At 32.4% G+C, this 144,179-nt stretch overlaps 1 protein-coding gene across 1 annotated transcript; it reads left to right on the plus strand.

Moving 5' to 3' along the window:
• The first annotated feature begins 18,203 nt into the window (after positions 1-18,203).
• Positions 18,204-113,364, plus strand: LOC129231235 (uncharacterized). Its single transcript, XM_054865506.1, has 3 exons — positions 18,204-18,733; positions 55,488-56,256; positions 113,015-113,364. The coding sequence occupies exons 1-3, from the start codon at positions 18,330-18,332 to the stop codon at positions 113,240-113,242; spliced, it is 1,401 nt and encodes a 466-aa protein (XP_054721481.1). The 5' UTR covers positions 18,204-18,329; the 3' UTR covers positions 113,243-113,364.
• Positions 113,365-144,179: the final 30,815 nt, after the last annotated feature.

Consider the following 144,179-nt stretch of genomic DNA (forward strand, 5'->3'; position numbering starts at 1 on the left):
CGCGTAATATCGAAACCGTGTTGTAGAAGTACCGTGTTATACGAGCGACGCCCGTAACTTCAATATCAGTATCAATGGATTGAAATTGAAAGGAGGAATCGTACAGATTTTAGCATAAAAACATAAAAGCAGAAAACCTCGTACGCGTTCGCGAGCGTGTCTGTGGATGGGTGGGTGTGGGTGTTCATTCATTTTTATTGCGTACACATTGTCTCAGTTTGAATATACTCATGATTAAAAAATAACTACGAAAAAAATATTTTCATATTTTGAAACAAAGTACTGCAGTATCATAGCATTCACTTTGCGCGAACATTCCGTGATACTGTAGATATTGTTGCAAAAAAATTATTATAAATATTGTTTTTATTTTTTCAAATGCCACATTAAATTCATTTGTCAAATTTTATGTTGGTAAATTCTGCATTGAAGTTCAATAAGCATTTTCGTTTGATACTTCAGTGCAATTCTAATTGATTCCGCAATATTTTACTTTAATTAAATGAGTTTGTCGATTTAAGTAAACTTATTTTTACTTTTAAAATATTCATTTGCTCCGGAATATTATTAAAATTAATTATACTGTCTCATTAAAAACATAAGTGTGTGTGTGGCACGTTAAATTAACGAAATTACTCATTTTTTTTTCATTGCCACAATTTATTTAAATTTCAAAGAACGTTTCCTCAAGACGTTCTTGGCCCCTCATGCAAACGTATTTAGTAAATAATTAAACAGAAAATTTTCAAAAGTTCTGAATATTAAATAATAAGCTACTTGATTACACTTAAGTATTACTTATGAGACAAATTCCCTCCACAAGACTATTCCCCCCCCCCTACTAGAAGAAATACTTGTATCCCTGCTGAGATCAAAGTTGCATTAAGAGGAACGAGAAGAAAATGGAAACCTTCCAAGAGCCATCTTTATTAACTTTCCATGATATTAAAATAACGGTGACGACTGTCTTAGTCCTTGTTCCCAAATTTATCGCCGCGATAAGGAGTGTGGCCTTTTAGGCCTAATATATCAAACGGAAGACACTCCTCTCTATGCGATTACATCAACTTAGGCATACGCCATAATAATGGTTGAACTCTGATCCCACTGCATTGTTTGCACTCTGCTTTATAGCCTTTGTACTCTGTTATTTACAGTTAAGAAATTCACCTTTCCACGTTAATCTTGCAGTCTTCTGAATATCTAAAATATGTACCGGTGCCCTAACCTGTGGCGAGAAAATTTTCAGTTTGTTTTGTGAGGTGATGCTTGTTCCGGAGGATGTTTTACGACTCGCATAACGGAAGACGTATGTTTTTTTAATGGGATATGTCTGTAGAAAGTGACAAAAAATAAATCTTCTTGAGGGACTTTCATGCGCCGTTTATGTTAAGTTATAGAAAGTTTTTATGAAAGAGGTTCTGTAAATGGTTTGTGCGGAAATGGGACGACAGATTTCTGTGTTTGTTATTCTTCCGTTAATTCACAGAATGACTTTTTCTTATAATTCCTAATGCTGTTGAGCACACTTAGCAGTGTGACCAATTTGCCACGAAACTTAATTCTAATAAGCAACATATTCCATTATTAGGAATCAAAATGATAAACTACAACGGTTAGGCAGATTATTATTATTATTATTTTACATTAAATGGGGGATGCTTTAACCGATATTCCAATAACCGGGCTTGACTGTAACAGGGAGATCGTTTACTTAGACCATATCCGTTTAAAAGTTTTTGAGTCCATGTTTTACTTTAACTCAAAAAATCAAACCTCAAGTGTTTCATTTTAAGTTAATCTTTGCAAAAAAAAGCATTAAATTTTATCCAGAGTTTAGTTTTTAACAAAAAAATAGTGCTACCCATATTCTACGGAACATATATTCATGCGCAAGTGGTGTGAAGTTCCATCTAATATGCAAGTATTGGAGCTCAGCTCTCATCGGAATTAAGCACTGATTGAGCTTCCTGATGATCAGTCATCATTAAGATCATCGTTTTATGCTTTGATGTAATAAATCACACAAATCCTCGACGAAAATTGCAGACTAGTTTCAGTGACAATTGAAAGAGCACTATTCTGTTATCGTGATGTTTTTTTTTTCTTTTTTTAACACAGCTATGGTTTTCGTATATAGTAGCACAACGAAAAAGGACGGGGATCAAAGAGCTATTTGAGCCCCCAGCCCTTGGCTTTTCAATACATTGCCATACGCTTAAACTTAAATTGCTATAAATCCAGTAGATTTTTTTTTTTTTTTTTTACATTAAAACTACTAACATATTTCAGAAAAGAGTTACCTACTTCGTCAAAAACATTGAAGGTTACCATTCAGGGTTTGAAATGCCTGAATATTGTTATCGTAAAGCTCAGATTAAATGTAAAAGACCGTGAAAATGATTTAAGAGTTCACATTCAAAATTGGTATAATCGTTGCTTTAGCGTCGAAAACTAACACACCCAATAACATTTGCTGACTATCGGCAACTTAATGCGTCATATCCATGCGTGTCACGAAGAAAAATTTACTCAAGATTGTGATATGTAACAATTACAAATAAGACTAGTGCAAACAGAAAAACCTTCTGTAGGGTTTTTTTTTAATATCAAAAATAACCTCTGGAGGGGGTTTTTGATCAAAACACCTACTAGAGTGGGTTTTTTGGTCGAAAATACCTTCTGAAGAGGATTTTTTTGATCAAAAATACCTCTTGAGGGGTGTTTTTAAAAATCAAAACAGCCCTTTCATATGATTAACTACTGTATTTGAATTTGCATTTATGTTAAATCCAATGGTTCTAGGGGGGGAGGGAGTTCACCCCTCTCTCTCTGCACCACTGAGTCTTCACATTTTGAGGTTGTAATGACAGACAAAAGTCATAACAATATTTTTTAAAAAAATCGAATTGATTTAGTGTGTATTAGATACGACAAAAACTTGGAATGAATTTTTACCGTTCCTAGTACTACTGATTTACTGTATTGATACGCCTAAAACCAGTGAATGTTTATGTATTTTAGTATTACGTAGCTTTTATCTCAATTCCAACTGTCTAGAACCTTTTTAAGTATGAAAAGTACATTTTGTAAAAGCCATTACCTGAGCTTAGCTCCTGGTCTTATTTTACATTTTGTGTGAAATTTTCGTTTTTTTTTTTTTTTTTTTTTTTTTTTTTTTTAAACACTTACGGAACTTAATGTATTAAAAAATATCCAAGTTTTGGTGCGCAGCACAAAAAAAAAAAAAAAAAAGAAGAGAACAGCAAATCACAAACAGCTGTATTTTCATTAAATTGAAAGAGAAAGCTTAAATGTATCTTGCAAGATTAATGAAGATTTTTTTTTTTTGCTATTTATTCTAAGTATGCGTTGTGTGATTTATTTTCTAAGTGACAAAAGTTCAACATATATTTAGCGAACAAAAACCAAGCTAAAGACTAACATTTTTTTTCTTTTTTAAGGAAACTGCATTGAAAGTAGTTCGTTTTCTCAGGTCACTATGATTGTTTTGAAAAATGTCAGGAAGAAATCGTCGTTTGGTTGAAAACAGATATCTTCAAAACTGTCGGCACGTATTGAAAAGGAACGTTTGCATTATTCTTGAAACATGAGTTTAATAGACACGGTCAAAAAAGAAGAAACTGGGTCAATCGTATTTCCTTTTTTGTTTTTACGCAAGCAACATTTTTTAACGTAAAACTATTAAAAGCGTTGGGAAACGATGCAGCATTATCCTTTGGAATATTTCGCACTTCAATACTTCCCGGAATACTACCCTCTTCAAACAATGCCATGATTTAAAAAAAAGATTGACGCTAGGCGGCCTAAATCTCCCCCCCCCCGCCATTTGCGCCTATCTTAGTATCATTATAAAGCCTTTATTGCACACACCTCCCCCCGCCCTCACCTCGTCAAATGTTTGGTTTCTAGATAAATAATTTCTGGAAAATGAAATTCTTTATATATGCCTCTTAAACAAGTAGATTTTCTTCGCATAGATCAATGGTGCCAACATACGGCCCGCAAAGTTGACTTATGTGGCCCGTTTCCCCCCCCCCCCTTTTTTTTTATCAATGATATGAATCGAAAACCTTGATTTATCAGAATGTGGCAGATTTGGTGCTAAATGTTTAGAAATTGGTGTCTGGAAAACAACTGAGAACTTCACGTTAAGAAAATAAGCATCGGCATTTCCTACGCTTGCCTTTCCATGTTTCCTAGAACAACTAACTATTTTAAAAGTTTATATATGCTCTGGTCCGAAAGAATAATTTTAACATGAGGCGCGGCCCTCGAGCTAAAAATGGTTGGCTAACACTGGTGTAGTTGTCATTAAAAAATATATATATTTATTGCGCACCTTTATGAGCAACAAGATTGTTTTTTTTTTATTTGATATTTTTTAAGAATGTTTTCAAAGAAACTGAAAAATATTTATCGTTACTGTCGAAGGATGGAATTCAAGCAATTAATATCTAACATAAAAAAGCTATAAAAAAGCTAACTGAAATTTGTGATAAATTTTGCATCAAAAAATCGAGATATTTGCTGAGATTCGCATTTTTTCCTTATTTTATTTACTTTTTTAAATAGAGGAAAGGGGGGGGGGGGGGACTTCTAAGCAGGAAATGAAAAGGTTTTTTTTCTTTTTTTCACACTACAGGAGGTTTAAAAATTCGAAGTGATTCATAATGTTGTACGATTCCGGGCTGTTGTGCCGTGGTCTAAGTGTTTTTACTCCAAACGTTTCGGCCGCATCTGCGGAGGCCATTCTCAGTGTTAGCGTGGTCGAAGCTTACACGAAAGCGACTTCCTATCAACTGATGCAGATACAGATATGAGATTTTCTAGGCCAGAGCGAAGCTTTTTTTACCTAGTGTGAAGTATTGACATGTAGGAATTGACATTAGGCAAGGTGGGAGGGGGGTTGTGGAGGGGGAAAAAAGGAGTCGTTTCAGGGATACTCTATTTATAATATATACAGCATGTGTGAGAAGCAAGTGTGAAATGGAATAAAATAAGAACGAGTAAGTCTGGAGAAGATAATCGAATAAACCTGGAATAAATATGAGATAAATGGAAAAAAACAAGTCAGGAATAAAATGAGTACAAAATTTACAAAATCATGAGTATAAACAAAGAGAAGCGGGCCAGAACCGAAATACACTACCTCTCGATGGAGGAGTGTATACAAGAGAGTCGTCCTAGTATACTAGGAGATAAATCCTAGTATACCGGCAAGCAAGTATTAGAAGAGTGTGTATGAGATATCAAAGTGTTGTCACTATTTAAGTGGAAAGAGCTAGCTCTCCCTTCGTTCTGGGCCAGGATTGGCTGATGAACGTTCGTCCTTGTTTCTTGTTGGCTGAAACTTGAGCTCTCTTCATTCAGGTTGGGGAATGGCTGCTGGGCGTCCGTCGCTGTTCCTGGTTGGCTAGAACTATCTCTCGGGATAATCCGTCTAAGTGTGGCATGTTACACAGACTTATAACTGATAGACAGATTAAAAACTGTTACAGAGCACTATGAAACACAGTTCAGTAGTCCGTGAGACTAGTGGTTGATAATCATCTTCAAATCAGAAATTTCATATTATTTATGTGTTAAAATTTTGTTTTTAAAATTATAGAGATTTTGTTTAAGTAAATGTAGGCAAATATTTCTCATAAGAATTTTTAATTAATTCCAATTAGCTACATTATGAAGATTTTATGAAAAATAAACAAATGTAAGTAAAATGGTTAGAAATTTATGTAGGAACATATTTCAAATTAAACTACACTCATCCTGTTTACGGACCAGTAAATTTTCATGCATACTGGTCCGCAGGATCCCGGCTTGGGCATGGATGTTCTTTCTCTCTCCTGTCCTTTTTTTGTGTGAATGTGTTGTTATGCTGTGAATGGTTGCCTACCCTGTAAACGGATCCTTATGGCATGTGTACCGTGGAAGTTGGACTTCATACCAAATTACGGTACAGTTGGAAAAGTGAAGCAGCACACCCCAAATAACCAGCCTAGCTGATGCAAAACAACAACAACAACCAGTTACTTTTTCTAAGAATTTCTGACGCTGTATATACATAATATATTTCAAAATTTTAAATTGATTCAACTTTATGGTTTGAATTATTTTATTGTTTTACTCAGCGTATGATTTAGTTTCAAGTTTGTTTCCTCTTCTGCGATTAGTGTACCTGTTTATATCCAAGGATGTATGTAAATCACAATTGAAATCAAGAACAATAAACAACTTCACTCCTGTCAACAAAAAAATAAAAAGAAAAAAGAAAGGATTGCGAGCAGAACAATAGCCAATTAACAAATTGACAAGATCGTCAGCTTAATAAACGAAATCACACAATTAAAAATAACACGCATATTAAAATAAAGAAAAAAATTTAATGTTGCTCTGCAAAAACTGCGGCTAAAGGTTAAGGTCGTTTGAAAATCCTTTCACAGACTACACCCAAACCGAAAAGCCGTAGCCCCGCCCCCTTCGAGTCCAGTTCGGACGAAAACGAAGCGTGATTCGGTAATTAAACTCACGCCTGCGGGGGGGGGGGGGGGTCTTCGGGCGTGTGACGTTATACGGAAATGTGCGTCCGTCGTGGGTCACCAGCGATTGGCGAGCAAATGCCTCGGACTTGGCAGTCTCTAAGTTTTGCCGGAGGGTTGAATTGAAGTAGGTTCCGCTCCATTTTGTCTCAAGTTAGATTTCTTAGGCGATTTAATTTTTGCTTTATAACTTCGGGGTGTTTGATCCAACAGAGCGTGAATGTCCTCTGGAAAAGGGCATCTGGAGCGAGATTTTGTCGCTTTTAAATCGTAGCCGAATTATGACAGATTCCAATTTCGTGTCAATGATTATTTATTTCCATGTCTCTAGCTAGACAGTTTTAATCGTGGAGATTTTTCGCGTGTTATCTTTCTCCAACAAAAAATGCTCAAAGCTACGTCAAGATTCTTAGCCTAATGACTTTTATGATATGGATGAAACCTATTTTATATCAAACGAGAAGCAGTATTTTGAAGCATTATTTTTTATATTTTGAAGCAGTGAGAGAGAAAGAATTCCATACTCTAATTTCAAAAATTACCAATGTGTTCGTGTACTTTGTTAAGGGTTAGTTGCATAACAGATCTATCTCATTTGTTTGCAGGCTGTTTGATTCAATTGTACAAAATCTTGAAAATCAGTCAAAATAATCATATATGGGCAGAGATGCCCATCCAATGGTGGATCCCCCCGCCCCCCCCCCCCCCTCCGCACCTTATAGGTGGGCACCCTTGCATCCTGAGGTATGCTCAGGGACGGACTGACCAGCTCCAGGCTAGTGCACCCTTAAAACCTCTGCACCTTCTGATTTTTTTTTTTTTTTTGCGTTTTTGCGTTTTTGAACATCTACGCCCTCTAGTGGGACCCCTGTCCGCCCCTGCGTATACTCTTATGTTACACCGTTAAAAAAAGTATCTTTAAAAAAGAGTCTTCAATTTTAACATTTTTGGCGAATTGCAGCATATTTATGTGCAACAATAAGGTCTGAGAACTATAAAACTGTGCTAAGCACATAAGTCGTATTTGCACTTTTTAACGAATTTGAGTCATTGTCACCAGGCGGTTCTTTGCACCGTATTTTACCTAATTACAATGTTTTATGCTTATTTGATAACAGAAATATATTTTTAAAAAATCTGAAAAGGTGGCATCTGAAGCAAATACACGGACAGGCAAAACTTTAAAAAGCAGTATCTCAGTGTAAGTTCAACTTCAGACACCACTTTTGTGCTTAGCACGGCAGTATAGCGCTCCTGCACTTCTTTTGCTAGAAATTAACCCCTTCCCTGAAGTGATATAGGTTAGTAGTGCGTAGCATGCAGGTATTAAAAAAAAAAAATAAATAAAAACATAATTATCAAAAGGGGGAAATTACCCTTTATAGCGTCCCAAATTTAAATCTCTGAAATCTATGGCTCTATTCGAGGAAAAAAAATCGGTAACCTTCCGCATCCTCTTGATGTTATAATTCCTTAACTTAAATCTCCATTTTTGGACTTTGTATGCGGAAACGATTTGAGGAAGCGGCTATGACGTCAATCAGAAGCAGAACGATTTCGTGTGGATGCTTGAATAAGCCCCTCAATCAATTTGTTCGAAATTCATAATTAAAAAATAAGATTACAATACAATTAAGAATTACATGTATCAATTCATTCTATTAACGTAATTTTCACCCCCCCCCCCCTTTTTTTGGTTTCAAACTTCAGTAGTTTCCAATAACTGTTTGCATTCTCCTTGAATTCAAATTCGAAATTTTTATGCAAAATAAAAATAAAAATAAAAAAAATTCAGAGCCACCTTGTTTAACGTCTAAATAGTACTACTCAAAATTTTTCTTCAGAAAACGAACGAACTTGCATTTTCGAGGAACAACGTCTAAGTTCAACCAGGATTTAGGTGAATTGGGAAACCGCCGAATTGATTAATCCTGTTTCAGGTAAGATAGGATTTAAATAAAATGGAAAAACACAGAGCTAGGTTAATTTTTAAACTTAGTAAATTTGGTATAAATTAAGTCAGTAAAACATTTAATTTGACGATGGCTCGATTTAAAAATAAAGAACGTGCCCATTAACAAAACTAAAAAAAATATAACAAATCTAATGATCGCCAACCTGTGTCTGAACTTTTATAATGGCTTCTCCCAGTTTTCAAAAACAAGTTATTCAGATATTAGCAAATAATGTTAGAAACTTGATGCTAATCTTCAAAACTTGGAAAAAAAAAGACGTATAAAAGGAGATATGAAGGGGAGGGTGGCCCAGAGCGGACAGGTCTTCGTATGCCCCCCCCCCCATGGTGTGTTAGCGGCAATGAATATGTATGTCATGTTTTCTCGAACACCCCCGAGTTATTATCAGTCCCAGCGAAGCACCAGTGGAGCGGCATGGCGCAACCAGGCTTAAAATTTTTAAAAAAGTGATAAGTTTTTTTTTAAAAATGAAGTTTTGTAACTTGTGATTAGTCGAAGACTAGCTTTTTTTTTTTTAATTGTCAATAATATTAACTTATTCTGACACTATTACCTATAAACTACGATGGTCATTCCATTTTTTTTTAAATTATTAATTTAAGGTTCTAATTATTGAAATAAAAAACGTGCCTTTGGGCAAAGTGGATATAGGATTTAATCATATGTTTATTTAAAATTTCTTGACCCTTGTGCTGACTTAAAGTTTCTCTTTCAATAGGATAAGTATAACTTAAAAATTTTTTTTTTTAGGATGGCACAATTAATTAGTCTATTAATCAACTCAGTTATTTCTTTATGTTTTACAAACAAATATACTGTCTTTAAATTGGATAAGTACAACTGTTTCATATTTTGTTATATAATAGCAGGTAGCTAGTCAACTATTTTAATCATTTATAACTTCATATTTGATTGGCAAATGTACCAAACCAAAATTAGGTAAGCTTACCCGCTTTGGGCTCAATGGTAGGGCAAAGCGGGTTTTAACATGTTTTGGGCTCAATGGTAGAGTAAAGCGGGTTTTTCACATGTTTGTTAAGTTTGATAATAAATAAATATTGGGTTTGAAATAATACAAAAAACACTTCTTATTTTGAAGTTCAAGAACCCTGCTAGAAAATAAAACAGAAATTGTTGCGATTAAAAGCCAAAAACTACAATTTTCGGGCGTTCTTCGAACACCTATCCGCTTTGGGCCACTCTCCCCTACATTTTCTGCAATGTTTACGCCGTTTCAACCGCACTTTTTCTTGTGAATTTTCGTTATGAAAATACAGCTGAAACTTGTCTACGAAGAATTTTTTAGAGTGTAAAAATCATACCACCTAAAATGTGTAGTTTACCTACGATTGCGAATCATAGGCTGTTTAATAAAAGAAAAAAAAAATCTTAGTAAAAGAAAAGAGAGGAGTGGATTAGAGAAAGTTACGCAAGAACTTTTTTCACTTCACAGTAAATTATTTTAGTACAATAATTTTCGTTATAATTTTTAAGTAACTACGAGGGCAAGTCAAACGGAAATGAGTTAATGCGAACAGATGAAAAAAAAAAACTTTATGAAAAGTAGTCTCCATGAACATTGAGATATTTGTCCCATTGAGAAACAAGTCGCGAGCATTCTCATCGATCTCCTTGGGATGTTAATTCAAATAGCCTGAAACCGACTCCTTCACGGCGTCGTCCGACACAAATCGAGTACCCTTGAGATTTTTTTTTCAGTTTCTCGAAAATGTGTAAGTCGCATGGTGACAAATTTAGGCCTTATAGAGGATGTTTCCCAGTTTATCGATGCTTGTCCTCCGTTCTTGTATAATCAGTTTATCAACCTGTGCAATTGTATCGGGAATGATTGCAAGGTGACTTTGGCTCGAGCTGGGATCGTCTTTGCTCTAACGCTTCGCAGTGGCCAATGAAATGCAATGTTTACCGTACACGGTAGTCATAAGGCGACTAATTTCTTATTGTGAAACACCTTCGACTGTCAAATGTTACTTATTCTGTTTTTTTTTTAATTATTGTTATTATTATTGTTTTTCTAAGTAACTGAAGCTAAAAAGGCTAACTTGCAACAAGTAATTCATCTTCGAAAAAAATAACGATCATTAGATTTGTTAACTGAATAATACTTTATTTGAAACGAATTAGTCCATATTTTTTATTGAACGTGTTTTAATTTTGTTTCTTTTTAGTTAAAATGATCTCGTATTTTTCCTTACTAGTTTATATTTTTCAAAATTAAACTATATTAACATCATCGATGTACCAAATGTTTCATAGAACCTCTTTCATTAATCTAAACAAATGATAATATTTTTTTAACAAAAATAAATAATTGAGTAGATTGATACAATTCACGAAGTTCTTAAAACTCTTAAAAAATAATGGTGAGCATAAAATAACACGAAAAGTCCAGAGCTCTACAGTGGGCGAAAAATAACAAAAAGCACATTTATTGTTATTTACAATTACTACTCAATGTGATCTCCATTCTGAAACTCTACGCATCATCGAATATCTGAGCTAAGAATCTCAACATGAAATCAACTCGGACATTTTAACCAGCAGGATCAGTTCTTGTACTGTAGAACTTTTAAAGGGATCAATTTTCAAATCTTGTGCAGCATTTTTTATCACCGCTGAATAAAGGTTTTTTTTTTGCTCGTGCTACGCAGGTAGCCTTCACATTTGTCATCTCCTGTTCCACAACTTCAACTTGTTGTTGCTTTATTTTTTTGCTTTCCGACCTGGATACATACTTATAAATACAAACCATTCAATCATGTTCCTTCGCTTAGTTATGCTCATCGGTGCGCTTTGTCAGGTTTTCAATAACCGAAATTCACAAAAGGCATCTCTGTCATTTTCTCGCCACTGATAAAATAGTTGGACTAATACCGCACGTCACATAAAGTGAACGCCATCGGACGCAAATTCGTCAATGAATAATGAAAATGATCTAAACCGCCCTTATCTTCACGATTACTGTTCGTACATTTATGCAAATTCCTAGCTCAGCTCTCCTTTTCATCACAACAATATTTTTGCCTATGGGGAGGGGCAGCCCCATCCTCACCCCCCGTTTGATTTAAGAATCGAAACCGCGTACTCTGATGTGTACGCTCACTAAATTCATTACATTTTGGCTAGTGCATTTGTGCGTAACCTAAGGCGTATCCGCTGAGAGGTGGGGTAAGGTGGAGAAACGTGCATTGTGCGCTATATGGCTCCAAACACTTTTCACTTTATTTTATGCGAACTCTGAACATGCATGAATAATTTGTCCGACTTGTTTTCATTACTTTGATCGCAATGATTTTTTATTGCATAATTTCCTATTTTCACCAGAATGTTCGTAATAAGGTACGCTTTAGGGAGGGGCGTACTTAGGACCAACCCCCATCCCCCCCCCCAACGCAAAATCTTCCATAATTTTTGACCCATACTGACAATCCTAGTTAGTACGGTAATATTTATAGAAGATTGAATGACCAAACTCGAAGGTACATATCCTGGCATATTATGACTCTCCCAGGGGAATATTTCCAGCTGCCCTATTGTTTGCCTTTTAACTAATATTTAAAAGACAATTTATGCTTATATTTTTGATAGACACTGACAATTGCTAAACCTCTTTGAATAACTGAAATTAGATTTCACGTTTTCTTATAATACTTCAGATTCTTTTAAATTTTAACAGTTTTAATATGGATTTTTAATGCTTTGTTTGGGTTTTGCCGTAAGTTTTAACACAAAAAACTTAGTTTAACGTTGGGTTTTCTTTTGCGATCATTTTATGAATCAAATAAAGTTGATTTGAATTTAAAAATGGATTAAAATTTTCAGTTTTCGGCATCTAACAATATGTATCCTCAACAAAAACTCGCTGCTGAATATTTTAATTATTCATTTAACAAATACCACTTTTATTCTGAGTATCACCAAATTGTTGTTAAATGCACATTCTTTGTATTATTTTTACTTCCAGGGACAAACATATTTAGAGAACATTACTGAACATTTACTTTCGATTTCGATTTTTATTGGGACAAGATATCAAAATCGAAAGTAAATGTTCAGGTTCATTCCTCTTGTTACTATTCATTGCTACTAGGATTTCAGTTGGAGTATATAGTTAAATAATCATCAGTTCACCAAAAAGAGAGAGAAAAAAAAAGAAAATTCATTCCTGGCAGCCCTCTTTATTTGTCACTAGCTGCTTTGCCCGGCTTTGCACAGTTTACCTCGAAAATAAAAGTTATGTCAAATGACGCGTGTTCAACAACTACGCGTAAATAAGAGAAAGAAACATATTGAAAAATTTCTCCTTCAGAATAATGACGATAGTTCCTTAAAAAATTGCACTTTAAATTTTAACATTGGTCCCTAAAAACTCCAATTGGAATGAGCAAACTTTGTAAAACATCTTAGCACTCCCCTAAAAATTCCAACACCCGAATGAATAAGGAGAAATACAGCTAAAAGGGTCCTCAGGTTAAATGGAAGAGTCCCAAAAACAGTGCCAACAGGTCTATAAATCTCGAAATTCCCCGTATAATCTCGATCCTAGTTCCTATGAAATCCTTACTTGAATGAGAACAACAGTCCTCAAAAATCCCCATCAGAGTAAGAAAAACAGACCCTAATAACTCCCATTAGAATGAGGACAATTATACTCCCCAAAAGATGGATAATTTTCATAAATGTCCATAAGAAAAACATTTACTAAAATTATCCATTAGAATAAGGATATCAGTTTCTAAATATCTGTAATAGAGTAAGGGTTACAGTTTTCAAATGGCGTTAAAAGTGTCTCTAAAAATATCTATCTGAATAAGGAAAATAGTTCCGAAACTCCTCTTCAGAATGAGAAAAAAATTCAAAATAACGACAACCTTCTCTCTTTAAACCCCATCAGAATTAGAACAATAGCTTCAAAAAATAACGTATGAATAAGTTCTTTAAAAGTCTCCATTAGAATAAAGCCGTCAGTCCCTCAAAACCCACATCAGCATCAACTATTCTAAAATAACGTTAACGGCAAATCTAAAAGTCCCGATTAGATTAATGTCAATTGTAAAAGTTTATATTAACGCTACTAAAATCCTTGATTATCTTCTGCCGGCAGTACAAAAACTCGCGAAAAATTACCAGAAAGGGATCATTTTAAATCCCTCCATCACAAGAAGTCTCAAAGCAAAAGAAAGATTTTTATTTGCTCATGCTCGAGCAAAAAATAGCAACAGATATAACTTCTCAATGATTTCTTCACGCTAAATTAAAACTGAGCTCACTCAGACGATAAATATCCAATTTAAAATTAATTTTTACTTACTTAAAAATGCTTATAATTATTTTCCTGGTTAATTTAGGCAATTCGATCTTAGCAATCCGTAGGCAGAAAATATTCTAAGAGGATATTTTTAAACAGCTTTTCAATAAAATTGAAATCGAGATAATGCGATAATTATTTCGAGTAAAAAGAGTCATTTCATGCTATTTTTGGGTCCTCAAATTAAAATTTGACCGATTCGGTACTTTTTTAGCTTTTGAGCCCCGCCCCCCCTCCTATACACACGCACACACACACTGTGTTTCCTCTTGAGTGATTTGTATAGGGAACAAACACACATGTGTTATCTGTTTTATTTATAAACATTATTTCCGGCTATGTTGTAATTATTCTTACTAGCATTTTCATTGTCTTATCAAAAATATTTTTTTCCCCTTTTTCAAGAAAGTTGCTCCCAATTAATGACACACATTGAGCAAGGTTCAATTTAAAGTTAATTTAAGACACAAATACAAAATAAAAATAGGGCTCTGAATATTTGTATATAGTAATAAAAGTTTATATATATATAATATTTTGTGTTCTGTTCGATCTATTAATTTAACTGAAACCTATTGGCAATAATAAATTTAACGCACCAAATTCAAATGAAATCGGTTCCAAATAACCGGAGAAAAATAACTGTTGTTTGGCGCAATAATATGTCCTGTCTTGCTGTTGTTCGCATATTTTTACCGTTTTGTGTAAAATGCAGATTTATCCTTTTCAAGAACGCGTTAGAATGATAGTAGTGGAATTCAAAAAAAAAAAAAAGAACTTTTCACTTAGAGCTAACCATAGGTTTGGGTTTCTATTTAGTACTTTTCATTAAGTGCACCAGTTAAGCAAAAAAAAAAGGGGGGGGGGATTGGAAATATATTAGCAATATCAAACGAAAATTGTTCACTAACGAAATTGTTATTGAGGTGAGAATGACAGTGGTGTAAGTTAGTTTCCATGCCACTGATTGAAACAGTGGTCAGAATTTTTAGAAGTTATTCGTAACAGTTCTAGCATGTAGTTGACTTTCGCCCATTTGCAGTAGTGGTGTAAGTCATTTCAAGTTACCTCAAAACAAGTTACAAGAAACTTTTCACAAAATTTAATGCAAAATAAGGAAAAAGTGCCTCTGTTTCAATGCAAATCCTCTCTTGTAATTTATATAAACACATTCATTTTTTTTCCTTTTTCAGATGTTTTTACAAAACCTTCAGTTACTCGAAACAAGGTTATGATGACTTATTCTAACCACGACAATTTTTCTCATTTGATGATCTATTTTAAACCATATCAATTGAGAGTTGAATTGAGATACAAATACAAAATAAATAAAAAATAAATGAAATAAAATAAAAGTTAAATGAAACATATAAATTCAAGGAAAAGATTCAATGCGCGGAGAAACCAATAACGCGTATTGTCATCGTTTTCTGGTAAAATGCAAGTTTATCCTTTTCAAGACGGTTGTTTTTAATTAATGATACATTTTAAACCATGTCAATTTAGAGCTAAATAAAGGAGTACTAACACAAAAAAAATCATCATAATAAAGCTAGATAAACACTCCCGTTTTTACCGCTAACGGGGGAGTCCTCGAAAACATGATTGTTCACCGTAAATGTGCTCTTTTTATTTTTTTTCCTCTCTTCCGAAGCTAATTAATTTCCGCGGAGGAGACTAAAATTGCGTCATGTTTTTGGACAACATCGGTTTCAGAGAGCCATTACAGAAGACAGGTTCACTTATCCGACATTTTGGGTACAAGATAGCTTTCCGAGATACAGTGGACGCCGGTTAATTGAATCAGTGGTTAATTGAATCAACCACTTTAATGAATCAAATCGTCAAAAACAAAATCCAGAGAGTTTCGAGTCCCAAAACGTAGAACTAAATAAGGGAGTACTAACACAAAAAATCATCATAATAAAACTAGATAAACACTCCCGTTTTTACCGCTGACGGGGGAGTCCTCGAAAACGTGATTGTTCACCGTAAATGTGCTCGTTTTTCTTTTTTTTTTTCTCTCCTTTCCGACTTCCGACGCTAATTAATTTCCACGGAGGAGAGACTAAAATTGCGTCATGTTTTCGGACAACATCGGTTTCAGAGAGCCATTACAGAACACATGTCGGCTTATCCGACATTTTGGCTTCAAGATACCTTTCCCAGATAGTGGACAAACAGGGGTGCCCGCGGGGGGGGGGGGGGGGGAATTATGGCACAAATTGGCACCATCCAAGTTTGGGGGGGGGATTTTTTAAATTTATTTGAAAAATTTATTTATTGATAAATTATTAGTTTAAATTATTTGTTTTATTTTATTCTGTTTATATTTTATTTCATTTATTTACTTAGGTTGTGTGTGTATGTCGTATGTCATTGACGTAGCGCAGAACTTTTCTAATTAAATAATAATAATAATTAAAAATAAATAAATAAATAAGTAATAAAAAATATTTAAAAAGTATAAATAAATAAAAACTAGGGTTAAAAAATAAAAAAGGGAAACAGGGTCGAGAAAAATTTGCGCCATTGAATTTGGGGCAGGGGGGATGGTCACCCCTGGTCGCCGATTAATTGAATCAGTGGTTAATTGAATCAACCGCTTTAATAAATCAAATCGCCAAAAACAAAACAAAATCCAGCTTTATGGCATTAGCTGCTTTATTGAATCAGCCGCTTTATGGAATCAAATCAGTTTAGAACAAACGTGATTCTTATAAGTGGCGTTCTCTGTAGCACTCTTTGTTTCAAAAACGTTTTAAAATGGTTCAAAACGTGTATGAAACATTTAAACGTTGTCGTCGCCTCAAAGCAGCAGTAAGACATCCAAGCCTGAAAATAACAGTAAGATATTCTACTGTTGCTCTTAGGCGAAGATGCGTGCTACTTGAGTTGGATCCCGTCTCGTAGAAAGCTCAAGACTCCATCATGTAAAATTATTTGGAAATATATCATTAAAGTTGCTTGTTTTCACGTCAAGAAAAAAAAAACAGTAAGAGGTTTAATAACAAGTCCTTTTGAGCATTTTTAGCAAATTTCTAACGCAATAATTGTTGGTCGGGAAACGTTTCCATTAAAAACAATGACATTCTGATTTCTTACTCGGAGTACACCGATCAGAGAACAAGAGAGATCAGCATGACCTGCCAAAAATGTTTTGGTTTAGCAAATTTCGTGCAACGATTTGGAAGTTTGAAGACAGTATTTCAATATTGCAACTTTAAAGCACCGGCTGTGAAATGAGCTGTGACCGAATGATAAAGTAGGCAAACTCGTATTTTATCATTCAGTAAAATTCCGTGTCACATTCGGTTAAATGAATAATCCCCGCCCCTCTCAAAAAAAAAAAAAAAAAGTGTGTCCCGGTTCTCAATGGTGTTACAAGGGAAAAAATTTTCGAATCGGGATATGGTTAATTTTAGCCTTTTTCCATTATCAAAAAGGGAAAACTTCCGAGTTTTGGATATATGGGGGGGGGGGGGGGGGACTTATAAAATAGCCAAACATCTATCAACCAATGCATATGAAACATTGATATAAAATGTGAAACACTGATATAAATACTGCTAGACGCCTTTTGAGTACACGTAAATTACATCGCACCGAAAAATTATATTTAATATATATATATATATATATATATATATATATATATATATATATATATATATATATATATATATATATATATATATATAGCTTTGCATTTGACATGACAGAAAAAAAAAAGAAAATTATGTTTTTCAGAAAAATGTTTACTTTTGTTATTATCATTGTTGTTTTTAATCAATGAACAAAACTGGTACGTTTTTCATACATTTAATTTGCTGCAGTTGAAGCTGTAACTTTCAATATGAATTCCAGCATCAAGCAATAGAAATATTTTAAATAATAATTTTTTTAAAGGAGAAAATGGTAGATTTTTTTCCTTCGTTGATTTTTATTGCGAAAATCTATCTAATATGTTAAGAAATTAATCTCTTTGTAGGTGCAATGTCATTGATTTGCGCGCTCATTGAAACCTTACTTTTTATGACATCGATTACACCGTGTTTTCCGATATATCGCGTTTTTGTTGTCTCCCGACAACCGCGATATTCCAAGGGGTTGTTAAACTCGGATCCAAAATGTCGGATGCGACAGCTCCCGTAATCAAGCGGCCGTCCATCGGTTGCGCGAGGAAAAATCAATTGTCAGCGCTTTTATCGCCTTGGCGGTTGCTTTTGGCGAGGCGAGGAGCACGTCGGTAACCTTGCACGGAGGCCAAACGGAGCGAGCGGGTAGGCGATTCAAAAGAGCGCTCATTCACGGCAAAACAGCTGCTCCGTCGAGAAGAGACCTTGACCCTGAAGCGCGACAGGTGCATGGGTTTGGTTCGACGTAGCTAGGCGCGGCCCTTTTTTTTTGTTGTGCTTGATACTTGGTCGGATGCGAGAGTCTCTCTAATTCCGTCTCTTTTCTATGGTTGATGTGGTTGCAGATAAGGAGAGCCTGAGCTTCCGAGGGGGTCAGCATCCATCCCGTCCGATGCCGACCGACGCAGTGGCTTCATCCTCCGGGCCCCCAGCCACTTCTCTGCCGAGAGGGGAACGGGCGACTCCCGAGCCCGATCTCTCGTCCTCTCCGTCGCTCTCGCCGCATTCGCCGAGTCCCGGACGCGCCTTCCCTTCGCTGCTCGTGCCCGGATTCGGGCTGGCCGGACTCCGGGTCAGCTCCGCCGCCCCCTTCTCCCCGCCCGGACTGGAGCGCTACTCGCCGGCCACGGGGAATCCGGCCATCAAGCAGATGGAAATGATGACCAGAAACTATTCCGACTTCATGCGGTCCCTCGCGGCCAAGTACAACCAGAATAACGCTCAAGAAAGGTAAGTCTTGGCCCTTTTTGTCTTTGCCTCTGTTTGAAATTTGATCAGTTTGCAGTGGTGCTCAACCAACGGCCCACGAAAATGATCCATGTGGTCCGTAGGGTGGTTCAAAAATACTTTTTTTCAGCTAGAGTCCAGGACACCCCCTATTTTTATAGACTTACTAATATTATTTTGCTGTAAAAGTTCGTACTCAAATTTCAAGAGGATGATGCTGAATGACCCCTTAGTTTAACGTTAGCCGTAGCGTAGAACATGCCACAAACTTTGAAACATTTATTTTCCCCAGATGTTTTTTTCTAAACTAATTATTTTAATGCAATTTATCTGCATATTGCAAGTGTATATTATAATATGTAGCATTTTTTCTGCTCAATGTATTTTTTAACCCCCTCCCCATACTTATTAAGTTTGGGGGAGGGGGTTAAGCACCCTCTTTCAGTTGAAATAGGAAGCTAAAATTCTTCCAGTATATTACTATTTATAAGTCTAAAAATACTGAGGGGTGTCCTGTTATCTAGGAGAATTTTTTTTTACATGTATTTTTGAACCACCCTAGTGATCCGGTGTCATGTTCCAATGTTACGAATCGAATGTTTATGTTCTGGATCCAGCCGATCATCTTTATTCTGTGTCGAGAATGGCACATTTGGAGCCATTATACTAGCCAGAAATTGATTTCCAAAATAAGAAATGGGAATTTCGTATTAATAAAATAAGCACGTGGCAATGATAAAATCAATTCTTGGTTTTAGTAATTTTCTCTCCTTTTCTGTGTTTTTCCATGTTACCAAAATATTAAAATATTATGTATTCTGGCACGTGAGCTGTGATCATCGTGTAAAGAAACGTTGGGCATTACTGCAATAATACAAAATAATTTTCAAAACTAATTGCAACCATCAAAAACATATTTAAGCAAGTGCACGATTCATCTATCAAATGTTTTTATTGATAATTTAGGAGCAGGCAATAAATTGAGTGAAAGTTGCTTCGGTACTTTTCAGTTTTATGAGAATTCTTACATGTATGGCAGAATTCACGCCAATGAATGTGTTAAAATATGAGCAATTCTATGAATGATGAATGACATTTTTGACGAAAAGCAAAATTTTAAGTCATTATAGTGAAATTATTTTTCTTAAAACAGTCATTTTTCAGCTCTGTATTTGTTCGTTAACATTTACAGTATGTAAAACAAAGCAAAAAATATTTAAAAAAAATTTTTTTTCATGCTTTTTTTCCTTCGTTATGGGATGGCATTTTTGTCAACCAAGCTTTCGTACAAAACGGAATTTTTGAGAATTATGTATCAGTTCATTTTGTTAACTGATGAATACTTTTAAGATACATTAGTAACAATAAGCGTTTCTTATTGTTACTTAATTTGAGTAATTTATCTTGCACTCGATTTAAATAACTAATGTTTATGTGTTGTGACAGGATGACTGACGCAATGACAAGAATTTTCTAAGTTCATTTATTGCAATTGAACTGCTCATTAAAATAAAATTAAAAAAAAAAAGTTACTCCACTTAGTAGTTCACAAAAGTTACTGAATGAAGTGTAATGAGTGAAATAATTGATAAAATCACCCCAATAAAATTAATAATAAAAATATTTTTTCGTATAGTTGTTATTTTCACGGAATTTCCGTGTGTTCTGAAGACTATAGGGCTCCCACACTTCTTATACAATTTAAGTTCTGATTTAGAATCATATTTATAACTGAAGTGGAAACAAGTAAATATAAAGTTGTATAGTAATTTGAACACCGTGCTATAAATTTAGTATTTTGGTGGAATAAACATGTTAAAAAGCTTCTTGTCGAATGAAAATTTATTATTTCAATTGTTTATGGAGAGTTAAAAAAAAGGTTTATTGCAAAAAATTGCCTCTAATTAAACCCCTCTAAATAATTATTTTTCTTATGCAATATGGTCTTTTGCAACGTTTTGGCGTATAACACTAAAAGAAAAGAAGAAAATCCCGGCACAACAAAAATTAGGGGAAAAAATATTAATAAAACCGGTGAAATTTTTCATAAAAAATTTTTTTTTTTCAATCGCGTCACGCAATTTGGCGATATTTTCCGTTTTTACTATTTGTTTTGTTAGTTCCATAGCCACCAATCCCAACATTTCCTCTCTATAGTGACTCGAAAAAAAAATCCCTTTCTTTCCGCGAATCTTATTAAACAGGCTAAAAAAATAAAATAATGTATTTCTTAAACAGGAAGTTAATCTCCATAACTATTGCTATACTAACATCATTGCAGATTCTTAACAAAATAACATTCATGTGTTTCAAATTATACGAACATTTTTTTAAATGCATTTTTCGTTAATATTAGAGGATTTTAAAAATTTGAAGGCAACCTGTAAATAGAAATTTATACTTTTCTTATTTAGTTGTTCCCATTTAAACTTTTGTATCCAATAGCATTTTTTTAAAAAAATAAAGCTTTTTTTTTTTAATCACAAAAAAAAAATATATATATAAATAATAATAATAATAATAAAATTCTATTTTTTTCTAATGTTTCGGTTCGTTGCTCGATTGAGATATTATCAGATTTCAATAACTTTTTGTTTCTTAAATCTTTAACAATCGGAACTTTCCCACGATATAGCGAAAGGAAAACAACAATTTTGGTTTTTTCGCAACACCTTATTGTTTGTTACACTATTATTAGGTATGCATGATATGTAGTAATATTTACAGTTTTTGTTTTAGTACATATGTTCAAATATAGTAAAATAAATATAACAATAACCGCAAAGAATCTGTTAGTGCGGTCTTCAGCCTATTTGCCAAAATAAATGGCATTTTAATTTAAAATATTCCTTGTGCTTGAATTGCAGCCGAACCATCAAGTTATTTTTTGAGGCAATTACTACTAAATTGTTTAATCAAAATACATTGTTTTGGAAAATGAGTTATCTTACGATTAAAAAACCGTTATTTGATTATGTTCGAGATAATAAGTAGCCAACTTTGCATAATGCGTAGATTTTTCGATGACATAATGTAAATATGTATGTCATCCAGTGGCGCATTCAAGATATTTCAAAGGGGGGGGGGATTGAAGTTACACCATTCTCATATTATACTCCAACACGACGCCAAACATATTCTTTTGATTTTATCAATTGTTAATTGAAACAAAAAACAGTAAAAAAATAAAGTTGTTGAATTATTGTTCAACATTAGTTAATAAAATATATTATTAAAAACAAATACTTAATTAAAATACCAAAAATGGCAAGAATGCAAGTATTTACTTTTCTCATAATTAAAAATAAAAACAGCGAAGGAAAATCATCATTAGAGAACAATTTATGTTCGCATACAATTCGATTTTGCAGGAGAAAAAAGTGAGAAGATATATTTTATTTTTCCATTTATTAAATTTGAAAATAAGTGTTTCCTTTGCTTGAAATTATTTTGCGCACATACAAAAAAAAAAAAAAAAAAAAAACTCAAGGGTGATGGGTGGGATCCAGACCCCCTGCACCGTCCCCTTGTGTGCGTCACTGATGTCATCTACTTTCTCCTGTGTTGTATTTAAAAACAGCAACAACAATTTTTGTGCTTGATGGCATGTTTAAAACAGTTATCAAACAGTTATTTGAATTTTAGCGTATGGTTAGCATCGGCGTAAATTTTGTAAATTTAAAATACGGTGCATTAGTTACGTTGAATGGATTTTAAAGTGCCTAAATGTGTAGATTAATTTAAATACTTGCAATTTAAACAATCTACCAAAACAACATAATTTATTTGGCTAAGAAAAATAACAGATAACGAATGGGGTAGTGCTCTTCAGAATCTCAGAAACAGGAAATAAAGTTAAAACTTGTTAAGTGTACATTGACACTAAGCAGAGCTTACTTTCTGAAAAAAAAAAAAAGAACTTCGGGAGCTCTAGTCTTCATATAGTACTTTTTTTTTTTTTTTTTTTTTTGGTACGTAAATAGTCTGAATTTCGTGGTAAGATTTCACACTGAAAAGAATTTCAGGAGCATAGCTCCTATATAAATCAAGCCATGAGACTAGACAACTTTGTCTGTTTAGTTAAACTTGAGTGAATGAAGTGAAATTTAGTCGAACTTGAACAAATGAAGTGAAATTTAGTTAAATTTGAGTAAATACAGTGAAGTTTAGTTAAACGTGAGCAAATGAAGTGAAGTTTAGTTAAACGTGAGCAAATGAAGTGAAGTTTGTTAAGCTTGAGTGAATTTACAGAATCTCACAGTTTTGACTTTAATATTTTCCTGTAAAAAATCATTTACCGACTGTAACGAAGTGTTATAAAACTTCTTTGGTCAATAACAGTTCGATTGTCTAACATTGAGATCGATACCTAAAAACACAAATGCGACTATGAGGAACAGAGTCAGTTTATTAATTCTTCTATACTCGTGTTCAGGGATGAATTTTTTCTTTGATTTTCCATCAAGTTTTCGACACTGCAGTGCTTGAAACATTTCCACTAACTTTCCAAGCACCAAACTTTCTCAGCCACACGACGTAGATCTTTCTAAATAAACGAGTAAATCGATATGTTTTTTAAAGTTACGTCAGTTTTCTCACTTCGTTTTCTCTTTCGTTTGTATAATTATGAAGCAATCTATCAAAATAGATAATTTATCGATTATTACTTCTTGTGATACAATATTAGTATTTTTTACCATAATTTCCTTCATTCATTATCTAAATTAAAACATATTTATTTTTTTATCTTGATTTTGCACACTTGTTGAAGACTTTTAAATAAATATTTGTTTATGATAACGTCTTTCCTGTGAAATTAATTTTTTTCCTCAAAATAATCAAGTACCTGTTGCATTTGCGAAACTGTCTCGTCGAACCTCAAGAACAGAATTACAAAACTATTACAAAAACTATAAACAGTGCATTTTTTAAAAAGTTTACCCTATTTATAGTTACAAGTTTTTTTCTACGTTTGAGTTGATTAAAAGAAAAACTTGAGAAAACGTGTTTATAAAAAAAAAGAAAAAGAAATACCCATTGAAAATAACTTACTCTTTAACTGTTTCACATAATTGTTTCATTAAGCACAGTTACGAATATCTGTATTGTCTTCTTATGTCAAAAAAGCTATAAAAGATAATAAAAGTGTAATACAAAAATGTGCACTGAAAATAAAAAGGCCGGAAATTGTTATCTATTTTTAAAATTATTTCCCGTAGCGGAATACATGCCTTCAAAGATTAACAGTTCGCTTGTAATATTTTTATTTCTCCCCCTCCCCTCTCTTATTAGTACAAAACTCCAGATTTTTGCGAAAATAAAAGTGTCAAATATACGCAAATTGATCAACTACAAAGTGGTGTCAACATTTTCAAGTTATCTGCAAAAATGGTTCATCCCTTTCTGTTATCTACCTGGCGAGATGCCAGAAAGAAGAGTAACATGCTAGGGCCCTTTTCTTCAGAATTTCCTCAAGTACCCCTGTACAGTACATTTACTGTCAAAATAGAGTGATCAACAGAAAAGAAATTAAAGGCTAGTACATAATTTATGGCTTATATTTGATTATGAGACATGCAACGTTTTTTCAGAAAAAAAATAATTAGTGCAATGGATTTGTTTTTGTTTTTTTAATTGTCATGACATTGCATATCGGCCACTTCACTGCATTTTTGTTTCATGGAGAAAAATAAATATAATAAGTGTGTAAAATAAGGATCTCAAAGCCAGTGTGTTAAAATCGTGTTTTTTTTTTTTTTTTGAATTAAAAAAGTAAATAAATTTGAATCAATGTTTTTGACTTAAATATTTTTTAATGCTTCAAAAACATCAGTTATTAACTAACTTACGTTTATTAATATAGAAAAAACAACTTTGAAATTTATATTTTTTAAAATTACCGTTATGTGTGTTTCAAGCATTACTTCACCAAAAAAACTGTCACAATATCATGTAAAACCAATTTAAATAGAAATGGATATGATTCAAATCAAATTTACTGCAGATGGTATAGTAGTATACCCTATAAATACAGAAAAATAGATAAAAATAAACTAATTGGGTAGCACTATAAGATAAAAATAAAGTGAGAGTCAAATGAAGGAAAAACAAAATTTAATTTACGTTTGTTTCCGATTAAAAGTGTATTTTAAAGGAGCACTATAGCAGCTTTCTAAAAACAACAGGGTTCCCACAGGTCCTTGAAAATTCTTTAAAGTGCTTTGTTTTAGTGTTGTGTTACAAAGCGCCCTTTAAAGTGCTTAATTTTGAACAAAATTTCTTCATTATTTGGCAAGTTGGTTTAATTTTTGATTTTTTAAGCATGTCTTTAAAATGAAAAATTCTGTCAATTTTTTTTCAATCATCTCTTTCTCTATTATTTTGAATCTCATTGTTGATTTCTTTTACAAAAATTTGACATTTGAATGAGTTACTAAGGTTACTTTGTTAATAATTTCAATTGATTTTTTATTTTCTCAAAATTAATATCAAATATTTTCAAAAAGCTTTCCCTGCTCCTATTATCTATTTCCTTTTGTTTTCTTTTGCAAAAAATTGAAACGCAGCAAAGAAGTTGATTCACTTTGCATATCTCAGTAAAATTCATTTAGTGGGATTTTCAAGCAATTGCATAAATACCCATTTTTTCTGTCAAAAATTTTGCTGACTCGTGGTTTTTTTTTTCGCTTTCTTTGTATTGTAGTTTTTAATTATAATTTGAAGTTTTGAACCTAACTAACTTTAAAACGTTTAATATTATTCTGTCTTTTCATTTTTTTATTATACTTTGTAACTGTAACATTATAATCACATATGTGTCTACATGGGAAATCAAAGTGCTTTGTGCACAGAGTTTCATTTAGTTTATAAATGATTTATTAATTAAATTTCTAATAATTATTTTTATGCTAGTGTTTTAAATTATCGGAATACAATACAAACCTTAGGTCAGTTTTTTTAAAAATAATTCTTAACGCAATATTAAACCATTCTGCAAAATCACAAGATGCGCCACAAAACCACTGTAGATGAAGATGTTTCACAAATCCTTTGATTAACAGTTTCAATCCTGCATTAAGCTTAAATTTTGCATTTTTGCTCTCAATATTCGTTTACGCTGGTTTGTCTTAGTTTTAAATTTTATTCAATTGAAATTTATAGTTTATGTATTTTCCCATTTGTTACTGTGGTCATAAAGAACTAGGTATTAAAAGACGATAATACATAAACTATGAAAATATTAAATGATTTACCAAGAACATAAAGAAATCACCCAAGTTGGAGAAAAAGTAGGGTGATTTAAAGTGCTTTATTTTGATTTCCATTTTGGAGTGGGAACCCTGAACAAGGCTTACTGCTTTTTATGAGTAGAGATGATATGTTAAAATCAGAGAGCAACACAATTTCATTTGCCCATTTTCCTTCAAAAGTATATAAAAAGTATTTATATTCACTGCTTATCTGTATAATTACAGTAAAAAAATTACAAACTGCAACCTTTTTCATTTGAGTTGAAGAATATTGAATGAATATTTAAGGTTTTTTTTTTTTTTTTTTTTTTTGAAATTCATGTGTACGTACTTTTTACAATAATTCATGATTCGAGCAATTTTACTTTTAAATTTCTTTTTTTTCTTCATATTTGTACAAATGTGTACACACCACAACAACAGGCCTTAGTATAGTGCCTTGAAATTCCGTCATTGTTTTTATTTAGAAAAACTCCTGAATACAATGGCTACTAATTAAAACGTAGCGACTAATTAAAAAGTGTCCACTGGCCTCTGGTTAAAACTTTGAATTTTTAGGTTGAGTAAAGAAAGATAATTTTTATGGATAAAATCTTCAAGAGGAGATAAAATTTTGGAACAAAACTAATATAAGGAAATCAAGTGTCATTCACTAAAAATAAGCGAAACTAGTGAAATTAGAATTTTTCAAGAGGATTTCGAAGGGGTTAAGAAATAATTTAAATAAATATTTTTAAAAAATCATTTTGTTTGAATCATGATTAAAATCACCGCCTTAAAAATTGTTGACACCTTATCATGGCAAAAAAGTTGAAGCCAAAAGAAAGGAATGCTCCTTAAATGATTCAAATTTCTAAGTTTGCAAATTAAGGTTTCAATATGAGTGCAAATTAAAATTACCGAGAGTACAAAATGAGTACAAATTAAGAGTCAATATGAGTACTTTCGGCGTTGTTCACATAAAACGAGTACCCGACCAAAGATCAATCAGTGACCTATGTGGAATGTTAATTCGTTCTAGGAGTCAACCCGACAAATCAGTGTCACCATCGCCAGACCAGAGTTCATGGACGAAGCCTACTGAGAGTCTGTCAAATCGTAGTGTCCCGACAGGGGTCACGGACAAAATACAAAAGGCCAAAAAACAAAGGTCAGATGGCCGTGTACAAGTCATTAACCATTTACTCTCGTGATCCAATAGGTCGCGGTTCTTTGTGAACCAATTCTTTCTTTTGCATCGAGCCCTTAGCTCAAGTCGCGCGCACTTCTCTCGCTAATTAAGGTTTTCGTTTCCATTGTTTTGTCGTCACGGAGGGCTTTTGACCTTTCGCGACGACGCTTCACGCCTCGAGAAGGGGACACTCACTAATTAACTTGAAAGCTTTCACGATCGTGATTTTCAATTTTTAGGTAGCAGAATAGCAGCAGATTTGGGTCTCTGGATAATCCCGAGTAGTGGTTGCAATGCAGGACCAGAAATACAATTCCAGTATTCGGTATTTTGCTAAACATGATACCGGAGTACCAGTGTTAAAAAAATTCGTAAAAGAAGAAGAAAACAAAAAGATTTTTTTGCCTTATTTCTTCATTTATACCGAAAAAAAAAAGCAAAAACTCAAAATGATGCAAACTTTTAATAAAGGACAAATGTATAATGTAGGAACGAATGTTGTAATTTAATAAAACACCATTAATTTTTAACATACAACAAAAATAAAGAGAAAAATACACCGTCATAGTGTTACCATGCAGTTTTTTCCTTTTTTCTTTTTTTTCATTTTTCACGCGGACACAAATGTGATTCATTACACCATCCAGAGATGAAAATTTCCAGTGCGTGTTAGTTCTTGTTCTAAATGTCAAATTTTTGCGTCAAACGATTGATTTTGGTGCCGTCCTAATGACGAAAAACGAAAAAAAAAAATGGTATCTTAGATTTTAAATTAGAAACTCTTTAATCAAAAAACATTTATTCTTAGCAACTAATACCAAAAATACCAGTATTTTGTCTTATCAAAGCGCGGATTTCGAAATTACAGAACAGCCGAAAACCCGGTATACGGATAATCCGGTATTGTAATCATGAACCCCGATTGTTTCTAAGACCATTCCTGAACGTTTCATGATCCGTGATTTTTAAAGTTTTAGCTGACATGTGTTTTTTATCAAGAAATCCCAGTCAGGCCGAACACTTGCATAAATATTGAAGCATTTGTTTTAACGGTTTCAAAAAAAAAAAAAAAAAAATTACAGTTTTTGATGTGTGATAGTTAAGTAAAATATGATACGATTTTGAAGTTACTTACAATATAGTATTTTAGTTTCATATTGCATTTTATACTGTCACCAATGGCTTGAACAGAACGTTCAGTGTCAGTTACTGACGCGGCAGCAGTGTTAAATATTTGACTTACTATGGTCTGCTACTTTCGTATATTCGAAATATTCACTGTTTCCGGGAATTTTTTTAAAACAGTTTTATGACTTCTGCTGTCAAATCTTGCGAATTTCAGATGTAATTGAATTTCTGGGAACTTCTAAATATTTTATGTTAGTTCTTTTAAGATTTTAAGTGTAAATGGGTCTCGCAAATTCAAATGTGTGGGTAATCCTTTAACTAAACTGCTTTAAAAACAGTTCTACGTTTTTTTTTTTTTTTTTTTTTTTTAACTTTGTAAACCTAATTTTTTTTTTTTTTTTAGAAAATAAAAAGTTTTAAAATAATATATAAACAGCTTTGGTTTTAATGGATGCAGGTACATACAGTGCAGTGTTTTCTAAAACTCCGACTTGGATCAGTGTAAAAGTAATTTTTTATGTGAATGGCGCAAATTTAAGAAAATTTTCAAGCAGCTATTTTTAAAGGAAGAAAATTTGTGGGAAAGAAAATTTATGTATCCGGAAATATTTAAATTTATCATTAATCGTTGAAAAAAAAAAAGAAGAATAAAACTTAGGTATATTTCCTTTGCACTTATACAGCTTTCACTCGCATTCAAAGCATCACTTTTTTAATTTTTCAATTATTTCTGCCATTGTTTTTTTCTCTATCTTAAAGATCATATTTTCCATGATATCACTTTTTTCTGAAGTATTGTTTGGATACTTGTAGCAAACAAAATTAAGGATTTTTTTCTTCCAAAACCTAATTAGTAAGATTTTTCAAACCATTCGTTTTCTATCGATCTGCATTATATGTAGCTATATTTAAACATCATTGCATGTGGTGATTTTTCCCAACCACAAATCATCGCAAGAACATAGCAAAAAAAAGGGAGACACTTCTGTTTCCCTATTCGGTTTGATTCGTAAAATCAGTCTTTGTTCTTTTTTTTTTCCCCTATTTCACCAGATTTATGATTACGAAGAAGAGCGACGAAATTTCGCAGAAATCTCCCAATACATTTATCTTGATTTTCATTTCGTGATTGGTTTTTTACTTTTGTCCTCCCGTCATAAGAAAAAAAAAAGAACGCAGTTACAATTTAGGTCGTCGTGTTGAGCTGTCAGTTTTTCGCGACAGTTTTCGCCGCCTTTTTTCCTAAGCAAGCATTTAAATGATTTATTTTTAGCATATTAGGAATTCGTGACACATTCCATTTCTTTTCAATCCTTTATTGAAATAACTGACCGAATAAGGAAGGTTCTGGTGCGTTTTTTATTGCGTTCAGATGGTATCGACGTTTCAAACATTCAACTAAACCTACATCAAGAATTTCTGATTAGATTTGACCGTCATCATTGGTTTATTTATTTATTTATTTATTTTTCAACAAACGCAAGTTTTTGCGTTTTTTGATATCAATGACCCGCTAACGTCAACCTTTTCTTTTATTTCCTTCTATATAAATAGATGCGTGCGAAAGAAGAAATTATATACATCGTGTTAATGTTTTTATAATAAATATTTTTATTAATATTACTAAAACTAATTTCATTACATTTTTAAACTTGTAAAGTAATTTGCTGACATTGCTAATTTGTAAGGATGGCAGAAAAAAACCTGTGTTGGTTTTTTTTCCTTTGTTTACTCTGCACGTTTTAAAAATTGTTTTCTATTTGAGAAAAAATTTAAAAGTAAGAAATACCTAGAATGTTAAAATTTCGAAGTCTATAAATATTAATACTAAACTAAAATTAACCAGTTATAAAAACAAATCTGTGTTATCTAAGTACAGCATTTTATTTTCACTATTTTCCCCCTTGATATTCATAATTTTTAATTTGCTTTATTATTGCGTAGATTTTTCTCATTCATCTCAAAAGTTACAATTTTTTTGAAGGTTATGGAGGTTTTATTTTTACTACTAAATGTATTTTTATTGATTTCAAAGTTTGTTGAAATGTTCAATCCAGCAGTCAATAACTGCCATATAAACTGTTCGATTTGCGTCCAAGGACAAAACATAATAAAACTTCCAAAAAACTATTTTCTTCTTTTTTTTTTTTTTCAATTATTTCAAGAACTAGTCAAAGAGAGAGAGAGAGAGAGAGAGAGAGAGAGCAAAAAGAAAGCCAACGCCATATTTTTTTTTAAAAAATGCAGATTGCATTAAACGTTTTGAGATGTGTCTGTTTTTTTTTTTTCTTTATTTTCACTAATTTATCCCGGTTGCTCTTGTATATTCTTGCAGAATGAAGCTAAGGTCAATTTCTCTCTCTCTCTCTCTTTTTCTCCAAAATATAACTGTATCTATGAGTTGATATTCAAGAAAAAAGAAAGAGACGAGAAAGAATATCTAAAGTATTATTGTAAGAAGAACTATAAAAAGATAATAAATCTGCCGATTGCTTTGAAGTCCCTCTAGGTAGCATGACTCATTGGCCAATGAATGTCTAACTCTTAATACCATTACCATCCTGTACAGTAGGAGTTTTCTCTTCAGAGAGGGGCGGGGGGGGGGGCATGACAGTTTTCACATGTAACGTACTAGAAGTGGCAATAGGGTTTGAAACCTATAGCTCCTGAAGGTTATTACACTCCTCCTTCTCCTTCGTTGCCCCCTTGCCTACAGTATTTTCAATCGTTAACTCTAAAACTTGTAAATTCATGAAACTAAGTAATAAAAATTTATTTTTTAATTTATAGCAGACATACGTTTTTCCAAAAAGTATGAAAATTATGCACTAACTTTTGTTTAATAGTTTCAGTTACTGATGTTATATCATGAGTGCAATAATTCCGCTATTTCGAGCTTTCCGTCGTCTATAGGCATCAAAGATTTCTGTAGTATTAGCTACTTGAAAAAAAAAAAAAAAAACTTACGAACGGAAACATCTTTACTAACAGTAAACGTATTGTTCATATGATATAAACAATAATTTTACTGTTAGTATCTTCAGAAAAAATGCACTCCTTATAATGGTATTTCTTTCTTTAAAATGTTTCAACCAACATCGCAAAGATTAGCGGATATCTCATAAAAAATTAAAAAGATTTCACAACATACGTACATTTATGAGGGAGAACTGGTTACTGAAAATAGAGTAAGAAATCAATTGAAATGAAAGGTTCAATTTTTACCCGCTCCCTTTCCAATGGTAGCAGATTCCTGATGAGTATACCAACAAAACTCAAAGAACGGATAATCGCTTCGGATGACCCTTGACCCTGATTTTATCATGTTTCAATCAAGATGTCAATGGGGACATCGTGACTTGATTCTACCCTTCTCATTCAAAGGATTTTTAAGTGTCTCGGCAGGCATTTAACTTTTGTTCACATTATCTTGCCGTTTTAATGCATTGGAAAGTGTTCTCAAGTACATAAACGAACAATTTCGTAATTATATATTCATTTTCAAGCATATTGTTTTATTGTCTCATCGTTCAGCCATTTAAGCACGTTTAATTCATGCATGTTAGATAATTAAGGATCATAAATATTTATCAGTATTTTTAATTTAATTATGCGAGTATGTTTTTTTCTTAATCTATTTTGCAATTTTTTATTGGAATTTAGGTGTATGAAAATCAAATTAAAAAACCCAGAGTTTAGAAATAATTGCCTTTTAAACAATTAGGATTTATTGAATTTTAAACCTTTGATTTTTTTTCGAATGAAATAGCAGAACTAACATTTCGTAAATGAAATAACATTTCGAGTCTTAGAAATTATGATAAAATTTCAAGTAGTTTGTCGAATCGAAACTGGTCAAGCATTGTTCAAAGCTCTACTTAGTAGTGACAGAAATTATAACTACGTGATATAAGATAGATACTTTTTGCAACTTCCCCTAAAAATGGTCATATTTGACTGCGCCTTTTATCATTTCTATCACTGCAATTATTATTTTACTTATTCATTTTTTGCAGCATTAAAATTTTTGTCACCAAGTTTTAAGTTTTTTTTTGTTTTTAAACAAGTTAAAACTTTTTTCTTTGGTGTCTATTATTCTAAATTTATCATTGCTAATATGGCTGATCACCATGTTTTCAATTAGCACAAGCTTACATTAATGTGTAGCTGGATCTTAATAAAACTGTTAAAATTTAAGGGGGCACCGGAAGGTTTTTTTTTCACTACTTAGAAAATTGAAACTTCAACTTCAATTAACTTCATATTTGAATGGTTTCAAAGTGTGTTCTAAGTATCGTGCCATACTAATGAAATTTCCTTAGCTTTCTCGTCCTTTTTTTTTCTCTTTTAAGACAAGTGCGTTTTCTTTTAAAGAAATTCAGTAGATAATATATAAAAAAAGTTTCCGAAAAAATCTGGGATAGCATGGCTATGAGCTAAGTACTGTGTTTCGCGGATTTTTCTTGTTAACATTCTTGATGTTAATCATGGGTGTCTACAATGATCTGCGTTTTCCCAACAGTAGGAATTTCGAAAGGAAAAACATTTCCTTCAAGGACATTTTCAAAATGGACTATATCATTTAATCGCATAAAAACTGTCGATAATCTGACTTGGGTTGACCTATTATTTTTAAAAGTACTTAGCAAAAGCAAAGCTTAGCAAGCAAAACTGAAAATCATAGTACTTAAGTAATTTTGAAGATTTTCTTCAAATCAAAGAAGAACTTTTGCAAGAATTTGAAAATTTACTGCAGATATGTTAAATTGGAAGATTATCTGAATTTCCCGCAAATGACGCTCATTCGTCTCAACGCGACATTTTCTCAAGAAAAAGATAATGTCAGGCTTTAACAAAATTAGTGATCTGCAGAGATTTTGCTGGTTTCTGCGAAGTTTCTTCTTTTATTTAAACATACCTGCTGAAAATCTGCAGAATTACTTCATTATGGGAACTTCAAATCACGTCAACCCAATGATTGGCATACTTTTGTTTAGAAAACCCTGTACCATCAAGCTAATATATTTTTAACTGCATTTTTATGCATAACTTATGAGGAAACTTAATGATAGTAAGTCAACCTAAGGATCTTAGACTAGGTAGCTTGTGGAGAGAAAGCAATTGCAAATTTTAAATCAATTATGCGAAACTATTTAAGTTCAGTTAAAAAGTGCATTCAACAGGGAAAAACATCGAAATTTTCTCATGTAATCTCATGATATTGCGCTGATTAAGAAAAACTGCCCATTGTGAAACGTGAGTCAAACAGTTTGTTGCGTAAACAAACCAAAGCAACTTAAAAACAAGACGTTCCCCTAAAATCTCAGCTTTTGATTAATGTTTTAAATACGCAAGTACATTTTTATGAAAATATTCGAAATGATAAACACTTTAAAACAAAGTTCAAGTATTGTGTTCGAGTATGTGTGAGTTTTTCCTAAAAATAAATCCTTGCATACAAAAGTATTGTGTATTAAATTGTTGTATACGTGTTTGTTAGAGCTGTTTCAATCTCGCAAGTAGATATTTCAGAAATCAGGAAAAACACATTTAACATTTAGTACAGAAACAATAATCTTTGATTGCATTTAATATTTTATTTTGTTTAAGTATTGCACATTAGTAAGCGATAACAGGATATGCAAGATCCACAACGCAAATTTGATCATTCTTGTGGGGATCTGTTGTCACTAAATTAGAAAACAAAAAGTGAGTAAAACTAAAAACAGAGTTAAATAAAAACTTAGTTTTTGATATCCGATATTGATTTTTTCACAGCTTCGAAAAAAACTTCGTTGAATTATGAATTTTTGAGTTAATAGATGAAATTAGGAGTGCAATAATCATTTACTTTACAAATACAAATTTATTTACTAATCTACTCACCCTATACAAAACTTTAAAATAATGGTGGTGATCAAATGTACTGCTAGATTGGACGTATATAAATTTCTTTCAACGCCATCAGGAATTGATTAAAATACATAAAGAAAATAATAAATAAATAAAAATCCTGCTGCTACTGTCAAATATTAAAACAGTTCAACGATTTTCTATGAGCTCATGCGCTCTGAATCTCAGATGTGAAGATAGAAGAATCCTCTAGCGATGCATGTAATAAGTTTCTTATTTTTCTAATCCAGGAATGTTAATTTGTTTGAATTTACGTTATTCAAAAACTATCATAATACTCAAATTGAAATAAAATAAATGTGTCAAATATTTCACATAATAAGCTTTAAAATTCAACAGCAATAAATATTTTACAAACTGAAAGCGCATTGTGTCTCTTACCTTTGACACACATTGCTCAAGTATTTCATTATTAAAAATAATTCAGTAAAAAACGGCCTCGTTTCCCTCCACTGAGCCCTTAATAAGACTCGGTAAGCATGTGCCTGCATTTTAGTTTCTTCTTTTAATAGCCTGCTCAAAAATTGAATATTATTGCCTATTTGTATGCTTGGTCGAGTTCACCATGGAAACTTCTTAACAAAACTGTGCTCGCTTGTATCATAGCAACGGCACAACCCTCGGGCTACCTTATAATAACATCCGCAAAAGCAATTTCTTTTAATTCTTCGATATTTTTGAGTCAGAGGTGTTTTGTTTCGCCGGATTGGGATCCTGCTGCTGAACATAATAATGTTTTACGTTTTCAAACATGCTCAGCAAATTAAAATAACTACCATTTATATTTGATTTTATTGCTGTCTATTGTTATAATGCCAAGGAACTGCGCAGTTGATAAAAAAGAGTAATAAATTAGGACTTCGCATTTGCGACTCTTTAAAGTATTGTATTTTTCATTTATGACAATCATTGAAATGTTACGTTATAATTACATCCTCCATTTTTTGGAACCTATTTTCGTTCGTAAAAATTTGTATTTATTTTGGAGAATAAATAGTTGAAATATATTGAAAATAATACACTTGAGGTTATGCCACTCCGAAGAATTAAAACAAAATAATGTAATTTAATTTTCATGGTACATTTTCAAAATCTTTGCCCCAAATATTAAAAAAAAAATCGTTGTCCTATTTTATTTACTGTTGTATTTATTATTTGAAGAATATCATAAAAGTACTGTTATTTGCTTATGATAGAAATGTTCAAAAAAGATAGTAATACAGAAACTATGTCAGAAAGAATACATTTATAATACATTGTGTTTGTAAAAAAACTTTTTGCTTTTTTTGATGCAGTTGTAAAAGTTTATGCACTTGGTGTCTGAGAGATAATTGTAATGTTCCTTGTTTGGAGATAGTATACTATTGACTACTCATTACAGAAAATTCTGTTCAGGTGCATTTATACTATTTGGAAAAAAAAAACACCTTTATTTTGTAAATACATTGATTTCTTATTCACAACTACGAGCGATCAATGTGTAGCAGTTATTTTTCGTTTTTAAGAATATTTAATTTTTTCCTTATTGCTTTCGGCAGCGATCCCTTTGAGGCACTGCAGATATTTATACCAAATCTGTGCTATCACCTGTTTCGCAAATTGCTCCAAAACTGATCAATCATTTGTTTTGACCAACCTCATTTCATCATTAATCACAATTACCGGAAGTTTTCTCTCCTGATCGCAACCTTCATTTTTTCATGCGTTTCGTCTTTTTTCACCAGAAAGCTCATTGTCCGATCATCAATAGCTAATTCAAATCTGTGAGATCTGCCCTCTATAATTGATGTTGGATTCTCCCTTTTCCATCCTTTGCCATTTAATCTATTTTGTTTCTTGTTTATACGCCATTGACCTGGCGTCGAAGCGATTTTAATAGCATCTTGAACTGGGAAGTATATAAGAAAAAAAAAAAAAAAAAACTTGGGAAGCTAGAGTGGGCAGGACAGCTTCCTACGTGCATCAGTCCAGTTTCACGTCTTATTATGATACTATCATGGCGTGTAGCCTGTTTAATTAAATGGATTCATTACCAAAGAAGCTAACTTTCGCCTCAGAATGCTCTTGTCAGACACAATAACTCATTCTGTTTTGACTCAATTACACCAGGTAATTCTAATCTGCGAACTCGTTTCCTGTTTGAGAGTTGAGTTATAGTCGGTAAGCTTTGCAATCTTCGACATGTCTCGTGTTCAAGATTTCTGGGTGTTTTCAGAATTGCTCCCCTTTAAACGGTTAATTACTATTCAGCTCTTGAAAATTATGCATTGAAATAATTCGTCGTTTTGTTTATTATTTATAGGTATTTAAGAGGTTTTTTTTTTTTTTTTTTTTTTTTTTTTTTGCGAAGTGGGAAGCTATACCTATTTTTAAAAATTATGATTTACAACGTTATAAGAGATCATGCGTGAGTTGAGAAATAAATGAGAAACAGTAAATAATTATACTTCAATAGCTATTTTGTAACTTTTTGTGATTAAGTTTTTTATATTTTTTTTGCTAATTAAGTGGAATTATAAAACTGTCCTTCGATTATGATAGAAAACAAACTTTTTCCTTCCTTTAAAATACTACAAAATTTTTGTTCCTGATTTGCTTTAAATTTTACTGGATCTCTTGCGCTTGTATGATGTGTGAAGATTTATTTTAACGAATTATTTTGCATAGAAAAGTGCTAAGTGTTTGATGAATATTGTATTTCTGCTCGAAAAAATGTTTTCAGTTAAAGCTGTTGTGAATAAAAATTTAATTTTTCGTTTCTCTTATGCACTATTAAATCATCAAAGGATGTTTCAGAGACATTTTTTTTAAAATCGGAAAGCAATTTTACTTTGTTTCATAAACATAACACTCTTTCTGCCGTTATCGATAGTTTAAAAGGTCTTAAACAAGGAGTGGATATTATCACATAAAAGAGGCCATTTCAAACACTTCTGGTTTACTTTCATTTTTTGGTTTAAAAAGAAAATATTTTGAACAAAATAAACATAAATTTAAATCTGTAACTTAGAACTTTAAGATTTTAGAACAGGTAATTAGTATGCTATAATAACTGAAAAACACCTAAAAAGGGGGTGACTTGTATTTAGAATGATTTAAATAACGTGACCAAAAACATGTGGTCCCTGATGGCATCTTGGAAATTTATGCTCGGTACGCAATATGTGAATAAAGTTTTTCACATCTCTGGTTTTTTCCCAATTCAGTTTTATTTATCTTCTTGTTGGCGAAATTCAAATAAAACAATTTCCTTCAATGCAAATACTACTATCACTAAGAACTTCAGCAGCGTTATTATGCGAATCAAATCCGTAAAGCAGAGCAAACTTCTCGAAAATAATTGAATTTAAAGTGCGTTTCTAGCACTATCTTCCCGTTGTGAGCTGAATCTTGGTTTTCTTAAGAAGAAAAATTCGTCTAAATCAGGAATCATCTTGATGAAAGTGGCTCGCATCTCCGGTTTTCGCCCTGCCTCAATGAACTTTTCCCCGCCACGATATCTTCCACCGAACAAAAGAAGCCTGGGCACTAAATATACACGAATCTAAATCTTAGAATATCATATGTCATGATCGAGGCGGCTGGAATTTAGCGGTAGAGACCTCGTAGTTTTCCACCTCCAAAATTATTTGTTTCCTTTTTGGGTGTGGCATAATTTGGCTCTGAACTTGGCCACACCGCGATAGCAGCCATTCAAGGAAGCTATTATTTACTTCTCTGAGCGGAGTTTATCTCTGTTTACCTACCAGCGATGGAAATTACGTTTTCACGAACAAAAAGCAAAACGTCTCATCGCTGCAGACTTTCGGTTTTGAATCTGCATCTAGAAGCGCCTACTGTCAAATAAGTACCGTTTCGTTGTTTGACATTTAACGAAAGAGTGTATTTAGTGCTCGCGCTCCTACAGAAATATTTCGAAATTATACGTATCAGAGCGCTGCTACATGCAAAGTTTGCCGGCCAAATTATAAAGTTTGATTTTTTTTTAAAACTGCTGTTGCTGCTGCTTACTGAATTGCATATTCATAATAATAACTACGCTTCAACTTGAAATGTATGCTACGGCATAATTATTTAGATTCGTTTTTATTTCTCTCCAAAATAAATAAATAAAATATTCAGCTTTTCTTAACTATATTAGCAATAAAATGTCTGGATGCGAAATGTGCTGCTAAAAGATAGCCGGATATCGCTCATTTGGAAGAAGAGTATCACTCTGCGATGAAATGAAATTTTACAGGAGAAGCGCTTGAAGTTAATTCTTCAGGAAATTTGCTGTAAATTTGCTGTGCTCTCCTGTGGTTAATATTTGAACAAAAAAATCTCCTTATTTTCCAAAGATGATAACATCATTTGAAACCCTTTGAGCGAAAAAAAGAAAATTAAAAAATTCGCATTGTAGCACTATTTTCCCAATTAAATGAGTAGCTTTCTCTTATTGGTAGTTCTATGATCCAATCAACTTGTTTATTGCAAGTTTTGATACCAAGTAAATGATTAGTTTTTTTGCTGACTTATTATTATTCAGGTTAGTTTTACTAATTTTCACTTCCCGAAACGAATAACAAAATTGCTGTTAATTATTTTATAAAGTATTTTGCCTTTTTCCGTACAATAAATCAGTTACCTTTATTAGTAACTATCACTTCTTTAAAGCAGAAATATAAAGAAAAAAGTGAGGACTGACATTTAGTTATTTTCTTCATGCTTCATTCAATTTGTAACTAACGTTTGTTTGGTAGCAATTGTCACGCAATCGATTGCAAAATGTCGCTTTAACTATAGGTTGATATCTATAGACCCTGTTAATTAGCTGTGAATCTATGCAGTTAAAATATGTGAACTGCTGCCTTTATTCAATTACTTATGAGCTGCCTTTCAGCCTTGGAAAACCTCGAGTCAAAAATAATTGTTGACATTCCCTAACATTGTCGAACGTTGTTGGAAGGTAAGATCTAACTTTACGGCAGCCTACACAGCTTGGTAATTATAAAGCTTCATCGGTTGTCCTGCGGGGAAATTTTCATATATTATTGCCTTCTTCTTGAACCAGCTGCCGCTACTGGAAATTTATCAACTGACTTGTTCCGAAAACAAAACGTGCCTTGCAGCCTAGATCAAGCTGGTGGTAAAACTACAGGAAAATTTACGGTGTAAATGGCAAGCGGGGATGCCGATACATCAAACATAAATGTGGCATATATGGCAGAAGAGGGGGAAATTTTATAATCTAAAGCCATTGCAAAACCAGTCATATCTAGCCACTGGACAAGCAGTACTAAATCGTAACTCTCTCACTGTATAATTTAGTGTTTAGAGTTGGCATCATTTGCAGTGCTTTTGTTTCATGACCTCTGCAACAAACAGAAGTTTTAGCGCTTTTTTTTTTTTTTTTTTTTGAAAGGTGCTTTAGGTTCGGTAGTTGTCTTAACGTCCAAGAGATGTTCCAGCCAGATTAAATTTGGTAAGCGAACTCCTGGAAATTAACGTTCCCAGATGTTATGATTTGCAGTGTTTTTGTTTATGTTGCCTTTAGAACAGAAGTTCCAGAGACCAGTTTAGGGGCTTTGAATGAAGATTTTTTTTAAATCTTAGAGAAATACGTACATACATTTGTTTAGTTTAATTGATAAATATTGAATTCTTAACCATAATTGTCCGGAACTGAGAATAATTATTTGAGTGTTTGGTGACGTATGAGCAATAGCATTTAAGGCTTTTTTGAAATCGGTGAACTAGATGATTCCCGATTGCTCAAGCATTTTGGCATCAGCTACTTTTATAGAAAGTCTTTGATTATCCGATGTAAAAAAGAAAAAAAAATCTCGAAACTAAGGGAATGATGTTTTACAGTTTTATTTGTAACAAATATACGTTTTTATGCAATTCGATGTGAAAAAATCTTCTTGGAACTTGATCAACTTGTCATTTACCATAATTGTAAATTTACATGGCAATAGTGCATTTGGAAAAAAAAGTAAACACCGATATTTGCTGGGGAAGATATTACTACTCCCTATCAAGTAATCGTCGAAACCAAGTAATCGTTATAATTCGGCGTAATTTTTTTTTCGTACAACTAAGACTTATTATTTAAAAATACTTCATTTCGGGCTGAAAATACTCATTTTCCAAACATTATCATTTGAAAAAGACAAAAAGAAAATGTTAAACGTACTTTTTGAAAGCGTTCGCACCAAATTTCCTGAACTAGATAGAACGCCTTAAATAATTCGATAGTTTCTTTTCGCAAAGTTATATGTTTGAAAATGCGCATGCTACACATATATGAGCCGTCTTTCAGTTAATCATAAATTCAATCTTTAGTAACGAAACTGATAATATATATTGTAGGGGAAAATCAATTATTTAGTCAAAAAAAAAAAAAAAAAGTTCAAAATTATTTCTCCATCAAACTAATAAAGTTGTTTACAAATGCTTTAATCTGAAAGGGCAGTTTTTGAAGAAACATTTTCAAAGTGACCGAATATTAATTTAAAAGCTATTTACAAGCATTCTAATTAAAAATTTTAAAAAAATGCGTAGTGCGTAAAATTCAAAGTTAGTACCGGAAATGAATGATATGTTCTTATATTATATGGAGCAGTTCTTTCGTTTCCTAAAACGGTTATATATATTTTTTAACTTATTTTTTGAAAAAAGATCCACTTTTTTTTTCATGAAGGTCAAACATTTCGGAATACAAGTCAAAACCTTTCTGCTGGGAATTCAAAAACGCGAATGCTTTAATTTTTTGCCTTGAAAGCAAAGAAAATTTACTTTTAATGAGCAGATAATAGTCAAGGGTCTGTTTTTTAATTTTTTTTAATTATTATCAAGGATTTCTCTTTCAAATCAACTTTTAGTACTTTAAATACATGTCTGTAGATACAAATGAATAAAGGGAACACTCACTCCTAATTATTTCTGTACACAATGAAACAAAAAGCTTTCATTTTTTAAATGAATCTTTTTGATTGATTCAAAACCGCTTAGAAAGTTGTGGCCATCAGTAATGAATAGCCTCCCAGAGTTCATCCAAGCGTCACGATTGTTCTATATAAATTTGGAAAACAACTTTCCAGCATTCTGTTGAATTTGAAAATCCACAAAAATGCTAATTACATAAACAATTTTAGATTTTGTGTTTATTTCCTTCATTGATTTAAATGAAATAAACTGGTTTCCAACACAATATGTATTTTATTCGCCTAAATGCAAATCAAATCATCCATTTCTTTCATAAGTTGCTAAACATATTGACTTTCATTTTTCACCAGTGATTTGTCATCTTTAAAAGCAAACTAATGCCTTTTAAAAAATATCACTTTATTGGATTGTTTACAATTCGGTTATTGATTACGTAAAACATTACCATTGCAATTTCATTAAAAAAAACCGAGTTTTTTACCCAGCAAGTTGTTTATTCAAAACAACGTAATAATGTTTAAGTGTACACGCAATGAGTGATTTTTTTTTTCTTCTTCTCTCAAATATTCATTCTGTTTCGTTTTAATATTAAAACTGAACTACAACTGAGCAAAATAAGGAAAAAATCCGATGAAAAAGTAGTATTCTATTTTTAAACAGAAAAACAAACCTTTTTAAGCAGCGAGCAATGAACAACAGCTGAATAAGAGTTCATTTTGCGAGAAATTTTCAAACAATATGTGCATGTGATTACATATCATGCAGATTAGATTACTCTGCTTGAAGGTATGTCTCAACTATTAAATCGTTCCAGTTTTCGTGAATTTCAACCGTTTGTCCACATGCACATCGAACTTGGATTTCGTGAAATCAACAAAATTAACTATTTTTATAGCTTGCCCAACTACTCCGTGAACATTTGAAATTAAACCTTTGAACAAGCAATATCAACTAACGAGTAACAAATGACGATAAAGACGAAGCGGAGGAAGAAGCTGGAGGGAAGATCACCAAGTCGGTTGGAGGAGGGGGGGGGGGGGGTGGATTTCTTTAACTTGAGGAAGGGGAAGCAGCCGCCCAGACAGGTAAAGAAGCTGAAGTCAGGCCACTGTTGCCGCATAAGTGGAAAATCGTGCCCATTAAGAAGCAAAGACGCACGCTCGCTTGCAGAAGCTTCTGCATTGATGAAGTGGGAAAAACGGCAAAACTGCCACTGCTTGCCTTTGATATTAGCTCAATAATTACCCTGTAGCGGCCACTGGGTAACGTTCTGCTCTTATCTACAAAATTTATACAAATTTCTGGTTCGAGTTCCATTTCCATTGTGCGGAACTTCCAATGTTTTCGCATCGTATTGAAGTCTCTCCTCGAGGTTCTTTGCTGTTGAAAACTAATGTGATAAACGTTAGGCCATTTTCTGATATGAACATATTCCGACCCTTTGACTTGAAATTCAAAACCTTTAGATCAACGAACCCTTTTTCAAAACAAAATTCCTTACCGTTAATTATTTATTTGAGCTGTGTATTTTAGAGATGAGACGGGCTCGGGCTCTAGAATCGAAAATAGGTTTCGGACTCGGACTCAAGCAAAGATATTCAATCGTCAATCTCCAAGCAAACTCAAAGCAAATAAACATTTACCTACTATGAGAAAATGAAAGAAACATTTAAATCAGTTCAATCAATATGAAAATTAAACCAAAAAAAAAGTTAACGCTTATTTATAGTGTTTTTTTTTTTTTTTTTTGCGATTACTATTGTAATATGTCATACAGTAACGCATTTGAAGTGGAACATTTTGAGAAAATTTAGAAACTTCTGTTAATGAAGAACATTTAACATAACATTTTTCATTAACAGAGAGATCATGACAGATTGTAGAAGGTTCGGTTTTTGATACAAGAAAGTTTCCTTTGAGCTTGGGCTGGCTCGGATTTTGGTCCGAGACAATATCACCCGGGCTTGGGCGGGCTCGATTACAAATTTTTGGGCTCGGGCGGGCCTGGGCTCTCAAAAATGAGCCCGAACTCATCTCTAGTGTATTGTCTTCTCCCCAAAATCATTACAGATCTTCTTCGATACAATTTATCTCGCTCAATCGTTCTTATATATTCAAATTCTCTTTCCTCAAGCATCATGTAAATTCAAACTTAGTAGTATCCACTATATTCTGGACTTTTTTTAATGACAACAATTACGCAATCTTTAGGTACTACGCTAAAAAACAGGGGTGGAGAAAAGTATTGTCAAATAAGGCATGTTGCTCCATTGTATGCTTATTGCATAAAGCTGGGGCACAAGAAATTTAAAAATTAATATTGCTTCAACCATTCAGTCTTGTAAAGATAACTAAAACATGTATACATATAAACTTAAAAATATATACACGTAAAATATATTTTTAATTGAGAAAGTTGAAGTTGTTAAAACAAATTGTAAGATGTATAGTAGGCAACTCAAAAAGTGCAACTGTTTTATTTTTAGATACCAGTTTTTTATATAAAGAACAGTTTAACTTATTGCAAAACCTGCTTCATTTTTTTTTGTTATGCCATATTTTTTAATCTGATTGTAGCCAAAGAAAAAAACATCATGTGACTCATATTCTTTTCGTCCTGTGTAACATCAGCCAATTAAGGTAAGACAAAACAACGTTAGAGGAAACACAAATTTGCAAATTACAGCTGACACGTGTTTCGGCGTTACAGGGAACGCCTTTTTCAATGCAAAAATAATGAGCTTATGGATGAAAAGACATCCGACAAAAGCCAAGAGCAGATAAGCATGCAGCTTAAAAGATAAAAACAGCGGATTAGCCAAACACCAATGACAAAATTATAAACCGATCAGGAACCAATAGGAATGCAAGCAAAGGCCAAGAGCTTTCTCTTAGGTACGAACCCAGAAAGAAAGAATTCAATTGGACAAAGATTAAGCCGAAGCTTAGTTTATTTTCCCGAATTTTCTGTATTTAAACTGGACCACTATACCATATGTGCTAAATTAGATTTAAATTAATCACATTTTCATTAAAATTTGCTTTGAAGCACATTATGAAAAGTTTTTCGTGAAGTAATGCTTAAAATATAGTACTTTTGCAATTTTTGGAGCATCAATTTCAAGTGTAGTTATATTTATAAATGTAAATGTAGCTAAGGGGTTAAAGTTTATAAAGTTTAAATTATCTGAATTGATATTTTTTAATCAAAAAAGTATTTTTACGCTCAGCATTTTGAAAATTCCTTTTCGAAGAGTTAAGGAATGAAAAATAAAAAAAAAGAGTGAAAACAAATCATATTGATAAATTTCATTGAAAAAAAATATATATCTAAGGACGAAATAAAAACAGCAGGGAAGAAGACATGCATACTGTTTGGATTTTTAATATTTAGAATGTGTGGCATTTTGTATTTAAAAAAAATGTTCAAAATGTTTGTATTTAAAAAAAAATTCAAACTTAGAAATTCTATTTTTTTACCCTATTTCCACGACGCTAAATTTTTATTCATAAGAGCGTAAAAATACGTTGGCCTAAGAGACTCATTAAATTCGATTTTGAACGATTCGATCGAATTCCATCGACCAGTAGCGTAGCGAGAAATTTCCTTTGGGGGGGGGGGGGCTAGGGGGGGGGCAAAGGAAATTTATAGATGCGTGATTGGTAGATACAATTGGCCGTATTCCTTTCGATCGAATTCTAAGAGTTGAATGAGCCACCTAAGTTTCTATGACTTATTCTAAATTGTTAAATTCTTGAAATACATTTTTTAAGGCTTTCTCTGTGTAGATACATCTGAGAATAACAACTCACCTCTTACCAGAATCATTTATTAATTTTCATAATTAATTGATTAATATGTGTTCTAGATTCATTTTAATGAAGCATGGACTATAATTCCCAAAAACGGAAAAAAAATGATAAATTAATAAAAAATAGTGTAGTAAGTTTATTTGACAATTTGTGCTTTCTTTACATTTTTTCCTTTTCATTTTTCTGTTTTAACGGAAAACATAATCTTTCATTCATGGATATGTTTCATACTCAAACAAATATGAAATCTCTATTTATTTTTACCCAGTATCATTGAGTAATCAGATGTGGTTCCAATCTTCATATGCAAATTAGAGTAGATTTAAAAATAAAATTCTTTATAATTCTAAAAGTGTCCTTTCGCTCCACTTTCACATTTGAACAAAATAAATAAGTAAATAAATAAATTAAATCACAATGAAAAATTTAATGCCTGACTTTATGGCTGAAACCATGCAAAGAAGGAAGTGTATTGCGTAACTCTCAAAATTTTAAAACACGTAATATCTGTAACTCAGAAAAAGAATAACGTAAGTCCAAACATTGCGATTTTTCGTTTAAGTGCATTGTGTGTAGAACCTTTATCTGCATCGATCCATAAAAACGTTAAAAAAAAAAATGTCTTTTCTATCTCCTGTAAAATAGCAATTATGTGACTTACGTCAGACTGGCTCTGAGGTACAGATGTATCACCAACATTTTCCTGATTATATGCAACTCCTTAGAATTACTATACTAGCAGTTTTATATCGTATTATAGTAATAAGTGATTAACAGAAAGTAAATTTGGAAATAATTTAATTTTCTCATTTATCGTAACACGAAAATTTCATGAAATTTGTTTTTTCACTTTTTGCTTATCTAATATTTACGACTTAACTGAATTTACCTGCACAAATACTTAAAGGAGATTTATTTTTTTTAGACTAAAAGATAAAATGTGTTAAATTAGTTGTACTACGGGAGTATAAAGTAAAATTAGTTCCAAAATGTTTCTTGAAGAAAATGTCAAAGCTTCCTATATAGCTTTGACTTTTCTTTTTTTCTTTTTTTGAGAAAATTCTGATACGTGTTTTTTCTTTTATATGAGTTTGCGAGAAATGAAAATTTCATGATGTTGAATTTAAGAAAAGTCTTACTAATATGAGAGTGTCAAAGCGATACTGCTTTCGAAAAGTAAATGGCAATAACTACTTTTTTTCCCATCTATGTTGCTTCAGATTTATTGTACAAACATGATTATTTAGTTTTCGTTAAAAATGACACCTATTTTAACCAGTGACTAAACCTCAAATTTCAATATTTTGTTTAATTGTGTGTGGAATCTTAAACGCGATTCTTCAAGCATTTCAAAAGCTCATTTTTGAAAGAACTGCCTTTCACCTTTCCTAGGAAGAACAATAATTGAAGGTCTTTAATAAAAATTCCGTTACACCTAGAAATAATGAGTTGAACATTCAGAAAAGTTACTCTTACAAAGGTTTCGCTAAAACAATTTGATTATAATTGCGTGCAGAAAAGCATTCAACTGAAAATACGAAAACAAACACAAGCGACACAGTTTGAGCTTGGGCCACTAGTGTTCTGATTATCTTCTACAAGCAAATAAGTGAAAAGAAATATCGTTGTGACTACATATACACGTTTGTGTATCTTCATCGCTAACGAAGCAATTGGTAACAAATATTTAAGGTCTTTGCCCTTTCAATGTCCCCGAAGCTTCATTCACTTTTATGCCAATAACTTCCATGTCGGTAATTCGATAAGTTCTTAGGTAATGCATTAAATGCCTTTATCGTAACGTCTCTAACCCGATAATCGAACTTTGGGAGAAAGAACCATTAAGAAAGAAAAGAAAGCAACTTTGACCTCTTAACTTTTCCGAGATTGTTGAAGCGGTGCCCTCACCATTTCAAGCTTTTCTAAAATTGGCGTCCTCAGCAAATAAGCCTTGTGACAGGATGACGTCACGTGGGCAAAGCACTTAAGCGCTTACTTACCCAAGTGACAAAAAGAAACGGGAAAATTACAAAGGGTAAAAAACGGCGAGTTTGTGGCAAAGGGTTCTATTCAAATAAATAATATTCGTCAATAGGGGAATTGCTTAAAAGGAACAGGAAGCAGCAATTGCACACCATAGGTGTCTAATGGAATCTAATGCTAGGAGTTTAGTCTACGCACGCCGGTTGTAGATTAACCAGCCATGACTTCAAAGGGTTTTTTTGCACGCTGGGCTTACAAAGGGACAAATTCTATATTTAAAAAAATGTCTTCAGACTGAAAAGACGTGCATAAGGTTTAGATTTAAAACATGTCAAAATTTTATTTTAAAATTATCGATCTTTTATTATGATTGAAATGTAAACGAAACTTCTAATTTTAGGTAACTCCTCTCCCTCTCCCCGCTCTCTACCACAGAGTTAATTCGTCAATTTCATTATTTCTACAAAGCAAGAAAAATCAGATTGTTTTTCGTTATTTATTGTTGTTTTCGATTTAGTGTGTTTGCACATGTTTAGTTTTTACATTGGCAAGTAATAATTTTCACGTTTGTTGAATTAAAGTACAAAAACTGGGACAGGGGAGGGGGTAGAAAGTACCTTATTTTGTTTTTCTTCTTTTTAATGAAAAAAATCATGGAATTTATGTGCCGCTGATAGCATACTTTTCAATCAATGGGGACATAGTGTTTTTTTTTTTTGACTTGTGCTGCATCTGTGTGCTTGTAAGCAGTCGACTTTGCTTTTACCAAAAGAAGAAAATAAAAATGTCTAACCAGTTTCCATTACAAGGGATTGAGTGAATTTATAAGCCATCGATTATTGTTTATAAATGCAAATGCAAGTATTTAATATATGCTGAAAAATATCTTTTAAAAAAGCTTTATTTAGAATATTTTTTCAAAATAATAATTAAAAAAACCTTGATGCGTTGCATTTTCCGTCACGATGCAAATTAGCAATCGTCTTTATTACATTAATATACATTGTGAAAATGCACGACATTCAAAATCTTAATCTGAATAAAATTGTTTTATTTCCAGCGCAAATCTAATCTGAATATATGCGGTATTTTTTAAAAGCTATTCCTACTCGGCTCATTAAGCTAATGTTCAAGAGATTAGCAGCTAGGTATTAAAAAAGCAAATCCTCCCGTAATTTAAGAAAAGAAAAACGGTAATGACTGCATTAAGTCGAACCCCGAGGCCTCTAGGTAACATTTAGATGCTAAAAAACTGTCGGACGCTCTTATGCATCTGAGGTTCTATTATCTTCAGCAAAAATTACCATAACTCAACTTGTGCACATTTACATTAGATTACCCAAGTCTGTTGCCGCTTATGAACTCTCTTAAACGAAATCGTGATATAATAACGAAGCTAACTTCTTATGAAAGTATTGCTTAGCTTCTTACTATTAGAATTTCTGCAATGGAAAAAAAAAAAGGATTAGCTACCAGTTCGTAATGTAATTTTTTCCACTTCATATTCGGCTGTATTAACGAGGGGCAAAGAGGAGTGTCGGAAACATGCTCTCGTATTAATGTAGTGGCACTTTTTGTAGCCAAGCCACATAACAGGCATCGTAAAAGCTGTGTTAACAACACAAAGAGAAGCGAGTAACTCGTAATTAGAGAATCGTTTCTGAGTTATTATGGCTTGACCTTCTAAACATACTTTATATCGTCTTGTGTGTGGTACATTAGTTGATGTGCTTTCGAGTATGGTTTTTTTCTCTCGTTTTATCCCCCCATGGCTTGCACTATGAGGGAAAAGTTAGTCCTATAAAGGGGGAAAGAGATGAAACTTTAAAATATGTAACTATAGGGAGGTTTTATGAAGCACTAAATTATTTTTTGAGTTTAAATGCTAGTTCAATTAAAATGATTAGAGTAATAAACTTAAAAGCACTCTGGTTTTATGCCTATTAGTAATCTATCTTTAAGCAACTTAAACTATTCATAATAATTACTCTGGTTGAGAACATTATATTAAGTGAAGCATCAGGACGAGTCAACTTTTCAAAGCTGTTTCGAGACACTTCATTGGCTGCTACAACAACTATCTATTACCTCTATTCTGCAGTAGAGCGCTTGAGGAAAAGCTGTGGCTGAGAAATTGTAGAACAAGAACATGTTACGAGATAAATCAGCTTATTTCAAATAAGCTTTTTTTTAAATTGAAGCAAAATAAATTTTCTATATGTTTAAGACTCACCATTTATACTCCACAACCAGACAAGATTTCTATGATTTATAACATTGCATGTAAAATTTTAATGTGGGAAAAATAGTAACTTCAGAAGTAGTAGTCAGTCCTAGCAGTAACTTCAGAATAGATGAATGACGCAATTAAATGTGTACATTGTTTGCTAACTTTCTTTTTGTAAAATAACGATTAGAAAACTTATTTCTTAATCTTGCCAGGTAAGTGCAGCACTGGACCTTCTTATTTTTATTAAAAGTATTGTAATGTTTTGGTCAAATATGGTAAAAATTTTGAATGGGCAAAAAGTTAATGGGGAAGGCTCAACGTTTACCCTGAATGACTAGAACCCTATTTAAATTCAGTCTTAAAGACTGTTTTTTAAAAAAAGTTTTTTTTTTAAATTATTATTGCAATAACACCAACGCTTTTAATTACACAATTAAAGTTCTCATTTTGATATTCTACCGCTGAAAACTTTTATACCTTTTGTGATAAAATAGGCTGTTGGAAAGTATTTTAATCGATATATTATTGTGGTTTCCCGTTTTTTAAGTTCTAAAGTTTAGGGATAAAAAAGGAAACAGAAACCGGGTCCCCAGCACTATTTAACAAGCTATGTTTCTATTGGAAGAACGCATTTGTAAAGCTTTAACCTCTCAAGTGGGTGATAAGATTTTCGAAGAGTAAAATTTTTAAATGCTTTTTAAATTTCTTTTCTTCAGGGATAGGAATTAAATCAATAAAATTCAACTATACCGATCCTTTTTTTTTATTTTTTTTAAAGTTTACGAGTCTGCATAGCATAAGCTGAATTAATATCTCTGTCCTTAAAATTCATGTGATAGTTGTATGGCTCAATTAAACTATATCCGCACATTCTTGCAATAAAAACAACGTTATTTTGAAGCGTTCACTTTCCACAAAATAAAATGTTTAGTTTTCTGCAATAAGTTACAAGAACGTCAAAATTGCAAAGCAATGATAAAATTAAGCACGTAGCAACATATTAGCAATTAGTTTTTTTCCATGTAATAAAGTGCAATAGAAACTACCCACTACGGAAATTTGTCTTTATAAAATACATTTATCTATTCAAGGTATTTTTTCCCCCAAGTTTTTCTGGCTTATAAAGAAGAAAGAACGTTTTGCACTTCTAGATCCCCACTTGCTAGTTGAAACTTTTGACGAGACTCCTAATGCCAATACTAAACCCGGAATTATTTTTAACAGTCCAATAATTTCCCAAACACTGTCATCATCGTGTCAAAAAGCCAAGACGACATGAATGGCCGCCACATTAGGAATCTACAAATTGCAAAGGCTTTATTTTTGATCCCACCCTTTTGTAAGGTGGGGACCGGTCGATAAATGCCCCACCCTTCTTCCTAAGCTCCAGAAGGTGGATAAGTTCATCCGTTGACCTCCAACATCCGCGAAGCCAGTCGCAAGCCGAGAGGGAAAGCGGCCGGCCATTACCAAAGGCCGAGGTCACAATGGCCTATTGGGAAGTGAATGCTCTGCTCCCTTCTTATTTTAAGAAATAATGAACGAATCTCGGTTGCTCTCGTTCCAATTAAGAAAGGAAAAGTCCAACCATGTTTTGGAAAACAATTTGTGTAACAGCAAGACAGATTCCTCGTGCGATACCTTTGTGGACTAGTTTATGTATTCGTAGCAGTTTCCGTGCTTGGACATAATTGACTATTGTGGAATCTTCTCATCATGGCTAAAGGCGCGGAATTGCCTATCGCGTTCTGTGCTAGTTAGTCTTTCTTCATTAGCTGGAGTTTTCCTACATCGACTTCAGCTTATTGTTCCTCCATCTAAAAGGACTAAGTTTTTCATTTTTATTTCTTATTCATTAAGTTTTATGTACAAGTCTTTTCAGACATTCATTGTAAATTCAGAATGGGTTTCAACATGCGAAGTAGGCTAAACGATAACTACAACGAATTTGCGTGGTAAAGCTAATATCACACAAATGGTAATGGTACGCATTTATTTTTAGCCTTTTTGAATGAAGACTTTATCCCCGAGAAAAAATATAGAGTCTATATCCGTAAATACTTACGTCGTTATAGAATTATCCCTTAACAAATTTTGCCAAATCCCGTTACTGAACTTCAAGAAACCGCGAATTTTGTTCATTGTAACGGGAGTTTCATTGAAAAAGAATTCAAGCAGTATAACGGAAATGAAATCGGGACTGAACATTTATTTCGTCGGGACAGACATTTCGTTGTTACGGGATTTCACTGTTCTTGCAAATGCAAAAAAAAGGAGAAACGATCACTTTTAAATTTGTAACAATAATTTAAGACCGAATGTCACTGTTATTTTTCATAAGTACATGGCCAATATCACTCCTTGATTCAAATTGGATGCGCCTTTAACGCAAATGTTTTTTTTTTTTTTTTTGCTTATTTTAGCACATTACAGAATTTCATTTTAAATTTATGCAAAAGCTACGTTTTCCCGGCCTGGGATCTATTAATAAGATGTATAATCTTCTCTGATTAATTTCAAAATAATATATGTTGATCTTTAGCAATGGTACATACAATCAATAAAACTATGAAAAGTAAATGAATTTTAAAGTATACACTGATTGCGATGATGTAGAACGTTGAAAAGCATTCTTGATAAAATAAGAAATTTATTTCTCAAATAGTAAGTTTTTAATAAAATATTTCGTAACTTACTGTCACAAACGTGAGTTTAGGAAAATGTGTTAACATTCTGCAATAACTAAAAGCTATGTCGAAATAATGTATTCTATAAAAATAAGAAACAGTATTGTGTTCTATTATAAGAAGTTTTGTAATCATTTATAGCTGTGCAAATATTTTAAGACTTTGAAGTTAAATAAATTGTTTCGAAAGTAAAAAATGATTTCCTTTTTAAGCTAAAGAAATAATTTTAACCATTATTCTAATTGTTCTTGAAAACAATACTTTGAACCCCCTCCCCCTTTCATGATTTAAAAGGTTTTTACGATTGATATTTTTTTTACTATTGTCGTACCTCGCAATAAAAACTGCGTACATATCATCACTAGCTAAAAGCCATATGCTAAAAAAGTAACAATTAGCAAGTACTAAAAATCAAACGATTTGAATCGTTTTGCTTTTTTTTTTGTGTGTGAGTGTCCATTATCATAAAATGAGCCGTGAAACGAGAAAGAAAATTTTATCTCAACCATTGTGAACGAGTTAGAAATGAGCTTTGTAACTAAATTATCTGTAATAACTTAGGATGTTGTTTTAGGGCAGCACTAATTAAGTTCATAAAAACGGTACTAATCGAACCACGTAACTATGTAATTTCAGTTACACCGTTGTAAGTAGAGAAAAAGCTGTTTATTAGGTCTAAAATAAAAATATTTTAATATGCATAATTATTTACTTATACTTAGGTTTATTTGTTGCGACATAAAATGGCATATTTTATATTGGCGTGATTGTTAGTTTTGTGCAAATAAAAACGAATAGCGTAGGTAAAAAAATAACATTTTTTTGTTAATTGAAAATTAATTGTACCATCAGATTGTTACTGCGAGGTTGCATTTATTGTTTTGTTTCTATTAAGGCGTTTTTCCCCCCTCCCATTACATTATCTTTGAAATCTTTTACGATTGTATGAATGCTAAATAATAATAAATCTATATATATTTGCAGTGAAAAAAGTTTCCTTTTGTGTTAAGTGATGGTAAAAGTCGTTATCTCTTGAGTTGGTCCCCCCCCCCTTTCCCCTTTTTTTCAGATTGTTTTTAAAGGGAAAAAACATTCACATCATAATAAAAATCGTGTTTCCACTAATTTTAGACGCTGACTTAACGTAATGTGGAAATCGATTTTTAATGTTTCTTGTAGCAAATAACAATGCAATGTGCTATTCTACAACTGCCATTCAGAAAATTAACGTACCTTATGCTACAACCTCTCAATTTATGTTAAAACTAATTTTCGTTATAGTATGATTACAAATATTGGTAATTAATATTCAAATTCATAGTACGATTTGTTCGTGTGATGTGTCAATAAAAATATATTTCTGTTTGACGGTAATGTTTTCTCTATAAAAAGAGAGCTTAATGTTCATTATAATTTGTTGACTTGATGTTTCTTATAATTTGCCAACAAATATTCACTATAACATGAAAAAGAAAAAAAAAAAAAAAAACACGCGTCTTCTTATCTTCTTAAGGCCTACACTATTGCAAATCAAGTTAAAAAGACATTTTATCTTATGGGATGCAAAATATATCTTTATTATACTTCATCATTTCATACCAGACAGTTGGAAACTACCACCGTCCTGTTTCTTATGTAGTTTTTAAATATAGTCAGAGGAAATGAGCTCCCTGTCCAATTTGTATTCATTATCTTTACTTAATGTTCTTCGTATCCATGATTCTAATTAACTTCTGAAAGGTTGCATTTTCCCCCAAATCAATTTGAGAAGTTTTTGAGTTACTTTCCTGGATACGTCACAAATGCTGAAATATCCATCTCTAAGGGACTCATCTTTTGTAAGATTTCTTAATTTCATATTACTCACTTTTAAGCTATCTTCCTTCACCATCTCTGGAGACCAAAGGCGTTGGTAAGGAACCGCTTTTGACCTTTGCAATAATCGTAGTCCTCTCAACGTAGACTGTCATTGAAGTGTAACCTCAAGAGCCCCTCCCATGGCTGCGCCACCGTGTAGCCGCCTGAAGACCCAAAGTACAGCAATATCCACAAAATAATTACAGTGATACCACTGGCAGCGTAAGACTACAGGCAGTTAAAAAGCGAAATTTGAATTCTTGCTTCAGCCGAGGTCACTGGAGGTCAAATCATGGCCCTGAACTGCCACTCCCAATGCGTACGTGAAGCATTTGCAATGAGCGACAACTATTGCCAGATACCAGGCCTTAGGGAAAGCCTTCAACGTCTAAAGCAGAAGGGATATCTAATTAAGTTCCAAAGAGCCAAGAAGGGTGATTAGACATTTTTCTTCAATTAAGATCTTTTAAGAGAAGATCGTTTCGAAAGCAATTTTGGAAAACTTTTATGCTACCAGTTACTAAAGACGGAAAGGTTTTTGCTTTATTCACAGAAGACAATTCATTTAAAAAAAGAGTCATTATTTTAAAGGTTCTTTCGTTTTTTTCTCCCCCTCGAGTATATTGATTTCTATCTCTTTTTCCATTCTCTTCATCTAAGGTCTTCCTTTATCAAAAAATCCAGCATTCCTTAATTTAATCATTTCTTAAAGTAAATAAAGGAATTCAACAAGAGGAAACATTCCGCGAAACGCTAGATTTCTGTGCTACAGTTATAGAAAATAACTATCAATTAAACATTTCAAAACGTTAAATTATATATAGCCGACTTCCTGAAGCTTGCAATATTTCGTATTCAGTTAACATATACTTATGTAACATTTCTTAATTTTGGAACTTAGTTTAAAACTAAAATAATGAAATAAGTGGGCATTACATTCTTCAAATGACCTGCATTATTATTTCTGCAAAAGACAAATCTATGACATATTACTATGATTTCTTATATTTTTGTTCAAAAGGGAAATTCATTTTAACACCAGTGTGCATAAAACGAAATATGCGTTTATATCGGTATATAATGGTGCTATTTCACTGAATTATCATGCTACGCATTGATCTTTAAAAAAATTGTTTCTTAAGATAGGTATTTCAGACTTCTTTTAAGGTACTTCAGACTTCTTTTGAGTCAACTTCTAACCAACACATTTGCAACATTATTACCTCAACAAATGGCTTGGCTACATTACCTTTTACTTTCAGAACTCACATGATCAATACTGCCGGTGGAGGGTAAAGCGTAGTATTTTCATTTTTAATTTTTTGTCATCTATTATGCTTTAGCTTTAATGCACAAGTTTACATATTTAGTTTCCGCTGAAAATAGAGCGCGAAAAAGAAAAAAAAATCACATTCCAACATTTTCCTATTGCTGGTGTGGAACCAAAACGCATTTCTTCGAATATCTTAAAAACTAATTGTTTTCAGATACAACTGCAGAAGCTCTTCCAACGGCGGAATAATTATCTTAAGTTTATGAAAATGGCAAATTCAATATTGTTTTGTTCATTTAAATGTTTTTAAATATTGTATTAGTGCGATATTTGACTTTTCATGATTTCACTTAAAATGTAATTGTATTTCATAAAACAGTAAATATTTCGTCTGGAAAATAAATGATTAAGAAGCAACTTTCTATTTTTCAGTTTTAATGTCAATATAGATAAAAGCGATTTTTACCCATGTTTATGTAACTTGCATTCCTCGCACTAAATTTCTTTCATTTTCTATTTTAGCTTTCCTATGTCCCAGAGCAATGGAATGGTTCGAGGATTTGAATCTACTTTTCCCTACAAAGGTTGCAATACTCCGTTTATGGTGAGGAATATGGATGTAGAAGGCAATGGAAGTGGTTGTTTATCAACTGGTTTGAACAGAAAAGTTGACAATCAAATTTCGCCAACTCCTCACGAAAACAGGAATAACAATAACAATGTTAGTAGTAACAATTCAGTTATTAATCCCGGTGTTGTATCTTGTGGAATCTCAGACTTTTCTTCATCTCAAACTTTATTGAATCTAGTTCGGACTGCTAGTGCTCAAAGTGCCTCGCAATTGGAAAATTATTTGAAAGGAGCAGTCAAAAGAAGTGCCGACGGTGAAAACCGCCATGATCCGTTAGATCTTACAGTTGCCAATATCAAAAGACCAAGACTGGAGCCTGGTAATGGTCGTGATATTAGGGACTGTCGTGATCTTCTGCAATCTGAGGCAGAAGCAGCTTTAGCAATTGGTGGCGATTGCCCAGGAAATCTTAGGACTTCTTCAGTCAGTAGTTCTAGGCCATCTTGGATGTCTTTACTAGACAAAAGAATGCATTCGTCACCAACATCTTCATCAAGGACTTCTCCTAAAATACAGAACTCGGAACGTTCGCGGTGTGTATCCCTTTGCATTGACAAACCGTGTTCTACTCACTCTGAAGCTAGTGATCTGTCACACTGGACTGTTGATGATGTGGTCAAATTTGTGTCATCAGTCGAGATGTGTTCTGAATACGCAGAGGTAAGTTTTCAGTTTTGCTAAAGTATTATATTAACCTCAAGCTCAGAAAGTTAATACCATGTAATAGATAGGATATTGAGTTTTTCATTAAGAAAAAGACAATCCTAGATTGTCTCACAGCAAGAATTCATCTGCGGGTAAGACCAAAACGTTTATTGCATAGTTGTCCTTTTTGCCTAGTAGCTTCTTAATGTGTATCAACGTATTCAGGATACTCTGTTTGCTTCTGAGATCTCTAAAATAGTTTTATTTTCTTTAATCGTTGAGATTTGTTGCTTAGACTAGCATTTTAAATGTAATCAATTCCAAGTGACTAATGCTTCTGCTGAGCAAAATTTCCGTACATAGTTCTGGCAATTAACATCATTTAACTGAAATAAAGCTGAGATATTTAGTTTTGCTAAGTCATTAAGTACGTATTGACCTAAAATCATTATAAACTGCCAACTTAATTTGCTGCTCTTTCTTTGTATTAAGTTTATTGAATGTTGCGGAAAGAATCGTGGGTTGCGAGAAAAAAAAAGAACTTGAAGCAGATGAATTTTAGGAGTAACAAAGGTAGAGCGATAAACACCGGTGACCATTATATTTAAAAAAAAAAAAAAAATGTTGTGTTTGTAGTTTGCGCAATAATGAACAAATACTTGTACATTTTACAGTCGCAATATCTAATTTTTAGGCAGAAATGAAAGGCACTTCGCACGTGGAACTCGATCAAACCCTGTATTTCCACAGTTCTGTTGTCTATTAACGTTCACAGAAGACTTTTGAAATGTATTGAGAATAATAGCACTAAGATGCATAGAAACAAAAAAATTCTTCAGCATGCGTTTCAAAAAAAAAATCATAATAACTGATTTATTTTTAGTTCTTTGCTCTTTTATTTTGTAATATTATAGCAAACATTATTGCACTTGTAACGAGAAACTGTATGATTTCATTAATAAAATCAGCTCTTTATATTTGATTTAAGACTAATTATCTTTTCCTATTGCCCCCTCTAGGTCTAGAGTACAAGTGAAACACGTTTTTGTGTCACTTGTACTCTCTCCTACTCAATATTTTTAAAAAAATTATATCCCTAAACTTTAGTTTGGAATTTAAAATTTTAAAAAATCACTATTTCTTTTCAAAATTGTTTCAACACTCAGCCATGCGTTTAAGCAGTGTAATATAGTGAAAGTAGGTTTGAACAAATCTAGTTTGTTTAAAACCCATTTTTAGCTCAGCGCAGTTTAGTTACACTGTTAAAAATTTTCCGGAAAATTTACGGTAATTGTTACTGGCATCCATGTTGCCAGTAACTATTACCGTAAAAATCAAATGTTACTGTAAAATTTTACGGTTTCCTCGGTAGGCCACAGCAACCAGTTGGCGCTGGGATCGCTTATTTCTCCGGTATAAATTACCGTAAAAGTCAGCGATGCTTCGGCGATGCAATTTTACAGTAACAATTACCAGAAAATCTTCCTGAATTTTTAACAGTGTACACGGTTGATTTTATCGACATCACTAAAGAATGACTTCTTTGTAACTTCCAGAGACAGTTTTATTAATAATTTTGGGCATGATTTACTTTATGTGTTCTTCAAAGTACTAAAGATTATTAACTACGTTTAAGTGTAGCTGTTTAAACCGGTTGCAGATTGAATAGATTTAAATTTATTGTCAATGAGTTGTTTTTGTACTGGCTTTTAAAGTGACTAACAAACTATTACAACAAAATTCCTAATTCTCTAAAGAAATAGGGGAAACTATCCAAAACATTTGATGGTTAAACTAAAATGTCAACTAATAAAAACACTAAGAAATCACACTAAAAACTAGCTAAAACCAGCACGTCAATGATTGAAATCAGCCATTTTAATCATAATTTAAGTCAATTCCTTTTTTAAGCCTTTGATTTTTATTCGTCGTTTTTGTTTAACCTTTTTTTTTTGAAAACTTGAAGTTTCACTAGTTCTACAATATTTTTGGTCAGTGCAATCTTTCTTCCTGATTTTCCATTTCTCTTCATAAGGATTACGTTCCCTTAATCTATTTTTATATATTCCAAATATCTCTCCCTACTTGTACTTTTAAGTTAGTGGACTCCTTTATTTAATAGTTATTCGTAGCTCTTCTATCTGATACTTTTATTTTCAATGAAAACAACTCGGCAATCTAAGCACTATGCTAAAAAGTGGGTGTGAAGAAAAGTATTGGCAAATGAGATCTATTGCTACATTGCGTGCATATTGCATAAATAGGAGTGGAGGAAATAAAATATAATGGTTGACTCAACCATTAATTTTAGTAAAACTATTTAAAACCTATGCGTAGGCATTAAAAAACAAAAAAAAAATGTTTTAAACATTTTCAAATAAAGAAGTTGAAGTTAGCAAATTGTAACTTATATAATGTAATTTATACTTCTTACACAGTGAATACTTTACAGTAGAGTGGATAAATAAAAAAGAGAAATTGTCTGATTTTAGAAAACCAGCTGTGCGAATATATAGTTAAAACTTTTTATCTTTTTTTTAAATCGAATTTTTGATTTAAATTTTAAAACTTTTCTTTTATTTAACTCTGATTAGTTATTTATGTCACAAAACACTACCGATTTGTTCAGTTTCAGCTATATTCCTGTATTTAATCTTTTTAGGCATGATATGATTTATTTTCAGAAAAATTAATACGTATTTACAGGGAACGAAAGGTTTTTTTTTTTGCAATTTCTGTTGTGCGGATAGGAGGGTAACTAAAAACATGGGGTGAGGTACTATTTAATGTTAAGAAAATGGAATAAATTTGTTTTACATCACATTAGGAAAGTTTTTAGTGATGTAATGCTTAAAATATTATTTTTTTGTATTTAAAAAAAAAAGAAGTTTTGTAACATTTATAAGTTAATTAATACCTAAAGTTACATAAGTGTCTAAAAAAGTTAAAATATTTACTTACAGAATATACATCTCACGGAATTACAGCTAAGGCTTTATACGTAAAAAAGAAAAAATCATGAATTCCGAGACCCAGTGAACACCTGTATAAGAAGTCAAGATTGTATAGTCTAATTTAAGAAGTGCTGGTGTTTCTTAGTTTCGAAGAACTGTTTCAATGAAAAAAATGTTGAGCTTGTTCTAGTGTGACTGTTGCTTAATATTCTGAAGCTTTGAACTTTTTCTTTGAAAAGAGGATCCCTCGTAACAGGTGCTAAACATAATTTTAGGGCGGAATTTCGATCAGACGCAATCCTATAAAAGAATAAGTGTCTAGGCCATGAATTCAAGCGGAAGTGAACCTAAATTCTCTTCTCCTTTGGGTTGCGGCAACCTTGCAACAACTGGACAGTTAAGAGTAAAAGCGGTGCAAGTCATTTTTCTTAATGAAAATTTGTATTTAATCAATCCGAAATGAGTTTTGATCTCATTGCAATTCAGAAGTGGAAGTCTAGGGTTTAACTATAAATAACAGACAATCTTACAGCAGAGCAGCAGTTCCATTTTGTGCAAAAGCGACTATTAAACCATTCAAATAACGCGAAATCTGCTTTTATCGACTTACACCACATTTGCTCTCAATGGCTTAATTATATACAATAAAATGCAATTAAAAAGTATTTTACAATTTGCGACACAACGTTGGTTCCTCAAAATTCTGTTTCCTCATAAAATTAGCCATTTATACCCAATAAGGTACATTCTTAAAAGAAATGAGCTGCTCATACGTGAAAGCGTATTGTGAAAATGTATGTAGTCTATACTGCAGGCCATATCTGATGCGTTTTACAGGACCTGTAAATAAAAATTGATAATGCAACGTTGTCGAGGTATTCAACGATGATGGAAATAAGCATTTACTCCAAATCATTTAATGAAACCAGTTGAAAAGGTATCTGATCTTAAGAACGGTGGAATAAATAGTACGCACAAGTCGAAAGCTGCCGCAGGACATTCGCTTTCCCATTACTTCGTTTGACCCTTTCTGGTGTTTATTTAATTTCATGGTAGTAGCTGGAACATGATACAAAGCGAAGTGGCATTTTATCTACAGCCGCGCACTTTTGTGGCCTAGAGCTTTCCTGAAACGTCAATAGATGTTTTAGGTCAACTCTATCCACCCTACATTTTAAGAATCTGTATTAATTAAAGGGAGTGGCAGTTGGGTCCGGTTGTATTGACCTTGTATGCCAATAAATGGGGCGAGTACCAGGCCGAATGAGGTCAATATCAATGACGATTGTAATACTCAAGTATCGGTATTAGTTCAATCAGGATTCTGGACAGTTATTTGTGACAAAGTAATGATAACCTTTAATGAACAATAGCGTGTCAATGTCCGTAGAGTCAGGTCCATTCAATTGAGTAATGAGTCTTTATTTGAGAAGTTTCGACTGAACTGAGCCTTGATGCTTTTACAACATTTTACTCACCATCGAAATGATATCTTACTGGAGTAACAATTGAATTGCAAGCATCATTGAAGCAAGAGAGGGAGAAAAAAGTTTAGTGGGAAGTTAATTAAATTTCAAGCTGGCTTCTCCCGAATGCCATTATTCTTGACTCAATTTCTTTTGGCAGCCTCCTGTGTTCTTTTCTACTCAATACTGCAGAAAATTGATGAGTGAATAAGTTACGCTGAAAATAATTGAAACGTTTCTGATTAGAAATTGAAAATTCGAAATACAAAGTTTGACGAATTACATTATGCAACAATTCCCAACTAAACTATTTTTAGTCAAAAACATTTAAAGAATCTTTTAGTGCTTCTTTACCTTAGAACTAATGCTTCCTGATGAGGATTTTATGCTAACCATTCATAAAAAGCAACGGTCCTAAAATCCCAAAGATTTTTGTGTGTGTGCGTGGGGGGGGGGGCGATTAATATGCTATGAATTATAAAGAAAACAGCTCAAAAAATAATGCTTATGAACGGGGTAGTAGGAGACGTTGGGGGCAGGGTTTATTTTACATGGGAGCTCAGCTACTATACTTTTGCGTAATATTTTTCAAATTAGACGGCATTCAGGTTATTTAAGAATAGTAATAAGATTTGTGGACTATAAGATCCCCATATTTCCTTTGTTAGAAATTAACCCCTGCATAAGACATTAATGAAATACAAAAAAAAAAAAAAAAAAAAAGAGGAAAAATGAGGTTTTAACTTTTTCTTCTCCTAAGCTGAAAATAGAAATTATTACATTCGAGCCCGCTTAATGGAATAGCTAATTTGCACGAAAATTATTCTAATAAGTGGTATATTCCATTATTCGTGATCAAAATAACGAATTACAATGAATGGTACATTGAAAGTTTATTTTATCAAACGGGATATTCCTTTAACCGATATTCTAATAAGCGGGTTCGACTGCATCTTCTTTAAGGATATAGATTCTAAAAACTTTTTCCACTATGGGTGCTGTTGTTTTTGTCTTATCCATTGAAAAAAATCATGTTGCATTTTTGACCATTGATACTAATACTAATATTTTTGTGTTACACTCTATTCATCCTAATATCAATAAACGTATCTGAAGAAAATTAGATAACATGAAATTTTTTAATGAAATTTTATATTTTAATGTTTTCCGTCCGTTATTTACAAACTGAGGTTTAAATTTAACAACATGGTAATTCTTACGCACGCTGTAAGAGCAACCTGCTTTGCATATTTAAACTGCACTTCCTTTTGATCAAACTTTTATCCAAACTTTATCTATTTGTATTTTTCTTGTATTTATATTGATGTCTCTTTTATTAAACTTGTAATAGATCTTGAAATTGTACCAAAAAAGAAAAACCTTTTGGCTACATTTTAACCTCTTTTATGACATTCAAACAAAAATGAAAAATCATTTTTTATGCTTCAATTTAGTATATGAAAATTATTGTTAAAAATATGACTTCACTGTGTCGTACGCACAGCTCCATGAAATTACATTCTTATCATCATCAAAAAAAAAAAAAAAAAAAAAGTAATCTGAATTATTTATTCTCGTTTTACTTTGACGATATTACTTTTGAAAGTACTATGAAAGTGAAAAATTAGTTTTGAAAACAACTTAGAAACATACATTATACAGCAAAAACGGCTGTGAAAATCCCACGGAAATGAAGACATCCGAAAAACTAATCGCTCGTCAAATGACGTGCGCCTTAAATTCGCTTACTCTGCAGAGTGTTCTTGTTGAACAGCTAAACCCGATTGACAGATTAGTGCTGAGGAAGTTAGGGAGTTTATTTGGAAAATGGGCGTTACTTGTTTGAAAAAGAGAAATATGACGTTAAACTCAGAATCACAAAGCGATAAACTATTCACAGTGCAGACAAAATGTTTCCCATAGATATTATGGTTTATATTCACCTGATGTAAAACGCTGATTTTTCATTTAATGATACTCTATATTTCTATATTTTCCGAGCAAGAGTAATGAGGAAAACTACCTTTTAAAGTATATATATATATATATATATATATATATATATATATATATATATATATATATATATATATATATATATATATATATATATATATATATATATATATATATATATATATATATATATATATATATATACTAGCTGCATTGCCCATTGTTGAACGATCTGCCTCAAAAATAAAACTTGTGTAAAGTGACGAATGTTCAGCAATCAGGTAAAAAGAGAAAAGGAAAATTTCCCATCAATGTTTAAAAAAGAGCACTCCTATGACTCAAAATTTAAATTTAGACTTCTTTGTATTTTATTTAAAATCCCAAAACTTCAGTCATCTTTATATGTTTACCAGCATCAGGCGTGATCTTCCCACGTTGGCAGCAGCATGTATTAATGAATTAAATTCTAAAAATTTCAGAAAAAATATTTCAAACCTAAGACTAAAACTAGCATACATCAACTTATCAAAATTTTGCCACTCTGCTATTGTGTTCCACTAACGCTATTGAAACCGGTAGAAAGCGTAAACGATGTTTAAAAAATAACATGGAAACTAAACTCATTATTCCTTTTGCATATTTAAAATAAGTTTTCACTCATTTTTCTACAAATATCTATGATAAGGTATTGAACAACATTTAGTTTCTATTCCGTGATCAGAAACCGCAGACGATACATTAAAAATGTAGATAAGCCTCGGTTTAGAAAATGAAATTAGCTTAAAATGAAGAACTAGGTGGTGTTCTAATTATCCTTCGAACTTCGGATGAAATTCACATCGTACCGTATTTTAAGGGCTTTAACATGCTGTAAAAAATTGAACAAATACGATTATTTTTACGAGATACTAGCAAATTTATGGTTTTCTTCGAAACTGGAATAAAAATCTTGGAATTGTATATATATTTCTTTTTTTTATATGAAAGGTACCTATTATCTATTCTGCACCCCTGACAACGTGTATGCAAAGTTTTGTGATGATCAGTTGAGTAGTTAAGGCGTGAAAACATTACAAACAAGCAAGCTCAACTTTCGCATTTATAATCTTATTACGGATATATTTATGTATGAAAGCTTCTGCGAGCGTATTTGAGACATTAAAATTTTTTATAGTACACCTGAAACATATAATCGAGCGTGTTTTCACAAACATCCTTTGATGTTATATTAGTGAGAGTTAGAAAGAGTATTAATTGATTTTTTGCCTTAAAAAATAAACATCTGACTAAGTACATTCGTTCTCAATTTGGTGTTTTTCCTTTAGCGTTTAGCTTTATAACCTAGTGAAAAAAGTTTTCGTTAACTTTGCATAAAAATACATCATTAATGTAAAATAGCATAAAAATATGGTAAAAAAAATAACTACTAAAGCGTAAAATAAAATGCAAATCGAAAACCCACGTAAGTAATGCCCGAATAAAAATATTTCCCAAACATTTAAAGTCGTATGTATTACCGAAGGATGTTATTTTAGGAATTCGGTTGCAGCACTTTGAAAATATCGTTAACGGCAACTTTAAACAGCTAGAAAAGTTAAAATAGTCTTCTTAGTCTTTTCAGTTGGTGCCAAACAGGAGCAAAAGTAAAAGGACCCTTATAGCTTTCTTAGTACTGAACTGTAAAAGCGAGAAGAATTCAACTGTTTGTTTACATTTCTTGCGAGTTGAACTTATCATTACGTGTATGTAAACTTTTTATTTTGAGAACTATTCACTTTGTTTTTGATTTGTAATTGATCCTTGATTAAAGCTCCCCCCTCCCGTTTTTCCATCATTTATCACATAGAGAGTTATTATTGAGAATGTTCATTGCTCTTTTCTGGTGGCTGCAAGCCTCTAGAAAACAAATCTTGTTCTTAAATATAATGACATATAGTTCTTTAAGATTCATCTTATCTCCTTGACCTTCAATAGACTCTTAATATTTATAATTACTAATGACCTCGACCTTGAGATATCTTTGATCCTCCATTATCAGTGCATTGTTTGCTATTAAACAATGAATGTACATCGCTTTTTGTCCATGATCTGAATAATAAACTACTACTCTAACACTAGCAGAAATAATTGGTGCAGTTTTCTTCGTTAGTCATTAAGACATTAAACAAAACTTTCATTAAAAAACAAATTTATGCGAGGATAGCCATGAGAATTCTCGATTTTGATTCGGAAAAATCTTAATATAAAGAGAAATAATTTAGGATTAATGTATTTTTTCTATGTACTATATTTGGGTTAATCAGTATTAAGCATTATGCTTTCTTTGTTTCCAATGTACTTTTAAAATATGATTCGTATTTTATTAAACTTAAATTCGTGGAAAACTCTTTCCGCCATACTTTTATCTCGCTTATATAGAATAAATAGTTTAACAAAATATAATTCAACTTTTACATTTTTGATATTTAAACTATTAGAAAGTTTTGACAGTGAATTCAAAGAAAATTTACCATCTATAAAATGTCGACAATAGCACAAAAGTTAATTTTTTAAGTTATGGTTAAACAAAAATACTTTTTTGTTTCTGAACCACCCAAACATCAAATCAAGATTTAAAACAAACGTACAACTCTTCAACTAAGTAAATAGAACCAAAACTTGAGTATAAGTACATAGCTTCCAAAATTTTCGTATATATAGTTAATTGTAGACGAGTCAAATGTACAACCGATTACGCAATACTCGATTTTTACATTGAAAACTTCTAAAAAATGTTGAGTTGTAATTTATCCCCAAATTCAACAAATAAAACAAAGAGTCCAAAATGAAAAGTTTGTAGTAGTTGCCGATTACGCTCATTTTGGCTTTCTTGAATTATTAAATGTTAACATTAAATGTTTGTTAAATATCTCAGACAAATCGAAAATGTCAACATTTAGTATAACATATCATATTCCAGTCTTCCTTTAATTTATTGGTTAAACGATTTGTTTAAAATATTTTTGAACATCAGAATGATATTACTCATGAAGTCATTTTCTCTCTAAATTGTGATATCAATCAAGTAAGTGTATTTCTCCCTTTATCGATAAATGCTTTTCTTAGCCCTTTGGGAGACAACAAGGCAATTTAAAGCAAGGTAAGATGCATTTTAATAAAAGTATATTGTAGACAAACGCTCCGACAAATAGGTAAATATTTCTTTTTTTAACCAGAGCTCAATTAAATTTAATGCAAATTAATTATTTTTATCTGAAGTTATTTTGTACTAATTAAAAAACAATTAAATGATTTTTTACAAACTAGTTTTTTGTTTTATTTCTTCAAATAAATATTTCATATGCTTCTTAGCTTTAACTCAGCTCAAATAACGGAAAAATTCTCAAAATTTATGTCTCATAATCAATCAAAACTAAGTATTTTCATAAATCAATTTTTTCTTCAATCAGGCATCACATTTTTAAAAACACATAACATCTACACCAGTACAATAATCCTTTAACTTTCAGTTACAGTGTATCCTGATCAGTACTACTTTAAATTACACAGTATGCTTAACGCAAAAATGTGATGAAACACTTTTTAAACCACAGCGAACTTTTTCTCAAAGTTCGGGTCTCATAATCAATCAAAACCAAGTATTTTCATAAAAAAAATTTTTCTTACAATCAGGCATCACATAAAAAAAAAAACATAACAACCACACAATACAACTCTCTTTAAGTCTCAGTTGCAGTTCATTTTAGAATGACTGCATCCTGATCAGTACTACTTAAAACACACAGTACGCTCGGTGCAAAAATGTGATGAGACAATTTTCGTTAAAACTAACTATGCAATTACAAATAATAGCTACTGGGATTTATTTATTTTTAAATTTTTATTGTAGACAATGTCAAAACTTCAGAATTATTGAATAAAATATTTGTAAATTTATGAAAAACGAAACTTAAAAATCCTGTACTGAAAAAAAAAAAAAAACTAGCAAACATAGTGTGCGTCACCTCAAAATCCTTACACTAAAATCCAGTTTTGTAACTTTCTCTGATTAAATGAATACACAAAAAAGTCTTTGACAAAAATCCTGTTTGATATGTGTCTTTGATTAACAAAATTTATTGCTTTTTAATTAAAGTGAGCGCACAACTTATGACCTCCAACGCAATGACACAAAATTCATTCGTTATCTTCCAACGCTCAGGCACAACCTTGTATCTAAGGTGAAGTATTTAATTTAATTTTTCATTTCGTCCACTCAATATGGAATCTAACAACTTATGCAATCATGAACAGAGAAGGTCAGTGAATATTTTCTTATATTTTTTTGCTCTTTGAGCAAAAGAGATCATTAGTTTAGCTCACTATAAAGAAATCAAAAACAAAAGTAAAAAAGCTTTAAAAGGAAGTAAGAATAATGAAACAATTAACTCAAATAATTCAAAGGAAATATGCTAAAAAAAAAACAATGTTGTGCCTGAGTATATTATACTGAAACACATGAAAATTCCTCACGTCTTGAATGTCTAACGAAGAAAAAAAAAGCTGTAGCAAAACATTATATTTAATGCAATAAAACGATTTTTTTTACATGATGAAAATCGCACTGAAAGATATGTCACTTTATTTAAAAACTAAAAATTTAAACTCTATGTTCATTTTTAAAACCTTTTATAATTATAAAAATGCTTTTAATTTTTATTAATTTAAGATTAAACTACCTTTTATCGGTGTAATAATTGGCAGAATTGTAGAGCAAAATTTGCTAATCATCAAGTATTAACTTCAAAATTTAGAACCGTATTGAAACTTCAAAAAAAAAAAAAAAAAAAATGTTGGACATTTCTGTATAAAACACCTTGCCAATTTTATGTTTCAAACTTCGTTTTCAACAAAAGCAGAAACATAATCAAGAATAAAATTCATCAAAATAAAATTGTGCCTTTAAAATCCTGATGATAAAGGTTCAACAGAAATATATGCAAAACAGTATACTATTAAAAACTACTATTCAAGTCGGCTGTTAGAAAATGAACACAAAACACAAAGATCCGTATACAAAGAATTGCAAAAGTATTTTTCTAGTGTTCAAATAAAAATTTAATTAAATGTTCATTACTAATTAATTCCGTGTAATATTTGTTTTGGGAATTTGCGGCACATATTAATCGCAATATATAATTCAATTAGATCTCCACAACAACTAGTTTAACTTATAAAAGAACTTTCCATAATGAGAATAAACATGATGTGCTACACAGTTAATTAAAAAAAAACGCCGTCTATAGCTTACCGTGCGTTAAAGCACCACATAAAAAGTTTTACTCATGTGTAAATAATCTGTTTATTGCTAATTAGGATCCGAAAATTTAATAACTCACGGAAATTATGCACAGAAAACTGCATCACGATTTTTAACATATTTATTATATATCTGTAAATAAGTTTTAAAAACAAACTTACTGTAGTTTTGCTAATAATATATTCGCTAATGGCTATTGGTGTTTTTTTTTTTTTTTTTTGTTTCCCTAGTAAGATTTGAAACGTAATTTTAAAGCATTTGAGTCATATAAAGAAACTAATTAGTTTTATGTGACCATACAAACAGACTATGTGATACATTACCAACAGAAGGGGATCTTTTTACCAGTTTTAAATTTTTGAAAACGAGAAAGAATGAAGATATGATCTTTCAAATTCAGCTGAAATTTCTTAAATGTTTTATTATAAAAATATATGTAAGAGAGTTCTTATAAAATGGCAGACATGCATTCGAAAAAAAATCCATTCAAACTCATTTAAAAAATCTCGAACAAGTATTTTCTTATTTAAAGCACATTTGAATCACAAACTCAAAATATCATCAAGAAACCCTTTTTTACTGCTACAATGTATCCAAACCCTACTGATGATGGCAAAAAACGTGGCAGAATAATTATAGTTTGTCTGCAGGTCCCCTTGTCTGAAATGTTGAGTGGAAATGATTTCCGGGGAACTCACTGGATTCTGGAGGTGGCAAACTACCTGCTACTGCATCATTTTCCTTCTAATTTTTCTCAATCACTTCCAACACTCTGACATCGCTATTTTTTTCCATGTTATTCTTTTTTCTCGTGCAATGGTGTAGGTCGTATTTTGTATCACAAAAAGTGGGCATTGTTATGCAACCTCAAGTTCAAAATTGATAGAGGAAGTGATGACTTTTTTATCTCCTTTTTTTACTGAAAGACTTTTTTTTCTCTCTCTCAATACGTTTCATTGCGAAAATTTATTGAATTACTTTGAATGAGCTGCGGTTTTGAACTTTTTAGCTTTTTATTTATTGTAATTCTTACAGATCTTCACCCCCAAATAAACCTCAAGTTATTCTATAACAAATTTTAAGAAAAATTGTGCAAACATTCTTCCTCAAAACATGAAAACAAAAAACTTTCGTAATGCCAGGTTTCCAACAAATACTAAATGCTAAAAGGATAACGAAACTGTTGCAAAATTACAGATTTTGAAATATTTAACGGGGATAAAAAAAAGCACTACGTATATTTGTGGTGGATATTGAAATAATAATTACTATTTTTATAAACACGGATGAACACTCCTTAGTTATTTTTTAAAGTTACTTATCTTAATTTACCCCACACAGGAGAGAAATTTCCTGTATGCTATAATTTAGTTAACGAAATTTCTGTTGATATACGATTTTCGAATGGTTAATTGCTGCTAAGATTTTGAATTTTATAGTTTTAGATTAAAATTATACCTTGTATTAACTTATGTTTAAGGCTAAACATACCATAAGAAAGTTTAAATGATCTCTAATTAACGTTAAATTACCATTTTATTGACACCAATTCGATATTGTAGCCCTAATATATGACCGAAAAATGGGCAAAATTTTCGGAAGGGTTTAAATGGAAGTGATAACTGTATTTTTAATTTAAAATCGCATTAACAGGTGGCTGATTCAGTGATAAAAGTTGAAACTTAAAAAAAAAACCCTCACATATTGAAAGCAGAAAATAGTTAACTATATATCGTTGCCTCAGAGTAACAGTAAAGCATATAAGCTTGAAAACAATAGTAAGGTATCCTAGTGTTGCTTTGAGGCGACGATATATGTGACAATATTTAACTTAATATGGAAAAAATATGTCTTCATAGTGGAAATCATTGCATTAAAAAAATCTGAAAGTCTTGCCGCATTTGAAGGTGGACGACTTTTTCTAATCATTTTACTTCATCTATTGGTTATATGTTAAAATTTATGCCTTTTAAATTGTGATACAGCATGAAATTGCAAACACGGGTCAGTGTCCCGATTAATGAAGGGGATAAAAAAAAATAAAGCACTAAGAGCAGCTTTTTACATGGAGCTGTTTCAAACTATACGAAATAGTTTTGCTGGTAAATTAGAGCAGAGTAAATACGGCTGCTGCACGGTAGCTGAAATAGTTCGTGTGATAAGAGCTGGCTAGTTGAAGTTTCACGTGGGCCAAGGGTGCCAAGTGTTGGGGAGTTGCTAGTTTCTTTTTTGGAGGCATTCAAAGTGCTCGTGATTTATCACATCCCCCCTCCCTTGGCCCTATCCCACGCTAGTTCATCTCTTGTAATAAGTAGCTGTGGCCAAAACGTGTAGTCCACCGGCAGAAACTGCGTGCTGCGACCATCCTCTGGCTGACTAAAACAGCCACTGCTGATTGCCTACCTGATAGATGCAAGTGGCAAGTCGTGGCCAGAGATAGCCTTTGCTTCGACGGATCCGTGATGTACTTAGCTGAAGATTTCTCTACGCTACGAGTTTGTCCATCTTGGTCTGGGATGCGGACATTTGGGTGTATTTTTTATCATTTTCTCACTAGATGAGTGTACGTAACTGAGTAGATTTATGTTTTAAGACTTTCGCGTTTTGTTAAATTAGTGTTTAACTCAGGATTTGGTGGGCTGTCAGTTACGTTAGGTAGTAGTTTATAGTAGGTCCCGACTTCAATTGGTTAATAAAAATTCAGAAATCGTATATAATTAGTTAGGTATTAAAATAATTCATCGTATTAAAATGAGTGTTTATTTTTTGGCTGTTTAGTTTAGTTGATTTTTGTACTGGAAGTGTAAAATAAATTTGACTTATACGTTTGGGTAGGAATTTGTATGTAAGTATGACCAATTATTTTTTACTTTTTAGTTCCTCTTTGTTTTTTGAAATCGTTTTTTTTTTATTTGAAAATAATTTTTAGTTCCTCTTTGTTTTTTGAAGTCAGTTCTTTCTTATTTGAAAATAATTTTTGTCTTTGTGAACTTATAATAAAACTGAATTTTCCTTTTTTTTTTTTTTCAGTTTGACGAAGTAAATTTCAATAAGTTATAACAAACAAATTTGTTTAGCCTTTTTAATCTATGACTTTTTTTATTGCTATATAAGGGCATTTATCAGGTATAATTTCACTGAATTTTAAAAATTTAACTGACTATCTTACAACTGGTACTTTCGGTAGTGAAAAGCTTCAGTGAGAAAACGGAAAACATTGTAAGGCTCATATGTGTAGCTTATTTCCAAAACACAAAAGGTCGTCTCACTAAGACAGAAAAACAGCATTTTTAGGTTACGCATCGAATGATTTCCCGCATTAACCATCAAATTATTCTGTGATTATTCCCATCGCTGTCATGCTCGAATAATCTACCACAGTTAACCTTGATCTACTTTTAAGAAATAGCTACCTTTAGCTCATGTTTTTCAATCAAAAAAATTAATGTATATTCCTTCTACTTAAACTTTTAGCATAAGTTAATATCACCAAAAGCTGGTTCAAATTTTTAATTTTTCAATACAAATATAAGTTTCTCTGCTTGAGTTCCGTTTTCTCGTGAGAACTTGTTCCTGAATCATACTCGAAATACAGAAACGCGAAACATTGGACAGCGAGAAATGTTTCGCAAAGATTTGCAGTCTCCTCATTGTCATGTGACAAGTCTTTGCATTCCGATTTTATGTCATTTGTTTTCTATTAGTTTAATTATGTCAACGCGAGTTTTCAGTATTTTAACTTGATTGAAATTTAAAAAATTTGCAGCATCCGACAGATTGTGACCTGATCAAACAAAATCAGTATTCCTTATGAAATTTGTAAACTAAGATAATGATTAGAAGAGAAGAAAATAAATTCTCAAGTATAATATTAATAAATATTATACGAAAAACATGACTTGATACTATTTGCCCTCATCACAAAACTTAGTGTCAATAATACGAGTTTATATTACGAAGAACCAAAATATTGTTGTTCTATTGCAATTAATTTTTGCTTCTATTATCTCTTTTCTTTTTTCTTTAATGTTATAGGTTAGGTTTTTTTTTTTTTTTTTAAATATCTTTTAGTTGAAAAAAAGTATGTTTCTCATTATTTAAAAGTTACTCACGTTATTAGGTAATAAACTGTACAGTTAAGTGCTAAATTTTAATGGAGAGAAACTTAGCATTTGTTTTGAATTCATGAAATTTCATATTTTACTATATTTTTCTTCATTTTTGTCATATTTGCTTTGAATTAGTTTTGAATGATAGTTTAGAACAGAATTTTTAACAGCTTGAAGTGCATTATTATGTTGGTAGTATTCATTTAATTTTTCGCTGCATAAACTTTATCTAGAATCTGAGGAAATTTTTATAAAAAACTATTGAAAATTTTATTGAAGAGAGAAATTTTATTTTTCATTTATCAGAAGTTCGCTTGAAAAATGAAGCACGTCATTATTCACTTACTTCAACATTTCACTTAAACATTACTAAACATTTAAAGTTTAATATCAATGACGTATTTTTGCCTTTTATAATGAGGTTAGAGTGACAGCACGTAACGGTCGTTATGAATTATTGAACAAAATTCCTTTGTGGGAAATAATGAATCACACACAAAACGTTTCCCATCTGAAAAATAATGCAGAAATAGAAAGGTAACACTGTAAAAGAAAACCTCGGTTTGTCATAAATCTAGCAATGAAAAAGGAGGGGAAAAAATCAAAATAATGGTTATTTCCAACAAAAGGCATTCGTGCGAGGCTTTTTACCGATTTATTCCTTTTCTCCATGCAGCATAAAGAGCTATTTTAGTACGCAGATAAAAAGATAAAGCTCCGCTAAATGTGCGAATGTCAATATAATCATGTAAAGCCTCTCCGTGACAGTCAGGGGCAGGAAGTTCTGTCTTTGGAGATTTTGAAAATGAGTGACTCATCGGATTCACTGCAGTAGTCCCCATTACACGGTCGCATGCGCTGACCCGTGACTACATACATCTAAACAGCGGAACTACGGCACAAACGTCCATGATAAAACTGCTCCGTTTATTAACATGCAAAGTCATCTTCTTGCTAAAAAAGCGAGAGAAGACGAGAAGATCATCATCGGTCAAGAAAATCCCTCCAGGTTTCTTTACCCCAAAGCGAAATGGATTTTTTCATCTTGTCTTTTTGGGTAAAAAGGAAATCATTATCGAATCTAAGGGTGATCAAATCGTTGGGACCCATCAGGCCCAGTGATAGTTTCCTGTTTTCCGTCCGAAAATGGTATCGGCTGAAGATTATTGTCGGGGACGTTGAATTCTTAAGTTTTCTCCAGTTTTTCCGCTGGTGGATTACCTTGCTTACTCTTCGATGCATATCTGTCATTCCGCATGGATGAAAATCTTCGGGGCAAAGGTTAACCTCAAACTCTGGATAAACATCTCTGGCATATTTGATAAATTGCTCGTTGATGGACTGAGCACTGAACTATGTCGTAAAAACAGGAAATTATTACATTTTGACGATATTTTAGAGTTGTTAAAATTTTTAAGAGAAGATTTTGTCTGTCATCATTCTCTCGCTTTTTTTTTTTTTTTTTTTTTTTTTTTTTGTGAAAACATTTACGTACAAAAATACAATGTTCATCAGCAAAGGGGGAACATATTTTTAAATATTAATTAACAGTTATCAACTATTTTTCAGAATATTTCTTCCTTAATCAAACCAACACTTAAGAGTTTTCTCTGAGAGTCGTCGATGGGGACCAATTCTTTAAGAGCAATTCATTTGCTCTCTTCGGTTCATATGAAACGATCAAGAACTCAATGACTTCATATGAACCGAAATAATTTTTCATTCTGAATAACTGTTGATTTTGAAACTTAAGTGATTTTTTGCTTATTCAACTAAGGAAAGAAAGCTGCATGATATTGATGTTAAAATATTTTTTCTGCAAACAATCTATAAGCAATTGTTGTAAGTCGTAATTATTTTTCTGTAATTTAATGTCAATTAAACCACGCTATCATAAAGTTTAGGTTGTCAAATTTTGCAATGTATTAAGTTTATATTATTTGTTTACTGATTTATATTCGAGACTTGATGACTTTCAGTGTCTGTAGGAAAAATTATTTTCGATCCTTTTAATGTGTAAAAAATGTAATAAAAAATAAAATGAAAACAGTTCAAAATACAATCATAAAAATTTAAAAAATAAAGAAATGTTTGCTTAAAAAAACTTCGTTGATCGAATTTCTTTACATTCACAAGCATTGAAAAAAGTGTTCCTAGTAGCCCCAAAAACACCTGCATGGAAATGTTTTAAATTTTTGCTTTTTTAATGTTGCTTTTTTCAAAAACTATATAACACTTTTTTTCTTATTTAATGAGCTTGAACTTAAGCTGAAGGATGAAACTTATCTTGAACTCAATGAGCACTTAAATTTATGAAATTTTAAAATCTCATAAAAGCGCTAAAGCTGAAATTTACAATAAGTTTGCAAACAAAAAAAATCGCGTGTTGGCAACATTCCAATATTTTGCAATGAACGTATAGCTTCATGAGTTATATGAAGAATAATAAATGCAGAAATAATAGACCAAGAGCTGAGCCCCCAAAACGCGATTTATCTCTTTTATGGCTTGTGGCTGGTTAAAATAATAAAAAAATGCAATTAGAAACTTTGGCTCGTATCCCCCCCCCCCCCCCACTAATTTCGGGTCACACGGCTGCGTGGGGGGATGAAAGGTCAAAAAAAAAAAAAAAGAAAAATGTTAAAGTGATGAGTTAAATGGCTAAAAATTATATAATAACATTAAATTAATAAGAAAAAACACGTAGCGAATTCTCCCCCAGCTATGTTGGGGCGAACGTGGTGGCCCCCAGGGGTAAAGTATCGATTATAAAACTTTAAAAAAATGATCACTTTCGTGGGGGGGAATTTTACAGGGTATTAGTTTCATTATTTTGATTGCCAAAAAAAATTCGCCCCCAGTAACTATGGGTCAATTTGTCAAAAAAAATTTTTTTTGTTCCTCTTTATTTGGTCCACGTCGAGTATTATTCGCACTTACGCATGACTGTTTAAATTTCAAAAAAAAAAAAAACCCCAAAGTTTGAACGTTTATTCGATAAAAGAAAAACTTGTAGCATTTCCCCCCTCCACACCTATGGAGGGGGTTGCTACGCGGTGCGCGGTTTTACAACGTGGTGCTCTCCCCAGGGGTGAATTATCGATTGATTAAATTAAAAATAAATGATCACTTTCGTGGAGGGAATTTTACAGAGCATACATTTAATTGTTTTAATTGCAAAAAAAAAAAAAAAAAATCTCCCCTCCCTCCCCCTCCAGTAACTATGGATCAATTTGTCAAAAAAAAAAAAAAAAAAATTGTTTGTTCCTTTTTATTTGGTCCGAGTCGAGTACTATTCGCACTTTAGCCTGACCGCTTAAATTGCAAAAAACAAAGTTTGAATGTTTATTCGTTAAAAAAACTCGTAGCAAATTAACCCCCCCATCTATTTGTGGGGGGGGGGTTGCTACGCGGTGCGCGGTTTTACAATGCGGTGCCCCCCAGGGGTGAACTATAGATTGATTAAATAAAAAACAAATAACTGTCGTGAGGGAATTTTACAGAGTATACATTTAATTGTTATAATTGCAAAAAAAAAAAAAAAATCTCCCCCTACTCCAGTAATTATGAGTTTATTTCACAAACAAAAGTGATTTTATGTTAAAATTGCAATAACGATTTTTTTTAACTTGTAAATGTTAATGCGTTAATCCGATGCGTTAAATGAATATTTAAAATAATAATTTGAAAATTCATATAGATTTATTTACCTCCGCCATATTGGTTGTGATATTGTCTATCTAGTTTGATAAAAATGTTCCTGCAATTTCGATGATATAAATCTGCTTCTGTTAAGAACTCGGAAAAATCTAAATCACGGAATTTCAGTTTTCAGTGTTTTCGAATCTTTGAAACTTTTATTTCTTCAAATAAAGTTTCTGTCAAAACATTATCTTTTATCTGGTGGCTGGCTACACTTAAAATTACCCTTTAAAGCACTCATAATATAAAAACATCAAAATATATTTTTGAAAAAAGGATTTTTTTACGTTTTTAGTTTAAGGATGCGGTACAGCGTGCTCCGAAAAGAAAAACCAACAGCAATAACGACTTGACTGTGTTGGTTACAGTTGATCACTGACGAAACTACCCTCGAAACAGCAAGAAGAAATCATCACAGGCGTATACTTTCCCCTTCCTTCTTTTCATACAGAGCACACAATGGTAGAAGCAGATGTACGGACGATGAATTGCTTCCTTTCATTTTGAAAAATATTTCAAAATTTCTAATTTAAATTAAAAACTTTTTTTTGGGGGGGGGATTTTTTTTTCTGCTACAATCAAATGTAAACTCTGAGAAAATCCCCCCTCTCTACGAAAATAATCTTTTTTTTATTTAATCAATCGATAATTCACTCCTGGGGGGCAACAAGTTCGCCCTAACATAGCTGGGGGAGGGGGATTTTCTACGTGTTTTTTTTTTTTAACCGAATAAATAATTGCAATTGTTTTTTACAATTTAAGAGGTCAAGGGAAAGTTCGAATAGTACTCGACTCGGACCAAATAAAGAGAAACAAAAAACTTTTTTTTTGACAAATTGACCCATAGTACCTGGGGGGGGGGAGATTTTATGGAAATCAAAATAATGAAACAAATACCCTGTAAAGTTCCCCATCCCCAACCCCACGAAAGTGATCTATTTTTTTAAATTTTAACAATCGATAAGTTATTCTGGGGGGGGGGGGGGATCCCACATTCGCCCCAACATAGCTGGAGGGAAATTTGCTACGCGGTTTTTTTTTTATTAATTTAATGTTATTATATAATTTTTAGCCATTTCACTTATCATGTTAATATTTTTCTTTTGTTTTGACCTTTCATCCACCCATGCAGCGTGTGACCCAAAAATAGTAGGCGGAAGGGGGGGGGGATTAGAGTCAAAATTTTTAATTACATTTTTTTATTATTTTAACCGTCACCCGCCATAAAACAGATAAACCGTGTTTTGGGGGCTCAGCTCTCGGTCTACAGGGAAGACGGGTTCGAATTGAAAAATTCATTTTGTGTTGAATAGTCCATTTATTGAGAAGGCTATAGGCTATATAACATTGCGCTTTGACTAATAGGAGTAGCAGCAATAAGAAATGTAAAGAAAACGGGAAAATTTATATAATTGTATAAAATGCTTGGAACGCCGAATACACGTACATTTTTGAGGTAGACCGTGCAACGCCAGGCAATGCAGCTAGTAGACTCATAATTGCTGGGGAGGAGAGATTTTGTTTTGCAATTAAAACAATTAAATGTATGCTCTGTAAAATTCCCTCCACGAAACTGATCATTTATTTTTAATTTAATCAATCGATAATTCACCCCTGGGGAGAGCACCACGTTGTAAAACCGCGCACCGCGTAGCAACCCCCTCCATAGGTGTGGAGGGGGGAAATGCTACAAGTTTTTCTTTTATCGAATAAACGTTCAAACTTTGGGTTTTTTTTTTTTTTTTTTTTTTGAAATTTAAACAGTCATGCGTAAGTTCGAATAATACTCGACGTGGACCAAATAAAGAGGAACAAAAAAAATTTTTTTTGACAAATTGACCCATAGTTACTGGGGGCGAATTTTTTTTGGCAATCAAAATAATGAAACTAATACCCTGTAAAATTCCCCCCCACGAAAGTGATCATTTATTTTTAATTTAATCAATCGACAATTCACCCCTGGGGGAGGGGGCACCACGTTGTAAAACTGCGCACCGCGCAGCAACCCCCTCCATAGGTGTGGAGGGGGGATTGCTACGAGTTTTTTTTATCGAATAAACGTTCAAACTTGGGTGGGGTTGCAATTTAAACAGTCATGCATAAGTTCGAATAATACTCGACGTGGACCAAATAAAGAGGAACAAAAAAAAATTTTTTTTTGACAAATCGACCCATAGTTACGGGGGACGAATTTTTTTGGCAATCAAAATAATGAAACTAATACCCTGTAAAATTCCCCCCCCCCCCCCCACGAAAGTGATCATTTTTTTAAAAGTTTTATAATCGATACTTTACCCCTGGGGGCCACCACGTTCGCTCCAACTTAGCTGGGGGAGAAATTCGCTACGTGTTTTTTCTTATTAATTTAATGTTATTATATAATTTTTAGCCATTTAACTCATCACTTTAATATTTTTCTTTTTTTTTTTGACCTTTCATCCACCCACGCAGCCGTGTGACCCAAAATTAGTGGGGGGGATTCGAGCCAAAGTTTTTAATTGCATTTTTTTTATTATTTTAACCGGCCACAAGCCATAAAAGAGATAAATCGCGTTTTGGGGGGTCAGCTCTTGGTCTATAATGTCCGTTCAAAACATACAAAAAGTGCTTCATAAATGAAGACGGAGATACTTAAAATTACTTTTACCCGTTTACGTGAAGGTAATATTGCCTAACGTTTTGAACCTGGGGAAGATTTGAAACATTTTTACATATTTTCCAAGAAAATATGTAAAACTGTTATTTTAACATGTAAGTAATATTTAAATAAACTATTTCCCGTCAAATTAGTTCAGAAAAATCTTCATTCAAAATATATATATCTTAAAAGTAACAAAAACGTTTATTAGTTAAGACTTGAGATGAAAACTCTCAGCTACGTGAAGATAATATTGGTCGAAGGTTTAAAAGTGAAGAAGATTTATAGAAATTGATGCTCGTTTTGTATTCTTGAATGGCTACTTAACAAGAGGAAACAGCAGGAGCTCAAGACCTTCCGGGCAGTTTTATTTATACTATTTTCTTTTTTTTTCCCTTTAACTGCGTATACTAACGTTAGAAGCTAAATAGTTTTCAGAGTCAGAATTTACACTTTTAACATGGAATATATCTTCTCGTTTTGGAATAACAAATCAAAGCAAATCTTGAAAACCTAATTTTAAACAAAAATCATTAACTATTTTACATTGACAAATTTTTGGAGCAGTTTTTTTATTACACAAATTTTGGAAATGATGTAATTTTGCGCTAGAGAAAATCTTTTTATATAGTATTTTTCTATGAAGCGGTATGTTTGTTAACGGAAAAATTACATTATTTCTGCTAAACTTGCTAGATAACTAAATCTAAAAATATAGTTCTTGTGGACATGCTGAAATATACAATGGTCGACGAAAGACTCATTTTTAACGTGAGACATTTAGGAAGGAATCTAATTCTAAGTTATTAGAGATAATATTATCTAAAGGTTTCAAGTTAGCTTTTCGTTAAATTATTTTCGATTTTTTCCCCGCTTTAACCTACATATACACACTTAATCACAAATGTTCCTTTATTACAATTATAATTTTAAATTTCCGCTTATATGGTACATTATTAAAGTTTTCGAACAAAAAGTGAAAGCTTAACAGCTTCCTTGTTAAGATATTTAGTTCCTAAGTTTCAGAGCTAAATAGTGCCCAAAATTGGAGATATAGAGATTCGGATAGAGGAGAGGATATGATACAGTAGCCAAAATTAATTTATGGGATTTTTTTCTAACCGAGATGCACAAGCGGCGTAATTCTTTGTATTATCTCACCAGCAAAGCATCCCCATTAAGACAGTTCAAGTTTGAACTCGAAGTTAAAACCGTGCCCCCCAACAGGGGTGCCCACAGGGGGGGGGGGGGTTATAACGCAAGATGCGCTATCAAAATTTTTAGGGAGGATTTTTTTAAATTGTTTTCTTTATTTATTTAATATTTTTTATTGCTTTGCTTTTCATTTAAATTATTTTATTTTATTCTGTTTATATTTTATTTCATTTATTTTTTTGTTTAGTGTGTGTATGTCACTGGCATAGAACATAACTTTTTAAATAATAATAATAATAATAATAATAGTAATAATAATAATAATAATAATAATAATAATAATAATAATAATAATAATAATAATAGTAATAATAATAATAATTAAAAATAAATAAATAATACTTTCTAAAAGTACATAACATAAAAAAAGAGAGCGAAAAAAATAATAATAAATAAAATAAAAAAGGAAAAGAGGATTGCGATTTTTTTTTGGGGGGGGGGGATTTGCGCCATTGAACTTGGGAGGGGGGATGGGCACTCCTGCCCACCAAAGCAGTCCCCGTTGCGTTCCTTACTAAGGTAGGTGTAAGCCTGTCATTGGGGACATTTGGCGAGGGAACCTTCCCTGGCATTGACATATTCTTAAGTCTAACAAAATACACTTACGTATTTTTATATACGCGCAACAAACAAGTCGACCATTAGTTCATTGCTACCCCCTCCCCCCCCCCCTTCACACAGGAGAAATTCAAAAAAATGATTATAACAGCTGCCAATGGAGGGATAGAAACAGCAACACTACGTCAAAAGGATCACAATGAACATTTTGTGTACTTAAACTGACCGAGCCTATTTTACTGTTTTCAGCATCCTTCTAGTAGTACGTAGCATATGGAGAAAACATTTTTAAGGATTTCAAGTCACGCTTTTCGTAATACATACTATCATTTTTTTAAAGATTAAAGAAAGTTGCGAAGATAGTAGAAAGAGCTAGTGTGAAATTAACACACAATTACTAATTAAGAACATCAGTAGTAATTTCTTATCTCTTCTAATTAAGTGTTAAGATCAGAAACTTTAATTAGACGTTCATCATGCATCAAGTTCATTTAACATTCCATTCGCATTTTTATACTTTTAAGCTTTTTATGATAACAATTTGGCTAATGAAGGCATTTCGTCGGCAATATGTTCCAGTCCATGGACTTCAGCTCGCACTAAAGGCAATTGTATCTGAACTCAAGTAATTTCCTGAGCCTGTTATTTTTAAGTGTTGTTTTACGATGAAGCATGGACTCATCGCGTGAAGACTTGGAAATTGCTATGATGTTACGACCTTAGAAAAGCAAGTCGTGCACAACTTGGGTTAATTTATTTCAGCGAGCTTCTCTTTTCTGCCGATGCGCTTTTATTTTCAGCTGAGTGCTTGTTCTTTGATCCGAAAGAGCTTTTGTTGCCACATTTATTGCTGGAATATTTCAAAAAGAATTTCGAGAATTTGAAAAAATTTTCTATTGAGTTCGTTTCCATCACGGCATTAAATTGTTATGCACATTTTCGATATAAATTGAGGATAGGGGAGATAAACTGCTGGTTTCACTGCGCTCTTCATGCACTAAATGTTTTCGCTTGACAATTAATAAAATACATTTGTGTGGAAGAATGTGTTGGTGCACTTAACGATTTCAGAATGCCTATTTTAAGGCATGGTTTTTTATATATATACATATATATATATATATATATTTGTACAGTTGTGATTTTAAATGTGTACAGGCATATAAATTTAAACTAGAAATTTTGTCCACCATAAATACCTCAAGCGGAATATATTGTGCACAACTAATTTGTTTAATGAACGAAATATTTTTTTAAAATGTGGGAATAAAATTGCTGTCAAAAGTTTACTAAGTTCTTTGTTATAAAAGTTCTCGGTATTAAGCGCAAAAATATTGAAAATGTGTTTAAATAGATTCCCAATGTTTTTGCATAAGCGTCCACTTTGAGTCCCCCACTGTCAATCAAAACCTGCTAAAGGAGTTTGTTTTTTGAACACGAAAATCATGTGCTTTATAAATCGAGCAAATCTTTTAGTTTTATAACCACATTCATTCATGCATTTGATTTGACAATTGTACGCATTATCTTCAAATATTTGTGTGTCAATGCTCAAAGTTTCACCTAAAAGCCGCACGGGTCAACAATTTTAATTATGCTTTATAAATTATTCATGTGAAAAGAATTGCAATCAGCTTTAACGTAAAATTTTAATCGAAAAACCTATAAAACGCCGAAACTTTGCCGCTTGGGCTTTGAGTAGATGGATATTGGTTTATACGACCCTTACTAATTAGACATCCCAGCCAAATTTTAAAAGCTTTTAGGGAGCTCTTAATTTTTGATCCGCATAAAACCTTTCCTCAAGAAATATCTGTGGTTGTTTGCCAAAAGTAGATTCGTCAAATTTGATATGGCAAAACATGATATGTAGTTATCAACTTTTGGTGCAGTTGTGGATCTGAAAGTTTTTATGATGTCATGTTAGGTAGTTCATATTTTTTTTCGCTTAACTTTATCTTTAGACATATCAAATTCTTGCATAAAAAAATACCACTCTAAACACACATCATGATAGGATAGTAGAAAAATGATCTAATTTGACATATCAACTTTTGGCAAACAACCACAGATATATTTTCATCTATTCTTTTATTGTATAAATTTCCACATTTTACAGGTACAGTAAAACCTGTAAAATTGACCACCCTTGTAAGTTGACCGCCTGTCTATGTTGACCGCTTTTGTCAGGAACGGAATTAGTCCTATCTCATATAATGAAGGAAAACCTCTGTAACTTGACCTCCTCTCTGTCTTGACCACTAATGTTCGTCAAATTTGGTTTGGAGTATTGTAAAAAAACCTTTGTAAGTTGACCACTTGGTTTATTTTTTTTAATCTTTCTTCAGCAAATTATTTTATTTTATTATTTATTTATTAATTATTATTATTATTTTCATAGCTTTCCAAGAATATTTTTAATGCTTTGATGACAGAACAGCATTTTACTAACTAAACCCAGCAGCATAAAGCTTAATGCTGCTCTTTATTCTCCAAACTTGTTTTTCATTTGTTGTTCTATTTGAGATAGCAATTTGTACTCCGTTCAATGAAAATATGTGTCAGTAGAAAAGTTTAAAGTCTTTCCTTTCAGTTGCAATATGTAGTGACAACACAGGAATTGTGCTAAAAAGAGCAGGCCCGGATCTATACATTTTGATTCCCCTGCAGCAAAATATGTAGGGCCCCTCCCTAGTGGCTGCAGTGTCTATTAGTAAAGTGAATAAGTCTTAGTGCTAGTTTTTTTCTATTTTTTCTCCAATTTCTAGGGCCTTTAACCCCTTTAAGGACGCGGGTCTCTCGCACTGCGGGTACGTAGATCTGGGCTTGCTAATGTGTAAAGTTACATGTTTCCGGTGCAAGGGATTAAGAGATAGGGTATTTTGATTTTGCCTTTGTGAACTGGGAGAGTCGAGCTTGTTGCTCTTTGTGCTATAAGTTTTACATAAAAAGGCTTCAAAAAGAAAGTTAGCTGAACTTGAGATTAATAAAAAGTATAAAATATTAAAATTAACTGAAAATGGAAAAAGCCAGAGAATATTAGCTGGCATATATGGAATATCTAAAACTAACATAGTTAAAAACAAGGAAAAACTAACAAAATTATTTGAATAGTATTTTTAATTATTGTTTCACTTTCAATTATGTTAAACAATGAAAGTGAGTTGAACAGAAAGAGTAAGGGTGAATTCCTCAAGAAATGAATACATGGTGCAAGAAATGACAAACCATTTTTACAAAAAATACTACCGCCCTTTATAAGTTGACCATTTGTCTAAGTTGACCGCCAAAGTACTGCACCGCGAGTGGTCAACTTACACAGGTTTCACTGTAATATTTTTAATTATTTATAAGGTAGGAAGAAATGACTTCCCACCAAGTTCAACAAACTTCAACTCCCCCATCAAAAAAAAAAAAAATAAATAAATAAAAAAAAAATAAATAAATAAATAAAGAACAGGGCTAAAATTTAAATATTTTCAATGGCTATTAAAAAGCTTACATGACTGTCTTCTCTTTGACCATTCTTAATCAAAAAACAAAACAATTTTAATGTAGCACTAACGGGTTAAAAATGGCCTCATAAATGGTTAAAATCATATTTGAATACAATGCGTTTTTCATTTTAGTAGCCGATTTACTTTTTTCAACCGAGCAAGCCAAAGAAAGCACAGTACAAAGCTACTGTCATTTTTCAGCATAAAAAGGGCATATATCAAATGCTACAAAACGGCGTCAAACACAGACTCCAAACTCTCCTGAAGATAATGATTCCGGTACAAATAGAGCAAGCATCCTTATTATGCCGTAGCCCGGAACTCCAATCGACTAATCTGAGGGTCAGCGTGATATGTCTCTGCACAATAGCAAGGTCACAGTGTGGCCATTGTGAGCGTCCGTGGAGCACAATGGAGATTCATAACTTGAGAAAGGATAAGGGCTCGCTAACTGTCGGGACATACCCGATGCATTGACCTAGGCCTCGACTGACGCGTGTGCCGAACGACGCATGCAACTGATAAACTCTTGGATTGGTAGCCGGCTATCTCTTCAACGAATCGCGTTCTCTTCAAAGAGTGCTTAGTTTGCGAAATGATTGAGATTCAAGGTGTTTCCTTCCTACTTAGCCAGCTGCTAATATGTATATCAACCATCAGAGGAACAGGTTTGCCACAGGGTGACGATATGTGAACTGCAACAGGTTAAATTGGCATCGAAACGTGACGAATGCTGTTGCAGAGAAGACGAAATTTGTTTTGTCTGTAGTTGCACAGTTAGGAGCATTTAACTGTCCAGCTGGAAGATCTGATGCTGGCCACTGCATATAAATATAAGATGCAGCAATTATGACGAAGCAGGAGAATGTTGCTTCTTTCCCATTTCTGTTTATCTCATTATACTCTGGGCATTACCGCCTGAAGCAAAAGGGCAGAAATAGGGATTGGCCTCAAACTTCAGCCTTCTAGCTTCAAAAACGCCCTTGGTTTGGACTATTAGTTCGAGTAATTACAAGCTGCGAATTTCGTCTAACCTTTTGACATCGCAGCAAAAACAATAGCAGAAGAAAAGTGCTATGTTTAGTGAGCACTAATTTCTCTCTTTTTATTGTTGTTCTCCCTCAGTAATGAAATCATAATTCTACTACGAAGTAATATTTTTATAGCATTTTCTCTTCATAGAATCACGGGTGTTCATTTTAGTTTTCTGTCAAGATTATTCCATTTATTCCATTACATTATTTTAATGAAAATTGTTGTAAAGACCTATTTCAGGTACCATAATGGCGGTTTGTACTCTTTCTCCATCTTTCTGATCTTCGCTTTAACTTGGCATTGAATGTTAATGTTTTCACCGACTATATAGAAAAATATATTAAGTCATTGAATTTCTATAAACATCAGAGTACGGACTAAACTATTAGTATTAACACCATTTTTCGGAAATGTACTTTAATTATTCATGTCATGTTATTCGAAACAACTTTAATTTAAATAATTGTGTTTTTTAAGCCTTTTTTTAGTTCTAACATTTTATGAAATTTAAACGAGTATTGACTAAAATCAACTTGAAAGCGATGGCTAACTTTTAACCAGACGTAACTATTTTTGATAGCAATTTCATTTTTGATAAACACCAAAAGTTGGTGTATACGAAGAAAAACGTAAATAGAACATTATGTAATTACTGCTCACTTATGAAAGTTAACCTTAAAAACATTTTAAGTCGCTCTAATAACTTTTACTACCCTACAACAGATTAATTTTCTCAGAAAGCCCGAGGAAAATCATTGGTTCCAGCAATCGGTGCTACAAGAGAGAATTAACCGTTCATAATTATGCCGAATCATTGTAAAGCATTCCTGCGTTGTGTTTTAGGATATTTAACATTGATTCGGCTTAATTATGGAGACTAAGTGCAAGATGAAAACAATTAAGTCCTGTTGATGAGGAGACATTTGAAAACAGAAAGCAACCAATTCCAAGCTCTTTAATACTTATGCTCATTAATGTTTCAACTTGAGAAAAGCCGGCTTTTAAAAGTACTCATTAGTCGTCCTTCAATTGGAATAAAAGTTATATTCGGCTAGGAGAACGTCGTAAATACTGAAGCAGTAACTACTCGAACAATCTACAATCAAAAGCTCATACTTTTATAGCTACGCGTAAAGACGTCACCTCTCCCCCCCCCCCTTTTTTTTTTGCTTTCTGTTCTTTTTTTTAATGATTTTTTAAAGAAAAATAATACTATTTATGATAGAGCTTTATAGATATTGTTTTTATTGCAAATAACTTATTACTTTTAATGTATTCAAAATTAGATATAGTCTTACATTTAGAAATAGTCATTTAGACTGATAAACGTTTAACAATGGACTTTTAAGCGTTCTGTTCGTTAATAATTGAAAAATTAATTTCTCATTAAATATTTTGTTACATGGAGCAATTGCTAAAAACGATTTGTGAGCAAGTAAAAAACGTTTTCGTTGAACTGTCATATGAAGTAGAAAATGTTCATTGAGAAATTGAACAATAACAGATTTAAAATATAATTAAAATCTTACAATACATCCCACTGAAAAATGATCCCAGATAACGAATGACAGATAATGCTGCTTCTATTCTCTAGTTACCCTATTCCAAAGAAATTAGTTTCGAAACTTATATGCTTGTATAAAAAATGAAGTAGCGCAAATTGTTTTTATGGTGCCCTATGGCACAAAGAGGTACATAGTTATCCATCGTAGAATTTTTGTATTAAAGTAAACATCTTTTCTATTATTAAGTACTTAATCTATGACGATTGGTTATTATTTCGTGACAAAATTAACGTTAGTTAAAAATACTTGAACCGACACACATTTGCCTTGTATCTTTCTCGTTGCATGGCCCAAAGGAAAAAAATTCAATGAATTCTCATTCTCGATATAAAACGTTTTCGCTTAAGCTTATCTTTAAGTTTCTTTTACTTCTGTTAGCCGGATTAAATCTTAAAAGAAGAGAAAAGTGCACTATTTGTTAAACAATTTCTGAAAAGAAATCAGATGTTCCTAAAATTTCGAGCACTGATCTTCAACTTAACATCTTCATCTCTAAAAGACATAATGAATTTATTGTCCGGACATTTCAATTGCAACATTGACCTACAGTTCAGAGGTCTGCGAAACCATAACAGTCCAAATAAAATGCTGGGAGATAACACCTTAATCAACACTTCTTAATACCAGGTTATTACGACACGAGATAATGATCCTCGATGAAAAAGCCAGAGAATAGTAATTTAATGTTGATATCTCAGCCAGATAGGTAAACGTTTAGAGTTGCCCTTTTGAGCTTACTCCATGAAATTATTACCGCAGCAAAATATCCTACCTTAATTCCTTTCTAAGTAAAAAAATCAGAATAAAATATCAAAATAAAAGATATCCACACCGCCGAATGATAGAAAAGGAATGTATTACCATGGAAGACCGCCCCAGAAGATATTCAACGTACAGATTTGATGAAGCATAAAAAAAAACATAATAAAAAAAATCAAGGGGTGGGTGTGTGAAACGTATGTAATTTTCGTCTTCCGCCGAGAAAATAAGAAAATTTTTGACTATTGTGTTTTTCTCGCAGGGTTACCAGAGAGAAATTCATAGAGCCCACATCCGCCGCCATTTCTATCTTCTCACATAGACGTGCACAGTGCTTCGATTTGGAAATATGGATTTCCGGCTGTAAAGCCTGCAAGGATGAGTGATTTATGATTGAGTGAAGTAAATTGGGGACATCCCGGACAGGTAAAGATCGGGAAAGGTCAAGGACATTTGAGTCAGTTCTAAAAAATGGGAAAACGGCCGTCTTTTCCAATGATTGCGTAGAAATTTAAAAAGGAGTCACTCACTGACAAGAGGATAATTTCTGACGGGTGGTCTTCCATAATGAAGTTTGAAAGTTATTGTGGAAGTGTTTTCTTGTTACTCTTAGGCTATAACAGGAGTTGATTAATTTCAAGTTGTACATCGGTTGAAAAAATCTTAGCTTATTGTACGAACCACATCAAAATTTCATGAAAAAATTTAAGACTAAGAATTACTTTCAGTTAGTGTTCTAATTGCTCGTAAATAAAATGGCAGTTGCTGCAAACATACTTGAAACGAAATTTCTGTCTACAACTACACGAGCCTACTTTTTTGTACAGCAACATCGATTCTCTAAACTAAGCTAAATAATTGAACAACTGTGTAAGGAGAAGTTATTGGATTTCTTGTCTTTAACGTCGGTTTGTTTTTAGATATATTTGCAATTTATAAAGTTTGTTGAAAAGAGGTTTTTGTATACTATATAAAAGTATCGGTAATTTGTTTTGAAATCAAATTATGATTTATAACCATATCATTTAAATGATGTTTTTCAAATGTCTTTGTATCCGTCAGGCATAGTTATACTATCTAGTCAGGAACAAATGTGTAATATTCGTTATATTTATTGAGTTTCTGTGCTTTTTAATTTAGTGTGTAAAATAGGGAAAGTCCAACTCTTTTTAAGAATACTAAAAGGCTAATTTAGTTCGAATTCATATAAAGTGATTTCAACAGATGAAATAGATTTTCGTGAAACATAAGAAACGTATTAATGCAAAACAATGTTTTGAAAACCAAACTATTAAACATTGCTTCATGAATAAAGCGTATTTCAAACTTTTATACAGCCAAATACACCCACATGACTTTCACCCCAGGTTATAAAAGACATAACGGTAAATATAGTATGATATGTGTGCAATTACAATCACGCTATACGCCCGCATGCAATTTAGAGCTTGAAATTACTGATGTTAGTGCTAATCGGAGTATGAAGCAATAGTTAGCTTTTGTTTTCAATAAGATGTAATTTGAAAGAGGAAAGACTTATGAAGCAATGTTTAAAAACTTGAAAAAAAAAAAAAAATATTGTTTTGCTGTGGCATATTTTTGCGCATCACTCAGATCTATTTCATCTGTTCAAACTACTTTACATAATTTAAATTAAACGGACATTTTAGTATTCTTAAGGAAAGTTGGACTTCCCAATTTTACACGATAAATTAAAAGGCACTAAAACTCAAAAAAAAAAAAAAAAAAAATAAATAAATAAATAAATAATAATAATAACAACTTGACTTGATAAAATGGTTATGCCAGACAGACACAAAGACAAAACTTGACAATTTACAACACATTATTTAGATAGTAAAGTTATGAATCATAATTTGAATTAAATACAAATTGCCGGTAATCTTACAGAGTCCTTTTCTCGATAAACTTTACAAATTGTGTATATATATATATATATATATATATATATATATATATATATATATATATATCTGAAAACAAGTCAACAATAAAGATTTAAAATCCAATAATTTCCCCTCATACAGTTAGTGAAATAAGATATAAATGCCTCAAGACATCATCTTGGAACATTAACTTCAACAGATAAAGCTAAAATTTAGCGTTTTGTTTTGCTATCGAACCTTTGCCGCCAATCACTTAGCAGTACGAACCAACTGGACATCTTATTGTTTACTAAAGTGCCCTTTTGTTCTACCTTTGGCATTTAAGATGATTGGTACTGATAAAACATAACACTGATATCCGTTTATCTGATTGTGGTTTCTCTGTTAGCTTTGCTACCATATGCCATTGTTTCCTGGAAGTGTTGTCATCACGCACTGACCAGATCTGACCCTTCCCACTTTGAAATTACACATGTAACAAAAGGGTGTCACGTGGAAACTTCGTTTTCCATTCAATTGAAATTTGTGAACTCTCAAACTGTAGATCATTATTTCATAACATCTCATCATTATTCCACATCTGCGATTAATTGGTTTAAAACTTGGTCTTTCTCTTATTGCGTCTTATAAGGCTCACTAAAATGCTTACTTCACACAGATGTCGTTTCACGATCGTATATTTTATGATGCATTCTTCAAAATTTATTAATGTATCTACATCATTTTCATGCGTTTGAAAACGTATTTAATGAAAAGTAATCAAGCAGTATTTAACATCGCGTGTATCAAAGTTTATTTAGCATGCATATCATATTCATGCGCTTGAAAACACAATTGATGTTTTATGTCCATTTTATTGTAAAACATTTATGTCCGTTTCATTGTAAAACATGATTGTTTGATTCGTCGAGTCTGAAATATCGCTTCCTCTCTTTAATAGTTTAAACTTTAAAAATCATCAAACTTTGACCTTTTAAAATCATATTTTAACGTTTAAAATTCCCAATACTTTGACGCTTAAAAATCACAATATTAAGACGTTTATTCTGTCGGTTCGCTTGTGTTAGTAAGAGACACTTAACTGCATTTTATTTTACCTCTCTCACACCACTTTAGTCCTAATGAGACAAAAAATTTCTTTCTAAGAGTACGTCATAAATGCAGAAAAAAATGTTTTATGTGGAGTAAAATGGGTAGTTGACGAAATTTTCTGTGCAACACAAATTTCCATTCACAAACATCTTTTACGTACGTACAAAACTGTGAAAAAAAATAATATTTTTTACGGGCAATATTTTGCGATTGTTAAAATATTGAATCAACATTATTTAAGCAAAAAAAAAAACAAACAAACAAAAAAAATTACTGCGTACTTGTGTTTCGGAGTTAAAAGGAAACTTCTCTTCAATGCAGAGAAGTTTTCAGTTTCGACGATAAACAATAGTCAGCAACGGAAGCTCAGAACTTTTTGTGCGTCAAAGAAACCCCCCAAAAGTAGTCTGCGAAGATTTTACTGTTCTGTGCTTTACTATCGTTGATTTTTATCATGTACGTTTCTTTATTACGTGATTATGTAGCTCCTTCCATAAATATGTTTGTTAATTTTGTGGTACAAACAAAACCGCATAATCGTTTTAAGAAAGAATCCTTGCAAATTCTACAAAAGATTTGGGAGCATCCATTCTATTAAAACTTATTTCACCTAAGATTTCTCAGCGTAAGTTTTCAGTTTTCGTTCATTTGAGATGCTACCAAATACCAAACAGATAAGAGGCCTTTTAAGTAATGTAGGAAAAAGAAATTAAAAACCAACTTGGCTGATTATAGATACGGTAAATGAAGATGTTATTTTAATATTTGATCTCAATTGATGTTTCATATTTAGTATGATTTCCAAGCAAATAATCAGTTTTGGTGTTGATCAGCCGCCCCAATTATGAAAATATTAAAGAAGCCTCAATTAGCTCTAAGTAGACTACTCCTGGATTTTCGTGCTTCGAAACGAGGAGTTATAGCTCATCAAAAAAAAAAAAAAAAAAAATATTTGTTTTGACTTCAGCTTTTCTTTAACGACAAACCGCCAATTTTATATGCGCCTACCAATTTTATGATAGTTTTACCCCACCCGTCGGAGAAAATATTCAGTATTTTTCAATTTTGATGAATAGTTTGGTAGATGGAGAAACCCGTGTATCAGTTAAGTGTTTTGAATAGAATAGATAAAAAATTTGGAAGAAAAAAAGGAAAATTTCAGAACAAAAAATTTAAAAAAAAAGGTCAAAATTAAAAATAGAAAATGGTTTAAAAAATTAAAAACAAAAGCATTGAATTCATTTTGGCAAAATAAGCAATTTGCACCAATAACGTCCAAAAAATCACTTGTTTGTGGGTTTTTTAATGAAAATGTGTGCTGAGGGAAAAAAGAAACTCCTACGCTATTGTTTTTTAAAGTGCCTTGTCCGTTCAGTTCAAATTAGCAGCATTTTTATGAATATTTATGTAAGCATCTTGAAACTCATTCTTCCATGTCAACCTCCACTTACACAACATTTCTATGGGAAATTTCCCACAGAATATTACACAATTTTTTAAAACATTAGCTCATTATTTCCGGTTGAGATAAAACAGTGCTGAACTCTTCGTGTAGTTTATCCTGATCGTATTAACGCTGATACAGTCGATATTCGGACTGTTAGACTTATAGCACCCCGGCAAGTTAAGTGACACATTTCAAAAAAAAAAAAAAAACAGCATTGGCGAAAGTCAAGGTTTTACGCAAAAGTAGTTTTAAGTGATTTAGTCTCAAAAAAACTATGACTTGATATATTTTTTGCTATCTAAATTACAAATGCATACTTCAAATTATGAATTTAATGATGTATCACTATTGATTATATCGTCTTTACGCCACCACGCACCAGTTATGTAAGCTAACCTTGTGCAGGGCCGGCTCTAGTAGCTCTGCCGCCCTAAGCGTTATTGACAAGTACCGCCCAACCTCCATTGAATAATAATAATAATAATGAAAATATAAAATAATAATATTTTAATAAAATAAAAATAATAATTAAGTGCTTAAAATTAAAATGAGTTTTTTTTTTATTTAAATTACAAATTGGGTTTTGCGTATACAAGCACTGGTAGACACTCAAAATTAATATTATTTTTCTTTCTTAGAAGTAAAGCAGTGAATATTATGGCGCTGAAACAGATATTCATACTTAAACGTTTCAATTTCAAAATTTGCCGCCCCTAAAATCTGACGCCCAAGACGACCGCCTAGGTCGCCTTCACCAAAAGCCGGGCCTGACTTTGTGCGAGTTTTGCGGCAAAAAAGAGCACTAAATTTAGATTTGAAATCAATAGCAAGTGCTTTTTTTTTAAAACCAAATTTTGAGTTAAGTCCCTTTTCTTGCCGGAGTGCGATATGTTAAAGCAATTTTTCCCGACAAAATTTAAATTAGCGAACAACATTTATTCCCAAATAAAGATCTTCGTGTGAAAATTATTTTCGTAAAGGAGAAAGCACCTCTTTACCTTGCCGTATATGCATCTTTAATTTTCAAGATTTTTCTGCTTCTTTTTTTTTTTTGCAATTTTATATGATTTTAAATTTTAGAACGTGGTGAAAATTTTAGTATTTAATATATTTTATAAAAGTTACTCATTTGATCGAGTATGACTAAATTTACTTATTTTTAATTATGCGGATTAAATTATAAAAGTAAGCATTTTTTAAACTGTTTATAAACATTGTTATTTGAAGTTTTGATGTGCATGTATTTACAAAAATCATCCTCCCTTTTTTAAAAACCAATTATTTGTCCTACTTCCCTTTCAAACCTTTTTAAAAAATAGTGTTTAGTTTTTAAACATCTATTACTAATATTTAAATTAATTACAGTGAGGTGTATTAAATCTTTCTCCGTATAGAGGGACAATTATTGATTACTTGAGTAACTATGGATTATATTCATTTTGTGCTGTAAATATAATTAGAAAAAGATAACTAATGCCTAATTTCAGGTGCTTTAGGTATATTTTAATATTTAGTTACAGTGAAACCTGTCAAGTTGACCACCTGTCTAAAGTGACCGCCTTTTTCTGGTACAAAATTAGTCTTATAATATATAAATCAACCTCTATAAGTTGACCACAAAAGTAGTGCACCGCAAGTGATCAACTTACACAGGTTTCACTGTGTCTGCAAACACTATAAAAACACTAATACCAAGAAATATAGAAAAAAGGAACAAAAGGTTAATGAACAGAATTCAAAGATGTTTGTAGATTTCCAAGTGTTGATTTTTTTTTCTTTCAAAAAAATCATCATGTGTGTTGCTTTATTAAAGCGTTTGGGTTTATTTATTTCGTCGAAGGTATTATTTTTAAATTACTATTGCATAACCATTAAGCTTAAAAATGTGCATTTTTGCGAATTATACGTTGAATTTTACAAATAATCCTAAACTATAATCCAAAAAGAAATGGAATTCAGGTACTGCACCAAAACCTTTTCCGTGCACTAATTTTTCATGAACATTAATCAAAGTATTTTTTAATGAAATAGAAAGCCTTACCCAGCTCGAACTATTTTAACGCACAAATATCAAGGATTTTTTTTTAAATCAAATAATGCAATAAAGTTGATTTTCGGTTCATTGAAATAAATTTACAAAACTTTTCTAAAATGTCGACAGACATTTTTTCAGTTTCGGGTTTTTTTTTTTTTTTTTTTTTTTCATACATATTTTTTTCAGATAATCTTATCTCTTTCTACGGAAAACAAAAATTGAGTTTATAAAACGGTTTTCTTTATTCGGACGATTTTCAGCTTTCAATCATTTATTTAATAGCGACATACATTTTCCCAGGGAAAACTCGTTATGAGGGGGAGACGAGGGGTCAAAGTAAGAACTATTCTCTTCGGAATTTTCTTGCATATTAAAGTGGAATGCAAGGAGCGCTGATAGCTGGTCTTAAGGTGGTCATCAGCATTTCACACATGTCATCTTATGTGATGACGATCTTTCACGGAATGCAAATCATTAGAGAAAACAACGTGTGATAAAATATTATCCGTGGTCTAAATCGGATAACCGAAAAATTATTTTTTTAATCTAAAAAATGCAATAAATTTGATTTTCGGTTCATTGAAGTCAAGTTAAAAAACTTTTCTAAAATGTCGACAGACATTTTTTCAGTTTCATTTTTTTTATGCATAACTTTTTCAGTTAATCTTATCGCTTTCTGCGGAAAACAAAACCTGAGTTTATAAAATGGTTTTCTTTATTCGGACGATTTTCAGCTCTTAATCTTTTATTTAACAGCAACATACATTTTTCCGGGGAAAACTCATTGTGTTGGGGAGAAGAGGGGTGCAAAGTAAGAACTATTCTCTTCGGAATTTTCTTGCATGTTAAAGTGGAATGCAAGGAGCGCTGATAGCTAGTCTTAAGGTGGTCATCAGCGTTTCACGCATGTCATCTTATGTGATGACGATCTTTCACGGAAATGCAAATCATTAGAGAAAACAACGTGTGATAAAATATTATCCGTGGTCTAAATCGGATAACCGAATACTTAAGAATTTCGTTGGCTCCAAATGATTATACGAATACGTTGAATACAGAAGATTACCGCCGAGATGCGAAATCCTATTAGACTGAGCCGCAAACAAAAAGGAAACATATAAAAAAAATAACGCAAATCGTAAATGCCGCGCGTCAGGAGCAAAGAGCAAGTCTTCTTGCAAGGGGTTGTAATCATATACACATATACTTATGATCACTTTAAGTCCGGAACCATATGCAGTTATTCGTTTTTAGCATCATTTTCATTGCTTTGATACTCGGCCCTTTCTCCTTTTGAACAGCGTTTAAGTCAGTTTCTTGACAGTTATGTTTTCCTCTGGACATTTTTAGAGTCGTACCAGACAAGGAAGCAGTAAACTTGTTTTATTGCGCTTATCAAAAAAGCCAGAAGCAGCGACTTCCAACGCTCTAGAGGAATTGTCGGTATTGTTATGGCTTTCTACATTCTTGTAATTTGGAACACCTTTCAATGTTTCAGGGCTATGTTTTCGTGTTATGTACAACCTGTTGCGTGTTCTGTTGCCTTTTTACACGTTTTCCGTGTTCTAAACACTTTTATCGTGTCTTTGGAGTTGGTAAGGGTAATTGAATCCTCTCGAATGAACTCTCATCTTAAAAGAAACCCTCTTCTAGTGCTTTCTTTTCTGACTTTAGCTTAGCTAAGCTTTGTTTTGGGGCTGTTTCTTAGACTTTTATCATTACATTTTGGTTCTGTTATGCAGTAAACTTGAGTTTTAACCTGTCAACAATCTTCACCTCAATTCTCTTTAGTATTCCGCAACTTTTCATCGCGTAAAAGTGTTAATTAGGTCCAAAAAGTAGTCTGGGTTATGCCTCAACCGCAGCCAGAGTCTGACAAAGGCAGCTTTATAAAGATATCTGCCAGCCCTCTGGCCTTACAAATAAAAAGAGCACTTCAATGAAGTAACCGTGATTTTAGTCAACTGTTTACTTAAAAACCAACTTTAACTCCAAATTCAATAATTGTTTTTCTAGAGTAGAAGTAGAACATCATGCATTTGATTTCCTTTTTCCTTTTCTTTTGGAAAAATAATTAAACTCGTAACCGCTAGCCATGGGTTGACATGAGATGCTTATTTAGTTATTCAAAGACATTGTTTAAAAAGTTTTATACATAATATGTGATAAACAGCTGAACGTATTTTGAAGTGAATGGGGTGAAATCTACCAATCCAATTACCTCTTTAACTGTGCACTTAAGTAATTTTTACTAGTCTGGTTGTGCGTTTTGCTAACAGATTGTATTCTAAACTCTAAACATGAACTCGGTGATACATTATTAAAAAATACTTATAATATACTCATATACAACATTCAAAGAAAATAATTACTCATATTTCTTAATCATATTGCGTAATATTGGCGTTATAATTTTATTGCGTACATTTAAAACCTATCAATATAAACTTGTATCAATTGTAAAAGTGCCAAACCGAATTTCATTCCAAACCGAAATTTAAACTGAAATAGTTTTTGAACTACTTTGATTTTGTGCCCATTGGGAGCCAGTGTCTCCAACTCTTTCTTGATCGCGGTTCTGATAAGTTATAAGTCGAGCTTAGAGAATAATGAAAAGTAATTCACTGATTTCCATAGTTTATTTGAAATAAAACGTTGTGATACTTACAATTGGTAATGATAATGTTAATTAGGGGTTTAACATCTAAAAAAGACAAACATATGGAACTATTTTCGATTTTACAATCATTTAGTTTTAGTTAAATGTGGCAATTTCAAATACTAGTTTCTTTCGAATTTTCCTTCATTATAATCTGTTGCATTCACTGGACAAGTTAGAAATAACTTTTCACATAATATTTCAGTAAAAGTACAGTTCTCCCACGCTTCCTAACTCTCCCGTACCTATATATTTAATAGATTTAAATATTTTTGATTGCATTTCCATTTAAACAGATTATTTTTATTTGTTATCAAACTTCGAAGCAAACATCTTGACTATTTCGTTTTTTCTTTTCTGCAACTTTTCTATTATGCAATCAGCTGAAGAAGGGAAAATAAAATTCATAGCAAAAAATTTGCATGTGCAGAAAATGCGAAATGGTTGATTTCATTTCATTTCATTTAAATCAAAATTTGTAAAATACGAAAAGTTTCGATTGTAAACGAAATCGTTCAACCTGCTGATGAGTTAATCAGTGATTTGTCTTTAAGTCAACAATGCCCATACTTTGGAAACTGAATAAAACTTCAGTGTCAGGAAAATTAACTAAGCAAACTGTTTCACGGTGAAAGGAGACATTTTTAAAACGCTGGCGTATTCATATATTGTAAACCTCAGTCACAAATCAGACAGACCTACAACAGACAGATTTGCGCCGAACTCAGTAAGAGAGTCAAAAAAAAAAAAAAAAAACTATGAAAGTTTTGATAGCCCCCTGCCGTTTCAAATAAGAGATTTCCGTTTCCTTCGTAGGCGGGTAAGTGTATCGATTTTATCTCTGAGCGGACGTCGCCAATTCGCATTCGAGATAAGGACGCCAAGGTAGCGGCCAAGGATTCAGGAAATCTAATGTGGCGCAGGTAATGGCGCGTTTGGGGCGTGCGAAAGGACTGACGGGCCAAGGCCATGCGGCTGACGTTTAGGGTCAAGGGTGGACTGCCACTAGGCATGCATGGGTCCTATTCTGCACCCACTGCGACAACATGCTATAACTTAAGCTCTTTTTTATTTCATTGCCAATGTTTGTTTTTACTGGAATCCCTTTCGCTTTAAGCTCGTTCAAACGGAAAGCGAAACTGCATAAATTTAAGAAAAAAATTTAATTAAAGTTACTCCGTAAGACGAAAAATTAAGGACTTAATCATTTCTATTATTAAAAAAATGATACAATGGAGTACGTGAACTAAATTAATACATTTAATTCATTTTTTATAAAAGTGAGTAAAAATTCCCTTTCACTCGCCACTAGACTGCAAACGCAAAACGCTTTTAAATGATTCATATTTTTGAACTCTAATACGACTTACAGAGTAATGAACAGATTTTAATTAAACCTTTTAGTTATTATTTTTTTAAATTTTGCAATTATTTTTAGAACTGCTCGAGTTTATTTCAAAAAAATAAAATTGGTTTTAATATTAAAAATTCTTTTACACTGTATAACAATGTAAATTAACTTTTCCTCAGGAGTATCCGATTTTACTGCACTAAAATAGGTGTTTTCTTTATATTTTTAATGAAAAACATGATTTCATAATTCTTTATAGGCACATTATAATTACAAGAACTGATAACAGAAAATAAAATTTGTCTCTAACGTTTTGAAAAAAATATATTTCTTTTTTTTTCCATTTCTTAGTAATGAATAACAGTTTTCAATAAATGTATTTTTACTCATAGTGCGTTTCTTTTGATATCTTAGAAAATGAATTTTTTTTTTTTAAATGCTATAAGTAACCGTATAAGATAGAGCGGACAGTTTTATTTTTCATAAGAATTTAACTTTTTATAACTTTGATTGTATTTCACAATTGAAGCTCTGTTACTTTTAATTCGTTTTACCATTAGATATTCAAGGAAAAAAAGGAAAATATATGAGAAAAGATACTTGTAATAGTCTTTCTTTTAAAATAGGTTTTGTACAAATATTTAAAAAAAGAAAAATTTTCTCAACTAAAAAAACTGTTACGAGTTTTAAATAAATTAGCTACTATAGACATTTCTAATTTTATTTTATTTAATTAAAAAAGTTACAAACCAGGTATAAAGGCAGCTAGGGTCCAAAGGTACCCTTGCTGCCGGACGCACGCTAAAATTTTATGTTGCATAATAAGATCAGTTTGTTTGCAAGTTTGTTTTGAATTTAATGTATGAATCTTTTTTTTTTAATCAGTAGGGCACACAAATAAAGTTTGTAGATGGAGAATAATTTTAAAAATGCTGATCATTTAATTAATGGATTAATAAATGTGTATCTCAACAATTGATGTCTCACAGCAAATCTATATGCATATGCACATCCATTTATATATATATAAAAAAATGCTCGCAGCTTGCACACGAAGTTAAAAATATGGGTATTTATTTTTTATATTTAAAACAACCTTAAGTTTTGAAACATTTTTGATAATTAAACCTTTCTGTAACTCTTACGCAAAAAAAGAAAAATATATATATTTTTCAACGACACACACATTACGGATACAAGAAGAAAACTAACACAGCAAAACCAAAATAGTTTTCCGGGAAATTAACACCGCAAAACCATAACGGTTTTCCAAACAAACGAGATACATCTTATTTTAAATTATAATTTATAACTTTCCACCCGTCAAAGATAATTACATTGAATTTTACAGTTGAACGTAACACGTTTTTGAATCTTCTATCCCGATAGTAGTTCTGTGCTTAGTAATTAAACACAAAGTATGAATCAATTATTGCAAAATATTTCATACAATACATTAAATTTATGTTTCAAGTTTATAAGTAGAGCATGGACATCGTTTACAGCGTTTTCTTAAGCAAAACTCTTTCAGACAAAACCGTTATTAATTAATTGTGATTGTTAAAAAAAAGTTTGCTTGAAATAAAGAAATCTGAGTATTATTTATATCTCCAGAAAATAACGAACAATTCATTTTCTCTGATGAAAATAATTATGAAATATTCATGCAACTGCATAGTTTGTGCACAGAAGTATGAATCGAACGTAATAAACGTATATTAAAAGAAGAAAAAGGGTTTTTTATTGTGTTCTTTTCTGATCATTTTGGACTGAAAATTATTGAACCTGTCTTTTAGAATCGAAATCATGCAAATAGTTCATGAATCATTTTCCCACACCGACACAACTACTAGCAATATCATAAATAAGATCTATTGATCAGAAGGCATTTCCAGACCCACCATTTGCATTTACTTCTGAATGAAATCCATCGTAAAAACCTCATCAATATACGGCAATCTCTTGGTGTAATTATTTTGCCGGTTTTTTTCTGCGTCTAGACTACAAATAGCCTCCAGACACATTGAAACGTTTTTAGTGGATTGGAAAAAAGTGCCTCTGTTCCATTCATGAATTTCATGGAGAGAAGTAAATAATTATAACGTAAATGGCGAAAGCATTTGCTTTTATGATTCTATGATTCTGTTTTATCAACTTGTAATATCATGTTACTTTTTTACAAAATGTGTTTTCAAGGCAAATTTATGAGACACTATGATAGTATGATAATTTTAAGTGTAAGCCTTTATTTTATAACATATTTAAGCGAACGGCAAGTTCTCTTGAATATAGCTAGTGTTTTATTACGGAATAAAAATTTTTGCTTTAGCACACGAAATTTTATTTAATGGAAAGGCTATTTTCATATAAAGTAGCAAATTAATTTTGAGACACATTTAAAACTATTAAACTTTAAGGACTTTAAAAGATTGGTGTATGGTAGAATAAGTTGTTTACATGATTTTACAGCAGCAGTTAAATTATTTGTTTAAAACAGCGAATAAAAAAATTAAAGAAAATAATGTTTTAGTATACAGTAAAACCTGTGAAGTTGACCACCTGTCTAAGTTGACCGCTTTTTTCAGGCACGGAATTAGACCTGATCACAAAATCAACCTCTGTAAGCTGACCACCTGTTTAAGTTGACCACTAAAGTAGTGCACCGGAAGTAGTCAACTTACACAAGTTTCACTGTACTACTTTTACCACCACCAATAAATAATTTTGCATAGCATTTTCCTACTACAAATGATGCAATTTGTTTTATTCGATAATTATTTGTAGCATCACTGGAAATTCAATTTCATAAATTCTGACGATTTAAATCAAGCGATAGTACTTTGTCGCATGATTTCGTTTGAATAAGGGCCGTGGAATCGGAGAAAAAATGACCGACTCCGACTCTTGGTATTTTAAAGCCTGCAACTTCCGATTTCTCTACACTGTCCGACTGACTCCGCAGCCCTGGTTAGGGTGCTAATGTGACAGGAAAGTATAACTATCAAATGGAAACGGAATAATTAAACATGAACTTAACATTAAAATCCAAGCATAAAGATCTAGCGCAAACGTATTGATCCAGTGTAAACTTACAATGAAGCGTTAACATTTGTTTTTATTTTGACTCTACAGTTTACAACTTTCTGCTCTAAATCTTCAATCACATCCAGGAAAATCGGTCACGTAAAAGTTATCTTTTTTAAAATATGTAATTTAGAATGAATTAATTTTCTCCAAAATCAAAGGAATGAAAAGGAAACCTTCAACGTACCCGTCCATAACAGACGCATTCCAGTTGTCAAGATAAAGACAACCCTACAATAATACAAAAAAAAAAAAAAGGAATTAATGAGATACCACATTAATTGGGTCAACATTTTAAATTAAACTATCAAACGCTGTCAAGTTTAAACCTTTTCATTTTAATTTTTCAATATAGCTATAATAATAGTTCTGTAACATTTATATTTTGGATTTAAATATAAAATTTCATCGTTAAAAGTAAAAACTTTTATTTTTTTTAAATTTTGATGGTTATACGAATGTTATTTTTCGCGAAAATTTGTTTTGAAATCATGCAGTTATGTAATCACTTTATCCTTCAAAACAAACTTGATTACTTTTTTAATTAAAATGTTGTCCCTGTTGCAATACGCTTTCAACTATCAATTAAGGAAACTGCAATTTTATATTTGTTACTTATTCAGCGTTTTAGTTCTGAAAGAAAATAAGAAAAACTTAGAATACACTACACTTAACCCCCCATAGCATCCGAAAACGTTAATCTAAATTTGATAGAATTGCATAAACGTTTTTGGTCGATGAAACCTTCCATGTCAGTATAGCGCAATGATTAGAAACAAAAGCGCAATGGGCTTTTAAATTTCAAAATAATAACTATGCCTAAAACTGCTGATTTTTTTTTTAAAGTAAAAATATTTATAATAAATAAAACAATGTTTTGGAACAAATAGACCGAATCAACCCCCAGGCACCGCTTAAATGAGCATTTCAATTGGAGATAAAGTCAGAATCAAGAGAGGTATACATAATTTGTTGTATGTTTTCGATTATTAGTTTCGAATGAGTCATATAAAAAATAATAAGTAACATTAGTCGAATATTTCAGGGCTATTTGATGTATTAATGCATTTTTTGCAATTACTCGGGGCTAAATTTTTTAATTTACTTTTGTTTTTTTCTTTTTAGTTGTTAACATTTGAAGCTCCATTTAGCATGTTCCTTTTATCTTTTTGCATTAATTGCCAACTCTAAATGCTCAAAAATTTAGTATGGTATTTATATATACTTGTATTAGATGCCAAGACTTATTCAAAAAAAAAAAAATCACATTGCCAATGATTTACTAAAGAGTAGATTATCTACAATAATTCGTTTCTTGTGCCCATTAATGCATACAATAATCATGACAACTTTCCAAAGTAGCCATTCAGAACTCATATGATAGATACGAAAATGGAGCAGATTTGAGTGACGCGTTTCGGAGGTACATAAATTGGATTTGCAGCTGCTTAAAATTGAAGCAGAAAGCATGACTTAAAAAACAAAAGGCAATCCACTAAAATGCGTTCTTAAATGAAAAAGCACGCAGTAATATGAGGGTATGAAATATGAAACTGAGAAATGTGTGTCGAATTGGTTGGCAGTTGCGCTAGGCAAGATTTCGTAGGCATGGGTGTGTGTTCTTACACGTATATGAGCGCAATATATCTCGTGGAACCTTGATGTGACGAATGCATCTTGAGATGAACAAAACAGCAGAATTTGAACTTAATAAAATTTCACGGCAAGCAAACGTAAAAGAAATACAATCATGCTTTTGCTAAATATTTCTTTTGTTAAAATAACGGATTGTGATTTGAGTTACATAATCGCATTTTTTATCATGATGTATTTTAATTGTGTCTGATAAAAGGATGTGTAAATAACATTTCATAACAACAAACGAGATATTGTTATCACTAACTGTTTTGAGATAATGGTAAAGGAAGTGGAATAATACTTAAACTAATACATTTCCCGAAAAACTCTAATTTATAAGACTCATTAATTTGGATGTTTTTAATATTTGCATTTAGAAGTTCTATATTTAAACGATATAAAGCAACCTATCAAACGAATTACCTTCGTTCCAATACATAACAATTATTGCAAAATATTTTCCCTCTTTCACACAAAATGTAAATTTTCGAAAATTTGAATTCTAGCACTCATCGGAGCCAAATTATTATTTATTATTATTTTTTTTTTGGAAAAGGGTATTTAAAAGGAGAAGTAACAAAGGAAAAAGATGGAATCTTTTACATTAAAAAAAGGGAAATATTGAAAGAAAGTTCTCTAAAAAAAGATAGAAAGAAAGAAAACAATCAATCACTTTTAGAAACGAAAAGTATTTTAGCTCGAGCAAAAAATTCTGATTTAAGGTATGCATGCCATTATTTATTGTACAGAGAAGGCGTTAAAGAAATCTTTTCTTTTTTCGTAAAAACAAAAGTTTTCATCTTTATTTTAAAATTTATTTTATGGTAGCACGTTTATAAAAGAGATGAATATTAAGTTTTAATGTGTCTGGCAGTAATTTCGAAATCAATATTCTATAAATTATAAGTTTTAAATTAAACACAATAGCATGAATATTTATTGTTTTACAAAACGTATTAGATTGCAATTTGCTTCCTTAAAGAAAAATAGAAAAGAAAAAAAAAAGTGGCAAGCGGAAAGTGTACCCCAGAAAAACTTTTCGCACGCAAATCTAAGGTTTAAAAGTTGCCAGCTTAACTCAAATGTAAAACCTTTTTTTAAATGTTGGCTGTGAAAAATTTTGGGATTCAGAGAAGAAGCGCATTTAGTTATTTTTATCTATGTGCTGTTGTTTTTTTAAATCCAAAATATTGTTTACAATATTCATTAAATTTACCTTCTTTACCTGGGGTTGGCCTTCTCTACCCAGCTAATGACACAGTATTTTTTTTCACTTAATTTGTCTAGTTATTATTACATTTATTTATTTTTCAATGTTTACACAATAATAAAAATAACTCTTTCTTTTCAAATTAGTATCAAAGTAGGATTCATTAGTAGCAAATTATTTTCAACAGTTATATCATTTTGTTGAACTTGATTAATTTAACAGTAAAAAAATTGTTCCTCGCAAGCATAAATAAATTTGTGTGTGTGTGTGAATGTGAATTTATTAGATTACGATTTAAAGTCAATTATTAAGGTTTAACTAACTAAACGATTAGTAGAAAATAATTTCTTTTTAAATAAATGATGCAATCATATTAGGAAATAATTCTATTCTATCATCATAACAATTGCATGTACCAAACGTATGAAAAATCAGTGGAGTTTTATTGTCCAATTTATTCCGCTGCCCTGCACCTTTTATGGAAAAGTGGACAAAATACCAAGCCTGCCGGGAGCAGGAAAAAATTTTAAATGTCGGCTGCATTTCTTCTTATAACTAATACGAGTATTTTCAGTTTTTTTCTGTTAACTTTTGCTATAGAAATAGTTGAGTGGATATGAAAAACCTCGTTACCAGAATTACGTTTGCGTATTTCTATCAACGTTCATTAGTCAAAAACTATTGAAAACAGTTCAATAATCTCTCTTATGAGAAATACCGAAGAGAAAGTAGTCAAAAAATTAGAATGTCGTACTAAAATAAATGATCAGCTGGTGTAAGCACAATGAATATTTTACCCGACATGAAAAACATCCCTACAAACAGAATCTAAAAAGTACTAAGCTTCATCCCAATAATACCACGTTCCCGTTTTTCTTAAGGGAGAAGCATTATACGCTATTGAAAACAAATCAATGGTTTCTTCTCGGAAACATGTATCAAGAAACAAGAAAGAAACAGTTCATATTACAAAAACATTCAGTCAACACGTTCTGCAGCATTTCCCCGTCAAAATAGGGGATCGGTCTAAACTGGGAACACCCAGATTATCATATAATTTATGAGTACATTTTACAAACATTAGTTTGAGTGGCAAGAAACCTATCTGAAAACGCGCAGTTATATAAACGAAATCCACTCCCTTGTATAGAGGAACACGAATTGCTGTCTAAAGATTTATAACAGCAGAAACCATACGCTTCTAGACCTACTTCTGAGCAAATCAAGTCAATAAGTTAAAGCGTTAGACACACCTGTAAACATTACTTTGAACTCCCGACCACCTTATCTGGTGGTAAAAAGGAGAAACCATCAATTTTGTGGTCAAGGCGGACATTTACAAGTGATGCTCTAGAGGAGTTTCCTGTTTTCTTAACGTCATTATGTAGGAAATTGTGATGTTTCAAAATCATAACAATGCTGTTGTTCATCAGGGACAATTTTTTCAATCTTAACTCTAATGAGGGTTAAAAGTGTCAATAGTGCTTCGTCGTTTTATTATATTGACAATTGCTTCACCAATTTACACATTGTGCTGCCTTCTTTTCTTCGCGGAATAATACTATCTACCGACCTAAGGAACACTTTAATGTTTTATAAAATAAAGCGTGTTTTTTTTTAAAGTCGGTAGACATTATTAACAAAACTGTTTCGTTCATTTTTTTGTGTTAAGTTTTACGCTATTCAAACTAATAAAATGTTCAATATTTTATATATGCTTTCCCAAAACTTTTTAAAGTTTAAAGTTTACCCGTTGCATATGACTTTACTTCAATTCATTCAATGATCATGAATATCGTTATAACGTTGCAACGATTGAGATTCACTTCCATTATGGAAAATACATTTTTATACAGAAAGTTATATAGCAAGATGTGTATGGCGATAATGTTTACTGAAATCATTTTCACATAAACTTCAAAGTAAAGTAAATATTAATCTGAAACTATTTGATCGCTATTAATCATTAAATTTTTGCTTCCAAGTGCATTAGGTGGTTGTTAATTTATTAAACAAAAAAAATATTAATCTGAAAGTATTTGATCTCTATTAATCATTAAATTTTTGCTTCCAAGTGCATTAGGTGGTTGTTAATTTATTAAACAAAAAAAAAATATTAATCTGAAAGTATTTGATCTCTATTAATCATTAAATTTTTGCTTCCAAGTGCATTAGGTGGTTGCTAATTTATGAAACAAAAAAAAGTAAAAAAAAATTCTTTAAAAATAAGGTTAAAACTCTTTTTAAGATTTCCTTTTGTAAAACGGTTTGAAATAAACTGAAATCTGCTTCAGTATCTTTAAAGCTCATAGAAATGTAAAAGATGTATTACAGAAGGACGTTGTAAAATGCCCCTAATGTTGGATTCATGCTGGAAGCAATGGCAAAAAGAAAAAAAAATCAATTTCAAGAATATTTTAAGAGTGCTATTCTGCAAACGATTCGATCACTTACTCGTGAAATGATAAAACTTTCAAGTTATTCTTGGTTGAATCATGCTTAGCGGATACTTTTCTCTATAACATTTTTTTTTACAATAACTTAAATAAAGAAACGTTGTAAGATACTCTAATTGTGCGAGATCAAACATTATCAGTTTTACTTAACACTGATAAAGCAAAATACACCTCCTGAAAAACTTGTTCAGTATTTTCTAAAAATATTTATATGCAACTTTTGTGCATAAGTTAAAGAAAAAACTTAATGGTTTCCTCCAAACGAGATAAATCTTCTGAATGAGTTTTTCAGTTTACTTGATTTATTTTTATCGAATGCTTACCCTGTTGGTTTGATCAGGATTCTGATGTAGTTCTTTAAAGTTTTTGAAACTATTTTTTAAAAAACTGCGTAGTTAAGCCTAAAAAGTGTTACGAAGTTGTGTTGAACTCTATGAATACCAAATTGCTTTGGAGGCAATGTATCAAACCGGCTGCTAAACATCTTCATTTTTTCCTTCTCTTTCCGCATATACTGTTTTTTTAAATTTAAAATTTCAAAACAACTTTGAGGCCTGTGCGACTAAAGCAAGCAACTTTTCTGGTGTAATTCCTCATTCCTCAGCATGTAGACGTGACAAAAGGAAGAGATAACAATAGGAATGGAATGAGCTACGATGCTGTTTCGTAAACATCCGAAATGCGACGCTTTGCCCAACCGAAATTTCCCTTTTAAATCATGTGAGGTCCTCACGAGGTGAAATTTTTTCCGCCGTGTAGGGTAGGCCTCTATGACAAGATGGATGATTGTTAACGCATTAGAGGTTTGACCTCCTCATGCTAGAACAGTAGCCAGTGTTGGAGAGTACACAGAGCCACTTTTCCCTCCCCCTATTCTATCTTTCTCATTCTTCAACTGACCACCAATTTACTTTGCCCAACAATGGCGCTTTAGCACTTGCTTGGCGGAAGAAATTATTTCCTGCCAACTCTGAAACACCTTCTGTACTCATTCCAAAAGAATCAATCTCAAAATAAATACTATTTCTAAGCAAGGGCGGATTCAGAAAATTTTCAAGGGATGGGCGATTTGTTTTTATTACTTACTTTTTACTATGTATACTAATTTTAAAATATTAAACACAAAGGGTTTGAACTTTGCTTCTAAAACAGTTCCGGGATAGGGTCTCAAACCCAAACCTTCCTTCTACCAACATCAATGAAACTTGTCTAAATTTGCGTTTTTTGAACTTCATTTTCAAAAAATTACCGGTAGAGATTCCCTTAAGGGAGGGGTGATCGTTCCAATCGCCCATCCCTTGCATCCTTCCCTGTTTCTAAATTTACAAAAATATTTCTATGGGTGTTTCAACGACTGAAATGCGGTTGACAAAACACCGACGTTATTTCAGAAGCAATTATTATATTTACCAATGAAATGAAGCTGTTGACCATATTCTTCGAGATTTTCATTTCATTTCTTTTCCTTTTTTTCTTAATTTTTTTCTTTAATTTTCATATTTTATGTTACAAGTTTTTGACCATTTCTTTTGAAGTATCTCACTAATCATTAACCTGATTTGTTTTTAAATTTTTGTATTCAAAGTGAATGCTTTTTCTGTCAATGAGACACTTACCTAAAGTTTAGCAATCTGGGGACTCGGCGCTACCTTCCTGAGGATTACGCGATTCATCTATAGGTATTCCTCGTGTCAAAATAACTCGAGGAAAAAAAATATCATCTACTCACACTAGTTGGCTAGTACTCTGTAACTAAAGAATACACAGAAGAATGTATATGGAATAAACTGTAGATAACATCAAAAGTTAAACTTCAACCGGAAAAGATTCAATTTTGTAAAACATTCACATAATTAAAATACAATGAATTTTCTTCGATTGATGTGACAAAGTAAATGCAAGGGAAAAACTTGAGGGTCCAAGTCATGCATATAGTCTTTCATTGAAACGTTTTTCATAATCACGTTCTATATCAGCATTTGTCCGTATTGGCACTAACATATCTTTCACCAAACAAATTAGTGTTTCTCTTATCTTGACTCTTATATTTCCGAATCCGAATCTTTAATTTTTCCATTTGCATGGTGCTTCAATTACGATTGTGGTCCATTAAGAAACATTTTAAGTTCAGGATTTCATCAGTCGACTAGTCTAGTACATCCATTCCCTAATTAATAAACTATGAATGAATGATTTTTTTAAAAATCTTTTTGAAAGCGCATTTTAATGACCTTTTTTGCTAGAGAAAACATCCAATTTAGCAATTTGTATACTTTGTGTAAGAAAAAAAAATTGTTCGTCACTATGCCAAGTACTCATCACTATATTATTGTTACACTATGTGCTGCTATAAAACAAGAAATTTGGTCATGAAAATTAATTTATGGTGCTATATTTTCTAACATTACTATGAAATTTTATACAACGAGTTAATACATTGTCCATCATCATTATATCTACTTTTACAAACTTGTTAAATTGTATGAGGTATATAAACGATATTTGATATCCAAATTGATTGCATCGGTAAAAGTAAGCAATCAAATAACTAAATAAATCTATAAAAGAAAGACCGTTTCTACCACCACTATAATACATAGGAGTTAGCAACCCTAAACCAGTTTACTTTTTCTTGATGAACAATAATCGTGATATAAATGTCTTATCAGTATCCTTCCAGTTCTTTGAGTAAATCTCTACAGATGCATGAAATTGCCACAAACGGGCCACGAAAATGCATCTGCAATAGATAAGGATGTAACTCAACCTGTGTTAATGCGAATTTACTGCAGTGCTTCTGCTCATAAGATGAAACACACACGATGTCATGACAGAGTTAATGCTAAAATATTTTCATTTTTATAGATTCAAATCTAAGATGAATGCCCCTACTTACGCTCTTACACCACCTTTTACACCACCGTCGCAAAATTGTATTGCGCGTCAAAAAAATAAAGTAAAATTTAAAAAAATAAGAAGAAGAATATCTGTAAATATAAATATCTGCGTGGAAAAAAAATGATCGCATATTTTCAACACACTAAAAAATAAACTTACTAGTCTGAGAAAAATAAGAGGGGAAACTTTATAAATTATATAACACAAGAGTTTTTATAATTCATAAATGTGTTCAATATTTGCTTTAAAATATTTTGTGCATATGGTTGTAAAAAATACGAGAACATTTGAGCAAAATGTGCTCGTATTTTATTTCACGACCGTCAATCAAGTATTCAATATTTTCACGAATTAAGTTTCATAGAAAATAAAACATCAATCGAATTCCTTCTAATATAGATTTCATCTTTCATTGCTTCAACAGAATTGGTAGTTGTTCATTAAAGAACATGTGTCAGATATTTTCTTACGTGATAAAGATCCAAAAACAATTTTTGTAGAATGAGAACTATCACATGGCTTTGAAAATTAATTTAGAATTCATTTTAAATGCACTCTGATCACTTATCAGTACGGGTGAATATGAGAAACATTTTGGAAAAAATGAACGTAAATTTTTTGAACATTTCCTCCCCAATGATGTTGCGGGTTTTACGACTGTATGAAAAAGACAGTTATTACTCTATATAACTATTTGTCAGGTAATAATTCAAGGCATAAACAGTTAAATATACTACACCAAAATATATTTGTACAATTTTGAACTTCTAGAAATGTCATAAAACTCACTTCCCTCATAAATATTTCATGTCTTGAAAACGATCATGGAATCTTTGAGGTAGAAACGATCAAAATATTTCTACATTTGAAAATAAAAAAGATGTAAATATTTTTGTCAGAAACTAAAATTATACATAGCAGCATTAAAAAGCTCGAAATTTGAAAAAATAAACAAATGAATCCGACAAGTATTTCGGGGATATGAGGAACTCCGTTGAAATGCAAAGAAAATTTTATGAATGAAAAGATATCCACAAGCAAATTAGATAAATACTTTAGTTGGCATTTATAAAGATACTAGCGGTACCCACACGGCTTTGCCGGTGTAGAAAATTAAAAGGCCATTTGGTTCACCTGTATATTTACAAATAATGGATGATGAGTTTCTCGCCAATTTGCTATGCTCATTCACTCGCCCACGTTATGATAATTTACTCGTCCATGTTATGATAATTTAATATTCCATTTTATGATAATTCGCTCGGTTCTTAAAATTGAAATAGAAAAAGAACAGAATAGAATTTTCGAAAAATCGCTTCGAGGTGCACACCTTCATGCCACAAACTAATTTTGTACCAAATTTCATGAAAATCGGTCGAATGGTTTAGGCGCTATGCTCGTCGACAGAGATCCAGACAAACTTTGAGCTTTATTATTAGTAAAGATTACTTATTTCTCAAATTGTTTCGTGGAGTTCGATTAGAAATATTCCTACTGCTAATACTGAGCATCATAAGTACTTTAAAAACTTTTTAATGCAATCGGGATTTGACTAGCACAAATTAAGTAAAATATGGCGAATGACTTATTTGAGTATATATAAAAAAATTTTGAAAAAAAAAAAATAGAACCGACTTCAAAATTGCTCTAAAAAGTGAAAAATAATTTTATTCTTTAAACACCATCGATAATGCTTTTAAACATAATTTTTGAAGTTGGCGCAAAAACAAAACTTAAAATCCAGTGTAACCATGTTTCGTTCATATTTTTTTTTCAGAAAAGCATCCAAAGTTACGAACGAAACATTTATATCGCTATTCAAATATGCTGTCATCAATGCATAATGTATGTGATAGTGAAGAAACTGGTCCTGGTTAAATTTACAGTTGTATTTGAGTTATGACTGTGAATGATTTTATCTATCGTTTTTGCGCCAACCTCAAAAATTATGTTTAAAAGCATTATCGATGGTGTTTAAAGAATAAAATTATTTTTCACTTTTTAGAGCAATTTCGAAGTCGGTTCTATTTTTTTTTTTTCAAAATTTTTTTATTTCATTCTTTTTAGTGTAAATGTAGGTATTTCAGAAATAATAAGTTACCATCTCGAAACTTCACATTTTTTTCTTAAAAATGCTCCATACTAAAAAAAAATTTGACACGCGTTAAACTTTAAGCGATTGGCACTAAAAACTCATCTTTGTTCCTCTCTGGAAATCATGCGTAGTTAATTTAATTATAACCATTTAAGTATTACATTTTTCCTAACTAATTTACATTCCACAGCATCTAAGTTGCTCATGATGCAATCCTGTATTTTCTTACTTAGCCCCGATCATCTGTTATCGGCATAGATGATAACGATAAAAATACTACAGAGTAGTTGAGTCAAACCTAATGGTAGCATTGTGAAAGCTAAGCAGATCCTAATCACTGCATCACCTCGCTTCCAGGTTAGGTTTACCCCTACTATGGAGCAATAGCACTGAAGAAAGGAAGATTTTGATAATTCACGTAGGGTTACTATAAATCAGCAGGGTTACTAAAATAAAATTATTTACGCCAAAAATGAGACGACAGCGCCAGATTCCTCATTATCGAAATATCCCTTGAAGAAATTTGATGCTTGCTTCAGAGAAGCCTTCATTCAAAATTATCATTACAATTACTATTAATGTTACTGTTATATGGCACCAAACTTTTATAACAATGAGTTTCCTATTGTCGCGTAGATGAAGATAGCGAAGACAATGTGAAAGCCAAATGAAGCGAATACTCGTTAGTCTCAACTCGAGATCTTTATTCAGAACCACGAATGAACGTTACATCTCCTTATATACAACTTGAGAAAGTGCTGAAACTTTCCAGACTTGGAAAGATACAAAAATTAATAGAAGATTCGAGAAAATACGGGAAACAGTAGAAACGAAATTTTAGTAAAATTCACTTTGTCCTAGTCGGGATTTGAACCCGGGTCGCTCGTGTGGGAAACGAGAATTCTACCACTGAACCACCGTTATCCACGGACGAAAAGTGCGAACTTCGCTACAAAATCATTTAATAGGGAAAGTGCATAAAATTTACTGTTTTTTGCCCATAACTTTTTCTAAGAAACAAATATGGTCAAACAAAGTAATGGGACCTAAGTTGAGCCATCCCCTATCCATTAAAAAAAGAATCATCAAAATCGGTTCACTAGGTGAGACGCTATGAGTGGACAAACAAAAAAAAACATACATACGGTATGAATTGATAACCGCCTCCTTTTTGAAGTCGGTTAAAAATTTACAAATGTATTTTGTTTGCTAATTTCAACGGATAGTAGCGTTTAATATGCTTACCAGGAAACCACACGAAACAGTGTTACAGTATAATGAAAACAGTTTAAAAAGGTAACAATCGAAAGAGCATCTTGAGAAAAATTTTTGACGGAAAAAATACTTACTCTCGTCCTTCCGTTATGGGTACGGGTTTGATACGGTTTTGAAATCTGCAGAAATTTCAAGAAAAGTGCCAAATTTAAAGACTTTGCGAGAATTTGATTACGCAATTTAACCGTCTGCACCCATTTACAAATCGCGTGAAAGATATCTTCCTATTCTCACTGAAACTTGCTAAATTTGGCGACTTTTCATACCGGAGACACGAGAGCAAAACATTTATACGTCCAGAAACATGTTATTCAATTCTCTTTTGATTACTACCTATTGAAACTTTTTTCATTATTTCACTATCTTTTGGTTTCCTTGATAGAACACACAAGCGAAAAATATTGAGATACATATGTTTTCTACGAAATATTGCACCACCTTGCATTTATAACCAAGGATCGAAAAGTATTATTAAAGTAACTATATCTTCCCTTAAATCGGTGGTCGTTAAGAGAGGTTTCACAGTGTCTATGATTAGAAACCGATAAAATCCTAGTAAAATTTTGACATACTAGAGACCATTTTGAGTGAAGGACAAATTATTTCTCTGAATTTATAAAAATAGTTAAAATCATTTAGTGTAATTATCTTTTAGAAGCCATGTTGTACTGCAAAAGCAATGTTGTTTCTGCAGTGTAACATGGCTTCTGAAAGATGCTTGTTTTGAAAAGAACTAGTCACCAAGGTGTTTTTAATCACCAGGAGACGTCCGCGATTGTCGGATTGTCGGACCCTGTTAGTTTATCACTCTGCTTTTGTAAAATACTTGATGTTTATGTTGTGACCGATACTAATGACTGTTTTCTTTTTCAGAAATTTCGGGAAGAATTCATCGACGGCTCAAGCTTGCCTTTGTTAACTGAAGAACACTTGATGATGAACATGGGTATGAAATTAGGTCCCGCTCTAAAACTGCGTATGGCGTTAGCCAGAAGAATTGGACATTGCGCTGTATGTATGCATTGCGTGCACTGTCATGGAGATGACAACACCGATATCCGCAGGCACGAATCATCGCGATCGCCCACAGTGAGCAAATGATAGCCATCTGAGAGGATTAAATGCTGCCTGCTGCCTTTGAAAGAGATCAGCACGTGAGTGGTGAAACCAGGCCACTGTAAAATATATCTGGTTACCGTTTCAATGACCCGCGTCTTCAGAATATTAACAAGACCTTGCTTTGGATTTGACCTCGCAAGACACTTTCTGATGGTCTGTCAAAGTTTAAACTGACGGTGCGTCAGGAAACACTTCAGCTTGCTCTACAAAAACTGCCGCACAAGATCATCAAGAAGCTCATTTCAGTTTGAAGCCATGTCTTCAACAGTTTTAAGAATTCAGAGACTGAAATACGCGATTGTGTTGTTTTAAAAGTGCAATGACTAGTTTTTTTACTATTATTTTTTTAATTTATTGTTATACCATTTATTTTCAGATTGCAAAAGTTTATGTTTATTTTCAAAGAAAAATTACATTTTATTCGTTATTATGTACATACACCTCTATAATTGACAAAATTTTATGAAATCGGTGACAAAACTGCATCATTCAGTATATTGTGTTTTCCCTTCTATTTTTTACAAGAAGGAACGAATTTAAAAATTCAACCGACTCGGTGAATGTAATCCGGTTTAACTACCTTTCATGGTATTACCATCTCGTACACTACACGACATCCAATTTCTTTTACGATACAAAAACATTGATTTAACAACAATGTGTGATATAGTGAAGCATAAAGTGGCACAGTGTACTATATAAGAACTTTTATACAGAACTAATATTCGTTAAAAACAACTAAAGTAAACTTCGATTTAACGACTAGTCTATATCTTCCTCAAAAAACTGAAGATCCCAAAAGGTCTTGGACATGCTAGTATATTGTCTTAGCATTTCTGGCAGGATTAGTCATGTACCATATATTACAGAGGGCTTCACTTTTCTATGTCCTGAAGATAATTATACGGCTAGACAGAAAGCTGTTATAAGCAAATTGAACTATACAAACATCATCATGAATCTTACTCTGCGCTAAAACGAATGTTTAAGTAATGGTAAAAATCAATACATGTGACTGGTCACTATTTAATAAATTGTGAAAATACATTTCTGTACAATTGGAAGAAGCTTTTTACGCCAAATTGGTATTGTATTCCTCATTCATTACGTCGAAATAGTGCTAAAATTTTACATTAAGAAGTGAAAACATTTTTCATGGTTCCTGTATTGTCATGGTTATAAACTACAAGAACTTTGACGATACATTTATTATTAGTTTATTTTACTTGTCAGACATTTCAAGTCGATTCTGGCTCATCCAAATTTGCAGCTAATTTCAAAACTGTAACAGTATTTTTTTACAAAAATGTAAGTACTACTTGTTTTAAACTTGCGACATTCAAATGATTCCTTGAAAGCAAAAAAACGTCCATTCATCGCAATAAAAATTAGTTTCTTATGAAATAATCGATAACTTAGTTATTCAAAAATATAGTATGCATTTTTTAATATTTTTTCTAAAAATAGTAATGAACACGAAATATAGTCAAAAGGAGTTTAACGGTGTAATCTAAATAAAATATACCTAATAGTGACTTTCAAACTGAAAAAGCAGTATGTTTTTAAGTAATTACTAAGATTAAACGTCGAGATGAATTTGCAGTGCAATGAGCTGAAATCACGAGGAAATTTAGAATTGCCAATTTGTGTCAATGTTGCTATGCAAAGATGCCTTCTAAGTTATACGTTTGGAAGTATAAGTACAACAAAGTAAAACTTTTTAATTCTAAAATGAATTTAACTTTTTACGTCTTTTAAGCCCTTTCAGTGCTGGTTCGACAGATCATGGCTTATTAAGTTAAAGAGCATATAAGCTCGACTTTCATAATATCACTTCGCTTTAAAACACTTATTTTCTTCGAAGAAATATTTTCAGCAATGTAGAAAATAAAACTTATTGCTACCCTGTGAGTAGCTTTTTGTGTTGTAGATTTATGAATAAGTAATCATGGCGGAAGAAATTGTTCAAATTTGAATAGTTAGATACCCGTATAGTCGGAATTTTCCATAAAAGGAGTTGTGAGTTGCATAAAAGAAACCCGTTTTTCAATACGACAGAATCCATTATAAGAGACACAAACAATATTCACATCGCAATAGAAGTGTATCAAGAAAACCCAGTAGGCGGATCACAGGTGGATGGGGTCACATGCCAAATGTAGCCCTTGAGGGTGGAGTACCATCATGGATCGACGATGTCCTCCTGCAATTTGCAAGACTCACTCAGGACGCTCCCGTTCACGCATGCGAGAATGCCTCCACATTCAAGGACGCTCCCGTTCACGCGTATGTGAATGAAAGTGGCGGATCTCATTCTCGCCCACGCATGCCATCTGGGACACTCGTAAAGTGTCTTTTATCTATTGCTTGACCACCCTTTGATAAATGCTTAAGATGGCAAAGTACACCAGGGGTCGTCGCATTGAATGCTTCAAAAGAACCGCACCCCGACAATCAAGAACACCGGCAATGATTGGGCACGATTTTACAACTTAAAACTAATTACACATATTTTCCATATTCTTCCTGGTATTCAGTCACGATAAGATTGTGCATAAGTACTTTGTTTCACTAAATATGCAGTGTGGATAATATTTTGGCTCTTATGAGCGACACATTCTCAGCACATTAAGGTAAGAGAACATTAAGCGGTTTACATTAGCTGAAGCAAACCAAGATTTATTTCTGCTGACTTTGGAAAAAATGAGAAAACAATCGCTCTTTGCTGATACTAAATGTTGTCAAGCTATGAAACCCGGTAAAAATAATTATGAGTTAATTTACTTTCTCATAATGAGGTATTTTTTTCTTCAAAGCAACTAACAGACAAAACCTCCTAAACGTAAGCATTTTTTTTTTTTTTTTTTTGGCATTTCTTGCATTGTTTTGAAAGATTAAGCTCCTGATAGTGGGTAATAATAGGTAATAGCTGTGAATTATGACTGATTCTGTGTTCATTTACAATCGCGAGCAATGATAAAATAGAAATTTGTACAATTCGATCATCAATAAGTTTTACGCAATCAACAGCATTTGCAATAAGCTCCAAACGTGTTCGTAATCTTGACAAAGCTAGTTCAATATTTAAAATGTAATGATCATGATTCGTTTGTTATGCATTTTTTTAAAAACTTTTATTTGAAAGTAGAAACTTATACTTCAATTTAAGTAACAACAAATGGTCTTGTATTGTTATTATGGAAGCAAAAAGCAAGAAACTTCTCTTTTTGTCAAATATGCTCATGGCCGCAGCCTGGATTCCTGTTAAGGAGGGGCAAGCATACGCGCAATAAGATAGGGGTTTTCAGTTCCCCCCAGTTGTACCTCGGAAATTGCTTAAAATTATAATTATCCTCTCCTCCCTCCAAAAAAAAAAATACATTTTATGCTATTTTTGATTAGAGGGCAGAAAAAGCGGTAAAATAGCTCTTCCTCGGAAGTTTTTAGAAATTGAACTCCTAAAAATGCAATTTTTAACAATCTTTGGTGACATTGAAAAGAGCAGGGGAGTCATAGGATGTATTCTAGGGAGGGACTTTTTCCCCTCTGGCTACGCCCATGAGCATGCTGATGTTATATTCTGATATAACGTTTAATTATGAAATTCTAATTAATTGTTTTCTTTCCACGAACTTTTATTATCGATGAGGCAATTTTTACACATTCTATCAAAATAAAACTAGTAAAATTGCATTTAAACATGTTTTGTCCATGCTGCACATCAAATTTTTGCAGGTTAAACGACTTTTTATAAACTATGCATTAGGAAGATTGAGATTTTACTTCATTTGTCTAATTTATTTGTTTGTGTATTTTTTTTTAATGTGTAAAAAAGTTTCATTACATTCCTGAAAAAAAAATCTGCTACGGTATTGTTTTTAATGGTATAGATTAAAAAAAATTTATATCTTCTGTTATTTTTTCGACTTGTCTCTTTGAAGTTTATTATTTTATTGTATTTATATTTAAGATTACAGACTTTTTTTGCTTTTCATTTTAACTGTTGCTTTATATCCAATAAATAAATAAATAAATAATAAGAAGAGTGAAAAACCGCAGAAAATATAAAAATATTTAAAATAAAGTTAAATTTTTTTTATTTTATATGAAATTAGGTTTATCGAAGTTAATTTGAGATTATTTGATCTGAACAAAGTCACATGTTTTACTAATAACGCTTTTTTTAATTGCAAGTTGTATACCGGTTTGCCTTAAATATTTTCTTTATATATTAGTTATTAGTTTCACCCCAAAGATATATTTGTTGAATGACCTAGACGTTTTGTCTACTTGTGATACTACTTTCATGTATTGTTCATACAGCATTGCTGTAGAAAAAATTCTTATTCAGTTACATAATATATACTTTTGAAATAGTTGGACTCTGTGTGTCCACACTATTTTCTCCATTGTACATACTAATGTAAATGTCTTTATAAAGAGTGGGTTTAATAAAGAGGTTCAATTGTAACAATTGTTCTTGAAATTACTGTTTCATCAATCCGGGGTGCACCCTTCCCTCTACGAGCAAGGGCACACCTCCCTAAATATCGCGCAGGCCCATAGAAGCAAGAGCCCTCCCGCCCAAAAAAGTGACAAAATACCTCTCAAAACAACCCTCCACCCCCTAAAAATTTCAATGGCGCCATGTCCCCCCCCCCCCCCCCAAGTTGGGCACTCCTGCATCAATACTGTTTCAAGTCATTTTCTTAGACGTTGGATAAAATTCAAAGGTAAAGATTAAGCCATGTTTCAGTTTTGGCACAAAATATAGCAGATTTAGTTGTTATTAATAACGATACAAATTAACAAAACAATGTTAATTACGCACATTATCCCTTTCTAATTAGTTCTATCATTTAAAAAAAGTGGATTTCTCTGCAAAAATGTTGCTCTTCTGGAAGATAAAGATGAGATTTGTGCTGCCTCATTAAGGATACATGTAAATTTTTGGGTTTACCAATACATATAGCCAAAATGTGCACATTGTGTTTCCAAACAATAGCAGTGATCCGAAAATCTTTGGAGCACCTTTCGGAGCAGAAAAATTGCCCTTTCGGAGCAGTTCCGTAAACCTCAATTATTGTTCAATAAAAAATCAACAGCTGGATACTCTTTAATAAAAAATAATATTACATATAAAGATTTTTGTTAGACATTTTGAAACTACTTCTTTTATTTTTAAATGCTCTATATTCTTTCTAAGTATTCAATTGCACAAAAAGACTTTGAAATACTCTCCAAATTCTCGATTAGAAAGCATAAAATGAAAGAAACACTTCCTGAACAATCAACCTTTACACATTGACATTTTTTCTTTCAAATGAATAAAATACTATACTAGAATTTCAAATCATGAATAATTTCCACTTAACTAATTAATTTCAAGGAGAGATGTTAAATCACCAAGGTTTCTCTAATTTCGAAACAAGATCCAAGTTCCAAAAATAATAAAACAAGTTTTCTACTTATAAGAAGGAAAAATTATTTCGGCCTATACACTTTTGCATTGTCGGTACATTTTTCATGTAATAGATCAACTTAAAACATTGATTAATTACTAGCACTTATTATTTAAGAATAATTTCACAAACTATTTGCGTGTTTAGGAATTTTTGAACCCATCTTTGATGTTTCCAGAGAGAAAACAAGATCAAAAGATGGCTTATTTTCTAAACTAAAAAGAAAACCATAAATGAGTAAAAGTAATTATACAGAGTGAAATGTTCGAAAAATCCAAAAAGCTATTTCTCAATTTTCATGAAAAAAAATTCTTGTAATAGAAAAAAAAAATCAACTCGAAAAAGAAATTAATTTGTGCGTGTCTTAAACCTTTTTATATCATCATGTTCAAGTCAAGAAAAGCTAGTTCAGTTTCAATCTATTAGTCAAATATTTATAGAACAATTTATGATGAAGGTTGATGACGAGCTCTAGATGTTATTACTATTTGACAAGACGCAGCTTTTTAAACATCCAAAATAGATATTCTGCCCCAAAATAATATATTTAGAAATTTTGAAAACATTTCTTAGAATTCTAATTTTTTTTGAGGAGATCAAAAGTACAGATTAACGTGAAAAGTTTTATTTTCTAATTCCTTTATCTAGTTGTATGCTAATTATTTAAAACAGATCACTTATTTTTTAAGTCAACTATAACTATACAAGTATTCCATTAAATTAATAGTTTTGAACCACAATTAAACCTTAAACATTTTTCGTAAATAGATATTAATCTCGGGTTTTCGTTGTTGTTATTGTGTGTGTGTGTGTGTTTTTTTACTTTTGAGACTCTAATGTAAAAAAAAACTAAAGTAATATGTTTTGGTAAAAACAATACGAAACCATATACATTTACTCTCTGTAGGTCATTGAGAAATTTTTTGAAAGTCAAAGTTTCAATCCCTGTAAAAAGATTGCGCATATGAACTCTGACCTTTTTTTGGCCATTTTTCGATTTGAAAACGCTGAGACTAAGGAAGAATATATATATATATATATATATATATATATATATATATATATATATATATATATATATATATATATATATATATATATATATATATATATATATATATTTAAGTTTAAGATTTCAATAAATAATTCATAAATAGGGACACGACTGTTTGTGAGGGTATCAATAAAGAACGATTCATTTGTTTACTAGAACAAAAATTCAATCTCAATATTTTAGCGATAGTGACTATTTTAATGAAAAGAAAAACTAGCATTAAAATCTCTCCAAATATTTGAAATCCAGGCAATATGTTTTTTTTTTTTTTTTTTTTTTTTTGCATTCAATTAGTTACTAAATGATGAGTCAATGAAGAACTTAACTACTCAACTGTATCAAAGCCTCAAAAAAAAAAAAAAAAAAAAAAAATGAAATTCGAGATTTTGGCAATAAAGGAGTTTTGGAGCAGCTTCGACGCAAAATGCACTTAAAAATACGTTTTAGAGAACCTTGGATCAGCAAGAATTCGGCGGAGCACATCGGCACAACTGGAGCAAGTTTGAATTCACTGCAATAGCATATTTCTAAATTCTGATGACAAGAAATGACAAATTGATGACGCAAAATCTCGAAATGTGTAGTTTTGCGAGTTTATATCATATTTCTTTCGCGACTAAGTCACCAGTAGAGTTTCCAATCCCGAAATGTCGATCCCGAATCCCGCAGGATTTTTAGCGGGATTAGTCCCGCGGGATTCCCAATCCCGCAATTTTTTTTTCCATTCCAGTGTTTTCCATTCTTTGTCGCTCATAAAACGATTATTTTCACAAGCATCATTTGAAGTTTGAATTTTCTTCCTCGTATATCTGCAAGAAGAACAAGTAAAACTGTATGTATGTCTTATATGACCAACAATGGATTTACCATTTCAGAACACAATAAACATAGAGTATAATTTTCTGAGAATGAATTGGTATTATTATTCGAAGTTTCAATTTTCATATGTTCGAGCTGAACCATGCATCACATGACTTCCTTTTAACGCCAATTTAATAATAGTAGTGCCTTGGAGTAAGCAAGGAAACACTTTAAATATTTTCACCTCTATTTCGTTGCGAACCGAAGTAAATTAATTCTCCCAATATCGGTAATTTTAATGTGATTCAATCATTGACTCTCTAAATATCGCCAATAGTGGCCAAATTAAAACCAGATTTAAAGAAAAAAACTGCCAAATTTGACACCAAGTTGGCGGCAAAACTTGGCGACCAAAAGCCTGGCGATATATTGCCAAATGTCCGCCAAATTGTAACACCATTTGAGTTTGCATTAAAATTAGCAATGATTTTCTCCCCAAAAGGTGTAAAGACTCTTTTTGGGACATGCGGATACAACCAAAACGAGAGATGCACAAGAAGATTCCTCTAGGAGTCTACTTAACCAAATTTCAACTTTTTACGGTATACCGTTTTTGAGTTATGCGAGATACATACGCACATTAGCACATACGGACGTCACGAGAAAACTCGTAATTAACTCGGGGATCGTCAAAATGGATATGGCGTTCATACGCTCTTAGGTATTCACGTGCGCTCGGGTTGGAAAAAAACTCAACATTCATTTGGGGGTGAGCAAAATGGAAATTAAGGCTGATTTCTGAGTGAAATTTTTTTCGGGAATACAATACTTCTTTTACTATGTAAAAGGAAGTAAAAAGGCATGTGCCTTGAGTGTGTGATGAAACTGTAGGTAAAGATAGATATAGCTAGTTTTTTATACTTTTTCAAGACGTGAAAATGCTTGGTAGAATTCCTTCCTCTTGTATCCCATTTCCTACGATGCTGAACTCTAATTGAAAATACAAAGAAGAAAAAACGATTGACTAAACTTTTGAGTCTTTTTTTTTCTTCTTATTTTCATTGGCAAGGGGAAGGGGGGGGGGGACTAAAATTCGCTTGTAGATACAATAAAAATAAAAACCATTGTTTGGCGTCTCATAATTATAGGGTTCCACTCATCGGTCTGTAGTCGGTCTGATCGGCGAAATATGTTTACTAATGTTTGCTGGTCCGTGGATCAAAAGAAAAAGGGAAAAAATAGAATTTGTTCGGTTTTGGTAAGTTTCAGAGTAATTACAAAAAAAAAAAGTTACTGGTTACTCTCCGCCCACATCCTGTTTACTACGTAGTTTCAAGAAATCAAATCATTTTAATGGCCTTTTTATTCTTTTTTAAAATGAAGAGTCAATGACTTTTGAAGGAATCTTAAAAATAGAAAAGGCCGTGAACGGAAATTGTTTGTTATTCAGAAACTCATTAACTTTGAACGTAAATAATTGCGTAACTATTGAAACTGCAGCAAGGTTAGGGTGGTTAAAAAAAAAAAAATTCGAGCTAAAGTTAGTTTAAATAGATACATTTTTGATGAAATTAAAAATAATTGTTAAATGAATTTTTCCTTAAAATTTTTATTGTAAAAGGCCTGTGACAGAAAAGTTACACTTTTTGAAGACTGACCCTTACAGTGTTATGCTGAAAAAGTTTCAGCTTCTTCCTCAAATTTTAAGAGGGTGCTCAATAAGGTGGACCGAAAAAAAGAAATTTTTGATAAGCAACTTCTAATAGCAAAAAAAGTTGTGTATTGCCATCCTAAACGTGGGAAAGTAATAAAAACTATTATTATTTATGTCTTCAAATCACGCATTGGCAGCAAAGTTTGAAAAAAGGGTAAAAAATGGTCAATTTTCAAATATTTTTATGAAAATCCAAATATTCAAAATTTTTGTTCTAATCCCGCTTAAATGCTTCCTTCTAATAGTCTTTTAATGTATCATTGAAAATATTTACATTCCTTTACAGTTTTTAGATCGAACATAAGCCGCAAAGATACGTGAAATCAACCAAAGATCGACGTTTTTATCTTATTTCGTATATTGCAGCATTTCTTCTTTTAGATCCCAGTTATGTATTTGTTTACAGTAAATGTGCACTATACAGCTCTTTGCTGGAACTGCAATTATATTTTGGTGCCATTAACAACCCAGAATCCACCCGAAGTTGGTGGTTGCACTTTGTGTTCCCTCCTGCAGCTTACAATCATAATAACTATTTGGTTTTTAACAAGTTATTACGTTTCGATCAAGGTTTGAAGTTGGACTTGTGACTCAATTTTTGCATTGAGGATCGCGAACATCAAGGTTTTCACGTTAATCCATATCTTGTCTAATCCCAGAACACCCTACCTACCGACTCTCTAACCAGTTTAATAACCCATTGCACAGCCGGAGTGTTAAAAAGGAACATTTACTAATTTTTGGGTAAAGCATCATCTGTTTTTTGTAAAATTAAATATTATTAACTTAGAAAGACTCGATCGGAAGAAATCGAAGTTTTGGAAACTGACTAAAAAAGCGAGCAAAAGTATTTGATGGATATTGTTAATGTAATACATAAAAGAAAATGTCACTTGGATCCCGCTTCCACAAAAATAAGACGCTTTAGTCATTAGCTTTCGTTAACGTGTGTAACGAAGTGCTGGCTGGTGTTGTATAGTATCTAAAGTAAACTAATAGTGGAATAAAGGCACTCGTAAATAATATCTTATAATATCTTCTATAAAATTAAGCTTCTATGGTTTGATATAATTAAAATTTTAAAGAAAGAAATAAGAATGAAATAGAAAATTACAAAAAAGCAAACTTCTGTGAAACACGGATCTGTACACTTATTTAAAGTTACAAAATCTACAACTGAGATGTGTGATAATCTTCCAAACATCGTGGATGATTCAAAGAAATTCTTACTATGTTATTTTTGAGAAATTGTTATTGGTCATGGCAATGCACTAAAGGTGAAATATAAAGTACTTGGATTACAGTAGAGTATCTATACAACGCAAAAGACTGCCAATGAAGAAACACTTCTATAGCTATAAGAGAGTTTCGTCCATCAATATTAAGATTTGAAGCTTTGAACTACAGCAGTTAGTTGACAGGTCTAAGTGCTTACTTCCTCCGCTTCAGTGATGATGTAGAAAACAAGGATATCTTATCCTTTCTAGAAACTATACATTTGCTTAAGTATGTATTCTTAAAATTCCCATATCACACACGGGCAGTTGATGGATTGTGGAACTGTTCAGTGAATCTGCAGACGGATTTTTATGAAAACCTTTATATTTTTAAAACATCTGTGCCAAAACTGAGTCGTAAATCCAACTTCGCACCTTGATTGAAACCTAGAAACTTGTTTAAAGCCTTATATTTATTATGAAAGTTACTTTAAAAATGTAGGGGAAAGTTGCCATCAATGAACCACATAAGTTTTCAATTTTTTTAGAAAGGAAATCCAACTATAATTTCACGTTAATTATAGGAACAATTTCTCTGTATATATATTTATCTTTCAAAAATAATATTCACTTTCATGATAAATGTACACAATAAAGAATGAAAATTAAAGATAAATATTTTAGCATATGGTCCATTCATGGCTACCGGTTGCTATGGATGAGCCATCGAGTTTCTATCGATGGACCGCATTGTCAAATTAAAAAATCAATACGTAACTTACAAATATTTATAACAGGTGCTCAATAAACAATACAAGTAACAATAAGTAATAGAAAAATAGATTTATTTTCTAAAATGTTTTATTTTTGTATAAGAGGAACATAAAAAAAAAACAGCACTCACACAATACACAGCTGTTGTCATCACATCTGGTTCACCACTTGATATTTTCCCAACCTGTGCAACACTGTACTTAGCTAAAATCTTTTCAACCTGTTTTGAACTGTTGAGAATTTTTTTGAATCGATTTTTAAAATTTTCATTCGAAGCAACATTGAACTTGCTCTCTAAAATGTCAGAGAACATTTTTGACCATTTTATTACTAAACCAGAAGCTTTAAGTCTCAAACTACTAGAGAATATGATACTAACAGACTTTTTGTCTTAATTAAATCTGTGAGACATGTTACTTTTCTCAGCCTTTTTCTTGAAAGGCCAAGTCCCCCAATTTTCGGAAGTAATTCCAAAAACTTGTGCTCTAGTTTCAAAATATGATTCACTAATCATATTCCTATTTTGGATGGCTTATCTCCTTAATTTTTAATAAGTAACTAAGGCAACAACAAACCAGTTTTACTTTCCATGCGACTGTTTAAAGTTGGTTTCAGGACTCTATATTGTAGGCAGACTTCACTAAGGCCCATACCACCATTTCTATAAGCTACTGTAGCACGTTACATACTCTTACTTGTCCACTGGCCATATTTTACTAACTTTGGATTTTTTTTTTTTTTTTTTGGAACAGCAAAAGTATTTGAAACTGTATTATTATAATTTAAATTTTCAATCAATTTTATAAAAAATTGCTTTGAAATCATGATTGTATAAGAATTTTCTTGAATTACTGAGATTATTTTTTTCATTGTCATATTTATTTTAAAACAATTGAGGAATTTTCAAAGGTAATTAAGCTGAAGTTACAATAATATTTGAGATTTTCCATGAATGAACCACTTTGTCAGGTGGTTTATTCGTGGAAACACCTAGTGGTCCAATGATAGCAACTGCGTCATTTTTAATATTTTTATTGGAGTTACTGCTGTGACGAATTATGATGAAACATGAAGTATGGGGGAATTGTACTTGAAAAAGCACTCTTTTAAGTCAATGCTCACGTTTAATTGATCAGTGATATGGAAAGCATGTTATAGCTAAATGAAAATCTCAATAATTAGTAAGACAATGGTACAAATCTTTTCTGACCGCTTAACAATATGATTAAATAATTTTAGTTTCTTGAGGACTCTGCAGTAGATTGTTTTCAGACAAAGGAAGGTACTAAAACGGATTACGTGTTTGCAAAAACTCGGGTACGGGAAATATCTTCGCGGTCTTGTCATGGATCCGGTTCATTAATGGCATCCTTCTCCTATAAGTATTGTCAATAAGTCCAGTCTTCTTGGGAATTGCAGGGTGGAACATAACCACCTACTTGTGGTGGGTTCTGGGTTGTTAATGCAACACAATAATATGATTTCAGTTCCAGCAAAGAGCGGTATAGTGCACATTTACTGTAAAAAAAAAATACTTAACAGCGATCTAGAAGACGAAATACTGCAACATACAAAATAAGCTAAAAACGTCGGTTTTTGGTTGATTTCACGTAACTTTTCGGCTTATGCGAGAACTACTAAAAACTCTAAAGGAATGTAAATATTTTGAAAGATATATTACAACACTATTGAAAAGAAGCATTTAAACGGGATTAGAACAAAAATTTTTAACATTTGGATTTTTATAAAAATATTCGAAAATTGACCATTTTTTACCTTTTTTTCAAACTTTGTTGCCAATGCGCTATCTGAAGACATAAATATTTATTTTTTTTTATTATTTTCCCCATGTTTAGGATGGCTATTTGCAACCTTTTTTTTTGCTATTAGAAGTTGCTTCTCGAAAATATCCTTTTTTCGTCCCACCCTAGTGCTCAATTACCCCTTAATTTAACATTAGCCGTACACTGTTAAAACCAGGAGTTCCACAGGGGTAAAGAATTTCACCCAAGGGTGAAAAAACGGTGCCTCTGGGTGAAACAGAGGCTAGGAAGTGTCGTTAAGGTGCTTTTGGTTCCTCAGTGGGTGAACGACGTCAACAAAAGTGATAAAAGACCATTCAATAGGGGAGCGACTCCTTGCGCATGCGCTCTGACTTATCGTCCAACGACAACTCCAGTTTGAATGGCGAACGAAGGAAGTTGCAACGAAATTTACTTTCACATTGAATGAAGTACAAAACTGAAAATTTCGTGGATTAATCTTCGAAATCTCGCGTAAGTAAAGGCATTTGATCATATTGTAGCTCTCAGAACTTTCGAACATATTTAAAGTGTTTAAAGTATGTTGACAACTCTTATTGTTCTGTTTACCTTATTAAACATTTAATGTCTTGTTATTTATATCCTGCAAAACTGTTACCTAAAACTATCTATCAGTACTATCTTGAACAACAACATTAAAAATAAAAACGTTTAAATCAGCTGATAATTGAATTGCTAATTCCGGAATAAAAATGCATCGACGTAAACAGCCTATATACCAATGTCTATTTCTTCTCAATGAAATTACGTAGTGAAAACGAACAGAGCAGCAAAGGCGGGGGGGGGGGGGGGAAACTGCGTGAAAAGAAATCTCTCACTTAGCGTTTGACTCATGAGTTTCACATCGTGTTTTGGTTAACGTATCTTTCTCAGGCGTTATTGCATGAAGCTAATGTAGTTATCTGCTCGTTTTTATTTTTAATCTGACGGAAAACTTGACCTTGGAAAGAAGGGCTTTTAAATTAGTATTTATCTTGTACGCATAAGGATACCCAAATATCGAATCTTATAATAAGTATTGATAAGTTACGCTCGATAAAAAATTTAAACGTTTATGAAACGCTTTTATTTTCCTATGATTCTAATCTAATGTTACCTAATATTTCTGGTTGTTCCGGCAAATGATTGATAAATACCTTCCCTGTTCATTTTCGGTACGGATTATAGTAAAAATTGTCAACAACATATTAATTACTGAGCAATTCAAGTGTGAATATAAGAAAGTTAGTGCACGAACAGACAAATTAAAGTCATGAACACTTGTAAACTATGTTCGAAAGTTGAAATGTGATCAAATGCCTTCGTATATATAAATCAAAATAAATAAAACACAATTGTATTCAAAAACGCACACAACACGGGGGGGGGGAGGAATCCCTATAGGAAGCAATAAAGGTGCCATTTTTCTCACCTAGGGTACCATCTTTTCACCTACGGTGCACGTTGGTGAAGGGAGTCAGTTTTTCACCCTTGCTAAGGGTGCAATTTCGGCTCTCTATCGGGTGTCGCTGGTGAACAAGCGTTTCACCCCTGACAGGTGCCAAACGCAACCTGTAGTTTTAACAGTGAGTATAGAAAATGCAACGAGTTAAGAATCATTTAATTTCCTCAGCTGTTTTTTGTAAATTATTATTTTATTGCAATGTTTATGCATATTACTTGTATATATTATAATATGTAGCATTGTTTTTTTAGTTAAATGTATTTTTTTTTTACACCCTATACGAATGAAATTTGTGGGAAGGGGTGGAGCACCCTATTTCAAATGAAATAGGAAGCTAAACTTCTTCCAGTATATTACTATCCACCAGTGGCGTAGCCATGGGGGGATAGGGGGTCAGAACCCCCCCCCCCATGAGCCCCAAAAAATCATTTTTCAGTCGAACCAGAAGGGTTCTGTTTATGAGGTAAAAGATTTTTATTTAACATAATAGCTTTTATGACGGTAAAAAGCTTATGCCTCTTCCTGTTTTGCGCAACATTTTTTCTCTTAGAAACAGGGCTTTCTTTCTTATGACGGCAGTATTGATCAAGGTATTTTCAAAGAAGAAATTCGTTTATAATGTCCTTTGCTGTTTAATTGATAAAGAGCAATATATATATATGTGTGTGTGTGTATATAAACTTGACGGCATGGCTTTACTTTAAACTTTAGAAAAAATTACCCCCCCCCCCCAAGGATTTTTTCTCGCTACGTCACTGCTATCCACAAGCAGGGTTGGCAAGTTTTTGACAGTCGGAAGTTTTATCCGGTTTTAACCACGGTGTTTACCGTCACGTCAAAAACCCCCTTTTTGACATGGTTTTTGACAAAACTGTCAAAAGCCTAAATTTCTGTCCATAACCAGCTTAAATTTGATTTTGATTTCAAAAATACATTAAAAAATTCATCAGAGTTTTAGTTTTTGATTTCAGACGCTAGAATACATTTTTGGAGTTTTAGAATTCTAAAGTGATGTGCAGTAAACAATCCCAAGCATAATTTTAATTCAACAGTCTGCTCGTCTGTAGAAAAAAAGAGAAAGAAATTAGAAAGAGTTATTATAATTATAGAATAAAAAGTAATTATAAATAGCTAAAATTAAATTTAATGACTATTAATTTCTTTAATTATCCAACGCTGTAAGTAGATTGCTCATTTATTTAGTATACTTTCAAACTTACAGACTTAATAAAATAGATATCTTTATTTAACTGTCACTTATTATATTTAGACTCATTTTAAATATTTTTTCCTTGGAGCATGCGGTAGAAAAATATCAGTTTTGTAGCCTTTGGCATACCAAGTTTATTTCTAAGTTTAGAATGGATAAATCCAAAACTAAAGAAGATCCTCTCAATAAATGCTGAAAAACATGGGCTTAAATGTAAACGCACCATGAGTTGTACAAATTTGACAGAAATATTGGGTTTTCTTAGACCTTTCGAACCTTATTGTTGCAGAGACATTCTGAACCGAGAACTAATTTCTTGGATATGATGCTGATTCAGCTTAAAAAACTATCATTTTTTGTGTTAAGAGTAGTTTTTAATGCATAGTTATTTATATCATTTTGCTGGAGACGAACTCTCTTAAGGTCCGCACCTTTTGATGAAAGGCATTCCTTTTCTTCAACGAAAGATATATTTTTTCCCTTCTTCATTTACAAAAGAAAAAAAATCATTAAAAATATTTAGTTGACTTACAATTAATCATTGCCTGCTAATTGATTTAGTTTTGCTTCTACTCAAAAGAAAAGGACATTACATAAGTAATTACACAGGTTGGAAATTTCGGGTGCGCTGTTTCACTTTTCCAACTGTACCGTAATTTGGTTTGAAGTCCGACTTCTACAGTACATACATGCCATAAGGGCCCGATTATAGGGTAGGCAACCATACACAGCATAACAAAACATTCACACAAAGAAAAGACAAGGACAGGAGAGAGAAAGTACGTCTATGCCCGAGCCGGGATTCGTACCCTGACCTTCCTGTCGCAGGCAGACTTCTGTGTCCCCTAGACAAGGCAGGTGGAGGTTGGCATAATTATATTTAGGGAAATAATCTCCATTGAAAAATAATGGCAACACAAAAAATGTGAAACATTTGCGAACAAAATTCAAGGAAATATTAGTGTTCAAAATTAGTCCCCACCCGGTCATGTCCAATTTGGATGAAATTTTATAAAGGTGCAGATATGCCTTTGAATCTAACCTATGCAAACTTTCAGCTTCCAAGATCCAAATCCTTAGAATCTAGGATCCCCCCCCCCCCAAAAAAAAAAAAAAAAACTGCTCCGAAATGGCGGATCATCTTTGTAAAACGAATTGCCATATTTCGGCAAAGATTGCAGAAAACATTTTCACACTAGAAGCCTGAAGTGTTGAGAACTTAAAGTACTTTTTTGACTGTTGATACGTTCTAGTGTTTTTTTAAGTTTGAACTTATTAATTTTTGTTTAACACACTTGTGAACTCTTGAAAAAGCTCGGTAGGGAAGTTTTTTTTTCCTGATTTTTAAGATGTCATAAATTCTGAAGAAGAAAAAGTCAATAAATAAATGAATTATAATAAAATTCAAAAGCTTAAACTTAGTAAATCTATTATCAAAATACTTATTTTCAATCGGTTACAGTTTTGGAGCAGAAATATTGATTTTGTAAAATACATGACGATACAAGTGATTAATGAGTTATAAAATTTTACATTTTAACCAGACTTTCTCACTTTATTTGGGAAAAAATAGAAAAATATCTTATGCATACACCGCACACCCATTACTCTAAGCCCATTTACAACATAGACTTTTAAAAAAACCTTAGTAACCCTTTTATTATCAAGGATTCAACATTACTATTTTTACCATACCACAGACGCCCTAAGTCAAATATTGAAGCACTATCACCTCAAAGATCTTGTTACTTGAAGCCTACAATTGTCTACCCAGTTGCCGTAAATTATACTTTCGCTGCCATTGTTGTATTAAGGTAGGCGCACACCTGCCGTCAGCAAACAGACCGCCCGGATGGGATGAATCCAATTCTTTTTGATACAGATATAAACTTGAACCAGCAGAGAATACATATCTCCAACAGAGAACCCATAGAACGCTTTCAGCTGTTGTGCAACACTATCGTCCCTATTGAGTCTTCTTTGAAATCTTTATTGTTCAGCTTTTATTGTGAACTAGCTGTACCCGACGCGCGTTGCTACGCCAACAAAATAATACATCATTATACTGATTTTCATGACAATCGGTTGAACGGGGCTGAAGTTGCTACTCTGCAGTGCCACTTGGTGGCGAGTGGCTTTAATGAGCATATTATGCACCTTCTCCGTGGAAAAATACATATATATAGCAATTTTCATAATAATCGGTCCAGGTATCAAGTGAAGCCGTGACTATACTCAAATTTCGTACTCACGCAGTTTGCAAGATCAATCAATCGCTAAAAATATCAAATAGAAAAAGTTTTAAATTCCCCCGTTGCATGAAAAGCCATAAAACAATAAAGAAAGAATTTATTTGCTCAAACTCAAGAAAAATGGCAACAGCTAACTTCTTATCAATGAGATCTTTCACGCGAATTAATTTCTGCAGCCGATAATTTTATTCGTATTTATCCAATGGATTGTGACTTAAATTAAAATAAAAAAGGAACTATCAATTGGATTTTTTTCGAACTGGTCTATAAACATTCCCAGTACCAAAAATAACAAACGGTGAAAGTTTCAGCCAAATCTGCCGGGTAGTTTTTGAGTTCATGGATGACATACAGACAAACATTCATTTTTATATATATAGATAATGAGAATACATATTAGTCATACCAGAATGCAATTATAGACCCAATACAATCATCCACCGTATATGTAGTATGCAATCATTTTGCATGCTGTATCAACAAACTCAGCTGTTGGTTCATAATCCCTAATGGTTCATAAATCTGTTTCCAAATAAACTGGGAATATTAAAATCGTGTAACGCTATACAGACTATATCAGTGCCTCAGATGAAAACTGTTACTCAAGATGAGAAAATTAGGAAAAAATGGCCTTTATTTTTTAGTACTATTGTGAATGATGGAATTATTCAATCGAATAACAAAGAGTTACAAATTGTACGTTTAAGGATGATAGTAGAGTAAATAAGAAGTTCAAATCTTGTAAACAGCACTCAGTAGCGTAACTATGGGGTCTAGCGTCTCTAGCGAACTAAGAAATTGCGCCCCCCCCCCAGAGTCGCCCACATGGAAAATCACGGAGGTCATTGTGACCATTTTTTTTTACTTTCTTTTTTAGAATTGTTTTCAATGATGCCCAATGTTCCTTCTCAGTAGATGTTATGTATGTGTCTAGCTCTTTTCTTGCGAGTTTTTTTTTTCACCCACTTTTTTAAAGCATTTTTCAAATTCTATGATCAAAACAAAAAGCTCTTATTTATTATTTTTTTTAATCAGTTGAAATGCCGTCCCCCCCCCCCTGCTGACTGCTGCGCCCTGGCGAGAGCCACTCCTGCCAACCCCCTAGTTACGCTACTGGAGTCCACTTCGGCAGTTACGTCCCGATGTTGCTCCTCCAGCAAGCATTATCTCCAGGTTGCGTCCATATTCTACACACAGGGACGTGCACAAGGAGGGGGGAGGCGGAGAAGATACACCTGTTGACCCGGACCCGAGCCTGAAGGAGGCCCAAGAATTTTAAAATGAGGGGTGAAATGTATGAAAGGACGTAGAGGGTAAATAATATGGGTGGGGGAGGGGGCGAAAAAGTCATTTGTGACGGCAACCAAATTGAAAAGAAAAAAAAATCTCTGAGTTACCTCAACGTAAAACGTGTCGCAAAGAATTTCAAATTTCAAGATTTCTGAGCACTACATTAATTAACAGTAAGAAAAAAAATTTATAAATGCACAAATTAGTAACCGTTTGCAGACACGTGTTTCAGGGTTTCAAGGTGCACCGAAACTTTACGTAATTTTCAAAACAAATTTTCGATATTTTCATTTTGAAAAAACTCAGTCATCTTAACCATTTTACTTTGCCCCACATTCCCCTACTTTACAAAAAGAACATTATTACACATACTATTTTCTATTATTTTAATACATTTAGTTGCAAATCCGGTGGTTAAGTTGAAAACAGCCCGTTATGGTGGATTGTTTTATGGCCGTTGAGTTCAAAGTAAATGCAGCATCTTCCAGGATTGAAATATTTTGCCGGACGAAAAGTCCACAAGAAGTCTTGATGGAGCAATAGCATTTCTATTTCCATAAATTAACTTTCAAGCATGGATTAGCTTTAAAAAATCGTGGATGCAGGAACACATGACCTCCACGATCACCCAACCAGACTCCGGTCAACTTCTGGTTCTGGGGCTATTTAAAATCACCTTCAGGGCCCGATCAAGCTAAATTGATGCCCAGGTCCTGGTAAAATTTCGGTACCCCTCTCGCAAGAAGGTTTTCTCATTTGAAAGTAGTTATTTCCTAGAGAGGAATTAAAGAAAGAAATTTACTCCATTTCGGTGTCCCTAAAACTGTGGGGTCCAGTTCCAGGGACTTGTGGGACCACACGTTAAACAGGCCCTGATCACTTGTCTATCGTTCATCCTCTTCAATATAGGCCGCCACTTTACCAGACTTCAACCACCTTCTGGTTGTCGGGGTATTTAAAATCACTTGTCTATTCTCTTCAACATAGGCCGGACAAAAATTTTACTTGTTCTGAGGTTTTTGCAATTCATGCAGACATGCTACATTCAGTTGCAGAGCCGATCCTAGCAGGTGTGCAGCGCGAGCACCGCACGCGGTCGGCCAAAACAAGGGGCGGCCGAAGGCAGCTTATTATTTTATGAATCTAGTTCTAGGCAATTTTTTTACGAATTTCTTAAAACAAAACTTATAATAAATCGAAAAATATGACGAATTTTAAATACAGTAAACCCTCAATAATTCGAACTGCATTAAACTAAATTTTACTCAACCCAAACAGCCATTTAGATGCACATACTACGCATTAATATGTTGTTAGGTTTTTGTACTGTAATTTTCTCTTATGCTTATTTATATCATTTTCTTGAATTAAAAATAGTTTTTACTGTGCACAGTAGTTAGTTTATGTATCTGCAGGGGCGGACTAGTCCTCGAACTTATGCGTCTTTTTTTTTTTTTGCTCCTTCGAGTCTGTGTGCCTTTTTTTTTTTACCCTCGAATCTGTGTGCCCTTTGGGAGTCTAGGTTGGTGCCCTCTTGGGGGACCCAATCCACCCCTGTGTACCTTTGCTCAATTCATAGGTTATTTTGTTTGACCGTAATAATAACAAAAAATATTGTTTTGTCTGTTGTCTTTACATCTAGAAACTTGCATCGTCTTGTAAGCTTATCGATGTAAAGTCTAAGCATCGAAAAGGGTTGCCTTGAGCCCAGAAACACTAGTATGCTTCCCCCCCCCCCCAAATAGGTTTTTCGCCATTGTTTTGCCAGATTATAGATGACACGCTTAAGTCACTTAAAAACTGAAAAGCATGAAAAGTACCAGAAAAAAGTCTACTGTTATGGGAAATAAATTTTCTTTGAGTCATCACACAGAAAAGGGGTATCCAGCTCTACAACAAAAGGAGGAGGGGGGGGGGGTCGTCATTTGGGGAATCAGGGCTTCGATTTTGGAAACAATGCAATTATGAACGTGAGTAAAAATGTTGTTTTCCCCCCAAAAAATGCATTAGTTTATGCCGTTTGCCCCCCCCCCCACACACACGCTAGAAAATTTCAAAATGACATACCTGGAGGAGGTACTTTTCTAAGCTTAAAGTATTTCATGGTATATGGGCAGATAATTTGTATGGCACAAAATGCTTTCTCAAAAGAAAGAACATTTTTTATGGGAAGTTTGTGGAAAGGGACAGTGTTTTTAACGCTGTAATTACCTTGCTTTAACTTCATAGTGGTATTTCGATATTACACCAACAAAACATCAAGAAAGAGCCCGAGCCGTGCTCTTCCGAAGAAGATTTAGAAGTTGAAGCAACCGTCAATAATTAAATTTAAAAAAAAATTTCTTTGAATATTATTTCTTTTGGAAAAAGAGAAGGCACAGCTGCGCTCCCTTGCCGTCCTCTGGATACGCCCATGTTACGCAGGAATCGGTACCGCTAAGTTCTATTACAGATGAACCCGTTCGCGTTTCACGGTAAAATGGACGTTTTTTTGCATTTAATTACATTTTCACTTCCTCATGCACGAAATCGTCGGAGAAGAAATATAAACAAATGTTCTTTAAACAAAAACACTTTTTCAATTTGCGAAGTTTCGCAAAATCAATTTTTCGAAAACACTCAATAATAGCTTTCTGTGTGGGGGGTCTCAAAATTAGTTTTTTTTTTTCTTTTATGTTTTCGTCAAAGGGAAAAAGTGATTTTTGTGTCCATTGTTTTAAGATACTCGCAGAAAATGCCCATTTTCTTTGTGCGAAATAATAGACAAAAATGATCACATTCCCTGTTTTCCGACTTTCCTTTGCTTTTTACTTCGGCTGTTTCTATGACTTCAAGTAAACGAAGTTACAGAAAATTAAAAGTCATCAAAAATTACTTGAGAAATAATATGACACCAGAAAGGCTATCAGAGTTGGTCATCATCTTTATTGAATCTGAAATCGCTAAAAAAAATTGATTTCACAAAATTATTGACAAATTTACTTCTTTCTCAATCAGAAAGCAAGAAAAGTTCTTTTGCAGTTAATTAGTAGGTGGTTTTTGAAGAAAGACAGATTTATATACTTTTTGCTTCAGGAGATTTATACTTTTTGCTTCACGAGATTTATGGTTTAGAACTTTTTTTTATTAGATTATATTTTCTGCGAAAATTCTGTAGCTTTGCATTTCTAATAATGAAATGCCAATTTTTGTTTCAAATTTGATTTTTGTTTGTTTATTATTTTGTAAAAATATTTTGTCCCTCTTATTACCTATTAGCTGGCCAAGTTTTGAAGTAAAAATTTTTACTTGCATTTTTATTATTATTTTACGATTTACTTTTTATTACACCTTTTGGTGATGAGTTTATAACGTCAATGTGAAGTATATATTAATCAAAATGTGAAAAGATCTGTTCAGGGGTGGCACATTAGGTCTTTTCACGCGGGTGGCCGACACCCAAGGATCATCCCCTATTCAACTGTAACGGTCATTGTGAGTTGCAGTGAGTTTACAGATATAATCAAGATTAAAAATTAAACAGGGTGCGAATCGTATGCAACAAGCGGCGATCCATGATTTTATTTTTAAATGTCATAACTTTTTTTTTTTTTTGGACGGTTGGTGGCCAGGGGGGTGGGGTGGAAATGGGGGAAAACGGTGGTCAGATATTTGGGTTCAAGGGGTCATTTTGCATAAGATCGGTAAGTATGCTGTCAAGAGCATTTTGAAGTTTTTTTTTCTTTTTTTTTTGTCGCACAGTGTTCAATGGCGGATACAAGGAGGTGAGGGGATCATGACAACCCCCTCAAAACCCGCAACAGTATTTGAATGTTTGCTCGAAAAAATAAAAAAAATTGATCGAGACATTAAGAAGTGGATACAAGGAGGGGGAGAGGATCATGGGTGTCATGACCCCCCCCCTCCCATCAAAATCTGTGTCAATACTTTGTATTCTGTTTTAAGGTTCATTGCATTTGAGTAGTGAAAATGATTGCTTGAAAGGAAAAAAAAAAAAAAAAGAAAGAAAAGCCGGACCGAAACCATAGCCAGAAACAATAAATAATTTGCGAATTCCTTTTCTTTGGGGGGGGGGGGGGGGGGTATTAACTGTCACTTTTCTATTTATAGTACTATATATGTAGACATAATAAATTTAAAATATGTAGACAGTAAAATAGCTTTTCTTGAGACAGTTAGTCTGCAGCGCTGTGTTCAGGAGCCAATATAATGAAGAGTAACAAAGAAGTGTCTGACCCCCGATAGCTTTTTATGCAACAAATTTAATCAACGATAGTTATTGTAAAACTATAACCAAAGCTGCAGGCATCGCTTCAATCGAAAAAACATTTAAATGTGTAAATGTTTTTTTTTTTTTTTTTTTTTTTTTGTGTGTGTGTGTGTGTGTGCGTAAAATCTCTGTAGATAATAATTTCTTTCTGTTTTAATTTTTAGATAGTTTCGTTTTCTCGATCATAGAATTTGAGAAATGCTTTTTAAAAAATGAAAGAAAAAAAAAATCGCAAGAAAAAGAGCTAGAGACAGATGCATAACATCTACTGAGAAAGAACATTGGGCACCATTAAAAACAATTCTAAAAAATAAAATAAGAAAAAAAATTACAATGCAGCCTCCTGATTGTCTAACCAACTAATCAAAAAAAAAAAAATTTTTTTTTTGGAGGTCACATTTTTATTTTTTTTTTGGAACATTTTGATTAGTTGACTCGACAAACAGGAGGCAGCATTGTAATTTTTTTTTATTATTTTTTTGAATTGTTTTCAATGATGCCCAATGTTCCTTCTCAGTAGATGTTATGTATGTGTCTCTAGCGCTTTTTCTTGCGAGTTTTTTTTCCATTTTTTTAAAACCATTTTCAAATTCTATGATCTAAATAATAAAAAAAAAACTTAAATTTTTTTTAATCAGTTGAAATGCCGCCTCCTTGGCTGCTGCGCCCCTGGCGAGAGCCACTCCTGCCAACCCCTAGTTACACTACTGACAGCACTCATTGTGACTATACAGCCTCTAAGGCAGATTATTTAGGGTAGCGCAAAAAAGATACGAATCGGTTGGAAAGGGGTGTAAAACAAAAAAAAAAAAAATTCAACTTACAGAAATTATATTTAAATATTGTTTTATACAGTAGACAATCTAGTTTTTACAGTAAGTTTTAAAGATGACATCAGTAAGATGGCGGCCGTCCGCCGCGATGTATTCTATAGGGAGATCTACTCATAATGTGGGGCAAAGTGAAAGGTTATTTTCCCAGTTTGCAGCGCCACTATCTAACAATATTTATGTTCTTAAACATATAGTTGATTCCGGTGAATAATAAATTGCTTTAAATATCAAGGAAAACAATATAAGTCTTTCCCAAAATTTGATACACATAATTAAGGCAGTGAGAAGAAAAGGAATGTAAGTGGACTTCTGAAAGTTTCGAGTAAACGCGTTTTAAGTTTAGGTGGGATTTCATTGAAAGTTTTTCGAAATCAAAGTACCTACTTTCTTCCCCATAAACAGAGGAGATGACCTCCTACTGTTTGTTCAAGTTATCTCCAATTTTTTAATTTCGGCACTTACATCCCTTTGCTTCTAACGACCCTAAACTGCAATATTGTGTGATTCATCAAAAACATTTCTTTTTTTAATATTATAGTTATTGCAATTAACCCTTATGAGTGTTAATTGAGTTTAGTGATGCACACGTTGCAAAGTGAAATAGTTCGATTATTTATTCATTTATTTATTTACTTACGTTTGCAATCATTCATTAATTCACTTACATTCTTTCATTCAGTAAATCACTTATTTACTTCTTCAGTCACTGTTATCTTCACGCATTGATTTTTTTTCTCATACTGATAAACTTATTTATTTCACTTATTGTTCATTGTTTATTCGTTTACACATTTTTTCGTTATTTATTAATTCATTTGATTAAGAAATATTTTTATAATGAAATAATAAAAAAAATTCTTAAGAAAAATATTTTATTTTTCACTTTGCCCCATACAAAAAACGAGCTGATGTGTGCATCACATGACTTCCTTTTACACCAATTTAATGCTATTTCCCTATTATTGCAATTTTAATGGGATTCTCTCTCTAACTCTTTAAATATCACTAGCAATGGCCACATTGAAAGCAGATTTAAAAAAAAAAAAAAAAAAATCGCCAAATTTTTCGCCAAGTTGGCGACAAAACTTGGCAACCAAAAGACTGGCGATATATCGCCAAGTGACCGCCAAATTATAACACCACTTGAGTTTGCATCGAAATTAACAATGATTTCCCCCCAAAAAGGTGCAAAAGACCCCTTTAGAAACACCCGAATGCAACCAAAATAGGAGGTGCACAACTAGACCCCACTACGAGTCTATGTACCAAATTTCAACTTTCTAGGACATACCATTTTTGAGTTATGCGAGATACATACGCACATACGCACATACGCACATACGCACATACACACATACGCACATACATACAGACGTCACGAGAAAAGTCGTTGTAATTACCTCGGTGATGGTCAAAATGGATATTTCGCGTGTCTATACATTCTTAGGCACTTTTCCGCATGTGGTCGAATCGAAAAAAAAACTCAACATTCATTTGGGGGTGAGCAAAATGGAAATTAAGGGCGATTTTTGAGTGAAAATTTTTTCGCGAATACAATACTTCCTTTTTTGTAAAAGGAAGTAAAAAGTGGTATTTCTCCACTTTTTTTTCTTTTTGAAAGAATAAATTTACTTTAAAACGAGCTGATGTGTGCATCACATGACTTCCTTTTACTCCAATTTAATGTCATTTCCCCATTATTCGCTATTTTAATGTGATTCAATATTTATTCTCTAAATATCACCAACAATGGCCAAATTGAAACCAAAAAAAAAAAACTCCGCCAAATTTGTCGCCAAGTTGGAGACAAAACTTGGCGACCAAAAGACTGGCGATATATCGCCAAGTGTCCGACAAATTATAACGCCACTTGAGTTTACATCGAAATTAACAATGATTTCCCCCCAAAAAGGTGCAAAAGACCCCCTTAGGAACATCCGAAAGCAACCAAAAGGGGAGGTGCACAACTAGACCCCACTACGAGTCTATGTACCAAATTTCAACTTTCTAGGACATACCATTTTTGAGTTATGCGAGATACATACGCACATACGCACATACATACAGACGTCACGAGAAAAGTCGTTGTAATTACCTCGGTGATGGTCAAAATGGATATTTCGCGTGTCTATACATTCTTAGGCACTTTTCCGCATGTGGTCGAATCGAAAAAAAAACTCAACATTCATTTGGGGGTGAGCAAAATGGAAATTAAGGGCGATTTTTGAGTGAAAATTTTTTCGCGAATACAATACTTCCTTTTTTGTAAAAGGAAGTAAAAAGTAGTATTTCAATGCAATTTTTAAAATGCGTTGTGCTTTCTTTTCGCAAAGTAGTTATAAATTAAAACTTTCTTATGTACGACAAAAATAGTCTTTAACCGCTTTGCCCGCCTCATTTTTACTTCCTTTTACAAAAAAGGAAGTATTGTATTCGCGAAAAAATTTTCACTCAAAAATCGCCCTTAATTTCCATTTTGCTCACCCCCAAATGAATGTTGAGTTTTTTTTTCGATTCGACCACATGCGGAAAAGTGCCTAAGAATGTATAGACACGCGAAATATCCATTTTGACCATCACCGAGGTAATTACAACGACTTTTCTCGTGACGTCTGTATGTATGTGCGTATGTGTGTATGTGCGTATGTGCGTATGTGCGTATGTATCTCGCATAACTCAAAAATGGTATGTCCTAGAAAGTTGAAATTTGGTACATAGACTCGTAGTGGGGTCTAGTTGTGCACCTCCCCTTTTGGTTGCTTTCGGATGTTCCTAAGGGGGTCTTTTGCACCTTTTTGGGGGGAAATCATTGTTAATTTCGATGTAAACTCAAGTGGCGTTATAATTTGTCGGACACTTGGCGATATATCGCCAGTCTTTTGGTCGCCAAGTTTTGTCGCCAACTTGGCGACAAATTTGGCGGAGTTTTTTTTTTGGTTTCAATTTGGCCATTGTTGGTGATATTTAGAGAATAAATATTGAATCACATTAAAATAGCGAATAATGGGGAAATGACATTAAATTGGAGTAAAAGGAAGTCATGTGATGCACACATCAGCTCGTTTCAAATGCCTTAGAGACCTGTTGAACTCAAAACTAGATGCTGTACTTTTCAGGTAATGTAGTATTGAGTATACACCTGATGATCAGTACTCAATTATGCTGATCAACGGTAAAAAATCAAATTTTTTAAAATTTGCGATTTGGAAAAAAATTCGAAAATCTTTTTCTTTTTCTCTTTCAAAAGACCGAATCAAGAAAAATTGACTGAATCAAGAAAAATTGCATATTGTTTGAAAAAAATTATCTTAAAAATAAATTAAGCCGCATATCGCAGCAAAATATCTTGCATCGTTCCGGAGACAAAGCAGTTTGACATTTTTGTCGAAAACCGCAAGTGAGAAATGGTGCCCACTTTTCCGGGCTGTATCTCGGGGCAGAAATGTTTGTGAGAGAAACAAAAAAATGGGTCTTAACTCACTTTTTTCTGAATTTTAATGTATGTGAAATTCAATAACTTTTGAGACTATGGAGGTAACCCTCCTGTCTGAATTGACTTGGACCAATACTATGAGACTTTCCGATACCATAACCGCTCATCGATATCATGAGACATTCCACCATCTCTGTATGAATCCAAAACTATGGTATGGCGACTTAAGCAGCGGAAATGTTTTTCTGAACAAAAAAAAAAAAATCTTATTTTAATCAGACTTAGTTATTTGGGAAAATAGACAGACCTATACTTTCTGCCATATGAACACTATATTAAAATCCTTTTTTTTTTTTCTAAATTTCTTATTGAGTTCACGCAGGACATTAACCCTTTCGTTTGGAACTGTTAAGAAAATGATGGCAAAAAGTAAAACTTGTCAGTTGCAAGTGGTTAAAACTCGTAATTAAATTAGAGTTAGTAAATAATCCTTTAAAAATATCAGTTTTTCACCCAACATAACATTAAATGAAGAGGCTAAAAAATACCAAAATCAGGATTTTAAAAAAAATGTAGAAGACGCTGAAGGCTCGATATTAGACTAATAACAGTGAGGATTTCTCTTTTCCGAATAAGAGACCTAGTCTTATTACATAAGAATCACATTTAACCTCAAACACTGCTCGCATAAATGCTGAAAAAATATTGACCAAATGACAATTAATATCATTGAATGAACTGACATTTAAAAAAATGAATAATAATTATTGAAAACCCGCTTTATACAGCTTAGTTTTCTAGTATTTAATTTCAAAAGTTATTTCTCTCATTACCAGATTTAGCTTAAGGAAATTTTTTACCTGATTTAACATGATTTTTTTTCCTGACTACGGTATTTTTGAGCTTTCGTACCCTGTATTTTTAAAGAAGTCATTAAACATTAAATTTATAATGATAAAACTCGATTGAGCCTTCTATTTTCCTGTAAAGAATAATAGTCACACTTCGATAATCATGAAATATGCAGCTCCTAGCACTGAAACAATTCGCAATGGCCCTATCTTCGCCATCTTACAATATACATACTTGTAGCATAGAAAGAGTTCCACACCTTTATCATTGTTCTTGGACGGGGAAATGATAGAATCAAGCAATTAAAAGACAAAATTGACTTCTTGACATAATTCTGCTTTAGTGGCATTTGCTATATTTGAAATATAAGATTATAATACTCCGCTTAAACAGCCTGTTTGTTGTTTAAAGAACGAGCTGATGTGTGCATCACATGACTGCCTTTTACTCCAATTTAATGTCATTTCCCAATTACTGGCAATTTTAAAGTGATTCAATAGTTTACTGTCTAAATATCAACAACAGTGGCCAAATCAAAACAGATTATTAAAAAAAAAAAAAAAACCGCCAAATTCGTCGCCAAGTTGGCGAAAAAACTTGGTGACCAAAAGACTGGCGATATATCGTCAAGTGTCCACCAAATTATAACATCACTTGAGTTTACATCGAAATTAACAATGATTTCCCCTAAAAAGGGGCAAAAGACCCCTTTAGAAACACCCTAATGCAACCAAAAAGGGAGGTGCACAACTAGACCCCACTAGGAGTCTACGTACCAAATTTCACCTTTCTAGGACTTACCGTTCTTGAGTTATGCGACATACATACGCACATACATACGTACATACAGACTTCACGAGAAAATTCTTTGTAATTAACTCGGGTATCGTAATTATGGATATTTCGCGTGTTTATACGTTTTTAGGCACTTATCCACGTGTGGTCGAGTCGAAAAAAAAAATTCAATATTCATTCGGGGGTGAGTAAAATGGAAATTAAGGTCGATTTTTGAGTGAAAATTTTTTCGCGAATACAATACTTCCTTTTTTGTAAAAGAAAGTAAAATGTCTTAAGATTCAACAGGTCAGTTCGTGATTTTATTATTATTATTATCTGTATTTCAGTTTTCACGATAATGCTTAGAATTCAAATATCACATGATTTAAATATAGAAATAAAAATATGTTAACTACGTTTTCCGGGTTTTTTGCTTTTAAATATCTCCTATTCGAGAAAATTGGTACTACTTTTTAACTATCATTGAAATATCGTCTCCTCTGAGCAACAGTAAGACTTCTAGTCCCAGGAATAACAGTAAGAAATCCTACTGTTGCTTTAAGACGACGATATGGTGCTTAAACTTTTATTTTCGAAACTCTCTACACCCTGTGCAAAGTGCAGCGTTGAAAAGGAGTTTATTCTTTATCCCTCAGTAAAAAAAATCTGTCCATACTTCATTATTTTGCTTTATGGGACCACATTCCAAATTATTAATTACATTTCAAAATTTATTCCACTTCTATAACAGAAGAGTCGAGATTAATCCCAAAATTCAAAACTTAACATCCTCTAATTTAGTGCCTTTTTTTTTCCCCATAAAAAAACGCAGTTGTAAAACTAATAATATTTTTAATTTTTATGGTAATTGTACATTTCTTTTCCTCTTGAATAGTTGTGAGATACATTTAACATTGAGCTCCAAAATGTGAAAATTTGAGTTCGAACTTAAGCGTTTTTTCTGATATATGGATACATCAGTTGCCAAACCGATTAGCTCCACTTTTTAAAAAAAAGTCCTTATTTCTGCTTTAATACTGCTTAATCAATGCTTATAATGTGAATTTATATTAAACTTTTGGTTCAGTACATTTCTGATCCTCCGATGGCAGAAAATATAACCCGAGGACCCATTCACTCCTATAGATAACATTATATTCTTCATCACTTTTCTAGACTTTGTTTTATGGAGTTAATCGATTTGGCAAGGGAAGCATGTATATAAGGTTTATTGAAATAAAAGTGTTCTGAAATTTTGTGAATATATTTTTTAAGTCATTTCATAATTTGCTCTAGTAGAAAATAACTTAATAGCTAAAAGAATAAATCATTTGAAAAGTGTTAATTAATTAATTTATTAATAAAACTCTTCATGTTTTCATTATTAATTCATTTGTAAATTTAAAGATGATGCTCACCTATTTCCCTCTATGTATTTTACAAATACAAACTGTTCAACGTTGACTCAACTTTACTTTGCAAGATAACATCCGCAAAAAAATTCGTTGTTTGCATGAAAACTGTTTATACAATATGTGCTAAATAAATTTCGCTAAAAAAAGAATGAGAATGAGTTATTTTTTATTTTTGTTTATTCGTTTTGTGTTTAATAGCAAAAGCCCATCACAAAAACCAGTCTTTAAAACCTTTCATATCTTCATTAAAACAAATATCAATTTCATTTTTTCATCAAACTAGTATAATGCGGTGAAA

This window comes from Uloborus diversus, chromosome 10, assembly GCF_026930045.1.
Source record: "Uloborus diversus isolate 005 chromosome 10, Udiv.v.3.1, whole genome shotgun sequence".
Lineage (NCBI taxonomy): Eukaryota > Metazoa > Arthropoda > Arachnida > Araneae > Uloboridae > Uloborus > Uloborus diversus.

Coding starts and splice junctions, on each gene's coding strand:
- LOC129231235 (XM_054865506.1), top strand. CDS start 18,330: ATGGTTGATGTGGTTGCAGATAAGGAGAGCCTGAGCTTCCGAGGGGGT. Junction 18,734..55,487: donor CAGAATAACGCTCAAGAAAG/GTAAGTCTTGGC, acceptor TTTCTATTTTAG/CTTTCCTATGTCCCAGAGCA. Junction 56,257..113,014: donor TGTGTTCTGAATACGCAGAG/GTAAGTTTTCAG, acceptor TTTCTTTTTCAG/AAATTTCGGGAAGAATTCAT.